The 144,179-nt window shown below is 44.2% G+C and overlaps 6 protein-coding genes, 3 long non-coding RNA genes, 1 other non-coding gene and 3 pseudogenes across 17 annotated transcripts; 9 read left to right on the top strand and 4 right to left on the bottom strand.

Moving 5' to 3' along the window:
• Positions 1–25,506: 25,506 nt before the first annotated feature.
• LOC112939881 (uncharacterized) lies at positions 25,507–27,532 on the bottom strand. The gene is made up of 3 exons (XR_010734669.1): positions 27,408–27,532; positions 27,218–27,330; positions 25,507–25,613 (listed from the first exon to the last, which is right to left on the bottom strand). It is a non-coding gene; the product is annotated as an uncharacterized lncRNA (long non-coding RNA).
• Positions 27,533–29,728: 2,196 nt separating this feature from the next.
• Positions 29,729–33,190, top strand: LOC136351475 (uncharacterized). Its single transcript, XR_010734657.1, has 3 exons — positions 29,729–30,443; positions 31,733–31,813; positions 32,964–33,190. It is a non-coding gene; the product is annotated as an uncharacterized lncRNA (long non-coding RNA).
• Positions 33,191–39,589: 6,399 nt separating this feature from the next.
• Positions 39,590–43,738, top strand: LOC136351532 (uncharacterized; annotated as a pseudogene).
• Positions 43,739–52,976: 9,238 nt separating this feature from the next.
• Positions 52,977–54,093, bottom strand: LOC4345148 (early nodulin-like protein 9). The gene is made up of 2 exons (XM_015793916.3): positions 53,827–54,093; positions 52,977–53,726 (listed from the first exon to the last, which is right to left on the bottom strand). Exons 1-2 carry the CDS (start codon positions 54,008–54,010, stop codon positions 53,329–53,331), a joined length of 582 nt encoding a protein of 193 aa, XP_015649402.1. The 5' UTR covers positions 54,011–54,093; the 3' UTR covers positions 52,977–53,328.
• Positions 54,094–57,622: 3,529 nt separating this feature from the next.
• LOC107281838 (uncharacterized) lies at positions 57,623–61,372 on the top strand. 2 transcript variants are annotated; one of them, XR_010734780.1, is made up of 5 exons: positions 57,623–58,317; positions 58,403–58,448; positions 58,602–58,670; positions 58,952–59,033; positions 61,034–61,372. It is a non-coding gene; the product is annotated as an uncharacterized lncRNA (long non-coding RNA). The 2 variants fall into 2 exon arrangements; XR_010734779.1 differs by having other exon boundaries at positions 58,171–58,317; positions 58,552–58,670.
• Positions 61,373–66,410: 5,038 nt separating this feature from the next.
• On the top strand, positions 66,411–68,325 carry LOC136351531 (uncharacterized; annotated as a pseudogene).
• A 3,663-nt stretch (positions 68,326–71,988) lies between these two features.
• On the top strand, positions 71,989–79,314 carry LOC136351631 (uncharacterized). Its single transcript, XM_066303845.1, has 5 exons — positions 71,989–72,511; positions 72,553–73,193; positions 76,334–76,898; positions 77,110–77,733; positions 78,174–79,314. The coding sequence occupies exons 1-5, from the start codon at positions 71,989–71,991 to the stop codon at positions 79,265–79,267; spliced, it is 3,447 nt and encodes a 1,148-aa protein (XP_066159942.1). The 3' UTR covers positions 79,268–79,314.
• An 11,010-nt stretch (positions 79,315–90,324) lies between these two features.
• On the top strand, positions 90,325–95,216 carry LOC107281994 (uncharacterized). 2 transcript variants are annotated; one of them, XR_010734292.1, is made up of 4 exons: positions 90,325–90,570; positions 93,599–93,829; positions 94,381–94,437; positions 94,576–95,216. It is a non-coding gene; the product is annotated as an uncharacterized protein (transcript). The 2 variants fall into 2 exon arrangements; XR_010734293.1 differs by lacking the exon at positions 94,381–94,437 and having other exon boundaries at positions 94,576–95,099.
• A 4,025-nt stretch (positions 95,217–99,241) lies between these two features.
• LOC4345145 (pentatricopeptide repeat-containing protein At1g80880, mitochondrial) lies at positions 99,242–108,515 on the bottom strand. 6 transcript variants are annotated; one of them, XR_001547951.3, is made up of 5 exons: positions 107,923–108,515; positions 106,102–107,169; positions 104,666–104,773; positions 101,182–104,171; positions 99,242–101,062 (listed from the first exon to the last, which is right to left on the bottom strand). XR_001547951.3 is itself a non-coding variant. In XM_015792953.3 (3 exons), the coding sequence occupies exons 1-2, from the start codon at positions 108,477–108,479 to the stop codon at positions 106,140–106,142; spliced, it is 1,587 nt and encodes a 528-aa protein (XP_015648439.1). In that variant the 5' UTR covers positions 108,480–108,515; the 3' UTR covers positions 104,249–104,773; positions 106,102–106,139. The 6 variants fall into 6 exon arrangements, 1 of the variants encoding a protein (XP_015648439.1); XR_001547950.3 differs by lacking the exon at positions 99,242–101,062 and having other exon boundaries at positions 103,105–104,171; positions 104,666–104,776; positions 106,043–107,169; XR_001547952.3 differs by lacking the exon at positions 99,242–101,062 and having other exon boundaries at positions 104,034–104,171; positions 104,666–104,776.
• Positions 108,516–115,412: 6,897 nt separating this feature from the next.
• LOC4345144 (uncharacterized) lies at positions 115,413–117,949 on the top strand. The gene is made up of 2 exons (XM_015793331.3): positions 115,413–115,624; positions 117,572–117,949. Exons 1-2 carry the CDS (start codon positions 115,477–115,479, stop codon positions 117,667–117,669), a joined length of 246 nt encoding a protein of 81 aa, XP_015648817.1. The 5' UTR covers positions 115,413–115,476; the 3' UTR covers positions 117,670–117,949.
• Positions 117,950–119,767: 1,818 nt separating this feature from the next.
• LOC136351530 (uncharacterized) lies at positions 119,768–122,322 on the bottom strand (annotated as a pseudogene).
• A 7,397-nt stretch (positions 122,323–129,719) lies between these two features.
• LOC107281919 (uncharacterized) lies at positions 129,720–133,969 on the top strand. The gene is made up of 7 exons (XM_066303714.1): positions 129,720–129,810; positions 130,085–132,503; positions 132,586–132,673; positions 132,760–132,837; positions 132,955–133,170; positions 133,700–133,792; positions 133,874–133,969. Exons 1-7 carry the CDS (start codon positions 129,720–129,722, stop codon positions 133,967–133,969), a joined length of 3,081 nt encoding a protein of 1,026 aa, XP_066159811.1.
• A 329-nt stretch (positions 133,970–134,298) lies between these two features.
• LOC4345143 (uncharacterized) lies at positions 134,299–136,863 on the top strand. The gene is made up of 5 exons (XM_066303713.1): positions 134,299–134,328; positions 135,199–135,411; positions 135,494–135,586; positions 136,131–136,232; positions 136,477–136,863. The coding sequence occupies exons 1-5, from the start codon at positions 134,299–134,301 to the stop codon at positions 136,861–136,863; spliced, it is 825 nt and encodes a 274-aa protein (XP_066159810.1).
• Positions 136,864–144,179: the final 7,316 nt, after the last annotated feature.

Below are 144,179 nucleotides of genomic sequence, written 5' to 3'. Positions count from 1 at the left end.
GCTCAAGGATCTACCAGTATGACTTCAACACTTCCCGACAGTAGTGCCATCACCAGCGTCGATCAAGGAGCTTCTACCTCGACACCGCTGGTGTGGACTCAAGTCAGGTCCATTGACTTTCCAGTCTATACCGTTACGCCAATCTCGGCTGGCCCAATTATCATCGGGAACGAGATAGATACGGCAATGATTGAGAGAAACGACACCCCGCCGATAATTCCTCCCACTCAGGTGGAGAACGGAACATCGACGGCCCCAACACCCGGGAGGAATCCTCAGGCGGCTGAAATTTACCCCCCATGTGAAAGATCAAAGCCGACAAGGATGACCACCCTAAGACTGAGATCTTGGTGTTCTATGCATAAGACAACCAAGCATACTCTTGAGGACTATCCGGTGATACTTCACGTGCAAGCTGAACTCTACGCGTATTGGGAACGAGGGATTCAACGTACTTCACCAACGGGAGCCACTTACTGTCCGATCCACATATCTAGATCTCATGATCTCATGTAAACGTGGTCGATAATACTGAGACAAGTGTGTCTGTAGCAGCGAGAACGCCCGCTCACCAGTTTCGGAATCTAGACGCGATATTGATGGAAAGTCCTTTTGATCCAGCAACAAACCCAGACGCCATCCAGTGGGCAGAGCGACTGCGGGAGACCGTGACGAACCTCAATGTCGCATTTGCCGAAGCAGCAGGAACGAAGAGCGACCTACCGAGGACGTGGATGGAGAAGACCTCATCAGAAGACATACCTCCGGCGACCGCTCACCTCGAGAAGAACGAGATCCTACACCGCCACGCCGTGAAGATGGCAATCTTCGCGAACATCTGAACTGACGTCGGCGAAGCAGGAGGGATTGTAACAACAACGACCGTCGTCGCCATTGTTGGTATTTCTTAACGACATTACTAGAAATATAATTCCCAGCAATGGCGCAGAAATACTCCTGGTATATTATGGTTACAGAGTTTATCCGCAAGTGCACGGATATACCATTGTAGCATTTCACTCGAGAGTATTCCAAGGGTATCGTATTTATTTTATCACGTGGAAAGATCATGTAGAGAGAACTTAACTAATAATTTATATATTACTTGTGATAATCATATTCTAAGCAGGGGTTAAGATAATCTAAGGGTAGAGTGACATACAAGCATTAGCTACTTATTCTCATAATATATTATCTAAGCTAAGTGGAAAGAAAAGAGAAAGATAATCTATTCCTATACTTCTAATATACATAGTATATATACATTCTAGTTAACCGATATACTAGCTAATACCCTCTATTCGATGATCTCCTGATACTTCGAGAAGCCACCCTTGACTGCCGAGTTCCTTACAACAGCCCGTCATGACCATACAACCGGGGCTAAATACAGACGAATACCCTCCCTAGGGAATTAACTTAGGATTATAAACAGGTGCGGAGGAATACCCGTACTGAGCTATCACCATCAACGGCCCACCTCTCATCCGCAGCATATAATCCCAAATAATGATATCCCGTAATCTAGACACCACGTTTAAACTACCAGATACTACTCTAATATCATCGTCATGACATAGAGTAATTGCATAAGCAAACATTATACCCGCACCAAAGCATCTCCGAGATAAGCTAGCCATATATTCAGTATAACATGAATATAATGTAAAATAGGCATTCATATACTCGGAAAATATTTCAATACCATAAATGTATATAGAAGAGTATTCTAATAAAAGTACAAAGCTTACAAAAGAGAAGAGAAAAGCTACTAGAGCCATACCCAAACTCTTCCGAAGACTTCCGTACTCCTGATTTCTACTCTATTCCTATTCCACTAGCTAGATACTACTAAACTAAACTTGAGAGAAATGAGAGAGCTCTTGCTTGAGGTTTGTGAGTGAAGTGAGAAGGTGAGGGGTTTATATAGCCTCCCAATGACGGTTGTGACGGTTGGAATGGTCGGAAATACCCTCCAACTGTTATTGGAGCTAATACACACCGTCCAGAAGAAACCCTTCATCCAGCGGCGATGAGGGAGGTTCGGCCGAACCTGGGACCGGCCCAACCAGCCCATGGTTTGGATGGCGGCCTCCTCTGTTATTCTTCTCTGCAGACTTGTGAATTTTGGCCCAATTGATCATGTCATTTCTGAGTTCTTGGCCCATTCATACATAAGTCTGATTCTCGACATCGTCCGACTGATTTATCGTTTGAGTTGACGTCGATTCTCCTCCACTTTATGGGTATTCTCTGCAAAAGGTTAGTAAACCTAATACTAGTGAAATATTGTTATTCTAACATAGTTATGCATTGCAAGCATCACTAGTTATCCTCTATTTTGGTAATATTGACGGTCGAAACTGATCGATAACGACCGTCAACAAAACCCCTAAGCTTGAACCTTTGCTCATCCCGAGTGAAGGACGAAAGGAAACAAAGACTTGGTTATTGATCAGGAGTTGCTACTAGGCTGCATATCTCAAAGATACATGTGTAAGGTATATGTACTCTCTCTCGGATTAAATAATCTTTGGCACGATGGCTTATCCTTACCCCTGATTCCCACGAGACACTACTTCTCCTTGCCTTGGGCGGTTGAAAGACAGAACAATAATTAGAGCACTAATCACCCAATATTTATTCAACTCTTATTCCGGAAGTTTTCAAATGATTTTGAAAAAGAAAGCCAAGTTCCTCATATGATTCACAGTCTCTCCAAGTGTATCAATTTTGGATTCCTCACCATTTTGCCCTTTTTTGATTTCTACTCTAAGGTTTGATATGTGGAGCTCGGTAGGGATCAAACATAGAACACTTGCATTCACATTTATTACTAAGTCAAAAACTTAGACTAAAGCAGATGACTAAACAAACTCAAGTTCAAGATCGTGCAATGTGTGTGTGGTATATGATGAAAGTGGTACATGAGAAAAAATAAAGAAATTGCTTCTCCTTATTGCTTACTTTCTTCTCCCAAAAATCCTTCTTTTATTGATTAGGAGAGGGCATGGCTACATTTTTTTAACATCATGCTCAAGCTTGTGAGAGCATAACTTGATTATTATTATTTTTCATAACCATGCCTTTCCCTCTTTCTCTTTTTTTCTTTTTTTTTTGGAAAAAACTTTTCTTTTTACGAGAAGAAAGCACATGAAAGCATGGAGAATTTATTTTGGTGGCAATATGGAAATGGAATGGAATATTGCTTAACTCCCAGTGTAGGAGTTTAGCAAGTGCATAAATACGGGTGTATGATTTTGATCATAGAGCATGAGAAGTATCTACACAAGTCTCAAGAGTTTGACAAAGTCCAATGGAATGGCAAGCAACCAAAATGTATATGGTTTAATCATGATGGCACATTTTTGGCTTTGGTAGGAATTTTTATCAAATGAGAAACTCTCAATTTTATCATTTTGAAAAGCAGAACATCCGGAATTCAAGCCAAACTAGTATCAGGATCATAGCAACTCTTATTTACCATCTCATATCTTACAACAACTTAGACTCAGATCAGCAAGTGCAGCTCATTTACCTCAGGTTTTCAGATAATTGTTGGCTACTTATATTTAACCTTTTGAGAGAGCGCTTACTATGAACCCATATATAAGAGATATAAACCAGAGCAACTATTCATCATTTCAACAAAGAGAACTATCTTGTCTTACCTAGCATGACTCAAACCTATCCTATCTTTTTGGTATTTTTCTATTTTGCAAATTTTTATGTTATTTTCAAGTTTTATAAGATGCAATTGGAAAGAAATATGCAATTGGAAAGGGAAATATGCAATGTGATACAAGTTACCTCAGTGGGAGAGAGATGTCTCCCCCCCCAAGCTTAGCTTTCGCTCAGGGTCCTTGGTAAGGATTGAACCCCTGGAAGCGGAAGTACGCTTGAAGGTCATCGTGCTGTTGCTGCATTATGTTGTTGAAGTTTGCGAACTGAGCATCAGCAAATTGTTGCCATTATTGTGTTTATTTCACAGGAGCAATTTTGATCTTTCTAACCATGGCAAACATCATAATCAATTCATCCCCCCTAATGGGTCTAAGATCACCTCTAGAAAACAAAGTCATAGCAATCCATTTATGCATGAGCCTAAGTGTAGCATTATGGATATCATTCGTCCTAGGTTTCTTGCAAATTAGAGCACCAGAAATATCTTCCCAAAACCTATTTTTCTCGAACCCAGAAATTCCTTTCTGAAGATCGATTTTACAGGAATCGTGAAAACCAAGATGTGTGCTTAAGCCTTTCCATGTAAGTGTATACTCCTTATGGAAAAAGCGAAAGGAAATTACATCTTCTATTTCTTTCAAAGTGCACAGAAATTGCAAAGTAAGCAAACGAGAACCAGGCTCATCTACCACAACAAATCTCTGCCAACCAACAACTTTCCAAATAGCACGAAATTCAACATCTATACCTATCTTTTTCAGCAGCTCCGGAGAGTATTCTCGTGTGTGAGCATACTCCCGGTCGCTCGGCATGTAGTAGGCTTGTCTTTCCCGATCACCAACAAGGCCGAGGTCGGTGCCATTCATGAGTCATCGCGGAGCTTCGGCGTCTTCCATCGAGATATCAGCTGATGAACGAGTACTAGACTCGTCATGATGACTTGATGAAGAGCCGGACCCCTTGAACAGATGAGACAATCGCCTCCTCATTCTGCACAATGGAGCAAGAACAGACTAACTCGATGGGGGTTAGAATAGCAAGAGTTTCACCTGCCGGTTAGTTTCACCAAAGCAACTTGTATATATGCAATTAGTGTTTGAATTTGAGGGAAACTATCAAAGCTTCAATGAACTTGAGAGCAAATTTTGAAGAGGAAATGAAAATGTGTTGAAATGGGGTTGAATTTCCTCTCTCGGTCGGCTGGCTTTTATAGGGTACCCACAACGGTCATAAATGACATGTGGGACCCACTAGCAGTTACCCTGCCAAAAGTGGCACGTAATCGTTGCCTGGCCGGTTCGGCCGAACCACCCCTAGTGGGCTCAACCAGCCCCACTTTCGACCGTTGGATTCCAACGGTCAATGTGATCGTGGAACAGTAAATTTTCGTTGAAAACTTTATTTTGGCTTTCTCTGAAAAATTCATCTGAAGAATTTCCTCAAAATTCAAAAATCATAAATACAATTTTGAAATTCAAACATGTGTTGATGCAAGAATTAAATTGTTGAAAATAAATATGCGGATACATACCAATGTACCTGTTGACAAAGGTCACGTCATTTAAAGTCCGACGTGCAAGATTGTACCTTCTTCTGATTCAGTTCGTGGATTTTCCATCCGTCTCCGGAGGTGATGGAGCAGGCGTCTTTGGCTTTTCCTTCCACACCTTCCTTGTCTTAGGTGCGGAAGACGTCTTCCTCTGAGTCGGCTGCTCTTGCTTCTTGGCCGGTATGGTTGGTTTTACCGGCGTCCTCCAATAACGGTTCATGGGCATCGTTGTTTCCTTATCCAGGAAATTTTGCATGAACTTCACCAGGCTATCCGTCTTGGGTGGCTCCACTTCGACCACTTGAATTTTCTGTGGGTTCGCCCCGTACTTTATTCTGACCATGGAGCATTGTTCCGTCCTCGGTTGAAACTCAAACTTTTCCTCCTTCCCGTTGATATGGAAACGGATACTCCCTGTTCCCACGTCAATGTTGGCTCCCGCGGTGCTAAGGAACGGGCGCCCTAGGATGAGTGGCGTCTCCTTTGCTGTGCCCATATCCAACACCATGAAATCAACCAGGATGAAGAAATCCCGTATCTTAACTGGCACATCTTCGCTATCCCTGCCGGGTAACGGACTGATGAGTCAGCCAGTTGTAGGCGCATCGGTGTCGATGCCAACACCGTGAAGTTGAGCTTGTCAAAGACGTCCTTTGGTATGATGCTGACACTGGCTCCAAGATCGTGCAAGACCTGGTCGAACTGTTGTGCCCCGATCGAGCAGGTGATTGTAGGACACCTCGGATCCTTCTTCTTCTCCGGGAGCTTGTGGAGTATGACGTTGCTGCATTGCTCTGTCAGCTTAACCACCTCCGTTGTTAGGAGCGGTCTCTTGTTGTTGAGTATGTCCTTGAGATAACGGGCATATGTTGGCACTTCCATAGCGTCCAACAGCAGCACATTGATGTGGATTTTCTGAATTACTTCAACAAAACGAGCGAATTGTTCGTCAACTGACGGTTTCCTACTCCGTTGAGGAAACGGTAGCAATCGTGTGTCACAGTACTCCTGCAGCATGGTCTTCTCTGGCTGAACTTCCTTGTCAGCCGAGTCACTAGATGGCGCTTCTTTTGCAATCCCGTTAGTTCCTGCAGGGTTAGGATACGGCGGATCACGAGTGGACTTACCTCCCCTCGTCGTGATCGCCTTGACATTCTCAACGGAGGAGTCAGGTTGCCCCGGAATCCTCCCAGTTTCATTTGTAGGGACTAAGGATGCTAACTGAGCTAGCTAGGTTTCTATCATTTTATTGAAGCTCAGCTAGTTTTGGAAAGCAGAAGCGAAGCCATCTAACTTAACATTTATGTTCTCTAGGATCTTGTCATTGGCCGCAAGCTTTTTGCTTAGTGCATCAGTGGTTTTAGCTTCCACAAAGAATAGATCCATCAAGGAGGGCTGGTTAGAAAAGTTACCGTTGTTGTTACCTCCTTGATAATATGGGCGTGGTTGTTTTCACCCCAGATCTCCTTGTGGACAGTACCGTTGTTGTTGTTGCCCATGTATATCGCCTCCTCACGGGTTTCCGAGCAGTCATTCCTAGAGTGACCCGTGTTGCTGCAGACCTCACACGTAACGTGTGAGTCCAAAGCCTTGATGGTGCCTTGTAGCCGTTTGTCGTGGTCGTCCAATCGTTTCATTAGGAGGTCCAGCTTGGCAGCAAGCAGTTCCGTCTCCTTGACGGTGTGCATGCCTCGCTGACGGGTCTGGAGTCGTTCCTCGCTCCAACCCATATTGAAGACCATCTTCTCTATTAAATCAATGGCTCCTCGAACCGTTTTAGAGAAGAATGCTCCTCTAGCTGCCGCATCCAGGCGATCGCGGGACATCGGGGTGAGTCCATTGTAAAAGTTCTGCAGGATCAGCCAGTCGTCCATCCCATGATGAGGACAGGTGGCCACATACTCCTGCAGTCGTCCATCCCAGGTGTTGGCAGCAGCACGGTTGCCATAGAACCACTACTTCGCTCTCCCGAGAAGGGAGAAAGGAAACAGCCTTAGCCTAACGGCGTCTGGACTGACGCCCTTGATGGTGTACGTGCTACAGATCTCCAAGAACTGCTGCAGATGAGCATTGGCATCCTCGTTAGGCTTGCCATAGAATGGGCTAGCCTGCGCCATCGTGATGAGGTTGGACTTCAAGTTGAAATCCATGTCTCCCATGTTGATTTGCGGCCCAATGGCCATATTGTTAGCAGAGAGAGCAGCGAACTCGCGAAGGGTCTTGTCAGCCATAGTCTTGAAGGTTGGTTGCGCTGGTACGGCTGGTTTCTTTGTCGGTAGAGTTTTCTGTGGAGCAACGACTCGCGGCCTGACGCTCTGGAAGAAAGCTTCTGGATTTTCTTTGAAGTTCTCCGGCAAGTTGAAACCAGTCATGCACTACCCAGTTTTCACAACAAAAGTAAAAACAATCAAGGTTAGCCTGCAAAGGAAAATGATTATACAGAGGTAAATATAAAATATTAGTTCAGGTAATCTCTATTATGAATCTTCCCCGGCAACGGTGCCAGAAATGCTTGTTGGTATTTCTTAACGACATTACTAGAAATATAATTCCCAGCAATGGCGCAGAAATACTCCTGGTATATTATGGCTACAGAGTTTATCCGCAAGCGCACAGATATACCATTGTAGCATTTCACCCGAGAGTATTCCAAGGGTATCGTATTTATTTTATCCCGTGGGAAGATCATGTAGAGAGAACTTGACTAATAATTTATATGCTACTTGTGATAATTATATTATTAAGCAGGGGTTAAGATAATCTAAGGGTAGAGTGACACACAAGCATTAGCCACTCATTCTCATAATATATTATCTAAGCTAAGTGGAAAGAAAAGAGAAAGATAATCTATTCCTATACTTCTAATATATATAGTATACATATATTCTAGTTAACCGATATACTAGATAATACCCTCTATCCGATGCCCTCCTGGTACTTTGAGAAGCCACCCCTGACTGACGACTTCCTTACGACAGCCCATCATGACCATACAACCATACCCTCCCTAGAGAATTAACTTAGGATTCTATATAGGCCTGGAGGAATATCCATACTGAGCTGTCATCATCAGCGGCCCACCTCTCAACCGCAGCATATAACCCCAAATAATGATATCCCGTAATCTAGACACCACGTCTAAACTACCAGATACTACTCTAATATCATCGTCATGACATAGAGTAATTGCATAAGCAAACATTATACCCGCACCAAAGCATCTCCCAGTTAAGCTAGCCGTATATTCAGTATAACATGAATATAATGTAAAGTAGGCATTCATATACTCGGAAAGTATTTCAATACCATAAATGTATACAGAAGAGTATTCTAATAAAAGTACAAAGCTTACAAAAGAGAAGAGAAAAGCCACTAGAGCCATACCCAAACTCTTCCGAAGACTTCCGGACTCCTGATTTCTACTCTATTCCTATTCCACCAGCTAGATACTACTGAACTAAACTTGAGAGAAATGAGAGAGCTCTTGCTTGAGGTTTGTGAGTGAAGTGAGAAGGTGAGGGGTTTATATAGCCTCCCAATGACGGTTGTGACGGTTGGAATGGTCGGAACTACCCTCCAACCATCATTTGGAGCTAATCCACACTGTCCAGAAGAAACCCTGCATCCAGCAGCGATGAGGGAGGTTCGGCTGAACCTGGGGCTGGCCCAACCATCCCATGGTTTGGCTGGCGGCCTCCTCTATTATTCTTCTCTGCAAACTTGTGAATTTTGGCCCAATTGATCGTGTCATTTCTGAGTTCTTGGCCCATTCATACATAAGTCTGATTCTTGACATCGTCCGACTGATTTATCGTTTGAGTTGATATCGATTCTCCTCTACTTTATGGTTATTCTCTGCAAAAGGTTAGTAAACCTAATACTAGTGGAATATTGTTATTCTTACATAGTTATGCATTGCAAGCATTACTAGTTCTACTCTATTTTGGTAATATTGACGGTCGAAACTGATCGATAACGACCATCAACAGCCATCACTCCCCTTCTCGTCGTGAGGACGGTACTATGCACCGACAACACCATCATTGCTCTCCCTCGCGGTGAGAAAGAGACGACGGCCGAGGGAATACCCCCAATGAAGATCGAGACAGTCGCCTCATAATGACCGACACAACAACGACAAAAACCGAGATCATGAGAATAATCACCGAAGACAGGACAGGGACGGTTATAACCGACAGATCCTTCCATCTGTGACGGCCCATAACAAGACTGGAATTTGCGGGCCGTCAGAAGGAAGTAATCTCAATCGGGCTGAAGTTTCGCCCGATTGAGATATGGTCGCACAACCATGGTATATCGGCATAAAACTAAAGCCCGTCACGGATGACACTTATCTGTGATGGGCTATAGTTGAGGCCCAATTGAGATAAGGGTTCCATATCTCAATCGGGCCCTAAAAGAAACCCGTCACAGATGAGGGTCATCTGTGACGGGCTCCAACTAGAGGCCCGATTGAGATAAGTTTAGTGCCCGTTACAGATGACACTCTTTTTTGACGGGCTTTTATGAAGGCCCGATAGAGATTACTTGTATGCCCGTCACGGTTGATTGTTGTAGGGCCATTACAGATATTTGTTGCAAGTATAAATACCCCCTCACCACCTAGTGTAACTGTATGCCACTGTTCACTATTTTGGTGGGAGGCTGTAGGGGGCGATTTTTTGTCATTTTTCCAAGGAAAACAGAAATTAAATTCCCAAAAGTGATCAAAATGGATCAATCAAGTGAGTAATATTAATCATTAATTGAGCAATTTCATCACATCTTACTTTTGCAATACTGATCTTATAATATGTGCCTCTAATTCGTTTTTTTTTATTTTGTAGCAATTGATCGAAGTTGGATGTATGCAAAAAATTTGAAACGTCATTCTACGGAGTACAGAAAGGGCATAATAAATTTTATGAACGCCGCGGAGGAGGATCGGATAAGAAGAAACAGTGATTACAGGTGTTGTCCATGTGCAGATTGCAAGAGAATATGTTTGATAGCGGAGAGGACGTACACGGTCATCTGATACAACGAGGATTCATGGAGGGCTATACATGTTGGGTGAAGCATGGAGAGCAAGAATGAGGAAGTGGAGCAGCAGCAGACAGAAGTGGTGCGCATAATCAGGAAGATGAAGATGAGCATGACATGTTTATACCTTCTCCATTGGGGGTGAAATGGTTGATGTGGATCACGATCTGCTGCAAGACATGTTACGTGACGTTGAGGACCCAGCCCAGAATGAGAGAGATGGAATGAAGTTCAGCAGGTTGGTCAGTGATTCCGAGACGCCTCTGTACGCTAGATGCAAAGCAAAACACACTAAGTTGTCAGTTACCTTGGACCTAATGAAGCTGAAGGCAAGTAGTGGATGGACAGACAAGAGTTTCACAGATCTTTTAGGAATTTTGAAGGCTATGCTTCCAGTTGAGAACACATTGCCCGAGACGACATACGAAGCAAAGCAGGTTCTGTGTCCACTGGGGTTAGAGATCCGTAGAATTCACGCTTGTCCCAACGACTGCATATTGTACCACAAGCAATATGCGGACTTGGATGCTTGTCCTGTCTGCAAGGCTTCTCGATACAAGCGAAAGAAAAGTGCTGACGAAGGAAATAAGTCAAAGAGGGGTGGTCCGGCAAAGGTTGTGTGGTATCTACCTATCATTGATCGTTTCAAGAGAATCTTTGCCAACCCGAACGAAGCGAAGTTAGTACGTTGGCACGCCACGGAGAGAAGGAATGACGGTATGCTTAGACACCCAGCGGATTCGATTGAATGGAGGAATATCGATCGAAAACACAAAGACTTTGCTGCCGACCCTAGAAACATGAGGATATGTCTATGTACGGATGGCATGAATCCTTTCGGTGACATGAGTAGTACTCACAGCACTTGGCCAGTTCTTATTGCGAACTATAACCTCCCGCCATGGTTATGCTTTAAACAGAAATATATTATGTTGTGCTTGTTAATCCAAGGTCCGAGGCAACCCGGCAATGATATCGATGTATTCCTGGAGCCTGTTATCGACGATCTAGAGATTCTTTGGAAAGAAGGTGTGGAAACTTGGGATGCATATGGTCAGGAGAACTTCAAGCTAAGAGTTCTATTGTTCTGCACCATTAATGACTACCCTGCACTCGGTAATCTTTCCGGACAAACTATAAAAGGAAAGAAGGCATGCTCCGATTGCAAGGAACATACACGAAGCCGGTGGCTGAAGAAATCACGAAAGATGGTATACATGGGTCACCGGAGGTGGCTCCCGCTACGTCACGCATTTAGAAGAAAGAAGAAAATTTTTAACGGTAAGAGAGAACTTCAGCCTGCTCCCAAAGATTTGTCCGGTGATGAGGTCCACAATATGGTCAAGGACAAAAGCAATGAGTTTGGGAAGAAAAGAAAACGTAGCAAGACAAAGGAGAATGGTATGTGGAAGAAAAAATCCATATTTTGGCGGCTACCTTACTGGAAAGATCTTGATGTCCGTCATTGCATTGATCTCATGCATTTAGAAAAGAATGTGTGTGAGAGTTTGGTTAGCCTGATGTTGAATATTCCCGGGAAGACAAAGGATGGGTTGAACGCGCCCCTTGATCTATAGGACATGAATATTCGCAGTGAACTCCAGCCCATACGAGATGCAGAGACAGGTAAAGTGTACCTCCCTCCAGCCTGCCACACACTGTGGAAGGATGAGAAGATCGCAATGTTATCATGCTTGAAGGATATTAAAGTTCCATTGGGCTATTCAGCGAGGATAAGTAAGTATGTTAAATTGGACGATCTAAAACTTGTTGGAATGAAGTCTCACGATTGCCACGTGCTAATCACACAAATCTTGCCAGTTGCTATCAGAGGCATTCTACCACCGAAAGTGCGTCACACGATCCAACGTCTGTGCGCCTTCTTCAATGCAATTGGATAGAAGGTTATAGATCCAGAAGATCAAGATGGGCTGCAGATTGATATTGTGAATACCCTCTGTCACCTGGATATTTTTTCCCACTGTCTTTCATTGATATAATGGTTCATCTCCCTGTTCATCTGGTGAAGCAAACAAAACTATGTGGCCCAGCTTTTCTAAGGGAAATGTGGCTGTTTGAAAGGTACATGGGAGTTCTGAAGTCATACGTTCGTAACAGAGCTAAACCCGAGGAGAGCATCATTGAAGGTTACACGACCGAGGAGGCTATTGAGTTCTGTGTCAATTACATGTCCGATGCCGATCCTATCGGAGTTCCTGTGTTTCGTCACGAGGGAAGGTTGTCAGGTGTTGGCACAATCGGAAGGAAAAGAATTAGGCCCGATGAAGCGTCGTACGCGCAGGTTCATTACGCTGTGCTCCAACATATGGCAGAAGTTGGCCCATACTTTGAGGAGCACTTAGCGAAAATCCGAGATGAGAACTTGGGGCGATCTGATGCATGGATTAACAAAGAACATAATTCTCGGTTCAACGAATGGTTCATGAATCGTGTGACAATGTCCACGGATGTCCCAAATGAGACATTACAGTTGTTGGGAATGGGACCGTCTTGGACCGTAGACACATGGCAAGGATACGATATAAATGGATACACATTTTACACCGTCAAACAAGATGACAAAAGCACAGTGCAAAACAGCGGCATCCGTATAAATGCATTCCAGGATCAAGTTGGGTCAAACACATACTACGGCCGCATTGAGGAGATCTGGGAGCTAAACTACGTCAAGTTCAAGGTTCCTTTGTTCCGCTGCCGTTGGGTGAATCTACGCACTGGTGTCAAAGCCGACAAGGAAGGTTTCACTTTAGTAGATCTATCTAAGGTGGGATACGCCGATGAACCGTTTGTACTTGCGAAACAGGTCGAGCAGATATTCTACATAAAAGACCCTTCAAACAAGAAGATGCACATCGTGAGGGATGGAAAGCGCCGAATTGTAGGAGTTGACAACGTCGTCGATGAAGAAGAATACAACCATAATCTTCATGTAAGACCTCACATTGACCTTGACGATGATCCCCAAGAGCCTGTGGCATATGCTCGTTCACATCATACGGAAGGCATAACCTTGTGACCGATGGATTTGTACTTATCTATTGTAATGAATGAAGTATTTTGTTTTATTGCAAAGACTTGATATGTGTAGTCATTAATATGGCTAATTTTGTTTTATTACAAATGACCAAAATAAAAGGTGTAGATCCTGATTAGAGGATCAACTTTGTTGTTGACCATATTACAATTTGAAACCATTTAGTATTTACAAATGCTGTTAATTAGATTTGTCATATTGTCAAAATCAATTTCAAGCTGTTGGAAAAAAATTATATAGAAAAATGACGAAAATAAAACTAGTAGATCTTGAAAGGCTCTACAACTTTGTTGTTGACCATATTTCCATTTGAAATCATTTACTATCCGAAAATGTATTATAGCTAATAAAATGAATTATTACACATCAGCTATATATTTTGCACTCACAACAAATAAAAGATGGAAAATGAGTCATCGGTGATGGGCCTTAGTTTACAGCCGATAGAGATTAATCTATTTCAATCGGGCTTTGCGGTAGGGCCCGTCACAGATGACTCATCGGTGACGGGTGACTCATCTGTGACGGGCCCTAAGATAATGCCCGATAGAGATAGATTAATCTCTATCGGGCTTGAACTAAGGCCCGTCACCGATGACTATTTTTCCATTTTTCTAGACAAGTCTTTATATTTGTGAGTACAACAAATATAGCTGGTGTATAATAATTCATTTTATTAGTCATAATACATTTTCGGTTACTAAATGATTTCAAATGGAAATATGGTCAACAAAAAAGTTGATTCTCTTATCAAGATCTACAACTTTTATTTTGATCATTTGTCTATATAACTTTGTTTCCAACAGCTTGAAATTGATTTTGATAATATGACAAATCTAAACAGCATTTGTAAATATTAAATGATTTCAAATGGAAAAGCCATAAACAGCTAACTTGTACAGATTATCAAGATCTACAACTTTTATTTTGGTCACTTCTTCATCCGACAAAGTGATAGTACCAATGTTTACAAAATTGACATATCTGTGTTGATATCTATAAACCAGATGAGAGAAATGTGATTTTTGTGAATAGTATAACTATCACTTTGTCGGATGAAGAAGTGACTAAAATAAAAGTTGTAGATCTTGATGAGAGGATCAACTTTGTTGTTGACCATATTTCCATTTGAAATCATGTAGTATTTACAAATGCTGTTTAGATTTGTCATATTGTCAAAATCAATTTCAAGCTATTAGAAACAAAGTTATATAGACAAATGACCAAAATAAAAGTTGTAGATCCTGATGAGAGGATCAACTTTGTTTTTGACCATATTTCCATTTGAAATCATTTAGTATTTACAAATGCTATTTAGATTTATTATATTGTCAAAATCAATTTCAAGCTGTTGGAAACAAAGTTATATAGACAAATGACCAAAATAAAAGTTGTAGATCTTGATAACCTCTACAATTTTGTTGTTGACCATATTTCGATTTGAAATCATTTACTATCCAAAAATGTATTATGACTAACAAAATGAATTATTATACAGCAGCTATATTTTTGTACTCACAAATATAAAGACTTGAATGGAAAAATGGAAAAATAGTCATCGGTGACGGGCCTTAGTTAAAGCCCGATAGAGATTAATCTATCTCTATCGGGCATTATCTTAGGGCCCGTCACAGATGAGTCATCCGTGACGGGCCTGAATGTCATCTCAATCGGGCATTAGTATGGAGCCCGTCACCGATGAGTCATCTGTGACGGGCCCTACCGTAAAGCCCGATTGAGATGACTCATCACTCTACTATAACTAGGGTTTCTCAGATCGGATCGAAAATTTTTCTAAGTCCCGCTACACTTTCCTGCCTACTTAGAACCCTAGCGCCGCCGTCGTCCTCCCTCGCCAAGCCTGCCGCCGTCGCCACCGAGCCCGCCGCCACCGCCGTCGTCCTCCCTCGCCGAACCTGCCGCCGTTGCCACCGACGCCGAGGCCAAGGCCGCCGCCTCCCTCGCTGAGCCCGCGTCCGCCACCACCGAGCCTCCTCGGCCCTCCATTCGGACCACCGCCGCCTCCTCACCGACGACCCCCACCGAGCCCGCCGCCGCCACTACCGAGCCTCTACACCGACCAGACCGGTGTTGGCCTTCCTCATCGTCGCCGCCCGCGTCCTCACCGACGCACGTCGCCGACCCCCACCGAGCCCGACGCCACCCGACCGGCGTCTCCACCGACCGGCGCCGCCCTCCACCGAGCCCACCGCCGCCGCCGCGAACTCCTCCTTTGCCGAGCCCGCCGCCGCCGCCACCGAGACCGCTGCCTCCACCGAGCCCGACGCCGCCTCCACCGACCGGCGACGCCGTCCACCGAGCCCGGCTCCGCCGCCACCGAGCCCCACCGGCCATCCTCAGGTGAGTACTCCATCGCGCCGTCCTCTGCTAACTGTGAATGACATGTCATTGAAATGTGGATGTGGATGATATGTGATTGAACTGTGAGTGAGACATGTCGATGTTGGGATGAAATGTGGTGCATTTATGAATTTTGTGATAGATGATTGTAGTGATTGATGAAATGTATTTCATTTAACTTTATTTATATGCAATGTGGTTCATGTTGGGATGAAATGTGGTTTATTTATGTTGGGATGAAATGTGGTTTTTTTATGTTGGGATAAAATGTGGTTTATTTATGTTTGGGATGAAATGTGGTGCATTAATGAAATTATTGTGAAATGTGGTTAATTTTATTACTGTGAGATGTGCAATTTCGTTTATTTATACGTGGTGCATTAATGAATTTAGTAAATAGATGAAATGTGGTTCGTTTTATTACTGTGAGATGCGCAATTTTGTTTATTTATATGTTTCATTTATTTTTATAAGTGACATTCAATTCATTGTAATAGATTGTAGCACTCAATTGTGTATTTTTGTTATTTTGAAAAAAAGTAGACGATGTCTCAGCAAGGCGAACCAATGTCGACGACAACTAGTGGGTCCTCAAGGGCACGTACTCCTAGGACAGGAAACAAAATCCCTAAGGAACGGTTCCGCATAATAGCGGTGGATGCCGTAGGGTTGTCGACATCTCCAAGGAAAATATGGAGCCGATTTAGGTCTATCTGCGGGGTCATAGGGAGGCAAAAATTCAGTATTCTGCAAGATGACATCAAGCTCGTGCCGGCCGCAGAGAAGGACATTGCTTGGCTAACGTTTAAGGAGAGCTTCGATTATCCTGCGGAGCATGAGGACCGTCTTAGGCGGGCTGCTTTCAAGGTTATGGGCAATGCTTGGAAGAACTTCAAGACTAAGCTAGTCGGCGAGTTCGTCTACAACCCGACGAATCCAGATCCAAGAGAGAAATTTTCTTGGATCATGGAACAGGTCTGGGTGGAATTCCATGCGAAGAAGTCGACCCCCGAGTCCAGAGCTAGAAGCGAGGCATATCACTTGCTCCAGACCAGGAACCAGCATCCACACCGGCTTGGCACCGCCGGATATGCCGGTAAGGAAAAGGAATGGCCGCGTGAGGATGAAGAAGCGGAGGAATCGAACACGCCACTCGTGTTTGGTGATATCCCACACCCTCGGGCTAGGAACTGGGCCAGGGCCAGGTACCAGAAGAATGATGATGGCACAATCTTCATGCCAAATGCAGAAGATCAACGAGTGTACGAAGCTATAGTAAGTATCTAGTCAAACTAGATGTTTGCATTGTTTCCCATCGTGCAGTTTATTTAACCCCACTAAATTGTAATGCAGAAGGAGTTGGTTGCCGAGCAACAACCCTCGCAAGAGGCCTGCTCTCAAAGACGCGAGGACGACCTCCTCACGAAAGTGTTGGGCAACAAGGAACACCGTGGACGGACACGAGGCGTTGGGTCTTCTGTTCCCTGGAAGTATGGATTTCCATACTACGCGTGGCAGTACAAGAAGCGGACTTCCAACAAGGCGGAGAAAGATGCATGGCTTGAAGCCAATATCCGGGCGTCGATAAGAGCTGAGCTGACATCTGAATTCGACGAAAAGCTCGAGTCAATGAGGACCAAGATTAGGCAAGAGATCCGAGAAGAGCAACAGAACCCCCAGGCCACCGCTGCTGCGGCGCACGAAGAGTTAGGAAGTCCCACCCAAAAACGCAGCAGTTGCGCATCAACTGAGTTGGCGGAAAATCCAACATCGGTCGACAGCACCGTCGACCACATAATGGTAAAAGTGAACTTACTCAATACATGAAAGACTTAACGAATCCATATTATATGTAATATTCTAAAAAAATTGATTAATCTATCGCAGGAACCAACGAGCTGCACCCTCATAGTTAGGGTGATGCCGACCTTCACGGTTCTAGCAGCCGAGGGACTTGCGTACAAGCCGACCCCAAAGACAAGAGTGCATGGAGCGCAACTCAGGGCCGACTGTGCAAAAGTTCAAGTCGACTCGGTGAAGCCCAAATACGAGCTGTTCCCTCTGAAGTATCCACCGAACGACGAGGTCCTCTCACTAGGAAATGCCCGTGGTACCTTCATCCAATGGCCCAAGGACCTCATTGAGATCAGGGTTACAGCGAGGCCAAACACTGCACCAGGCGGTCGTCTACCAAAGAGACCCACCCCTGCTCCTTCAGCCCCTCCTGCTCAAGATCGTCATGCACAATCTTACGATGTGCAGTTGCAGTACGACACGGATTTTGGGGAGGACCGAACGGAGGCCGACAGCAAGGCAATTCATGAACCCCCACCGATGAAGAAGAGCAGGAAGGCACACTCTTCCCCTCAGAGAATTACTCTCGATAAACCCGAAGCAAAGAGGAGAGGAAGGGGAGGAAAGGTGCAGGCCTCGCTTCTAGCTCCAAGGAAGCTAGATCTGGGCAAGGGCCAGGAAGAGACTAAGGGCAAAGAGGTCAAGAAGAAATATGTCGCTCCACAGGAGTTCCGACTAGGCATGCCATTGGTTGGAGATGACGTGCTTGCCGCAATGGGCACCGCTTGCAAGGACCTTCACTTATACTACATGGAGAAATCTAACGCCAGGAAGCCGAATAAAGCCACCGATATCCTTGGAGAGCACGATGGAAAGCCATTCCTTGGTCCAACAAATTATATCATGGTCAACTTCAAGGATCTTTTCGACCTCTACAGGCTCCGAGCGGTGGACACAAGCCTCTTAAGTGCTACTCCTTGTAAGTATTGTCGCCCAACTCAATCTGGTAATAACAATCGGTTTAACTTTCTTACAAGATCGTTTATCCTGTGTGTAGGTTAAGTTGGCAATGGTGTCAGAAGCATGCACCGGAAATTGCCTTCCTTGATCCACAAGTGGTCATTGTCACAAATCTCCAGAATGACCGTCAAGGAATGGTCAACTACATCTATGACACCTTATGGTCCCGCCGAGACAAGGAGTACATTATGTGCACCTATAATCAATAGTCATGACACATTCCTTGAGTACTTAATTAACTTTCACTATATTAATGCCGCAGTGCCCATTGGATCCTTCTGGTCATAACACCTAAGTGGAGTACATGTCACTACCTGAACTCCAGAATTGATAAGAACGCATATGATTTGACCCCAATTCAACTAGCGATAGATGAAGCGTGGGCCCAATACGTGCAAAGAGGAGGCCTCAGGAAGATAGGACATGACACCCTCATCCACAAAAAAGACTTCCCGGTGAAGCAACAAATAGGTGACCAGTGCGGATTCCATGTGTGCCACAACATGCGCCTTCTGTATAGAGAAAAGGTGAAGACCTTGGCTGAGTTTGAGGTCGGTGGTCTCAATTATGATAGACTAACTACATTTTAGTACTTATATATGATCAATCAACTAATCTGGAATTATGACAATGTAGGGCACAATAACCAAGTCTCTGCCTACCAGCTTTGGGAGGTTCACGAGGAGATAGCCAGCTTCATCCTCCATGAAATAGTTAACCCCAAAGGAATGTTTAGGCTTAAACTAAAATGATGAACAATGTTGAACTTCTATGTTTAGGCAATGATGAACACTTATTATGCAATTGTGATGATGTAACTGTGATGCTTATATTTATGTATATATTTCATATGTTTATGTTAAAACTTGCTAAATAAATATTTGATCTAATTAACTCGGTTTTGCAGGTGAAATATGATAAATATTTGAATGGATGTGAAATATGTGAATGGATGTGAAATATGAGATGGCTGTGAATGTGTGGTTGCGTGAAATATGTTGATGTCTGTGTATGTGAATGCATATGTATATGAATGGGTGATGCTGGGGAGCTGGGGATATTAGATATCTGTGTTTGTTTCTGTCATTTTTGCAGCGGGTATGGCTAGCAAAGGCCTGAGGCTAGCCAAAAAACAAAATTTATTTTTTTTGTGGATTATAGTCATCTGTGACGGGCCATAACTAAATGCCCGATTGAGATGAGGTCATCTGTGGCGGGCTCTATTTTAGGCCCGATTGAGGTCAGTAGTCATCTGTGACGAGCTCTAGTTTAGGCCCGATTGAGGTCAGTAGTCATCTGTGACGGGCTCTATTTTAGGCCCGATTGAGGTCATCAGTCATCTGTGACGGGCTATAGTTTAGGCTCGATTGAGATGAGTATCATCTGTGACGGGCTCTAGTTTAGGCCCGATAAAGGTTAGTAGTCATCTGTGACGGGCGCTAGTTGTGGCCCGATAGAGATAGGTCATCTGTGACGGGCTATAGTTTGACTGGTCGTCTGGGTCAAAGCTATCGGTGACGGGCTTTACTTAGGGTCCGATTAAGATATATTCATTCGTGACGGCCGTTTGCCTGATTGAGATAACTCTTCACATCAGTGACTTCTAGCCTGTGACGGACGCTGTGCCCGATTGAGATGGGGCTTACCGCCCGATTGAGATGAGGGTATCCTTTCTAGTGTCTCTGTAGAAATATATATATGGATCTAGTTATTTGAGATATGTCAGATCTATGTGTGTGGATGAGATATGTCAGATCTATGTGTGTAGATGATGCTATATGGGAGTGCAATCTGTGGGAGTGTTCAAAAATTATTTTGCTTTGGTCGATTTCATTAACAAATGTCAAAGGTTTCTCAAAGTTTTTAGAATTTTGGATCAAACTGTAACAAGTTTTAGAAATAAGCCTAAGGATGATGATGTTTGGTTGGATGTATCATTTTCGACATGGTGCATCGAGGAATGATTCAAATACACAGAAATGAACACGGCTGCGATAGAGCTCTAGATTTAAGTTACTAGGGATCAAATTTTAGCTTTCCTAAATCAAGTTCATGCATTTTTAGTTTTAGGACAGCAAGATTGAAAGATATTCCTATGACTGTTATGGTTATTGAGTTTGATATTAGAGATGGTTCGAGGTCTCTAAATTCTTGCATGATTGAAGCTAACCTATCATACTACCCCCCTTAAAATTTAAAAGTTTTAGCAAGCAGGATTGTGGTATGGAAGATGAACAAGCTAGGTGGTTTCAGGTCTGTCCTAGGTGTCAATCTGCTGAAAATAGAAGTTAATGACCAACCTAGAAGGCTTGTAAATTCAAATAAAATTTATATTCAGGTTGCTTACAAAGTTTTCTATGTTCTGGGAAGGAATTGTGATTTTTGGACAAGTACTTTATTTTATTCAAAAAGAAGAAGACAGATGATGCAGTTCTGGAACAGGTTATTATCTATGGTTGTTGAATTTTTATCTCTTAATCTACAGGTGTAAAAATCCCACGAAAAATCATGAAACTTTCCTGACAAGAATACAAGTTACTGACCAAAGGTTTTCATTTTATCATTTATGGTTTAGGAGATATAAAATTGTTAAGTATGCAACCTACAGATTTCAGAACCTGACTATGCAGACTATATGAATTTTTACACCTTGATGCAGAGGTTCAAAAATTCTACCAAAATTCATGATGCTTCATATGGTAGTACACTAACTACTGCTAAAAGATGGCATGCTTATCACTTATGGTTTGGGCTACAAAATTTCGTGAAAGTTGCTGGCTATAAATTTCAGAACACGTGCAACTAATGCATTTGAATTTCTATAGCATGTTTTAAGTTTGATAAATTAACCATTCCATCATAACATGAAACCAACAAGATTCAGAGGCTATAAGATTTTTGGGTGGTCCATCTAAGCATTCAATCTAGTGGTCATAACACAACAATTCCATCCTACCCCAAATCTACCCATTCAAGGTCATAACGAAATTTTGAAATGCTGGGATAGAAGAGCATAAAAAACCCATCAAATTTCACCATGGTACAGAAGTAACATGTTTATGTGATACAACCTAACATGTCTATCAAATTTTAATTTATTTAATCAACTTCAAAACCTACACTCTATATGCCATTCCAAAACCCGAGATTTTTGCAAAACCGTTCTAATACATAGGAGAATTTTGCAAATAGATTTTAAAACTTTTCAAAACACTTTGGTACTGATCTATTGCGATTAATAAGCGTTTTCAAACTCATTTTTACAGAAATATAAGCTTTCAAAAGGTTTCGGTCCTATGGAACAAGATAAGGAGTTTTAGAAATCAAAACATGAGACATAGGGAAATAATATCCAGAGAGGGATAAGATATAAGGTTAAATATGATTTTCGCAAATAATTTGTAGCTGAGAGCAAAGCCCTCAAAATAATTTTTTTAAGAATCAATTCTAAACGACCAACTTAAAGGGGCTCCTATAGTCGGTATTTGCTCTGATACCATGCTGTCGTAGGCTCTCCGGACCTTCTATTATAATTGGGAGATAAAGTGAATAATTCAAGTCATCGAGCAATCATAATGAAACATCCGACGCCTCGAGAGAGGAATATTGGAGACATTGCTGGGCCTTTAGCCTGCCAGTCAACTTCAGCCTGAGATGTGCCCGTCAAACCACTCGAAGGCGGCGACCATATGTGTTACACATTCAGGAGACTTGACAAAAATGGCTAAAGAGCTACAACATCTCAAATATTCCTAACTCATACTCATGTGAATCTAGTTCCCAGGAAGTGCACTAGATTCACACTTTCATCTTAAGTATGAATATACATAGCAAGATACATCTAAAGCAAATAAAACTCAGATTACAACTAATAAATAGATACATAGGCCGACCGGCCAAATATAACTATATCAGAGAACAGCGGAAGCTTGACTACCCAATCCTCAAGCACACCGACTAGGGGTTTACCCCATTAAGTTCACATCCTAGAAGAAGCAGTCGAAACCCGCATCACTCAAATTAAACTAAGCCTATTCCTGCAAAACATAAATTAGACAAAACATGGCAGAGCACTATCAAACCTACATACATGAAAGCTCTATGTCAAAGGAAAGGCTATTTGTAGTCTCAATTTTCAGCATAAAGCAAATTTTAGTTCACAAACCATTTGCAACGTAATTTAAGCAAAACATTTTAGCAAATTGTGAAGCATATTAATCATGGCATGATATCAACATAAATAGATAGACATCATTCCCTTACAACACAACGGGAAGTAAGGCAATCATATCACATATATCAATCTTATCATCAACTCAAATCATTTAGTTTCAGAAAAAGTACGAATTACCGCCCCCCCCAAACTATCGCGGCCGTCCAAATTACCCCCCTGAACCACAAAACCGGACATTCTTCACCCCTAACTATGCAAACCGGACGAATTACTCCCCTCGACCTAATCCACGGTGGTTTTGGTCTACGTGGCGTACGCGTGGAAGTCCAGTCAGCAATTTATTTATTGAAAAATACTGGGACCCACCTGTCATACTCCTATTGCACTTTTCCCCCTCTCTCTCTCCTCTCTCTCACTCTTCCTCTCTCTCTTCTCTCACTCTCTCACGCGCACGCGCACAACAGCAGGCGGGGGGTGGCGAGCGGCGGCGGGGTGTGGTGGCAGCGGCGAGGCGAGGCGGCGGTGGAGGAGGTGAGGCGGCGGCGGAGGAGACGAGGCGAGGTTGTCCCATGGGTTTTTTCTGGTTGTCTCATGCTCTCACGATTGGTCAGTGTGTGTCGTGTTCGATCGATCTACATGTACAGATGATCGATCAATCTTCGAATCGATCGCCGTGTTTTTGTTGTGTTTGGTGATGAGATGATGGTTAAGTGGTATGGTTAGTGTGCGCTAATGGCGGTGGTTTGGTTTGGGGGTGGTTGTGTGTGTGTGGTTGCAGGGTGGAGAGCTTCATAGAGCAACAGGATGCGTGTAACTCTGGACGGGTGCGCGGCGAGGCCGTGCCCGTGGTGACGACGCTGCCGGTCATCCGTCACGCAGCGCTGCGGCATCATCATCATCATCTGCCGCCGCCGCCGCCTGAGCAGCAGCTCCTCCCGGCGTCCACCACGGCACCGTTGGCCGCCGCGTTCTCGTCCAACTCCACGACCACCACGACCACCGTCTCCTCCTCCCACGAGCAACACGCCAACACGCGATTACGATGAAGCTGCAGCTCTCCATCGGCCCCGCCGTCGTCATTGTCACGGCGTCCGACGGCGGCGCCGCGGCCGCGGCGGCAGGAGGGGAGGAGGAGGAGCAGCGGAAAGAGGTAAGGCGCGCGCTGGAGGACAAGGCAGCCGCGGCGCGGCGCGGGAGCGGGCGCGCGAGGAGGCCGCGGCGGCGGAGCGCGCGCTGGAGGACGCCCGCCGCCGACTCGCATCGCTCGAGCAGCGCGAGCTCCGCCGCACCCCGCCGCCGCTCGCCGCCTCATCTGCCGACGCTCGCCGCCTCATCCCCCGCCACTGGCCTCCTCCTCCGCCGCCGCCTCGCCTCGCTCGAGCAGCGCGAGCTCCCGCCGCCGCCGCCGCCTCGCCTCGCCGCTGCCGCTCGCCGCCCCCCGCTTGCCGCTGTGCGCGTGAGACAGAGAGTGAGAGAAGAGAGAGAGGAAAAGTGAGAGAGAGAAGGGAGAGAGGAAAAGTGCAATAGGAGTATGACAGGTGGGGCCCACCTATTTTTTAATAAATAAATTGCTGACTGGACTGCCACGCGTACGCCATGTAGACCAAAACCACCACTGATTGGGTCGAGGGGGGTAATTCGTCCGGTTTGCATAGTTGGGGGTGAAGAATGTCCGGTTTTGTGGTTCAGGGGGGTAATTCGGACGACCGCAATAGTTCGGGGGGGTAATTCGTACTTTTTCCTTTAGTTTCAAAAGCATTTAGAAATCACAAAATTATACCCATAGCACATCATCATGTCGCTCATGACCATGAGCACGGCTAATCGATTAGTTTTTAGAACTCTGTAGAGTTTGTACAGCTTTACCCACAAGATATGAACAACACTCTAGTTTGTTTTGTGCTCGCGATGCACCACCACACTCTATACGTTGAGTGCGGTCTAGAGGTCATAACGAAGCCTTTACACTACTTAGAATCTAGCCTTGCACCAGCACGATACGTGTTCCTCCATCTTAGGTATACTTGGAAATATGTCTAGAACCGTTAAGTGGCGGGCCCACGCCTTAAACTTAATGCCGTGGTGGCGGACACGACGGGAACCCACCACGTGGCACAATACCGTTGTATTGGACAGACTTAGACGCCCATGCCGTGAGGTGGATCAGTACACCCCTCACGGAACACACACACACACATAGGGAATGTATCATCCTATGATCATCACAAACACACACTCATGGGTAGTTCCTCTAAGTTATCGACAAAATTCTCAGAATTATCGACTAACTCATACACACCGGCCTACCAGAATGCAAGGCTAGTCCTAAATAGATTAATCAGCTTAGGCCATCCCATACTAGCACATGTGGATGTACGGTAAACATAATGGGTGATATGTTCGGTCCTTAATCGACTCGGGCGAATACTCCCCCTATCAGTATGCAACTACCACCATATGCATACCACATGCCGCTCAAGTCTAAAAATCACATTTCATCTCATTTTATTTCACAAATATCCAGCGAACACATCGCTGCCCATATCACATAAAAAGGTTTTCCAAATAGTATAATAAGTGATTCCATAGCCATGTTTTTATTTATTACTAAGCAAGGCTAAGCATTAGCATTTTATAAAAGCTTAACTTAGCTATATGAGCACAATAAAAGTACTCTAATTATTCCTAAGGTTCAAAACAGCAAGGGAGTGATTTTCAAAAGGGTTCATGCAAATTTTTTTTTTTTTTGGTCATATCTACAATCCAGTTTCGATAGTTCGAATTACGCATGCAACTTTTACAATCAAAACATTTAGCCCGAAAACATGGGATTCAATGTGTTCAAAGGAAGGGCAACACTTGCCTTGGTTGATATAAGACCTTCTTGAGATCAGCTATAAGACCAATCACCTCACCGGTAACGAATTCACCGTCTAAAAGAAATAACGGTAACGATAAATGCCAAAACATGTAAAAATCTAAAATGCTCTAAAATGCATGAGTTTACTAGTGTGGTTAGGTACTGGTCTAAGATGAATTTAGATGAAAGAATTTATATTTTATCACTTTGCATTAGAGAGTTATAAATTTTCAAGATGTAATACTAGCACTAGATTAATTAAGCTCTAATAGTTCTTAGGTGCATTTTAGGTCTATGATTTATGAATTGTTGGCTTGCTGCAGTGAAGGGGATGTTCTCAGGTGTTCAACAAAATTGGTTTCACATTTTTGTAGAGTTGGGATGATTTTACTATGAATTTTACAAGCTAAGTGATTTATTATAGTAGTTGTTAACTATTTCAAATTTTAGACAAGTTTTGGGTACTGAAAGTGTCATATTTTATTTTATAAAAACTAAGGTCATGGTTCTTATAACCTAACAAACTTTGAGATCTCTTCCTTTAGACTGGTATTAAATTTTATATGAATTCTAGAAGTTTCTATACCATCTTTTAATTTTAATTCATTATTCAAATTTGAGTGATGTTTTTGGATATGGTTTCTTCTACAGATTTATCTACAGAACAAATGTATATGCTTTTATCAAACTAACAAATTTTAGTTCATCTCATTTGGAGTTAAAATAAATCACTTATGGGTTTTATAGTTTCTAGATTACACTATACTAGTTATTTTACCAATTAAATAGTTGGTGATTATTTTAATACAGAAAGTATCAAGTTTTAGTTCATGTAAATTAAGAACATGGTTTTGTGAGAATACTGGAGCTTGGTTCACTCCAAATTAAGTTAAGATGAATTTTATATGAATTTTCTAAGTTGGAGATTGCTCTATGTTCATTATTTCTTATGTGAATTATTAGAGCTATTTATTCTACTGCAAGTGCCAAGTTTTATGTTTCCATATTAAGGTTCATAACTGGTGATTCTACAGAAATTTATTTCATCCAGATTGGAGCTAAAATGAATTTTATATGCAATTTACAATTTAACCTATTTTTCTGTTGATTAGATATTCACTAAGGCATTTTCCTTATATTTTTCCAGATTTTAAACACATAGGGCCCACTGGTCAGTGAGAGATATTTTGCAGAAAGATTCCTAGAGGTTCTAGTAATAGGTCCCGAGGTCCCTAGCACGTTTTAATTGAATCTTCATTAAGAGTTCTTGAGTTTTAATCTATTTACATGCATGTTCTTGGGTCCACATGTCATTGTAAGGTTATTTGAAGTTACAACCTTACCAGATCTAAACATTCAGTAATGAAAGTCCTTAGTGCCTAATCCAACTGGACCCACATGTCAGCTAGCCTGAGAGGAGGAGGACAGAGCAGCGGCGACAGCAGCGGCTTCACAGCGTAGCCGGCGGTGAACGGTGGCAGATTTCACGATGCGACCAGAATAGAAAATGCAGAGTGGAACATGGCGAAGCTAATGGTGGTGGTTTCGCTGGCTGCGGTGGTCGGTGTCAGCGATGGTGGCAGCGCGAGCGGCGGTGAGCTTCGGCATGCATGTGCATGTCGAGCTCGGTGTGAATGAGTGTATGCATGTGCCTCTACGGGGTTGCTGGAAGCTTACTGTGGGTTGGACATGCGCCGGTAACGCTTGAATGGCGACGACGGCGTGAAGGATGCTCCGGCGACGGCAAGAAACGGCATGGCAACGGCGTCGACCCCCTTCCAGACTCCGGACTGCCAAGAAGAGAAGTGGAACGGCTCAACGACAATCTAAGGATGCTACACGAACGAGGAACTGCGCCGAAGCTCACCCGAGAGCGAGGAACGGACGACGTTGGCCGGCGGCCGGACTTGAGGAAGAAAGAGAGGATCTCCTTGTTGGCTGCTCTTCAGCGCGATTCCCTTCGCAGGCCTTATCCTAGAACCTTGGCGACGCTCATGGCGCAGCGGCTAGGTCGGAGATGCACCGGATCATCGGGAACGGCGAAGCGACCGACGGCGGCGCTCTGGACACCGAGGACGCCGACGAGCTCGACGGAATGTGTTTGATCCATGGAAAGGATCTATAGATCACGTTCTTATGATTAGATTGTGGCGAAGCTCACCAGAGAAGACATACAGCGGATCAAACACCTTCGGGAAGGATGAACAAGTGGGTGTTCTCGGAAATTCCGAGGGAGTTTTCTCTAAGTTCTTCCTTGGAACATGATGAGGAAAGTGGGATGAGTTATCTGGTGAAGTGGTTAATCAAAGAATGGATGTTGTGCTGGCAATGGAGAGATAGGTGGCATGATATGGCTTTGACACGATTTTTGGAGAGAGGATCGAGTTTAGGGCTGAGATTCAGCTTGTACTTCAGTTAACCTAGTATGAGTGGCTGTCTAGTGGCCCCATATAGATGTTTCCCAGAAGAAATGGGAGGTATGGTGAGTTCTTCGGTGAAACTTGGACTCTAACTCTCTTTCTCCCCCACTCTCTCTCTCTTTGATGAAGTATATATAGATTATAAATGAGTGATCACATGAGTAGATGGCTGGTACATGGGTGACAAATGGGCCCATGTAGATATACTCTAGGTTTATATGTGTGGTAAGGTAGGTGAGAATTGTATTTTTAACTCTCCTCTCACCTTTTGAGAAATGAAATATAAATTAATTGAGAGGTGTGAAGATGATGGGTTGACCGTGTGTTAACAGTGAAAATTGGTAATCGACAAAGGCGTCATCGGCTTAGAATCATTATCGGCTGCAGCATCTCGGAATCAGCCGATGGGAGTTATCAAGTCGCCAATAGTCGGATTCCTGCTATATTCGGTTAAGGAAATCAATCTACTAAAGGAAGCTTATCCCTAAGTGACCGAGTTTAAAGAGGATGCGGCATGGCAGTTTATCTATTAATTAGGAATAGTTTGTTAGTTTCCTTTTATCTTTAGAAAAGTGTGTTTAGTGTCCGATAAGGACTTTATGTTTTCCTTTTATCTTTAGGTTAGTTTCTTTCTTGTCCGATAAGGACTTGTATCAACCCATGGGTATAAATATGTACACCCGGGGTCTATATAATCTATCTTCACGATCAATACAATTCGGTGCATTGCCACCTTTTACCTTTTCTACTTTATTTTATCATCCGGCGGGACTTGGCACCTGACGCGGGGCTGCATCGATGTTCGATCTCCGGCGAAGGGGTAAGTCCAATGTTCCATCGGCCTAGGCAATTGTCTCATCTACGTCAGCGTCGTTCAAGACTGCATCAGTACATTCGACCTCTTGGATTGCTCTGGTTTGGACATCTACCACCCTGAAAATCAGTCAACGGCTTGATTGCCTAGGTATTGTCAGCCGATGGGATTATATGACCAGCAGGAAGTTGAATTTGCTTCTCTCGGAGTAGTAGATCAAAGATCTTGTCAGCTTTAGTCATATCAAAGTCATACTTCTCCTCTTTTCCAGAACTTTTTACCCATTGACATGGTATGACCTTTTTACTCCTCATCTATTCGGCTGCAGCTATTTCAGAATCGTCCTCATCATCATCCGACCCATACATGTACAGACAAACATGATTAACCTTCTTAGAGCTTTTCCTAACTTCTGCAGATCTATGCTCATGCAAGGTTACCTTCTATCACAGCCTGAATTTCCGTTTTAGGATTTATAAATTATTTAATAAATTATTAATATAATTTATATTAAATGTTCATTAATTTACAAGTGAAGTTAAATGTGGGAAATAAAATTTCCTAAATATAAAGCATGGATAGATTTAATTTGTATTAAGTTCTCCATGATTAATTATACTCTCTGAAATTTTCTAAGATTTTTCGGAGCTCAATTCCTAATTTTAATAATACAAAGAACATTTCAGTAATTATTCACATATTAAATTAATCATTAAATGAGCTGGTTTCAATTTTAATAAATACTCTGAGTGTTCAAGTATGTTCAAGATTTTTCTTGGAATTATTTGAGCATTGGAAGTATTTTTAACAATTGAAAGATCATCTCATTGGTTAATTTATTTTGAAAAGTAATAATAATCCTCTTCCTAGTCTTGGGCCGAATTCAGCCCATTCCATTCTCTCCTCTCAGCCCGCAGAGAAGTCTGTTTGACTTCCCTGGCGCTACAGTACTCTATCTTCAACCTCCAGACAGAGACCGAGCCGTCCCAAGCCTGTGCAGCCGTGCCGCCTCCTCCCACCAATCCGGCCACCTCGTTGCTCCTTTTTCCAAATTAGTTGCGGCAATGGAATCCTCTCAATCTCCTCTTCCTTTTCCCCAAGAAATCCCCAAAAGTTTCTATGGAAATCCTTTCCAATTTCGCGGTTCAATCTTTCCTTACTCCGGCGAGAACCCTAGACTTTCCCGAGATTTCCCGTCGATTTGGGCTCGGACCCGAGCTCCCGTGCCTATATAAATGACCCCCTAGTCGTCCTCTACCTATCCCCTCATGTCTCATCTTCCGCCGTCGTCGGAATCGCCCTCCCCGCGAGCTCCTTCTCTCTCCGCCGCCGATAGCCGTTCCAGCCGCCGTGCGCCGTCGCCTCGGCCGTCGCCGATCAGCGCCACCACCTCCCGCGGCTCCGCAAAGTCGAGCTCTATCCCGGCCGCTGGTTCTTTTGCGCCAAATCCAACCGGAGATTGGCCGTCATCGTGAACCGGAGCGCCGCCGTCGCCGCCGTGCCTCCAGCCGCGCCGTTCGTCGTCGTCCGTCGTCACCTTCGGTCGCCGTCGTCTCCATTTGATTCGCAGCTGCGAGGAGAAGCCCGTCCGCCATCTGTCATCCGCCGAAGATCGCCGGAAAGTCGTCGCCGGCCATCTCCTTCGCCGTTCATCGCTGCGTAAGTATTGGTAAGCATCGCTGTTGCCTCCTCTTTCTCCCGTTGCCCTCCATTTGCATTATTGTACCGTGGTTCGCCGGCAACCGCCGCTCCTATGCCATTCACCGGTGTACTTTATCTCTAGGGTCTTAATTCAATCTAATCCGTTGTTTGTCTAGCATCGTCGTCGTCTCCATGTGTTGCCGCCGGATCACCGTAGTCATCTCTCTCTCCGATCGCTTTGGTTCGGTGAGACTTCTATCCGTGTTCCCTCGGTTTAGTTTTTAATCTCTCGTTTTTGTCATCGAGTAGCCGCCACCGTGCCACGCTTAGCTGCTGCCCTAGCGTCGCCACTGCGCTAGCCACCTAGCCGTCGCTGTGCCGCTCCCTGCTACAGCCATGCTGCTGCTGCTCGTGCATGCCAAGTCGCTGCCGTCCCACTACCATAGCCACAGTCTGCCGTCGTTGTGTGTCGTCGTCGCTGTGCCGTCATCCTAACCCTAGCCGCGTGCCTCCGCCGAGTCGCCGCCGCCTAGCTGAGCCAAGTCACCCTAGTACCGCCATGTCGCAGCTGTGTGCCGCTTTAACCTAGCCGCCGCTTTAGCCGTTGCTCGGTAGCCAAGTTGTTTAGCCGTTGGTGCATCCCTTAATTCCTACCGGCCTATCGTTTGCCGTACCGGGGCTTTACCGTGAATCGTGTCTAGCTCACCGGTTTAGTCGCAACCGTTGTTGAGTCGTTCGCTCGTTCGTTCGAACGAGGTGTCCCCCATGTTTCGTTCGTTCGTCCGTGTGGAGTCATCCTTTAGTTTAGAGCCGTTCAGAGCAGCCGGTTCCGTTCGCCAGTTTCGGTTGATCATTTGGGTGATCCCGTGTCACGTAGAATTGACTCGTTGAGTCGGTATCTCGTGAGGCCCGCTTGCCAGATCAATCTAAGCCATCCGATCTTGGTCAACTCTCGATCAAGATTAATCTCAGCCGTCCAAAATCAATATAAATCCGTTCTCTCTTTTCAGTGGCATATTATTTCTTTTTAATATATGTCATCTACCAAATATGATCTAATCTTTTTCCAGAGGTTGTTTTAATCTTTATCTCAGTTATAAATCATTTCTAAATTGTTTAATTAATTTAGAATAGTATTTTCTTTAATAGGTTTAATTGGAATTAAATCTTGTAAAATTTGTAACTAATTCATATGAAATTAGAATGAGGCCGTTCAAGTCTCATAATTCATCTAAAATCATGATCTACATGTTTCTTTACTTTATATGTACTATTTATTTGGAGTTTCTTAGTCTTTTTCTTCGTTTTGCGTGTTAGCTTGTCGTTTCCGTCGTTGCGAAGGTTCGCGAGTGCGTCGGAAGTATTCCAGAAGATTTATTGAAGACCGAATATTGCAAGGCAAGTCACACAGATCCCAAACATAATTTCTTTGAGCATGTTGATCCTATATTTAAATTCTCTATTTATTTCAATTGTGCATTTATTTTCGAATGTCACCGGGTGGTGTGAACCTATTCCTTTGTTATGACCACTTTGCATTGCTTACTCTATTCTTTGATACCTTGGGTGACAATTTGACTAATTGGACTTATATATTGGTTCAGCTAGATATTAGATATAATTGCTTAGCCATGCTTACAAACATTAGCACATGATTGGGATAACTAATGTTCCGCTATCACTTAATGATGGATATTTAATTGTAGCTCACGATGGCTAATTGTGATTGGTTAATTAATTAATGTGCCAACTAAAACTTGATAATGGTGGGTTGTGAGCACATGGTTTTGATGGTCGTGCTCATGACAATTAAGGACCGGTTCATGAGTTTCGGTTGTGAAACATTAACCATGCCAACCACAAGTCAGCGTGGGCAACGGCTTTACCTTTTGTATAGCATGGTTCATTGCGGGGCACCAAACTGAAAAGTGGCGGAGATAAGCCCACGGGGGTCGCTGGGGAGTCCATGCCTTGTCTATAAGGGGGTGATTATGATCCAGGAACGGTGCACTGTGGTGGATTGTGTTATGCGAGGGGTACTGTCACAGCTCCTTTCCGAGGTACCGTGGTGGCATTGAGCCGCATGGTGACATGTTGTGGGGCTGTGTCTTGTGGGTACAGTGGTACACCTCTAGCTAGAGTAAAACTATTCGAATAGCCATGCCCGTGGTTATGGGCGGGTCTAACAATGTCTTTCGTGATTAGTCTCACACTTCTCACCGTAATAAATGATGCTATAATTGGTAATAATTTGATTAGCTCCTGGTTTGGAATGGCACATTCCTGGTTTGGAGATAGATCTGTACAGCCGGGTATGGTTGTTCAGGATGGTTGGGCCTGTGCAGCATGGGTGTGCTGTTCAGTGTTGATTAATATTGATGATTAATTACTCTACTGTTTTACAATTCTCAAATGTTTGATAAATGCTGCTTTTGCAAATGAGCCATATATTATGCCATTCTTTGGTATCCTTGTGCACTTGCATACTTGCTGTGTGGCTTGCTGAGTATGTCATATGTTCACCTTGCAATAAACAATCAAACCTCAGTTGAAGACAAGTTGCGAAGGAGAAGACGTTTGGCTTATACCCCAGTTTAGCTGCCTGTGGGAGTGGAGCCGGAGCTTCGCTAGACCGTAATTCCGCTGCTGTTTTCTCTTTTCTTTTGTAAGTATGTAACGTTGATGAATCTGTATATTAAATTGTCAGTTTGTGTACCTCGGCTGATTCCTGGACAAGGATTTAATGCACAAATAAGTTCGGAAATTACTAGTGAATTTCTGGGTGTGACACCTTCTGTATCAGATGTGACAAGCTATCAAAGTCTTCAGACGAGAATTTCTCCCTAATCGGAGCAATCATACCTTGAAAGGCCAGATCGGCTAACTGGGCATCAGTTAAACTCAAGCTGAAGTATTTGTTCCTCATCTCCTTGAATCTCTGAATATACTCGTGCACAGGTTCATCATGCCGCTGCTTAAACGCTGTCAAGTCAGATAATTTCATCTCATGAACCCCACTGTAAAAATAGCTGTGGAATTGCTTCTCCAAATCGGCCCAACTATTGATCGATCCATACGGCAAAGAGGAAAACCAAGTAAAAGTCGATTCAGACAAAGATAATCGGAATAACCTAACCTTCAGAGTGTCTACAGCCGATGCTTCACCACACTGAGCTAAGAATCGGCTAATGTGCTCATAAGTTGACACACCATCTTGTCCCAAAAATTTGGAGAAGTCCGGAACTTTGAACCGATTGGGAAGAGGAACTCTCTCAAACCACTCAGGGTAAGGCTGCCGATACAAGCTTCTAGTCTCTTTTGGTTTAAGCCCAAACTGTTCCCTCATTACGTCAGCAATCACATCGGCCCACGACCGTTGCTGAGCTGCCCCTTGTTGCTGCATGGGCTCGAACTGACCGTATTGAGACGCAAACTGAGGTTGAGCCAATCCCCCTGGCTGATATTGGGCTTGCGGGGAAGGAGGCTGATATTGATAATTCAAGTTACCCCCTTGGTAATTATGAAGGTTCGGCTGGATATTACGTACCAAGTGCTCAGGAACAACTTGAGGCATTACTGTGCCATCCGGCTGTACGTGGTGAACCAAGTGTTCTTGGACAACTTGATTTAAAAATTGTTGTACGGGCTGACCACCAGGCGTTGCAAACCCGGCCGATGCGCTTATTGAACCTTGGTGCTGGATCAACTGAACGATTTGCTGTCTTAACAGCGTCTGCTGAATCGGCTGTAGAGGCTGCTGCCTTGGTGGTGTTTGCTGAACTGGTTGCATGACCTGTTGCTGGATTGGTTGTACAACCTGCTGAGTTGGGGGTGTCTGCTGAATCGGCTGCTGCTGTATTGGATCAACAACAGGTTGACGTGGCAGAAACGTGGCAGCAACCTAATCTTGGGTCAGCCGATTCGCAACCTGCCCACTATGCTGTGGATGCTCTCTCATTAACAACCGAGGGTTCACCGGCTGGCCTGGCGCCATCGCTGATGGAGCAGGTAGGGGAGTTGATGTCGGCGTCGTTGGCTGAGTTGTTGGTGCAACGGAGGGAACCGCCTGAATAGATGGCTGGACATCGGTGATCAAAGACCGATAATTTGGGAAGACACCTTGCAAATAAACTGGGCCTGCAGCCTGATGCTCAGCTATTGAACCATCGGCTATTGACTTCATCATGTTTGATAAGGTATTGACTAACACCCTAGATTGATTGATCAAAGCATGATGCACAGCGTAGTCAACCCGGTCTTGGAAATTACTGAAAAAATCTTATGCCGCATCACTATTCTGATTAAGATTTCCTCCTTGCAACCCTTGGGCACCATCACCTTGCATTCCATGGACTCCTTGAGAATTGTCGCCTTGATTTCCTAGAGAGACGTCGGTAGCACCTTTGTTACTCGGCTGAGCCGAGTCGTCTAGAGCTTGTTTCCCATCTCCATCCTTAGAAGAACTGGTCCCAGGATCATCAGCAACCACTTTTATTTTGTACTTCTGAACAAGTGTCCCCTTGCGGGTCTGCATGAATGAGTTCAAGAACTGATCCCATGCTTGCTGCAACATTGCTTCAAACTCTTTCTTCTGCTCAGGTGTGAATTTTTCTGGATCGATCGGCACGACGTTTCCTTCATTGACGTCAGTCGATCCTAATTTCAGCATCTTTTCCTTAACAGAGCCTGGGCTAGCTGGAGATAGTGGTGGTGGTTGTTTCTCGGCCATGAGGAAGAATTGTTCATGCCAATCTGTGTTGACGAAAAAATCGAACACATCGGCCTGGGAGATCTGCTTAGCTCCTGTGCAGGTCCAAATCTTGATGAGATGCGGGCGTGCCAGTCAGTTTGATCCTGCAACTGACAAGATATGTAAACAACAGATAAAATAGCCGATCGGCTGACAAGCCGATGGAGTAGTTCCAGCCGGTAGCCGATAATAGCCGATGCTGATACCAGCCGATAGCGATAGGGTTTAAGCAATCGGCTATACGTCCAATGTAGATTCTAACACTTTAGTAAATAATGATATATAGACAATCGGCTACTGATAATAAAATATAACAATAATATAGTCCAGTATAAACCAATCGGCTAGTATTGATATAATAGAATAAGCATTGATCCGAAGGTTAAAGCACACATCGGCTGGTGGTCCGATGTCATGAAATCCACGAGATTAGATTAAACAGTGAAACCTTTGTTGTCATCGGCTAAATCCAACTTATATGTATATGCAATCCTTATGAGCCGATGCAACGTCCAGATAACTCACCGGCTGAAACCCTGATGAAACCCTTATTGGCAGTCAAAAAGCATGCTAGAGATTACGGTTCTAAGCATGACTTAGTAGGTCAAACTTAACTGATGCAGCACTAAGTATGAAAAGAAACACAATATCTAGACAATCAAGCCGTTGACTGATTTTCAGGGTAGTAGATGTCTAAGCTAATCTAATCTAGCAACGCGATTTAGCCGATACCGGCAGAAACCCTAAAACGAGAAGCAGCCGATAAAGCTAAATTGATATGCTAAGACTAGATTAACAGAGACATATGATAAATGGGTAGGCAAATATATCATCCAAACCAGAGCAATCTAAGAGGTCGAATGTACTGATGCAGCCTTGAACGACGCCGACGTAGATGATACAATTGCCTAGACCGACGGAACATTGGACTTATCCCTTCGCTGGAGATCGAAGACGATGCAGCCCCGCGTCGAGTGCCAAGTTCCGCCGGAATGTAAAAACAAAAGTAGAAGTAAAAAGGGTGGCGATGCGCCGAATTGTATTGACCGTGAAGATAGATTACATAGACCCCGGGTGTACATATTTATACCCATGGGTTGATACAAGTCATTGTCGGACAAGAAAGAAACTTTCCTAAAGATAAAAGGAAAAGATAAAGTCCTTATAGGACACTAAATACACTTTTCTAAAGATAAAAGGAAACTAACAAACTATTCTTAATTAATAGATAACTTGCCATGCCGTATTCTCTTTGAACTCGGTCTCTTCTAGATAAGTTTCCTTTAGTAGATCAATTTCCTTAACCGAATATAGCAGGAATCCGACTATTGGCGACTTGATAACTCCCATCGGCTGATTCCGAGATGCCGTAGCCAATAGTGACTCTAAGCCGATGATGACTTTGGGCTTACCAAATTTCACTGTCAACACCGTGGTGAGGATGACACATGGGTCCCACAATGGCTTGGCCCCATATGTAAGAGAGATGTAGAAGAAGAGGCCTAGAACATGTAGTTTATTTCCCTACTCCTCTCTTCCTTTTAAATTAGAATTTTAGGGAGACAAGGTTGCTGCAAGGTAGACAATGATTTGATGGTTCAATGTGCCAAGTTCCAAGATTAAATTACTTTTTGAGTTACTATGGTAATTTAGTAAAGAGGTCTAAATTACTATGTTGACTGCAGTCTAAATATTGTTTAAGCAACTTGTGGCTCTCATTTCAGGTGGTTTAATTTCGAATTTAATTAAGCCATTGCACCAGGTGGTAGAGTACACTATAGTTAACATTCTGACCAAATGGTTTAGCTAGATAAGTTATGGTTAAATTTTGGTGAAGGTGCAAAGTAGGCTAAATGATATGCTGTTTTCCAAATTTCTAGATGAGTTGTTCGAATTATTTGAGAAACATTTGATGTGATATTTATTAATTTGAAACTAAAATTAATATAGACTCAAGATGTTGTGTAGTATTTATGAGAATATAGATGCAATTTGTTGTTGCATAATTTATTTTTAGGAATTTTCTTTAGAAACGACATGCATATGAAACCTATTATGAGACGCACCAAGAACATCCAAAAACAAACCTAAAATAATAAAATGCACATACAACCAAGTATATTTATTTCCATTTAGGTTTTTTCTTATGATTAAAACTTATATTTCCATTTGTTTTCATTTAGCTCAAATATTTTGCTTAGGTTGAAATGCAAAACCAAAAGAGTTAAATTTCTATTTCATGGTTAAACCAATTTATTTGAATTGTGTTTTGTTAACTCGATATATTATAAAATCTAATTTTGGATTAGCTCTAATCTAATCCCAACAAATCTTTATGTTTTAATTTTATATACAGGATTCAAACTCTAAGTTCAACTATTATGCTCTTAAATGCTTTAGCTTTCAAAAAGTTTTAAATTTTCCTCAAAAATTTAATGGTGAAGCTCCGACCGTTATACGCATCGAGGCGTAGGGTGCCAGGAGCAGCACTTCGACCTTAGGTTTGGTTCTGTTGGGCTTTACAACCAACGGTTCGACATCGGGCCCAGTAGACCGCGAACACCCCCATGGAAGACGTAAAGTTCTAGCCGACGGCTTTTTAGTGGCTAAAGAGTAATTTGGGATAAAAGAAAGTATTTGAAAATGCAAGCATAAGGTCAAACAATATTTGAATAAATTCAAATAAAATTATAAAATAGCAAATTGGGTATCAAAATGTAGGGTTTGAATTTAGATGAATTTAGGTCCTAGTTTCACTAGAATCGGATCTACGGTTCAGGAGATATGGGCTTCTAGAGAATAGGATTTGAATTAAATATGAAAATTGCGAAATAGTACTGTACTGGGGCCCACCTGTCAGGTGTCCTCTCTCTCCTTTTTCTTCTTCTTCTTCTTCTTCCTCCTCCGTTTCTTGTCTTCTCCAGCGCGAGCAACACAGAGAGGGGGAGAGACAGGGTGCCGGTGCTCCGGTGACCGGGAGGCGACGACGTCGGCGGTGGAACGTGTTCCCGAGTGTCACGCATCCGGGGAGGGTGGTGGCCGGCAGGGGGAGTGAGAGAGGAGGCCGGAACGGCGATGGCAAGGACTTAGCTCCGGCCGGTATGGGAGGTAACGGTGGTGGCTAATATCGGAAGGAGAAAGGAAGGGGAAGGTTAGGGAATGGGTTTGCCTCGTCGAGGCGAAGGTATTGGCGCGAGGGCTTGGTCGGCAATGCTCCAACGAGGGAGATCAGCCGATGGCCGGCATGGGGAGGAGAGAGAGAGAAGAAGAGCTCGAAGCTCAGTTGTGGGGGAAAAGAAGGGGCTTTGCCGGCTATTTTTAGGCGGCGGATGTCGGTTCGCAGAGGAGGAGGGGAAGAAGGGCATGGCGATGGCGGCGTGGGGAAGAAGAACAAGGCGCCGGCCCTGTCCAACTATTGGTCGACGATGACGGTTTTGCTCGCGGATGACGCCAGTGAAGTGATGTCACGTCCCAGAAGTACCCTAAAATATATCCTTTAAATTATAAATTATGTCTAGAATAATTAAAATCCTAGTCAAATCTATCAAAAATTAAAATGTGTAAAGTTAAAAGTCAAATAAGGCTGGGAGGATTTTTTTATATTTCCTAAAAGCCTAAAATGTGTAAATAAATTTTAGTGGAATTTTCAGAGCACAAATAATAATTATGAAGAAATAAACAAAGTTGAAAAGATTTTATAAAAAGAAAACCCTATAACCCTCTCCCCTCTCTCTAGGTCTGAATTCGGCCCAACTCCCTCTCCCTCTCTCTTCTCTCCCCGCGGCCCACTCGGCCTCCCTCCCTCCCTACGTGTGCGCCGCTGACAGGCGGGCTCGTCCGCCACCCTCGCTGACGGGTGGGGCCCACCCATCATCCCCCTCCTCCCACTGCTCCCGCCGCTCCCTCCGCCCGCGCCTAGCGCCGCCGCCGCCGCAAATCCTGCCGCCCCCGACCGTTCCCGCGTGCCATTAAGTGGGGGGAAATGTTCCCCGTGATTCCCTCTCCCTTTCCCTCCATTTTCTCATCTCTCTCCCATGTTCAAACGGCCGGATTTGCTCCCGCAAATCTCGCCGGCGCCATTGATGCCGATAGGGACCCCCGCGCCGGTTTCCTTCCTCGCCGGCCGCCCTCTCTCACTCCCAACCCTATATAAACCCTCACCGCACCTCCCTCGTCCGTTTCCGCCACTCGCCGCCATTTCTCCCCGCCAGAATCGAGCTCGCGCCGTCGCTCTCTCTCTCCGTCGTCGCCGCCGAGCTCCGATCCGCCGCCGTCGTCGCCCCGGACCGCTTCCCATGCCACCTCGGCGTCGTCTCCTCCGGCTTTGCCGCACCATCGCCGACCTCGTCCACCCCTCCGTTTCGGTCGCCGACGGCCGGAACGCTAGCTCGGAGGATGACGCTACTATCATGCACCTGGCACGCATGGTGGAGGCGTACGACACGGGCCGCATCAACTTCCATCATATGGTGCGCCGTGGGTTGGTCGAGGACAACATGAAGATCCTGGAGCTACGTTAGGAGAATTTGCAGCTGAAGGACTTGGACGCCGTGGAGGCGCAGCTGTGTCAGCTCAAGATTGCTCAGGGGGAGATCTGTCGCCCCAAGCGCCGCCGCGTTTGCCGCAGCCAGAAGATCACCGCCCGCAAGAGTACCTCTAGGCCTGAGCTTGTTCGTCAGTTCTTGGCGTGGACCTGCTTCGTGGAGACTCCTTGCGTCGAGCCCGCGCCCTTGGTTCCTTAGGAGGAGGGAGCCTCTGGCGTTGGCAGCACGGAGGATGTGTTGTTGCTCACCTTCCGCCCTGGCCCGTCGCAGAAGTAGACGAGCAGCTAGTAGGCACGCGCGTGTGTTCTTTTTGTTTGTTTTCTTGCAGAGTCGTGTGGGGCATGGTTATACCGGTGTGTGGTATAATTGTGTCGGAGCCTGTCTTTATTTTATTTGCATAAGCAACTTCAACCTTAATGAACCAATTTAATAGCAGAAATAAATTCAAGAATTATGGTAGTCGTGGGTGGTTAGTTTTAATCGTCAGCTCTTTCTGTTTGCTGGTTCTGTGTGGAATCTTCAGATGGTGACAACCAGGAGAAGCGCTGCTACCGGTGAGGGCAGTCACCCCGAAGGCAGCAACCACAACAACCATGGCAGCCCACCTCCACCTCCCCCTCCGCCACCACCACCGCCACCCGATACCAACCCCATCCTCACCCAAATCCTCGCTCAGCAGGCCAACATGATGGCTGCTTTCCTCCACCACATCCAGACTCCGCCGCAACACAATGCTCCACCACCACCACCACCACCCCCACAGCACTCCAAGCTTGCCGAGTTCCTCCACATCCGCCCGCCTACCTTCTCTAGCTCCAATAACCCCGTTGATGCCTTGGACTGGTTGCATGCCGTTGGGAAAAAGTTGGACACCGTCCAGTGCAATGATGAGGAAAAAGTTATCTTCGCAACCCATCAGCTGCAAGGGCCCGCATCACTATGGTGGGACCACTTCCAGGCTATGCAGCCAGAAGGACAGCCAATCACCTGGGCCCGCTTCACCGCCGCTTTCCAAAGGACCCATGTGCCAGCTGGAGTCATGGCCCTTAAGAAGAGGGAATTTCGGGAGTTGAAGCAAGGCAACCGCTCTGTTATGGAGTATTTGCATGAGTTCAATAACCTGGCCTGGTACGCCCTGGAGGATGTTCGTGAAGATGAAGAAAAGCAGGAGAAGTTTCTAGTAGGAATGGACCCTGAACTTTCTGTGCGTCTGGTCTCCGGGGATTACCCTGATTTCCAGCTCGTAGTGGACAAGAGCATCCGCCTGGAGGCCAAGCACAAGGAACTGGAGTCACACAAACGTCGCTTGGCGAATTTCCGTAATCAACAGGGGGCTAACCAAAGGATCCGCTACACCAATCCCTATCCAGGGGGATCCTCCTCACAACAACAGCAGCAACAACCTCGCCCAGTGCCATGACCTCAATTTGTGGTACGCGTTCCACAGCCGCAGCAACAGCAGAATCAGCAAGGGAACCGTGCACCCCGTCCCCCTGCACCGGCCGTGCAGCCTAGTCATGGACGCAGGGATGTTCAAGGTCAGCCGCGTTTGTGCTTCAACTGTTTAGAGCCTGGGCACTTCGCGGATAAATTCCCAAAGCCGAGGCGTTAGGAAGGCCAAGCGCCTCCCCGCCCCAACAATGGTGGAAAGGATGCCACTCGGGGTCGTGTGAACCATGTTACTGCAGAGGATGTGCAGACAACTCCAGATGTCATCATCGGTACGTTCTTCATTCATTCCATCCCCGCTACCATTTTGTTTGACTCTGGAGCTTCCCACTCGTTTATATCTGTGCAATTCGTGGGGAGAAATCAGCTGGGGTTAGAAAGGCTTAGGAACTCACTGCTCATCACCACCCCTGGAGGAGCTATGACAGCAAAGTATTATAGCCCGGCCGTACCTATAGAGATCCAGGGAATTCCTTTTCCCTCGGATCTGATCCTTCTAGACACCAAGGATTTGGATGTGATCCTCGGGATGAATTGGTTGACCCAATTCCAAGGAGTAGTGGATTGTGCAAGGCGTACTGTCACCGTGTACCGGAAGCCTGATCAACCGGTTGTTTTCTTTGCGCACCCGACTCCCACCGGCAGCTCAGTACTTCATCAACTAGGACTGTCAGAAATACCCGTTGTCAGTGAGTTTGGTGATGTATTTCCGGAAGAGCTACCCGGCATGCCGCCCAAGCGGGAGATTGAGTTCAGGATAGATCTTGCTCCAGGAACCACTCCCCTGTACAAGCGACCCTACCGTATGGCAGCAAATGAATTGGCTGAAGTCAAGAAGCAGTTGGAAGAGTTGAAAGAGAAGGGATATATACAGCCGAGCACTTCCCCCTGGGGTGCTCCCGTGATTTTTGTAGAAAAGAAAGACAAGACAAAGAGGATGTGCGTTGACTACCGAGCTCTCAATGAAGTCTATAAAAAACAAGTACCCTCTTCCCCGGATCGATGATCTATTCGATCAGCTTAAAGGTGCCACTGTCTTTTCCAAGATTGATCTTCGTTCCGGATATCACCAGTTGTGTATCCGTGAAGAAGATATCCCTAAGACCGCATTCACCACGCGGTACGGACTGTATGAATTCACGGTGATGTCGTTCGGTCTGACCAACGCTCCTGCCTTCTTCATGAATTTAATGAACAAGGTGTTCATGGAATACCTGGATAAGTTCGTTGTGGTCTTTATTGACGACATATTGGTGTACTCACAGTCAGAGGAAGACCATCATCAGCATCTCCGTCTGGTGTTGGGAAAGCTCTGGGAACATCAGTTGTATGCCAAGCTCAGCAAGTGTGAATTCTGGTTGTCCGAAGTCAAGTTCTTAGGGCATGTGATATCTGTTAAAGGAGTTGCTGTGGATCCTGAAACAGTAACAGCCGTCACCGATTGGAAGCAACCCAAGACGGTCACCCAGGTCCGCAGTTTCTTGGGTTTGGCAGGGTACTATCGGAGATTCATCGAGAATTTCTCCAAAATTGCCAGGCCCATGACGTAGTTGCTGAAGAAGGAAAAAAAATTTGTGTGGAGTCCGCAGTGTGAGAGAGCATTTCAAACTCTCAAAGAAAAGTTGGTTTCCTCGTCAGTGTTAATCTTATCAGATACTCGCAAGGATTTCCTGGTGTACTGTGACGCTTCGTGCCAAGGTTTGGGGTGTGTGTTAATGCAAGAAGGTCATGTGGTAGCTTATGCTTCACGCCAGCTACGACCCCATGAAGGCAACTATCCTACCCATGATTTGGAGGTGGCCGCTATGGTCCATGCTCTGAAAATCTGGCGGCATTATCTCATTGGAAATCGCTGCCAAATATACACCGATTATAAGAGTTTGAAATACATCTTCACCCAGTCGGAACTGAATTTTCGGCAAAGAAGATGGTTAGAGCTCATCAAAGACTATGATGTGGGAATCCACTATCACCCTGGTAAGGCCAACGTGGTCGCTGACGCGCTGAGTCGAAAAGGCCATTGCAGTACTCTTTGCGTCCGTGGCATTCCACCGGAATTTAATCAACAGTTGGAAGCCCTGAACCTAAGTGTCGTTAGCCATGGATTCTTGGCTGCACTAGAAGCAAAACCCACCTTGCTTGATCAAATACGCGAGGCTCAGAAGAATGATCCGGATATGCATGGGATCCTCAAGAAAATGAAGCAGGGTAAAGCCGCTGGCTTCACGGAAGATGAACACGGAACCTTATTGAACGGAAATCGTGTATGCGTTACGGACGACAAGGAACTTAAAAAGTTGATACTTCAGGAAGCTCATGAAAGTCCTTATTCCATCCACCCTGGCAGTACGAAGATGTACTTAGACTTGAAAGAGAAATATTGGTGGGTTAGTATGAAGCGGGAAATCGCCGAGTTCGTGGCCCTTTGTGATGTGTGTCAGCGTGTCAAAGCAGAGCACCAACGACCGGCCGGACTCCTCCAACCTTTACAGGTACCAGAATGGAAATGGGATGAAATTGGGATGGATTTCATCACCAGACTTCCAAAAACCCAAGGCGGATATGATTCTATATGGGTAGTCGTGGATCGACTAACCAAGGTGGCTCGGTTCATTCCTGTGAAGACCACCTATGGAGGGAACAAATTAGCTGTGAAGACCACCTATGGAGGGAACAAATTAGCTGAACTTTACTTCGCTAGGATCGTGAGTCTCCATGGCAATCCTAAGAAAATTGTATCCGATAGGGGAAGCCAATTCACCTCTCACTTCTGGAAGAAGCTCCAAGAAGAGCTGGCCACCCGATTGAATTTCAGCACTGCTTATCACCCGCAGACAGATGGACAGACCGAGCGTCTGAATCAGGTCCTGGAAGTCATGCTCCGTGCCTGTGTTCTAGATTTTGGGAAGACCTGGGATAAGAGTCTCCCTTATGCCGAGTTCTCCTACAATAACAGCTACCAAACCAGCATACAACTGGCACCCTATGAAGCGTTGTATGGACGCAAATGCCGGACTCCACTGTTGTGGGACCAAGTTGGGGAAAGCCAAGTGTTCGGGATTGATATTCTGAGAGATGTTGAAGCTAAAGTCAGAACCATTTAGGATAACCTAAAGGTGGCACAGTCTCAGCAGAAAAGTTATGCAGATAACCGACGCCGCGATCTGGAATTCGCAGTGGACGATTTTGTGTATCTTCGGGTCACGCCATTATGGGGAGTGCACAGATTTCAGACAAAAGGGAAGCTCGCACCTAGGTATGTGGGGCCTTTCTGCATCATCACTCGACGCGGAGAAGTTGCTTACCAGTTGGAGCTGCCCGCATCCTTGGGCAATGTGCACGATGTGTTCCACGTGTCGCAGCTCAAGAAATGTCTTCGAGTGCTATCCGAGCAAGCCGATTCAGAGCAGATTGAGGTTCGCGAAGACTTGACCTACGTGGAGAAGCCGGTGAAGATTCTGGACACAATGGAGCGTAGGACCAGGAATTGGGTTATCCGTTTATGCAAGGTCCAGTGGAGCAACCACGCCGAGGAAGAAGCTACTTGGGAGCGCGAAGACGAGCTGAAGGCAGCCCATCCCAACCTCTTTGCATGTTCTTCCAAATCTCGGGGTCGAGATTCCGTTTAAGAGGGGGTAGGTTTGTCACGTCCCAAAACGACCCTAAAATATATCCTTTAAATTATGTCTAGAATAATTAAAATCCTAGTGAAAGCCTCCAAAAATTAAAATGTGCAAAGTTAAAAGTCAAATAAGGCTTGGAGGATTTTTTTTTTATATTTCCTAAAAGCCTACAATGTGTAAATAAATTTTAGTGGAATTTTTAGAGCACATATAATAATTATCAAGAAATAAACAAAGTTGAAAAGGTTTTATAAAAAGAAAACCCTAAAACCCTCTCCCCTCTCTCTTGGGCCGAATTCGGCCCAACTCCATCTCCCTCTTTCTCCTCTCCCCGCGTCCCACTCGGCCTTCCCTCCCTCCCCGCGTGCGCGCCGCTGACAGGCGGGCCCGCCCGCCGCCCTCGTTGACGGGTGGGGCCCACCCGTCATCCCCCTCCTCCCGCCGCTCCCGCCGCTCCCTCCGCCCGCGTCTAGCGCCGCCGCCGCCGCAAATCCCGCTGCCCCCGACCGTTCCCGCGTGCCATTAAGTGGGGGGAAATGTTCCCCGTGATTCCCTCTCCCTTTTCCCCCATTTTCCCCTCTCTCCCGCGTTCAAACGGCCGGATTTGCTCCCGCAAATCTCACCGGCGCCATTGATGCCGACCGGGACCCCCGCGCCGGTTTCCTTCCCCGCCGGCCGCCCTCTCTCACTCCCAACCCTATATAAACCCTCCCCGCACCTCCCTCGTCCGTTTCTGCCACTCGCCGCACTTTCTTCCCGCCGGAATCGAGCTCGCGCCATCGCTCTCTCTCTCCGGCGTCACCGCCGAGCTCGGGTCCGCCGCCGTCGTCGCCCCGGACCGCTTCCCACCTCGGCGTCGTCTCCTCCGGCTTCGCCGCACTGCCACCGACCTCGTCCACCCCTCCGTTTCGGTCCCTGACCGCCGGAACTCCGCCGACCCCGTCGACCCGAGCCGCACCACCGCCTCCCTCTGCTCCGGCCGCCTCCTCCGTCGCCGTCGTCGCCCTGGGGTGAGCCGTGGACCGCCGCCTCTTTCCCCCTTCCCTTCCCCTCTCTCGGCCGCCGCTCCGCCGCGCCTATGGCCGGCGCCGGCGACCATAGGGGCGCGGGCGCCGCCTAACGCCAGCCGCAACGACGTGGCCGCCTCCGGGCGCGCCGTGTGGCCACCACGTGGGGCTCGGCCGTCAGCCGCCCGTGCCCTCGGGTGCGGCTGACGCGTGGGGCCCACGGCGCCGGCTGGTGAGCCACGGGTGCACCCGGTCCACCGTCGACCGAGGGGCTGCCGCGTAGGGCCCACCACTCCCGTGGACCCGGTCCGCACGCCCCCTCTTCTCGGCTGACGCAATAAACCCTATTTTTAATTAAAATTTAAATGAAGAAATTCGTAAATATTCACATTAAGAGCATATAAACTTCAAATGGTCATATCTTGGCCGTTTGAACTCAGAATTGGACCGTTCAAGTCTGTAATTTTTCCTTAAGAAATCAAGAACATATTTTTGTGCTTTGTTTCTGCTTGTTATATCGAGTTTATTAGAGTAAAAGCCTTTTTCTTTCCGTTGGTCGTGTAGATGCAGCAGCTTTGGAAGATCACATCATCCTTGAACAAAGCCTTTTTCTATGTGGAGGTTGAAGCCGACGTTTGGGAAAGCGAGCAAGGCAAGTCACATCATCCTTGAACATATTGAATCCCAGTTTATAAAATTATTTTGGTTTAAATTACTGCATTATCGCTTTATTTAAATTCCCGCGTTATCACTATTTTATTTAGCCATGCCTATTTACCTTTGTTATGACCTTATTAATATTGCTATTGTTATTATTACCTTGTTCACCCTAGGATAAACAAAACCCCAACTAGTGGGTACCCTATTCATGGTTCCACTAGTATGAATTTAGCTAGCTGCTTCGCTGATTAATTAGACAACATTAGGTCGTTTTATAACCTTAGACTTTGGGAATGCTCATATCATTTGGACGTTATGGAATGGTTTGATTATGTGGAAATGGACACACACCTCCCTCTCTATTCAAAACCCTCAAAATGGTTTTAGGCTAGGCTCGAGGTGCATGGTTTTGATAGTAGCACCTCGGCCACTATAAGGACCGGTCTTCAGGCCTCTGTTGCAAAGTACTACTGTACTTCCACATGTCTAGTGGGTAAGGCGTAGTTTGTGGCTCAGTCTGGTCATGGGCAAAAGTACACGGATGGAGATGGACAAAGTCGGGGCTCGATGGATATCTCTAGGGCAAATGAAGGCCACACGAGCTGTCGCCCGGTAGTCGAGATGTCATGGCACAGGGCCGGTGTCCTACTGCTAGGGGCTCAACCTTGGTTACCTGTCTCGGGAATCCCGGTCGTAGCCAGGGTTGGGTCGGTACTCTTGTTTATGGCTAGGATAGGTTGGGAACTATGTCACATCTTTCGTCCGTATGCCGTGGTGGTATGTGCTACGTGGTTACACGTGAGAAAGATGTGTCTTGTGGGTAAAGATGTACACCTCTGATCAGAGTATAATCTATTCGAATAGCCGCGCCCTCGGTTATGGGCAAGCCTAACAATGTACCCAAGTTAGTGGTTTACTTCTTAAAACTTGCTTAACAACTAAAATATGGAATGGTTGGCCTAGGTTGGCTTGGGACGAGCTGGGACCCAGGTCAGGTTGCCAGTTCGGTCTGAATCATCGTAGGCCTTGGGTTAAGGCAGGTTCGTGCGGGTTCACGGCCTTGATTAATAACACTGTGTAGCTCTAGGATCGTCTTTACAAAATGGCCCTAAGCAACTAAAAGTCTTGTAAATGTTGTTTACTGCAAACCCTAACCCCTTTATTATAACTCCCTTGTACTCCTTTGCATTTATTCTGCATTTGTGGGTGTGTCTTACTGAGTACGGTGGTTGTACTCAATCTTGCTCAATTTTTCCCTAACCCAAAAGAGGAGTTCCTGGAGGATGAAGACTTTGGTGTCTAGCTCGTGCCTGCCGTCAAGTGCCTGTGGTCGTTGCCCTAGTCTTCCGCTGTTTTCCGTTTATCTTCGTGTGTGCTGGGCCTTCGTCGCCCATGTAATAAATTAACTATTTACGCTTCCGCTTGTTAAACTCTGAATTGTATCAACTTTTGGTGTACCTTGCCTCCTGGGACAAGGAATAATACACGCACGTATGGAATGATCGTTGGGTTAATTCCGGTCGTGACAAGTGAGGTGGCGGCTAATGTTGGTGGCGATTCCTTGGCGGCGACGGCAAGACAACGGCGGCGGTGGCGGCGGCGCGCACGCGCTGCCATGGCGGACGGCGGCGCCCACAGAAGGAAGGGAGGAGAGAGGAGGCGGCTGAGCTGAGGCTGGGCCGACTTGGGCTGCATGAATGAGAGGAGTAAAAAGGGGAATTCGGCCCAATCTTAAAAGGAAGAAAGTCTAAGGTTTGAATAAATTGGATTTAGAGAAGTATTTGTGTTTGAAGGGAATTTAGATAGCTAGGCCTCAGAAAGGATTTGAATTCGGAGAGATTTATGTGCGGAGATGAATTTCAAAGTAAAGATGTTCTAATTTGTTTGAGTGCAATATTTTGGAGTGGGAGTTTGTTTAATGCACTTAAATAGGAACCATAAATAATATGGCTCTGTATTTCTGGAAATGTGGTAGGAAAAATAAAGAGAGGGAATAAATAGGATTTTATCCCCACAAATGGGTGGTATGGGTTTAAAGAAATATTTTGTGGCTAATAGGAGATTTGCATGAGGATAAAATCTATTTTCTTAGCACAAGAGCAATTATTCACAATATTTGTAATAATACTGTTCTTGTGACGAAGAGGAAATCAAGCCACATGAATTAAATTGGCGGCTAGATCAGAAGGAGGAATTTGGATATTTAGATCGAACATCAAAGTATAGGTTTAAGATCAAAGGATAGGTTAACAATTAATTCCAACGGAATCGGAATTACGACGGTTTAGGTTCAAGGGCAATATGGGAAGGTTTCTTGGACCATAATTCATAAAAGGGTTTTTAATTAAATTGAGAAAAAGGAATTTTGCAAAAGAAGGTTTAAGGTGCAGAATCAAATCAAAGCAAATACCTTGGTTTAATAAAATCAATTTTAGAATACAAACCACGAAAGATTTTAAATAATAGAGAGAGATTCTACGCAAGTTAATATTTGGAAGTCTCTCTAAATATATTTTCCTAGGTTTAAAAGGTTATTAAGAACATAAGAATCAGCATGATGCAATATTAGAAAATAGTGAATTTTCAGGATGTTACAGACGGTGGGGGTGAGGAGGAAGAAGCTGAGAAAAAAGTCTAGTGGTATTTCTGTCCGAGATTGTACTGTAGCAAACAAACCCAAGATGAATGTGATATTTTATCGAAGCCCATTGAACTGATGGTATTCCAATGAAACCATTTTTTTATGGCATAATCCTAATTTTCTCTAGGTTTAGGGTGGTGGGTATGGGCAATGAAGGCCATTTGGATTGCCAGGATAGGAAAAGTTACTACTCCCTCCGTTCCAAAATAAGTGTAGTTTTAGCACTGTTCATGTTCAACGTTTGACCGTTCGTCTTATTTGAAAAAATATTATGATTAGTATTTTTGTTGTTATTAGATGATAAAACATGAATAGTAATTTATGTGTGACTAATTTTTTTTTAATATTTTTCATAAATTTTTCAAATAAGACGGATGGTCAAAGCGCTAAACACGGATATCTATGGCTGCACTTATTTTGGGACGGAGGTAGTAGATTTTTTCGTTGGAGATTTGACTAGAGAAATGGCATGCAATTCGAATAGAGAGCTTGTTGGAGTGGTGTTCTTATTATTTGGGATAGAGAGTGGGATGGCAAGACGGTTGGAGGTGTTCTAATGTTTGTTGCCTGTATAAAACCTTGAACGTGGGAGACGGAATGTCCTCTTGCAAGTTGCAATTTTGTATGCTGTACAAATATATTTGGTTAAGATCTTGTTTGGTTAATCCCGACCACAAGAGAATCAAGAGGAATTTGTATGGGATTTATTCAATACCTATTTGGTTAATCCATTTAATCACTCCTTTAGTATTAACCTAACAAGCCTAACGCCTAAGGCCTAAGAAGAAATACAATGCTAGCCAGGTAAAATATCATGCTAAATCAGTTTGCCCAAAAATCATGTTATTGCAATAAACAATATTCTACCATTTTTTTTTGAAGCGATGGGTCTGTTCATATGATGCGACTACACAATCATTTACAAATATATTGAAAAAATGGATGGCATTTTGCCTAAGAAGGAAAAGAAGCAACTGTTTCTACGAGAAAAACTACATATAGAACATAAACAATTTACTAGTATGAGATTTATTGTTCCAAAATGCAAACATGAATGGAAAAAAGCCTGGAATTACTTAAGTGTGTGTTTAGTTTGGGGATGAAGTTTGATGGATTAGGTTCGTCCTATTTCTATTTTTTTTGGGATTGGATGATTCCATCTACATCTACGTGCTTGACATAAAGGTTATAATGATCCTACTTTTTTAAGGGTTGGAAGGATGTGGTCCATACATCAATGAGAGAGAAAATTAGTTGGATTGGTCCATCTGTGTTTGGTTCACGGTCATGCATGGATAGGATATGGCCATCCATATTTTGTTGGATATAGCGATCTAATTTTTTGTTTGGTTTGTATGGATATGGCGATCCGATTTCTTGTTTGGTCGGAGGGATATAGCATGGATGGAAAAAGCCAAAAGTTAGTGGGACCCATTTGTCATATATATTTTTTTATCAAAATATAATCATTCGAGATCTTGTTTTAAAGATTTAATTGTAACAAATATAATGGTGTAATCAAATCATAAATTAGATAAACAGTTTAGGAGAAAAAAAATCATTTGGAGCTTACTTAACAGAAAATCAAACCAACAACAGCCAATCAGAATAGGACACATCACCCAGACCAAAACTGGATGGATTCATCTAGCCAAATCGGCCTGATGCACTCATCCAGCATATTGAGGGAATATTCCCTATTCTGGGCCGCCTCATCCACCCTGCCCTCCAATCAAACACTACAAAAAACCGGACGGCCATCTCCTATCCAGTCTCATCCACCCAACCAAACACACCCTATCTAGAGAGAATATTTCATTCTAGAGATCATGACTTCTTACCTATCTTCAAGCTAAACACCCTGAAAAGTTCTCCCCATCTAGACCTATTCCATTCCTCCAATCAAACACATGCTAACATTCACTCTGAGTCTAGCTTGGGTGATGCCATTGCTAACTCCATGATGCCTTATCATACCATATGTTCCTATCATGATAATAGAAAAAATGATTGAAGAGATTCACCTATTGACATTCCGAACTTCGTAAAGCACATCTAGTACTCCTACTTAGGGTTTAGGGTATCACTCAGAACCACATATTAAAGGCTAGCAAAAAAAATTACCACTTATTTCTGAATTGTTTTATTTGGTTGTCTTGGAGACAAAATTTTGGGATAGAGTTTTGGATATCTTTTAGGTTGAGTTTTTTTTATTTCACTTTCCTAACTCCACCTCCCGAACGCAGAATTAGTGATGCTCTGAGACCAATGTGTTAGGTTAGTACTAAAGTGGAACCAATCCCTTATTTTGAAACTTTAGATTACTAAAGTTGCTGAGAGCATCACTAGCAGTACCCTACTCCGTCTCCGATCCTATTTTTTTTCAGGATTTTTGATGAAAAAACTGCTTCAACTGTTCCCTACGCTTCCTCTCAAAAATCAGTACTCCATTCTACTTCACTCTCGCTCTCCAAAAGTTGGGAATCGTTCTCGCTCCCAATTTCCGTCACTTGAGTGAGAATGCCATCCGAGAAAAGGGGTAAGCGGAAGGGCGTTGACACTAGATGATATGATCTTGATAAGTTGCGGGTAAAGGGAGGCATACCTTTTTATTTTTATATTTTAGGGAGTTAAATATAAGCCATCTATTGGAAGGAAGTATATACCTATACAAGTTATCCCCACCTACTAATCTCCTGCACTGTGGTTGCTCCACGTCATCAAGTTGATCACACCCATTCGATCATAAGAGACATCTTGACCATACTCTCACAATGGCCAATTACAGTACTACTAGGGGCAGTAGAATAAAAACCACTTCAAACAAAACGCCAGGCAAAAAAAAAAAAACACCAATTCTCAAGAGTGGATTTTAAACTCTAGAGGGAACATGTATATCACTCGAATAATTATGAAAAAATTTCAAAACAATTAAGAAATTGTATTAACATGTAGTATACCACTCCAAAAGCATGCAAGTTATAATTTAACTTTTATAAGTAAAACACATATAAAAGAGTAGCAAATTAACTACAACTAGTTAACATATATTCACATTAAATTTATTTTTTTCGTTGCAACATATAAAAAATTAAATTTAACTTTACATGTTTATGAAGTTATAATTATTTTCATAACTAAGTGTCATACAAATAACGAGATGACGTCTCGAGTTCTTCCTGCAGCCAGGTTTTGAAATTTCGGTTCGAAATTTCCGAAATTTTGCCCCCCCCCCCCCCGAAATGCTCACATCTCGTCCGAAATTTTCGGTTTTTTGCAATTTTTTTGTGTATTTGGTCAAAATTTTATTTAAAATCAGCAAAATTTCAAAAATTTCGTAAAAAAAATCCGAAATCGGTTCTTTCGCCCACCTGCAGCAGAAATCTTGGGCTGTGTTTAGATACAAACAACTTTCAGCTTTGAAAAGAACTAAACACAGCCTTAGTTTGGAACCCTGCCTGCTGCAAAATTATAATATATGTTTCGAAATTTCAAACCCAGCCTGTTGTCGTCCTGTACTGTACTCCTGTGCATTGTCTGGATGGGCAACTTTTTCATAGCGAGGCGAGTCGTCGTGTGCGTGCGTGTGCTGGCTCGTCTCGTCTTGTTCGGACATGACAAGAACAGAACTGACCAAAAATGGACTGGACGCATCAGATGAGGGAGGTCCGAGTATGCAGGCGGCTGTTATGCAAACAGCCTAACAGCTTAAACAAAATGCTGGAAACACTGTTGCTTGGCTTGGATTTTGCTAAACATATGTTATGATTTTGCTACACACTTCGTCCTTGTTCATTTTGATTTGTTGTAATTTGAGACCGTAAGGCGATTAATCAGGACGGGAAGAAAAACCACTGAACCATAAAAGACCAGACTAAAACCAGATCTTGATGCAACCAGGTTCATCAGATAGATTCATCATTCATTTATAATTTATAAATTTACCCCCATTCTTCTACGGGAAATTTAACTATTTGCCACTCTTGTGACATGTCAATTAACGATTTACCACACCTTGTCAATGACATGTGGGCCCTCATGTGTTTATGACACGTGGGCTTAGTGGCAAATCGTTAAGCACCACTCGTAAGAGTGGTAAATAGTTAAAAGCCCCTTCTTCTACAGACAGAAGAAGCACTTTCTTCTTGAGCTCTCATACAGCAACCAAATCTAGACAAAATCAAAGAATCCCCAAATCCTCCCCCCAAGTTCCTAAAGCCCCAAGCGAACGCCATCTTCTCAGAACCCGGCCACCGCCGCGCCGAGGAGGGCGGCGGCAACGAGCACGGCGCCGCTCGCCGCGGTCCTCCCGGCGTTCCCAGTCGCCGGCGCTGGGGCGGGGGCCTGGAAGAGGCCGGCGGCCAGCGGGGACTGCGCGGGGGCCGGCACGGGCGCGAAGAACCCCTGGCCGCGGCGGCTGTGCTTCTCCGACATGACGAGGACGATGACGCGCTCGCCCTTGTCGCAGCTCCCCGGCGCGGCGCCGACGAAGAAGTGGTACCCGGAGCTCGTCAGCGGCACCGTGGCGGCGCCGCCGGTGGGCTTGTGGGTGGCGACCGGGCTCCCCGTGCCGCAGTGGTTGTAGTCGTCCCGCGTCACCTCCAGCACCGCGTCCGCCGCGCCGTCGAACTTGAACACTGCGCCAGCCCAACCAGAGAAGGAGAAGAAATCAGAACAAATCAAGAAACAGAGGAATCCAAGAAACACTGAGGAAGGAATCGAGCTTTGTTGACTCACCGAGGTTGTCGCCGATGTGGAAGCGGGTGGCCTCGGCCCACCTGTTGAGCGCGTCGGGCTGCGCCGGCACCTTCCACCCGCCGCCGTTGTTGCCGCCGACCACGAGGTCCCTGGCGTTCGCCACGGCCACGGCCGCCGCGAAGGCCAGCGCGGCGCAGAGCACGGTAGCCAACACCTTCGCCATCGAAGTAGGGTGGGAGGACTAGCAAAAGTAGAACACGAGAGCACGAGAGGAGGGAAACAGGGGAACGAGGAGGAGGAGATGATGCTGTGGCGGCCATGGGAGGCGGATATAAATAGGGTGGTGGAGTGGAGGTAGCCGTTGGGGTATTCGAACGTTCGGGAGGGGAGGCAGTAGAGTAGCATCGGGTGCCGCGAAGACGCGTGGCGACAGCATTCACTGGCATTGGGATGGGATGGGATGGGATGGGATGGGATGGGAGGAGTGGCAGGCTGTTGCTGGCTTGCTGCTGCTGCTTCTCAGCACTGGGAAAGGATGCTTCTGTTTTGGACCTTACCGTTGCTGTTTTGGCCTTTTGAGGAGGCACTGGGCTGGATGGGATGGCACTGTTCTGGTGTAGGGCTGTCACCTATGGCCCGTGGGGCTGGGGAGGCTTGGGACCAGTGGAGTGGGGTCCACAGGGAAGTGAGTGAGAATTGTGTGAACCTTGGAGTTAATATTCCTCCTGGAAGAAGTGTTTGTGTTGTGGCAATAAAATTATCATTTTTTTTAAAAAAAAAGTCACATGAATCGAGTGGACTGTTGGGTTCAGCCTCGTTATCAAAACCCTCACCAAATTAGACCCTGTTTAGATGGGACTAAAACTTTTGTTCCTATCACATCGGATGTTTGGACACTAATTATAAATATTAAACGTAGACTATTAATAAAATACATCCATAATCTTGGACTAATTCGCGAGACGAATCTATTAAGCCTAATTAATCCATGACTAGCCTATGTGATGCTACAGTAAACATTCTCTAATTATGGATTAATTAGGCTTTAAAATTTTGTCTCATAAATTAGCTTTCATTTATGTAATTAGTTTTGTAAGTAGTCTATATTTAATACTTTAAATTAGTGTTTAAATAGAGAGACTAAAGTTAAGTCCCTGGATCCAAACACCACCTTAATCTACGTCACGTCAACCTATGTGATCCTGAACAATTAAGACATGTTTGATAGAGTTCTAACTCTAAAAATTAAGTCTTTCTAAATCAAGCTTCACCTCTTGAGTTTATTTTGTGAGAGCACTTTAGTCCACTCTATTTTTTTTTATTGTTGGAGCTAAAACTTTTTGTTTGGACTTCCAACTTTAGAAGAGATGGAGTTGGAGCTGAAGATCCAAACATGCCCTTGATTTGGTTTGATTTTGCTTGTAGATGATCAAGGCGTCGATGTTGGATGAGATCATCGATCGGCTACGTCAAGTTCTTGCTAGAGGCGGAAATTTCCCTGTTGGGGTCGGAGACCCACCCTAAGGGCCGGGATCGGGGGATAAGGGGGTGTTCAGTTGGGACTAAAACTTTTTAGCCCATGTCACATCGGATGTTTGGACGCTAATTTAGAGTATTAAACATAGACTAATAAAAAAAACTAATTTCATAAATGAGAGCTAATCCGCGAGACGATTTTTTTAAGCCTAATTAATCCATAATTATCAAAACTTTACTGTAGCATCACATTGTCAAAATCATGGCGTAATTAGATTCAAAAGATTCGTCTCGCGAATTAGTCTAAGCTTATGAAATGGGTTTTATAATTAATGTATGTTTAATACTCCAAATTAGTGTCCAAATATCCGATGTGACAGGTACTTGGAATAAGTCCTGGAAACCAAACAGCCCCCTAATTATCACCCGTGGGTGAACGGGGGCGAGCCGACCGCACCCTTCATCTCCCACCAATCGCTATTATTGCCTGTGAGTGAGGCACGCTGTGCGGGCCCCAGTGGTGCGGGTCATCAAAGAGGCCAGGGACGAGGCCCGGGTTCATCTCTTCTAGTAGGATGGGGCCGGGTGGACTCGCAGGGGGAGCAGGGTGGACCCGCACCTGTCTCGCCCCCTTGCCATACCTAGTTCTTGCAGCTCATCGATTGTGCGTTTTGATTTGAGCTCAGCTGATGCTGATGGCAGCTAAGGATCGATTAGACGTGTCATAGTGACTGCTTTGACACTGCAGGATCAGCAACCAGTGGCGAATCCATGATTTACATCAAGATGGGGCTAAAGCAAACTAGATATATCAGCACGATCAGCATTTCTCTATGAAACCCAAATACACTACGATAAACAAAGAGATAATCCATGAAATGCTATTGACAAACATCTAAGTCCCAGAAATACCATCGACAAGTGTGAGTTCTAAGAAATGCCATCGTACAAATGTTTTTGTCCCAAAAATGCCATCGCCGTTAGGGTTCCGTCCATTTCGCGTCGTTAAATTCTATAGGACGCAAATGTTTTTGTCCCAAAAATGCCATCGCCGTTAGGATTCCGTCCTATAGAATTTAACGGCGCGAAATGGACGGAACCCTAACGGCGATGGCATTTTTGTGACAAAAAAGTTTGCACGATGGCATTTCTTGGAACTCACACTTATCGATGGCATTTCCGGGACTTAGACGCTTGTCAATAGCATTTCATGGATTATCTCATAAACACAAGACGTTGTCTTCTTCATCGTAATTTGCACTGTATTAACATCTATCCAAAAAATTTATGAATAAAATGATATGGTATACTCCTTCCGTTCCATAAAAACTAACGTAATACTGGATGTGACACATTCTAGTACAGTACTACAAATTTGAACATTCATTGTACTAGAATATGTCACATCTAGCCCGAGCACTACTTAAAAAAGGCAAATAGATGTCGCCACTATAGGTGCCGGCACACAAAACACCGACACCTTTATGTCCAAATATGTGCCGGTTTTTAAATAAAACCGACAACTAAAACCTATGTCAGAGAAATGTGCCGGTTCTAGACCCAAAACCGGCACCTTTAATCTTCTCCCTCCCCCACTAGCCGTTGGCGGGCCCCATACATAGGTGCCGGTTCTCAACCCAAAACCGGCACCTTTGTTTCAATAGTGCTTTTATGAACGACGGTGGGCCCTACACAAGGGTACCGGTTCTTGGTATGACAAGACAAAGGTGTCGGTTCTCGACCAAAAACCGGCACCTTTAATATTCTCCCTCCCACACTAGCTGCTATGTCACATCCTGATTTTCGTTTTAGGATTTATAAATTATTTAATAAATTATTATTAGAATTTATATTAAATGTTCATTAATTTACAAGTGAAGTTAAATATAGGAAATAAAATTTTCTAAATATAAATCATGGCGGGATTTAATTTTTATTTAATTCTCCATGATTAATTATACTCCCTGAAATTTTCTCAGATTTTTCGGAGCTCAATTCCTAATTTTAATAATATAAAGAACATTTCAGTAATTATCCACATATTAAATTAATCATTAAATGGTCTTATTATAATCTTGTTAAGTACTTTGGGTGTCCAAGTATTTTCAGGATTTTTCTTGAAATTATTTGAGCATTGGAAGTATTTTTAACAATTCAAAGATCATTTCAGTGATTAATTTAATTGGAAAAGTAATTAAAATCCCTTTTTCCTTTTCAGGCTGAAACTGGAAAAGTTCACCTTTAGTCCTCGGCTCATTCTCCCTTCCTTTCGGCTGGCCTGATCCCTCCTCCAAAGTCCATTTTTGGTCCCTCCTTCAATCCGGCCTAGTAAAGGAAGCTCACAGAGAAAGTCTACCTTACGTCCCTAGTACTGTTCATCTTCAACCCCTGGCTGCCAAACTGAGACCGAGTTGGCTCGGTTTTTCTCCTCCGAATCCGGCCTTATCTCTCGTGCATTCCTAAAATTAGTTGAGGGGAAATATTCCTCTTATCCTCCTCTATCTCTTCCACCAAAAATCCGACTTTATCCCTTTGAATTCGACGCGAATTTGGATTCGTTTTCGAGTTTATCTCTCCACCAAACCCTAGGTTTTCCCGGCGCGATTCTTTGCGTTCCAAGCCTGATCTCTCTCTCCCGTGGCTATAAATAGTGTCCCCTCCCTCTCCTCTTTCGGCCGCCACCTCTCCCTCTCTCCACCGTCGCTTGTAGCGCCGTCGCCGCGTTCGTCTTCTCTCTCCGCCGCCGGCAGCCGCTCCAGCCGCCGTTTGCCGCCGCCTCAGCCGACGCCCTCCTGTGCCACCACATCTCTCGGCTCCGCAAGGTCAAGAGCAAGCCCAGCAGCTGGTTCCCTTGCGCCGAAGACCCCGGGAAGCCCGTCGTCGCCATCAACCCGAAGTCCATTGGATTCGCAGCTGCGAAGTGAAGCCCGGCCACCCTTCCATTGTCGCCGAAGGTCGCCGAAACGCCGTCGCCACCGTGGACAGTACCTCGTCGCCTTTTGGAGCTTGTCGCCGGCCATCTCCCGTCGCTGTTTCTCGTTGCCGCCACCACAGGTGAGTTCGCTGTGTCCTCCTATTCCTTCCTGTGCCCTTTGTTTCCGTTGGAGCATCACCGTTGGTCGTCGCCGCTGTTGTCCAGAGTCGCCGGCCGTCTTCCGTCGCTGTCCGTCATCACGTAAGGGTTGGTAAGAATCGCCGTCGCCTCCTCTACCTCCCGGTGCCCTCTGTTTGCATTATTGTGTCGTGGTTCGCCGGCAACCGCCGCTCTTATGTCGTTCACCGGTGTAGTTTATCCCTAGGGTCTTAATCCAATATAATCTAATCCGTGGTTGGTCTAGCGTTGTCATCTCCGTGTGTTGCTGCTGGAACGTTGTCATCATCCCTTCGTCTCCGATCACTTTGGTTCGGTGAGACTTCTATCCGTTCTCTCTTTTCAATGGCATATTATTTCTTTTTACTATATGTCATCTACCAAATATAATCTAATCTTTTTCAAAGGTTGTTTTAATCTTTTCTCTCAGTTATAAATCATTTGTAAATGGTTTAATTAATTTGGAATAGTATTTTCTTTAATAGGTTTAATTGGAATTCATCTAAAATTATCTAAAATCATGATCTACATGTTTGTTTACTTTTATGTACTGTTTATTTGGTTTTTATTAGTCTTTTTTCCCATTTTGCGTGTTAGCTTGTTGTTTCCGTCGTTGCGAAAGGTTCGCGAGTGCGTCGGAAGTGGTTCTGAAGACTAATTGAAGACCGATTATTGCAAGGCAAGTCACACAGATCCTAAACACAGTTCCTTTGAGCATGTTGATCCTATATTTAAATTCTCTATTTATTTCAACTGTGTATTTATTTCAACTGTGAACATATTCCTTTGTAATGGCCAATTCGCATTGATTACTCTATTCCTTGTTACCTTGGGTAATAAATTGATTAGCTTGAACCTTATATATTGGTTTGGTTCAGCTAAAAGCTATATATATATATATATATATATATATATATATATATATATATATATATATATATATATATATATATATATATATATATATATATATATATATATATATATATATATATATATATATATATATATATATATATATATATATATATAATTGCTTAGCCATGCCTAGAAACATTAGCTCATTAATGGGATGAATCATACTACATTATTATTTATGGTTATATTTAATGGTAGCTCATGATGGTTAATCGTGTTATGATAATTAATTGATAATTAAAACTTGGCAAAGGGCGGTTGTGAGCACATGGTTTTGAAGGTCGTGCTCATAACAATTAAGGACCGGTTCGCGAGCTACTGTTATGAGACATTAACCGTGCCAACCACAAGCCAGCGTGGGCAACGGCTTTACCTTTTGTATAGCATGATTCATTGCGGGGCACCAGACTGAGAAGCGGCGAGAAGTCCGTGGGGGTCGCTGGGGAGTCCATGCCTCTGGTTATTGAGGGGGTGATTATGATCCAGGAATGGTGCACTGTGATGAGTTGTTGTGCGAAGGGTACTGTCACAATTCCGTTTCGAGGTACCGTGGTGGTACTGAGAGCATGGTGACATGTTTTGGGGCTGTATCTTGTGGGTACAATGGTACACCTCTGGCCAGAGTAAAACTATTCGAATAGCCGTGCCCGCGGTCATGGGCGGGTTGAGCAATGTTTTTCGTGATTAGTCTCACACCTCTCACAATAATTATTGATGCTATAATTGGTAATAATTTGTTTAGCTCCTGGTTTGGAGTTAGATCTGTACAACTGGATATGGTTGTTCAGAATGGTTGGGCCTGAGCAGCATGGGTGTGCTGTTCAGTGTTGATTAAAATTGATTAATTACTCTATTGTTTTACATTCTCAATATTTTTGCTAAATGCTGCTTTTGCAAATGAGCCTATATTATGCCATCCTTTGGTATCCTTGTGCACATATTTACTGTGCGGCTTGCGGAGTATGTCATATGCTCACCTTGCAATAATCAATCAACCTTAGTTGAAGAAAAATGATCCAGAAGAATAAGACGTTTGGCTTATACCCCAGTTGAGCTGCCTGTGTGAGTGGAGCTGAAGCCATCGCTAGACCGTTAATTCCGCTGTTGTTTTCATTTCTTTTATAAGTATGTAACGATATTATTATGATGGATTTGTATATTAAATTGTCAGTTTGTGTACCTCGGCTGATTCCTGGACGAGAGTTTTATGCACAAATAAGTTTGGAAATTACTAGTGAATTTCCGGGCGTGACACGCTATGACAAGACAAAGGTGCCGGTTTTTGGTCTAGAACCGGCACCTTTTGTTCCAATAGTGCTTTTTATGCTCCACACAAAGATGCCGGTTGGGAAGACAAAGGTACCGGTTTTTGGTCTAGAACCGGTACATTTGTTCCAATAGTGCTTTTCATGCCCAACACAAAGATGCCGGTTAGGAAGACAAAGGTGCCGGTTTTGGGTCTAAACCGACACCTTTGTTCCGACAATAGTACTTATACTCCATCCCATGCCACTCGAGCTGATTGAGCAAGAAGAGAGCGGCACCTCTCGTTCTTGCCCGATCAGCTAGAGGAGGGGAGGAGGTTTTGCTCTTTTTTTTTTTGTGTTTGGTTAAAGATTGAAGCCTAAAGGTAAATATTCATTATGAATGCGAATTATATGCAAATGTCTAGAATTTACACTTACAAGCAAATGTCTAGAATTTACACTTACAATTTTTTGGACTTACGAATTTGACTTGTGAATTTCTGAGATGTTGTAGAGCTCAAGCGATTTAGTCAAGTCTCCTGGGATGTGTAACACATCTGGTCATCGCCTTCGTGTGGTTTGACGGGCACGTCTCAGGCTGAAGTTGACTGGTGCGCTGAGTCTCAGCAATATCTCATTTGCTCTTTACTCGAGGATATGAATGTGAATTATATGCAAATGTCTAGAATTTACACTTACAATTGTCTGGACTTTTGAATTTTAGACTTGTGAATTTCTCACCTAAGGATATATGTGCAAATTAATGTTCACAATTTAGGCCGAGTTCGTTAGGACTGGTTGGGAACAAGTATCCTATGCACGGAAAATAGAGCGGTCTATTAGCGCATGATTACTTAAGTATTAACTATTTTTTTCTTCAAAAATAGATCAATATGACTTCTTTAAGTTACTTCCGTATAGAAACTTTTTACAAAAAAAATGTATCGTTTAACCGTTTGAAAAACGTGTGCATGGAACACGAGAGATAGGAGTTGGGAAAACTTGCTGCCGGACACAGCCTTAGACTTAAGAATTTTTGGACTTAAAAATTTTAGACTTACAATCTTTTGACTTAGGAATTTTAAACTAGGCACATTTTGAGTTAGTTTATATATGCAAATGTTTAGGATTTAAAGATAAGAATTTTTTGACTTACGAATTTTGACTTAGGCTAGTAGGTTTTTATATGTTATGAACTTGTGATGAATGGCTTGTAGGTTTTTATTTGTTGTGATGAATGTGAATGTGAATGAATGTGCTGTATGGATGTGGGGCTCTAGGGATGAATTTGGGTTTATATGGAATTGGGGTTGTGTGGATGAATTTACTGCAATTTTTTTTGACCCAATAAATAGGTGCCGGCTTTAAACTAAAAACCGGCACCTATTTTAACAGCCACGTGGCAATTTGGCTTAGAATTTGTGATGCATGTTTGTCTATTATTGTAAATAACTTTCAGTGATTAATATATTTGCTAGGAAGTTGTAAGTTATATATAGTCTTTCAGAAACACTACATACTGAAAAGAGAACGAACGTAATGATTATTGAAAAACTGATTTAGCTAAGGAACACTCCTGTTACTGCTCATGATAGAAGTACTTGATCACATATGGGTATAACATGCAAAGAGCCATAGCATATACTTATTGGGATGGTAGCATGTAAAAGTGCCAACCCTTTCTACGGTGACTACTGAAGCTAGCTAGTTATAATTAGTTATCACCAATCAATGCATCCTGATTGAGGATAGAAAAAATTAAACATCGATTAACTTGCTTGTAGCTACTGGCCAAGTGAGTAAGTGTATTCCATTTTCCATGTAACTCTGTCCACAGCAACAATGAGCATGCATGCGAACCGAACAAAATCTGCATTTTCAGTACAACACAAATGTTAATGAGAGGAAAAACTCGAAGGAATGAATTAATTGTGTTATGCACAAAAAAATAGGAAGCTGAACCTTGAAATTATAGCTGCAAAAAAAAATGCCCCCTATTACTTATCGCATTTGCCCTGTTCAAAAGTATCAGTTATTCCATAAGTACGAGCCTTGAAATAATGGCTTTGTTTCATAATACCTTTTTGTTTAAGTAGTTCTAGGAACAGAAATCGAAACGGGTGATTAGCATATGATTAATTAAGTATTAACTATAATATATTTTATTTACGAAACATATCATTTAGAAATTCGAAAAGCGTGATCAAATTAAATGATAAAGTCACCAAGTCCAACCGTAGTATAGAGCACAGAGTTAGCTAGTATGACCAGACATTGAGAGGCAATAGATATATTGAGCCCAGTGAATAACTCCAACAGAAATATAAAGTAGCCAAGCAAATGATCCTCTAAATGTACAAATCATAACAAATATGTTAGATTAGCATAAAGTTCTAAAAGGCTGCAGCAAAATGGGGATTTGAAAAGAGAAATGGGACTGACACAATCCAAGTGAGGAGGTTTCATTCTCTAACAACCATATACAATGAGTTGCTTTATGATGGAGAGTATCAGTCGAACCATGATCTAATTGATTTAAAAATAAAATGGAAACACATTTCATGATAAGACCAACTGTAGAATATACTCTCAAAATTTAGAATTGAAAGAGCTCCCCTAAAAAATAGTTAGAAAGAGTTTGTCCCTCTTCATGTCATTTTAAAAGAAAAATGTAATTGTCATTATTTTAAGTCGAACTAACTTTCTTTTAATTATGATTTTAGATTTGTGTAGCAACCACCTGAAATGATGGCGATTGCACTGGTTATGCTAGGATTTCTACTATTATCTGGATATGTCACGGGATTATCCAATTATCTTTAGATTCATTGTGAAGGCAAAAACTACACACCAGACAATATATACAAGCGAAACATGCAATTTTTATCAATGACACTGCCACTTAAGGTCTCATCTATCCTAGATTTGTTTGCAATGATCATGGCCAATAGCACAAAAGAGGAGATATAAGCAGTTGGATGGTGTCGTGCTGATATTAGTAGTACTACAGACAATAGTTGTGTTATGTATGCAATACGGAACGTGCAAATAGTTTGAGCTTCAAAGATGGAAGCTACCATCTTTTACGACTTGTGTGGGCTTAGAATTTCTTGTCACACTATTCATTTCAATATTTCTAAAAATATAGACAAGATAGCAATACTTTGCGACCCATTTTCCTTTTAGAACCCATAATATAACTATATTGTTCTATTACTTATTTTTGCCTTGACAAGTAAGGCAACTAACTTGTCTATAAAGTTTGTCACATGAAGGAAAAATCTCATAGCAAATGGCTACAACTACACCATATATGGCCTTGCTGAGTGCTCATCTGAGGTCACAAGTTTTGAATGCCAGATTTGTTTTGAGGATCTTAACCAGGCCATAAGGGAAAAGGTGGAAGAACGTCAACAATTTGGTATAATTTTTCATGACAATCGGGCTAAATGCTTGTGCGGATTAGAGTATACTCAGTGGGGGGCCTTGGCCCTCTACATCGCGTGGGGGCAAATGCCCCTATCATTTTTATGTATACATTAACCTATTCTAACTAAGTTGTAGACTGTCGACCCCCACTCATTTTGCTTCCTGCATTTGCCCCTATCCAAAAGGAAAAAAAAACCCCAATAAGTAGGTACGGACCCTAAGGCCCCGTTAGATCTCAACATGGAGATAAATTTTGGATTCACGCAAAATGAGAAACCTTATTAGCACATGATTAATTAATTAACTATTATAAATTTAAAAAATGGATTTATTTGCTTTTTTAAATCAACTTCTAGAAACTTTTTTTTTAAAAAGCATCATTTAACAGTTTGAAAAGCATGCTAACGGAAAACGAGGAAGTTGAAATTGGAGTTGAAGAAATAGAACAGAGCCTAAGTCTTTATATGTTCAACAGTACCTTTCGCCAAAAGGCTATAAAACTAATCCACGTGATTTCTAAAGGAACTCCCATTTTTTCCTAAATAAATTTGCTCCTACTAGATAAAACAAAAACAAATCAAATCCCTACATCATTTCATATCTGGTACATATTTTTCCAATTAAAAAATTATTGGAGCACACATTAGACCAAACTCGCTCAATTTCATAGGCTTGCACAAAGACTATGGTCCATGGACAAGACGACACGGTGAAAGGCAGGTGATGCTCGCCCGCCATGGACCATGTGTCGGTAAAGGGGAAGCAAGGGGCTTGGCACTGAAGGACCAAAACCGCTGGCGAAGGGTGATTGACGGCTTCGTCATGATGGGCTGTGCGAGGCCATTTGAAGCTACAAGGAGCCCACATCGATCTTTGAAGAATATATGATGAAATGGTTTTGGTGTTGGCATCCCTTAAGACAAATAAAGGAAGATGGCATGAAGACATTCCTATTGGTATAATTATTTTCCTATTTATATTTGAGGATAGAATGCCATACTATTAAGAGGTATGCAACGTCGATGTGTTTTTGTATGTCTCGGTGCTTAAAGTGACCTATTTGAGAGAAACCCATTAACCTATCCTTTGAGTGATTTTGGACCTTCTTTTTGGTTGAGTTGGGTAATCCTCTGAGTGAGCTTTCCATAAAGTCTAAGATCGTAAAAAATGGACTTCCGATCAAAAAGTTATGGCCATTTTGCTCTCTGGTGTTTTTCAGAATGTCCAAAAATATTTTGAAAAGACCAAAAATTTTCGAAAATTCCGAAAATGGCTGCAAAACTAAGATTGTTTTCTGTTGATGCATTTCGGCACATCCAAAAAAGGAATCTTTGCCAGAAACGACTAGTTTTCAGGGGCTCTGGTATATAAACTCCTCCACCCCTCCATTAGTGATGGCTATTCTTGAGTTTGAAACATATCTATCCGAAGTCACATACCCCCTCTCTAATCCCCTAGCTAAGTGGTAGATCTTTGTGAGTGAGATTTGAGAAGAGAAGGGAGTTGGGTTGAGAAAAGGATTGGGAAGAGAAGCTAAGAGCTAGTGAGTTTCACTTCATACTTTGAGCACTCAAGTTCATACTTCGTAGCAAGCAATTCTTCGATCTCCATCTACATATGTGCCTTGTTATGTTAAACAGTAATATACTAATCAGGAATGAGAATAATTTAGTGAATTAAAAATTATACATTGAGATTATGCTTGGTGGATCTTCAGAATAACAATAGCTGTGCATTGATGAAATCAAGTTTACACACTACCAGGATACTCGCAGATCGGACACACTACAAGCAGCAACAACTGCGATCACGAAGACGAGGACCCAAGGAGGACTTGCCGGCGACCATCGAGAGTTTCAACCAAGAAATCAGAAAAGTGGAAATGGGAGGTAGTGGAACCCTACCCCTTTAGGCCTTGTTGGGTTAATCCCCATGAGGGAGGGATTGGAGGGAATTTATTCCATACCTATTATGGTGTGGAATTATTCCCCCTCAATCCCCTCCAATCCTCTTCAATCCCCTCTAAACCGAACAAGACCTTCTTTTAATCCCTCTCTCACAAGTGGACCGAGAGGATTCGGAAGGATTTATTCTACACCTATTATGGTGTGGAATTTTTTCCTCTCAATCCTCTCTGAACCCCCTTTCTCTTGCAGATTAAACGAGCCCTTATGGCGGCGATAAACTGCTGGAAATGGAGGGGAATAGGGGGCCAAACTACAGAGAAGCTATTGGGGATTTTGAGTTTGCCTAACTTGTTGATTGACTGAAAATTAAGGAGAGAAGGCGATCTACTGACCTAGATTGATTCAATGCGCAATAAATAAACTGCAAGAAGAATCGACTGAGGTTAATTGACCCACCGGTGTGCAAGGAAGAACGGAGGAACAGCACTGCCGGGCACCGGCGGCAGACAGCCATCGCCAGATTGGGTTTTCCTATTCTGTTACAGGAGAGTAGAGATGGAGAGGTTCAGGGATGAGGCGTGGAAAAGTATGTCATGTGGAGTCATTACTACCAGCGCTGAAGCAAGCTGGATGGTGCTCAACCGCATGCATAGCAAGCAACACCAATCAAGGAATAGTCCTTTGGAAAGAATCAAACAAGGAAAGAGTTAATTTAGGAGGAATAATGACATTTCCTTGTATTAAGATGGCCACGAGCCAATATAAACTATGTATCCAGCCTTGCTAAAGGCAAGCAATATCAATCAACTTTTCCTAATCTCCCTTCTTCCACCATTGGGTGTGCAGGGAAGGTTCCTGACACCTCAACCGAGTCGAGCTACAAACTGCGTAGCCGCGGCCCGGCTATCCTCGGCACCGACACGCTTGACAACTTGGTATCAGGTTCCAGGCGTTCCTCCTCCCACTCCAATCCACCATCGTCACCCACTCCATCCATCACTTCCACCATGGCTAAACCATCCACCACCGAGCTCGCCGCGCTCATCAAGGTGCTCACGGCCACCGTTGACAAGCTCCAGACTTAGGTCACCTCGCTCCAGCAGGCTGCACCTTCCGGATCCAAGTCCTCAGGCGACCACCACAACGATCGGCCTCCTCGCTTCCAGAAGATGGATTTTCCCAAATACGATAGCAAGTCCGATCCTCTCGCCTTCATCAATCGTTGTGAATCATACTTTCATCAGCAGCGCATTGCGGATGAGGAGAAGGTTTGGATGGCCTCCTAAACCCTGGAAGATGGCACGCAAATGTGGTACATTCAAGTCCAACAAGACGAAGGCACTCCTCCATGGTGTCGCTTCACCGAGCTGCTCCACCTCCGTTTTGGCCCTCCCCTATGTTCCAATCCTCTCGCACAAACTCCGTCATCGAGTACCAAGACAAGTTCGAGTCTCTCTTGCCTCGCGCAGGCACACTCACGGAGGAACAACGCATGCAAATCTTCATGGCCGGCCTTCAACCACCGCTCAGCCTCGACGTCGAGATCCATAATCCACAGACGCTCGCCTTCACCATGAGCATCGCCCGCAAGCTCGAGCTGCGCGACCAGTGCGCCGCAGCTGCCGTACCAGGGCCTCCGAACCAGTGCCAAAACTAGCGGGGCCTGCTGCCGGCGCCACCCCAGCAACTCGCCCTGCCGGCGCCTCCTCAACCACCAGTGTCAGACCCTGCCACGGTGACCGTTGAGGGCCGAATGGTCAAGCGCCTATCTCAGGCTGAGATGGAGGAACGGCGTGGCCTCGGCTTGTGCTTCAACTGCAACGACAGGTTCTCGCGTGGCCACAACCGTGTCTGCCAACGCCTCTTCCTCCTTGACTTGGCCGTGCCTGACGATGACCACGACGACGACAGCGCCCAAGAGGGGACCGGGGAGACGGAGCCACAGGTGTCGCTCCACGCGATTGCGGGCGTCCGTTGCTGCGACACTATGCAAGTCTGCATCGACCTTGGCGGCGCCGCACTCCTCGCGCTGCTCGACTCGGGTTCCACCCACAACTTCATCTCCACATTGGCTGCCAACGGCACCAAGCTTCCGCTCCTCCCTCGCGGCAAGATGCAGGTCACAGTCGCCAACGGTGAACGCGTTCCATGTCCGAGGTTGTACCGCGACACGGCCTTCACCATCGGCGCCGAAACCTTCCACGCCAACTTCTTCGCGCTGCCGCTGGCGGGCTACGATGTCGTCCTGGGCACGCAGTGGCTGGCGTCCCTTGGGTAGATCTTGTGGGATTTCGACTCACGATCCATGTCTTTTTGGCGGCACGACCACCGTGTATGTTGGCAGGGTGTTGCAGGCTCGACGGCCCCATCGCTGCAAGTCGTTGCCGGCCACGACATCATGGGAGCCCTGCTCGAGGAATTCACCACCGTCTTCGCCAAACCAATGGGCATGCCTCCACCTCGATCACGGGACCCCTACATCAACCTCGTTCGTGCTTGGCGCCAGTGGCCGTCCGCCCTTACCGCTACCCCGCTTCCCACAAGGATGAGTTGGAGCGGCAGTGTGCCGCTATGCTGACACAAGGATTGATTCGGTGCAGCACATTGGCTTTCTCCTCACCGGTTCTCCTCATCAAGAAAGATGTCGGGTCGTGGCGATGTTGCATCGACTACCGCGCCCTCAACGCCATCACGGTCAAGAATGCATACCCTATTCCAGTGGTCGACGAGTTACACGGTGCCCGCTTCTTCACGAAGCTCGACCTCTGCTCCGGATACCACCAAGTCAGGATGAATGCTGCCGACGTCACCAAGACCGCGTTCCGCACACATGACGGCCTCTACGAGTTCATGGTCATGCCGTTCGGGCTTTGCAACACCCCCACCACATTCCAAGCACTCATGAACGACGTCCTCCGGACATTCCTACGTCTCTTCGTCCTCATTTTCTTCGACGACATCCTCATATAGAGCGACTCATGGGCAGCCCACCTACGTCATGTACGCACTGTCCTCTAAGTCCTACAGCAGCACCGTCTCTTTGTCAAGTGGTCCAAGTGTGCTTTCGGCGTCTCCTCTATCAGCTATCTCGGGAACATCTTCTCCTCCGAGGGCGTCGCCATGGACCCGCCCAAGGTTCAAGCCATCTCCGACTGGCCACAGCCGCGATCGGTGCGTGTGGTACGAGGATTCCTCGGCTTGGCGGGCTACTACCGCAAGTTTGTCCAGAACTACGGCACGACCACAGCACCACTCACCGCACTGCTACACGAGGAAGGGTTTTCCTAGTCGGATAGACAGGAGCAGCCTTCACCACCCTCAAGACAGCCATCACGACCGCACCGGTGCTCGTTATGCCCCACTTCGCCAAGCCATTCGTTGTCGAGTGTGATGCTTCCACCTATGGCTTCGGTGCTGTCCTCCTCCAGGACCACCACCCCACGGCATTCTTTAGCCACACCGTCACCCTGCGACATCAATCCTTGGCGGCATACGAACAGGAATTGATCGGCCTCATCCTCGTCATCCGCTAATGGAGACCGTACCTATGGGGTCACCGGTTCCTCGTAAGAACTGACCACTTCAGTCTTAAGTTTTTGCTCGATCAACGTTTGGCCACCATCCAACAGCATCATTGGGTTGGCAAGCTTCTCGGCTTTGATTTCACAGTGGAGTACAAGGCCGGTGTCAACAATACAATGGCCGACGCCCTGTCACGACACGACACCGACGAGACCATGCTGCTGGCCATCTCTGGGCCGCGGTTCGACTTCATCGACCGTCTGTGCCAAGCCCAAGACATCGATCCGACGCTGTTGGCACTCAGGGAGGAGTTCATGGTGCACCAGCACGCCGCCCCATGGGCGTTGACCGACGGCATGGTGACATACGACGGCCACCTCTACATCCCGCCGGCCTCACCTCTTCTCCAAGAGCTCCTTGCCGCGGTACACGGCGACGGCCATGAGGGGGTGCAGCGGACTCTTCATTGACTCCGCTGCGACTTCCACTCACCCAACCTGCGCACGGTGGTCCAGGACCATGTCCGCGCATGCATCACTTGTCAGCGCTACAAGTCGGAACATCTTCACTCGGCTAGGAAACTCTTTCCACTCCTAGTGCCGATGTCCATTTGGGCAGACATCAGGCTCGACTTCATCGAGGCGCTACCCCACGTGGGCGGCAAGTCAGTCATCCTCACGGTGGTCGACCGCTTCAGCAAGTATTGCCACTTCATACCCTTGGCGCACCCATATTCGGCGGAGTCCGTGGCCCAAGCATTCTTCGGCGAGATCGTCCGCCTCCACGGAGTGCCGCAGTCTATGGTCTCGGATAGGGACCCCGTGTTCACCTCCCTATTCTGGATTGAGCTTATGCGTCTCATCGGCGCCAAGCTCCACATGACGTCGGCATTTCATCCCCACTCCGACGGACAGACCGAAGCCGTGAACAAGGTCATCGCCATGTATCTCCGCTGCCTCACCAGAGATCGTCCCTGCCAGTGGCTACGCTGGCTTCCATGGGTAGAGTACATCTACGAGACGGCTTTTCAGTCCTCGCTCAAGCAGCGGCAAGGAATGCAACAATGCACTACTCGGTAGATAGGGGAATACAACAGCACATGCACCTGCATGGGTATGCATGCCTGTAGGCTCTACAGGCGCACGGCTGTGTGGTGTTGAGTATTCGATATTTGTGAAATTATCAGATGTCCAACATGTGGCATCCTCCTAATTATACGCATAATATCGCACATCTTGAATTGTTGTTTCTTCCGTAAATAACTCCAATAAATCCCTTACCCCATATTATTGGGCTTAGCTATTAGCCCAATATTTTTAAGAGTAAATTTCACAAAACTACACGTTTTATGGTCCAAGTTGCAGAAAACCACACATATTTTGACACTTGGCACTTAAGTACATATATTTTGGTAGTGTTTCACAAAACCACACTATCAATGAATGGATCCACCCGTGAGATGACGTGGTTGTTCCATCTAAGATGAGGACGTGCCATCCTATTAATTTCGTGCGATGGCTAGTAATATGATGCCACATCCTCGTCCTGGTGAAACAAACACGTCATCTCACGGGTGAATCCATTCATTGATAGTGTGGTTTTGTAAAACTACACTAATAAAATATATGTACTTATAGTGTTAAAGTGTGTGTGGTTTTCTACAACTTGGACCATAAAATGTGTAGTTTTGTGAAATTTACTCTATTTTTAAATTCGAATCCACATCAATTTACCGTTTCCTGGGCCTTTAATGTGCTGTGTTTGTGTTGTGTTTCATCTCTAGATACATATTACACACGATTTTTCCGTCTCACGGATCGATTTGTCCATACACTGGAGTTGCTGTAAGTGCTATACTTGGATTTATAGATGGCCATAATGTCCGATGTCCGACGGCCCAGCCCACGGCACGATATTTTAGCCCGGCCCATGACCGCCGGGCCATGCATGGGCCTCCCCACCGGCACGTTGGGCCGGTCCGGCATGACTGGGCCAGCATGGCACAATGGGTCGGCAGGCCGGACCCGACACATAAACAATAGGGAGTAAAATTAGACATATTATATGTCACGGTCCAAAGAATGAGATGAAAAATAGATTTATTTTAGCTATATACGTGTCAGCCCAAAGAGAAGAGAGGGAAAATAGACTTATTTTAGCTATATATATGTCACAGCCCAAAGAGGAGATGGAAAATAGGTTTATTTTAAGAAGGCACGATGGGCCACACGTTCCTTCGGGCCGGCACTGCACGGCCTGACAGCTGATGGGTCGTGCCTAGGCTGGAGGTGCAGACCATGAGCTGGCACGGCCTAGCACGAAGTGCCGATCGGGCCGTGACGACCCGATTGCTGGTGGACCGTGCCTAGCCGTGTCTGGGCCGGGCCGTGCCAGGCGGGTCTTATAGTCATCTATACTGGGATTCGATTTCACACGCGAGGGAAACCTATTCGCGCGCATGAGGGATGTATATAGAAATATCACGTTATATATCCGATCAGTTCCCATTAAAAAAAGGTAATATATCCGATCAGTTTCCATAAAAAAATTATATATATCCGTAAAGAAAAAAGTATATACCCGTGCAGCTACATCTCGCCTTCTGTTTGGCATGGGGAAGAGAAGACGACCACAGACAACGTCGACGCATCACCGGTACTACCTCCGCCGCCGCCACGGCGGCGACCTGATCAGCGAGCTCAACGACGACGTCCTCGCGCACGTCCTCGGCCTCCTGCCCAACGCCACCGACGTGGCGCGCGCGTGCGCCGTGTCGCGGCGGTGGCGTTGCCTCCGGGCGCGCGTTCCCAGCCTGCGCTTCTCTCTATCTCATCTAATTAACCCATCAGGCGACGTGAAGCGGCAGGAGGATGTCGAACGGTTCGTCGCCTTCGTCAACCGCGTCCACGCCACGCGCCGCGCCGGCGTTGAGCAGCTCACGATCTCCATCGAGCTGCACGAGGGCTGCTGCGCCCGGGCCGTGCCGGCCGTCCACGGCGCACACGCCAACGCGTGGATTCGGTACGCCATGGAACAGCAAGGGGTGAGATCGTTCGCCCTGAAACTCGACCAGCCCAACCTGCTGCCACTGCCTGAACAGCGACGGTCCTACGACTTCGACGAAGACGCCGACGGTTTGGTCCTGGACGAGCTCCCTAGCTCGACGATGCTGGAGTCCATGGCCCACTGACCTACCTAACTCTTCCTCTCCCGGCCACCGTGGCGTTCGATTCTCTGGTGGATCTTTCACTTAACGAAATCCGGCTCGACGACGTCCACCTTCTCGGCCGCCTCCTCTCGTCGGCGTGCTGCCCGCGCCTCCAGAAGCTAGCCCTGGAGGAAATAGTCGGGTTGAAGGAGCTACGGCTCGACGCCGGCGAGCTCCTGGAGCTGTCCCTGATCTGGGACGGCGTGGGCCTGACCCTGGTGGAGCTCAACACTCCAAAGCTTCGTGTTCTTGGCATTGAATGCTACTTCATCCACCACACCACGCTGACGATGTCGGCGCCGGGGCTAGAGGAGCTGAAATCATCCTTCAACTGGGAAACTTTGGAGAGGCTCGACGTCGGCGACATAATGTCGTGCGTGCGGAGCCTCAAAAATCTGTACTTGAGCTCTGATGGGCTCCGCATCGGCTTCGGTGATGTCTCCGGACGCCTTCTCCGGCGATGCCCCGCCGTCGAATCCCTCGATGTCCACCTTGCTTGTAAGGTATCTCATGCCGATGAGGAAGGCGAGGAGGAAGAGGAAGGGGTGATTGATGACGTGATGATGATGAACGACATACCACATTTGCCTCTTGTCACATCTTTGACGGTAAATCCTTTTTCTCCCGAGGACGAGACTTTTTCTGATGTAGACGAGCATACAAAGGGACTACCTAGAGAACTGTTGACAGTTTTTTAAGGAGAAAACTTGCTCTTCCTCCTAGTTTTTTAACGAGCCAATTATAAACTGTTGACAGTTTATAATTACAATATAATTTTATATATAAGTATAATGTAACTCGTATATAAATATTAAAATAATATATGTAACACTATATCTAAATTATATAGAGATGATAATGTAGTTACAGTTCAGTTACATAGTAGTTACGATGTAGTTACAATGCAGTTACATTGTAGTTACATTGTAACTATATTGTAACTAGGATGTAACTGAAGTATAACTAAAATATAACTCATCAAACTTCTCTAAAACATGCAACAGATCAAGTGGCTAGCATGCACGCCTTCCAGGATGGAGCTCTCTAAGATATGAACGACGCTTATCTTGTGGTAAGTCCCCTCTTACTGAATTGATCTCGACGTCTATTTCGATAAACTTTTGTTAGGGTTAATTTGCATTGCTGCACACTGCAAATGTGCTAATTTAACATTACAACAATCAAACATTATGAAATTAGCACAGTTTGTCAGTTCATTAAAAAAAATTAAACATTACAAGTTTTGATATGCTAACAACTCTCGGATTTTTTTTCTCTCCTTTTAATTGTATAGGAGCAGACGAAACCAACAGATCCTGCTGGTAATCAAGCCGATTACCTCAGCGTCTCGTTACCACATCTCGTGGAAATTGGGATAAATGGCTTCCAAGGAACAAAGTGCGAAGCCAGGCTGATGGAATGGCTACATAGAAGTGCCCCAGTTGTTAACAAGATTTGCTTTTTTGAAACTTAAGACGCGGAAAGGAATATGAAGATTTGCTACCTCGAATTCCTTTCTCTGTGCTTGGTAGATGGACGGCAACCTGGACTCATCGTAACTGTGTGGGACGTTTGTGTGGACGCCGACGTCTGAAGAAGAGAGATATAATTATATCTCGTGAGTTTCCAAGATGAGAAGTAAACAAAAATGGAAGCATCATGCTTATTAAAGGAAAAAAATGTGCGTATTTACTATTGGGAAGTAATTTAACTATTTGTCACTATTAGATTTGACAACTCTCTATATGCCCCTTATCTATTCATACAAATTTGTCACTGGAGAGAGATTGCTTCTTAATTTTTTTTTCATTTTTTGCATACATGTCATGAGGACTACTCATCATCGTCTTCTTCCTCTAGCCGCCAACCTCCTACCTCTTTCTTCCTTCTCCCATGTATGGTTAAACTTCCGCAATCCAAAAAAGCTCTCACCCAACAGGCGACACCCCTGCCTTACGCCTCTTTTCAAATCTCTCTCTAGGAAAAAAAGTGGGAAAAATAGAGAGATGGATGGGAATAGGAAAAATGAAAATGTTCAAAATGCAACAGACTCATTTTTTTTAACAGTTTGGGGTGCTCCGCCTCCCACAACCAATGCCCATGATGGGCTGAACCGAGCGAAAATTAATTGAAAATGGGCCGAGCCCACCGCGCCACAAAAATGACTTAGGCACCTCGCATCGCCAAAAGTGGACAAAAACACATGGGCCAATAATGGTGGGGCAGATCTGATCAAGCGCTACAGAGTTGCACGACTGATCGCCAAAGAGCCATTTCGATACGAGTATGCAGTGCAGCGGTGAGCATGGTGTTTTAGGAGACCATGTCCCGGTCAGGCATTGTGTCGAGCACCGTTAAATTTCTCCAATCCTAAAAAGCTCTTACTGAACAGGTGGTAGTGACACCCCCAACCACCCATAGGCACAACTTGATCCGCGGTGGTGGGGAGAGCTTGTCGGTGAGGCTATCCCCCACGGGCTGTGAGGGCAGCGGAATACGTGGACGGTTGTGGCGGACCGCGGTGGGAGGTTTCACTGGTGGAGAAACCATCTTTCGTCGGTCGGCCGAATTCCACAATAGTCCCGGGTTGCAATAAAAATCGGGGCTAAAGATGATCTCTAGTCCCGGTTAAAAAGGGTAACGGGCATATTTGATCTTTAGTCCCGGTTCAAATGCTGTCAGGGCCCAACCGGGACTAAAGATCGTAACTTTAGTCCCGGTTGGTGTTACTAACCGGGGCTAAAGATTCCGGGGATCTTTAGCCCCGGTTAGTAACACCAACCGGGACTAAAGTCCCACCCCTATATATGTCTTCTTCCTCCTCTAGCTGCCCGAGCAAGCTTCAAAACATCTTCAAAAAAGAGGGGAGGTCATGCCAAAATTTCTAGTGAATTTATTTTGGTGATTATATACAAATCGGAGGTGCCTAAAAGGTTAGCAACTTCATCCTACAATGTTTTTTTTGTCATATTACATTTGGAGCTATGTTTTGCACACTTTTTTGTCTCCAAAATTTAGTTGTAAGTTGATGAGAGAGAAAATTTGTGTGGGGAAGAAAGAATATATAGAAATTTAGTTTATTTGCTAAAGAAGGTTTTATAAAATAGTTGAGAAGGAAAATATAGTGAAAGTTAATCTTAAATAATAGAAAACAAACTAAAATGAAAATTAAAAGAAGTAAAACACATTAATATTAGTTTAAAACATTAGAGATAGTAAATAAGAATTATTTGGTGTAATATTTTATAATTTTTGTATAAATAATGATATGTCATTATTGTATGACTGTTGAAAGAGTTTGTAATTATTTTATAATTATTGTATGATTGTCATTATTGTAAGAATAATTATTTGTGTATGATTTTTTTTCATGTCATGTAGATGAATCGGCAATGGATGTACACTGACCGGCGGTCCAAAGAGTTTATTGACGGCGTGTATTATTTTTTGAGAGTGGCCGAAACTAACAGGCATAAGGGTTTTATTTGTTGTCCATGCAATAAGTGCAAGAATCAGAAGGAGTATTTTGCATCCAAGACTATTCATTTCCACTTGTTTGAGTCGGGGTTCTTGCTAAGCTATAATTGTTGGACATCCCACGGAGAGCGAGGTGTTGAAATGGAAGAAGATGAAGTGGAAGACGACAATATTCCGGACTTACGTTGGATTTGAAAGAAATCAAACGGGCGAGGAGGAAAGGGATGCTGATGGTAACGACGTTGCGGATGATCTTGGTCAAATATTGTAGGACGCCAAGGAGGACTGCGAAAGTGAAAAGGGGGCCCATAAATTAGACAAGATGTTAGAGGACCACAGAACATCGTTGTACCCAGGTTGCGAGCAGGGGCACAAAAAGTTGGATACCACTCTGGAGTTCTTACAATGGAAGGCAAAAAATGGTATTAGTGACAAGGCATTTGGCGATTTATTGAAACTCGTCAAGAACATTCTTCCGGAGAGAAACAAATTGCCCGAGACAACTTACGAGGCTAAGAAGATAGTCTGCCCTCTAGGACTGGAAGTTCAAAAGATTCACACATGTCCGAATGATTGTATCCTATATGGCGGTGAGGAGTACGAGAACTTAGAAGCATGCCCTATTTGCAAAGCACTACGATACAAGATTAGACGAGACGATCCAGGAAAAGTTGATGGGCAGTTAACAAAGAAGAGAATTCCTGCTAAGGTGATGTGGTATTTCCTTATAATACCACGGCTAAGGCGTTTGTTCAGGAACAAGGGGAATGCTAGAATGATGCGATGGCACGCTGAAGAGCGTCAACAGGACTGGATGCTGAGACACCCCGCCAATGGTTTGTAGTGGCGAAACATCGACAGAAAATTTAAAGACTTTGGAAAGGACGCACGAAACATACGGTTTGCTTTGAGTACGGATGGCATGAATATCCTTTTGGAGATATGAGCAGCGGCCATAGCACTTGGTCCGTTACGATGTGTATCTACAACCTTCCCCCTGGCTATGCATGAAGAGGAAGTACATAATGATGCCGATTATTATTCAAGGCCCTAAGCAACCTGGTAACGACATCGATGTGTACCTAAAACCACTGGTCGAAGATCTTAAACTGTTGTGGAAGAAGGAAGGAGTCCCCGTCTGGGACAAGGACAAACATGAGGAGTTTAACCTACGAGCGTTGCTGTTCGTAACCATCAACGATTGGCCTGCACTTAGCAACCTATCCGGACAGTCCAGCAAGGGGTACAAGGCTTGCACTCACTGTATGGATAAAACAGAAAGTACGTATCTTAAGCACTATAGGAAGGTTGTGTACATGGGTCATCGTCGATTCCTTGCAGCAAACCACCCGGTACGGAAGAAAGGCAAGCACTTTGAACATAAGGCGGACCATCGTACGAAGCCTAAACATCGCAGCGGGAAAATAGTGTTTGCTATGGTTAAAGATCTTAAAGTAGTGTTTGGAAAGGGGCCTGGAAGCCAGCCTATAGAGAGCAAAGATGGTCACGCGGCGATGTGGAAAAAGAACTCTATATTTTGGGAGTTTCCCTATTGGGAATTCTTGGACGTCCGCCACGCAATTGACGTGACGCATCTCACTAAGAACCTTTGCGTAAACCTTCTTGGCTTCCTAGGTGTATATGGAAAGTCGAAAGATACACTGGAAGCACGTAATGTTCTGAAGCATATGGAACAACGCGGCGACCTTCACCCGGAACCAAAGGAGAAAGGAAGCCATTACTTGAGTCCAGCCAGCTACACTCTTAGCAAGGCATAGAAGGAAAGTATGTTTGAATGCTTAGAGAGTATAAAGGTATCGTCTAGATACTCCACGAATATCAAGCGAATAATAAGCACGAAGGAGAAGAAGTTCACAAACCTAAAGTCTCATGACTGTCACGTGTTGATGACACAACTGCTACCAGTTGTAATAAGGGGTATCCTTCTAGACAATGTCCGGGCAACAATAACAAAACTATGTGCATTCATGAATGCAATTTCGCAGAAGGTCATCGATCCGGATATATTAGAAGCCCTTCAGAATGATGTGGTGCAATTCCACCTTCATTTTTTAATATAATGACGCATCTGCTTTGTCACCTTGTCAAAGAGATCAGTATTCTCGGGCCTATGTACCTACAGAACATGTTTTCTTTCGAGAGGTACATGGGTGTTTTGAAGAAGTATGTTCGTAGCCGTGCTCGTCCAGAGGCAAGCTTCGCTAAGGGGTATGGAACAGAGGAGGTCATCGAATTTTGCGTAGAATTTATTGAAGACCTTCGTCCAATTGGGGTACCTGAATCGCGCCATGAAGGGAGACTACGGGGAAAGGGAACTCTCGGAAGGAAAGCAATAATGACGGTAGACAACAATTTATTCCGTAAAGCCTATTTCACAGTTCTGCAACAATCTTCATTGGTAGCTCCTTACATCGAGGAGCACTTGGCTCTAGTTCGGGCCAGAAACATCGGTCAGTCCGATGCATGGATTACACGGCATCACATTGATACTTTCCCCGCGTTGCTACGACAACATCTCATGGGTAACGAGACGATCAACCAACAACTGGTCTTCCTGGCAAGGGGACCATCTGGGTCGATCGCGACATTCCAGGGATATGAGATCAATGGGTACACATTCTACACGAGAGCCCAAGACATGAAGAGCACGAACCAAAACAGCGCTGTTCGTATCGATGCCATGGGACACGATGGAACAACTGGCATGTATTACGGTGCCATTGAGGACATATGGGAGCTTGAGTATGGTCCTCTCAAGGTCCCTCTGTTCCGGTGCCAATGGGTTAGGTTGACTGGTGGAGGCGTAATGATTGATGACAGTGGGATGACAACGGTTGACCTTAACAAGGTTGGATACTCGGACGAACCTTTTGTCCTTGCCAATGATGTAACGCAAGTCTTTTACGTGAAGGACATGTCAAGCAAAGGAAAGAAGGGCAGAGGGCCTGACGAGCCGAAGCGTCACGTGGTTCTCTCAGGCAAAAGAAAAATCGTCGGAGTTGAGGACAAGACTGACGAGGATTACGATCAGTTTGATGGGCAACCCCCTTTCACGGTGACGATTGACCCTAGCATCCTCCTATCAAATGAAGACACCCCTTACTCACGTAGCGATCACAAGGAGGAAACAATAGTGAGGAGAAAGTACGTGCGGTCAACCGTCACCGCCGATGTATTGCCGTAATTATTGTGTACACGATGTAAACTATTTTGGATGTATTGATTATCCATATAAATCAATTTTTGTATGGCATATGTTAACTACGTACGATTATTAGAGGTTTTAACAATTTTAAATCATGTAATTGCTAGTTATATGCGATAATTAGAATTTTTAAAAGTCTTAAATCATGCAGGTGGCATTTACATATGATACTTAGAGTTTTTAACAATTTTAAATCATGTATATGCTAGTTATGTGCCATAATTAGAATTTTTAAAAGTTTTAAGTCATGCATGTGGCATTTACATATGTTACTTAGAGTTTTTAACAGTTTTAAATCATGCATATGCTAGTTATATGCGATAATTAGGATTTTTAAAAGTTTTAAATCATGCTTGTGGCATTTACATATGTTAATTAGAATTTTTAACAATTAATTTAATATCATTCATATGCTAATTATATATGATTATTCAAATTTTTATTAATTTTAAATCATGCATGTCGTATGTATTTACATATGTTAATTAGAGTTTTTAACAATTAATTTAATATCATTCATATGCTAATTATATAAGATTATTAGAATTTTTATTAATTTTAAATGATGCATGTCGTATGTATATACATATGTTAATTACAATTTTTAACAATTTAATATCATTCATATGCTAAGTATATATGATTATTAGAATTTTTATTAATTTTAAATCATATATTTGCTTATTACGTTTTATCGACTTAATTTACTACAGACAACAATAATTTTTCGAAGTAATTGTCATTAATTTTTCGACTTTAAATAATTTTAATGCATTATTTTCTATTTTAGAAACACATATGTAATGGAAATTAATATTCAGTCCGCTTATCAGTAGTCCCGGTTCCTAACCTTAACCGAGTTTAAAAAGAATTTGGAAATAGCAGGAAAATATCTTTAGTCCCGATTGATGAGAACAACCCGGAGTAAAGATATCTTTATTCCCGGTTGTTGAGAACAACCGGGCCTCTTATCTTTAGTCCCGGTTGTTCTCAACAACCGGGAGTAAAGATATTTTTATCTTTACTCCCGGTTGTTCTCATCAACCGGGACTAAAGATCTAGGGGTATATATATTCCCGATACGCGCCCTCATCTTCTCCACCAACACTTAGAAGTTTTTTCCCCGATCGATCTCTCTCGGCTTCTCCTTCGCCGCCACTGCCTAGGGCATCCCCGCACCGACGCCGCCGTCGTATCTCGCCGTCGTCTCGTGCGCGTCGTCGTCGCCACCTCCGTCGCCGCCTCCCCCTCTCTCTCTCTCTCTTCGATCTCGATCTCTCTCTCTCTCCCGAAACCGCCGCCGGCCGCCTCGTTGCCGACGCCACCGCCTACGTCGTCATGGCCGAACACGACTCCGCCGCGCCGACGATGCCGACCCCGACCTTGATGCGGCTGGCACCGGCGACGCTGTCGCCCTCGCAGTGCCGACGAAGCCGCGCCACAACGCCGCGGCGGCACGACACGCTGGGACGCCACGACGCCGCCGCGGCATGGCACCGCCGCGCCGCCACGCCGCCGCCGCGCAACGCCGCCGCCACGCCGCGCGCGTCGCCGTCGCCGCGCAACGCCGCCGCCGCGCCACGCGCCACGCCGATGCCGTGCCGCCACGCCGCCGCCGCTCCACTGCCGCCACGTGAACGAACGAACGTGAACAAGAACGTGAACGTGAACGAACGAACGTGAACGTGAACGTGAACGAGAACGTGAACGAGAACGTGAATGAACGAACGAACGTGAACGAACGAACGTGAACGTTAATGAACGTGAACTTAACGTTGTATTTGAACGTACGTAAACAAACGAACGTGCGTGAACGAAAAGTGAACTTAACAAGAACGCGAACATTACTTAACGTACGTTAACGTGGACGCACGTGAACGAACGAACGTAGGTGAATGATATACGTGAACTTAACAAGAACGCGAACGTGAACGATCGTGAACGAAACGTGAACTTAACGAGAATGCGAACGTGAAATACAATATATGTTACTTCGCGTTTATCCTAATACATCTTTTTGTATGTTGCAGAAAAGACGTTGTCGTCGTCGTCCCTCAAGCCGGAGTGGTAGCTAGCCCTCGAAGGAATTCGCGCAGGCAAGTGATGTAAATATATGATTGTTAGATTTTTAATGCAATTAAGACTATTAGATTTAATATACGACACTTAGACTTAGCATTATAATTAGAGTTTTAATACAATATTATTTGAGTTTTAATATAAGATTATTAGATTTGTAATTAGACTTAGCATATAAGATTATGTAGGGTTCTAATATATGACTATTTGAGTTTTAGTATAAGATTATTTGAGTTTTAATATAAGATTATTATATTTGTAATTAGACTTAGTATATAATTATTGACTAGTTAGGGTCCTAATATACGTCACTTAGGCTTGGCATAGTTGACTATTACAGTTTTAATACAATATTTGAGTTTTCGTATAAGATTATTATAGTTTTAATATAAGATTATTAGATTTGTAATTAGACTTAGCATATACGACAGTTAGACTTAGCATATATGACTTAGCATATATGATTGTTAGCATATAAGATTGTTAAAGCAAAAATGTCTCATGACTTAGCAACTATTTCTTGTATGAACAGATGGCTGACCACGATGAGGAATAGATATTGTACGATACAATCGCGGAGGGAAGCAGCTAGTACTGGAACGAAGAAGAGGGGAACGAGGATCCAAACCAGTACTTGAACGAGGAAGGGAACATGGAGAGGGATGCGGAGGGGAACCAGGAGGGGCACATGGAGAGGGATGTGGAGGGGAACCAGGAGGAGGAGGCTAGTGGAAGTCAACCCTCCGCTGGATAGAAGAGGACACGTGGGCAACGAGGTGCCGTGAAGAAGCTTGAGGGTTGGCACATCATAACGGAAGTGGACGAAGACGACCGACCTAGTGTCCCGGCGGAAGCAGCCAAGAACTACGTACGTCACAGCAGTTGGGTTATGCGGGATAACATGCCTGTCAGTACGGTGTACTGGCGCAGAACAAGGACACGCAGAGATCATGAGAGCTTTGTCCCAGATTCGGAGAAAGAGATGCTATGGACCACAATGCTCGAGACATTCACCCTTCCCATGGGTACAGAGGACAAAGTGAAAAGGTGGACTCTAAAGAAAATGACAGAACAGTTTCAGAGCTTCAAGGGAGATCTATACCAGAAATACATCCTGAAGGGGCAGACACCGAACTTCGACACATTCCCAAAGCTAAGGGATCACTGGGACGAGTTCGTTGCATATAAGATAGGTCAACAAGGGCAGGCGATCATGGAAAGAAACAAAGAAAATACCACCAAGAAGAAGTACCATCACCACTTGGGGTCAGGCGGCTATAGCGTCGCGATGCCGAAGTGGGAGGAGATGAAGGCAAGCTTGCTTGAGAGGGGTATCGAACCGGCTACCGCTAATTGGCCAGATCGATCGAAGTTTTGGTACTATGCTCACGGTGGAACACTCAACCCAGTTGATGGCTCCTTGGTCTTCAGCGATCAGATACGCGAGGCTGCGCATCGACTAACGGACGCAGTGGAAGCCTCTTCTCAGGGCATGTTCCGACCCGACAGAGAGAAGGACGAGCTGTCACTCGCCCTGCAGACTCCAGAGCATCCAGGACGAACACGAGGGAAAGGGGTGATTCCTTGGAAGATTGGGTTCAAGGAGGACATCCACACGTACAGGAGTCAGATGAGGAGCAAGAGAGATACCGAGGCGAAGATTGCAGATCTTGAGTACAGGGTATCGAGCTACGAGCTCAGCATGCAAGAGGAGGTGGCAAGTAAGGTTGATGAACGCATGGCCGCACATCGGTCCCATGATCCCCAGCCGACCATTCCTCCTGCAATGATGAGCCCTTCAGGAAATCGTAGCAGCTGCGCCTCAACAGGGCAGGTAGGATCACAAAGCATGGACGCCATGCAAACCCAGGACGAAACCACCTGCCCCGTTGATGACATCACTCAGCGGACACCATGTGAGCTGCATATTCCCTTTAAGAACTTATCAATAAAGGTAGGCTCATAATTTATATATTTTTGATTTGTCCATTCCGCAAGTTGCTGCTTATATATGTTGATTACTAATAAATAACCTCTCACCACGTGAAGGTGGCGTCGGGCATGGCCATCCCAACAGACCCTTCAGGTACTTACCACTGCAGGCCGATTCTAGCAGGATACTCCAAGGTCGAAGTTGAGTTGGTCGAAGGTGCGTACGAGGACCTCGAGTTGGATTACCCTAGAGGAGACGGCGAGACGCATCTACGAGACACAAGCCACGCCATTATACTATGGCGCAAGCGGTACATCATCCTCCCTAGGCGACAAGCGGCGTCTCGTGCACCATCTCCTCCGGCTCTGCCATCTCCTCCTCAGGCTCTTGCACCGTCTCCTCCTCATGCTCCTGCACCGTCTCCACCTCAGGCTCCTGCACCGACTCCTCCTCAGGTTCCTGCACCGACTCCTCCTTAAGCTCCTACACCAACTCCTCCGCATGCTCCTCGTCCGGCACCTTCCAAGTCAAGGGCCCCCCAAGCTCCACCGCCTGCCCCCACAAGGGCAACGAAGAAGGCGAAAGTTGACACCGCCAAGAACAAGGACCCGGGGTACGATTGTACGCAAGAGGAGCTTGACGCTTATGTGGCATTAGAAGTCAGGAGACAATTGAAGCCTCGAAGTCCAGAAAAGAAGATTCCTATAGACCCGAGTGTCATGAACTTCTTCAGGGATATGTCTGCACCTGCCAAGGAGGCCATAAAGCTATCGGACTATGAGCGAACACTCAAGAAAGCATCTTCTAGAAAGTCCAAACCAGTCCCTCAGCTTGGAGAGCAACCAAATCAGGAGATCGAGCCGTTGGTGACCGGTGAAGATTTTGGAATACAAGAATTTATTAATGACACTAGGCTAACTACGGATCAATTTCTACGAGGCGCACCAATCGAAAAGGCGGAAGTGAAATACATGTACGAACTCGGTAAATTGCTTATCAAGCCTGAGCAGCTGCAGTCTCTACCCACACAAATGTACAAGTTCCATCAACTGTACATGGAGATGAGCGCCACCGGTAGAGAGATGATCGGAGCAAGGATCAGGGACACGGACTTCACATATATTTTTGAATAAGATGAACGGTCAAACATGTTTAAAAAAGTCAACGACGTCACATATTTAGGGACGAAGGGAGTATTTCGGTATGGGCCACGTGATCTCATCGGCAACAAGAGCCATCATCAAGTCAACAGCATCAAATATTTAGGGACGGAGGGAGTATTTCGGTATGGGCCACGTGATCTCGTCAGCAGCGAGAGCCATCATCTCATTGTTGCGCCCCCAATCCTTTTTCCTCTTCTCATCGTTTAATTAACTGGTGGTAAGAGCTATAATGGGTTTGCCTTATGTATACACAAATGAATAGAGAGCCTAGCTAACAACAAAATGTTAATAGGTAAAAATCGAATGCTAAAAAATAGATATGTAACTTCAGTGAATGTCTACTTACTATGATAAACACACCTTAAAAAATAGGGAACAATCGCAAAAAGTTTACTTTAGTCGTGGAAGTTATACAACTAATTTAAGGCTTCAGTTGTAAAAACTGCATAACAAATTTAGGATTATAATCATTGTTTGTTATACGATAAATTTATAAAGCTTCTGTTGTAAAAATTGTATGATAAATTTAGGATTATAATCATTATTAATGGCATATATTCTAATAAGTGCGAACATGTTATAGTTTATTTATAATAACTAGCAATGATGCCCGTGCGTTGCAACGGGTAAAGGTAATTTTAATCATGTATACTGGTGGGAAAAAAAATAAAGGAATCATAATAATAATAATAATATTAATGAAATAAAATTGCAGTGACCTTTGGTCAAAAAGATAAAAATATATAATTAATTTTCCATTAATTCCATTAGCTAAAAATAATATAATACGAAGTAGGAAAGTTATTCTCAAATTTTAGCAATTTTCAAAAAGCTTAAATAGAGCAAACTAATTATATAAATGAAAACAAATTTAATCACCTAAATAAAACAATTAGACCTGTAATTGAAAATCTGTTGTCAGTTCAGTTAAACATGAGCCTGCGGGTGTGTATGGTATATATCTCTCACTCGTATGTCGTGGTCTTTTTTTTTGACATAGAAAAAATGCCCATGGGTTGCGACGGGTAATTAAAATTATAACAAATATAAAAATATTATATGATTAAGGTTTAGTTTTACATGATATGAGGTCTTTAAGAAAATATATTTATAATGAAATAAAAAAGTTCAGCTGAAGTGACCTAAAGTGAACTTGTTCCATACGGAGCGTACACATGGTCAATGAGGCGGCCCAATAGTGTGGGCGGCCTAGGAATAGAATCGGGGAGGAACAACTTAAGCGACCTAAAGTGAACTTATTCCGTGTGGGCGGCCTAGGAATGGCGTTCGGCCTGACGTGGGAGAAGCCAGAGCTGTCTGATCTGATAGACGGTCATCCCGACCTATATAAAAGTTCAACAGCCCAAACCCTAACCCTAAAATCATTTCCCCTCCCCCCTCTCTCTCAAAACAATGTGGCGGCGGCCCGACATACCGACATCCCTGCGACGGCGGTGGCGGTTCAGCAGCGACGGCGACACCCTCCCCTTCCGGCGTCAGCGTTTTCTTAGTGTTCTTGAATCTGATATTGTATTCTTGCAGTAGTGTTTTCTTTAGAATTTAAGTCCAAATTTGATGCGGTCTCTCATTTTTTTTCTTTCTTTTCTTTTTTTATTTTTTGCCATCGGAAAGGGATTAAAGCGGGATCAATCGCACGTGCGATAGCATTTCTATAACCCATAAGCCATACAAATTTTTTTAATTAGGTATATGTAGATATTGAATCGGACTTTCCTTTTTTTTTCATTTTTTTGCCCTTTTTTGGTTACTACGGATGTCAGAAACATCTTTAATTTTTTTTACCACGTCACGTATAATCAGATTCGATTTTTTTCGCCGATTTCTTTTTCACGCTTTTTTTCACGGATGGACAACGGAAACACTTTTTAATTTTTAAGTAGTAGAGATAGAGATAGACATACACATAGAGATAGAGAAAGAGAAACGGAAAACTTTTTTCGCAACTTTTTTTTTTGGAATCGGACAGAAAAAAATTTTACGCTTGTTTTTTACCGCGTCGATGGAATCGGATTCGATTTGTTTTTTTACCACGCCGTGTCACATATAATAGGATTCGATTTTCTTTGGAATCGGACATATACTTTTTTCTTTTTGGCCCATTTCTTTACCGCGTCGACGGAGTCGGATTCGTTTATTTTTTTTCCTTTTTTCATCCTTATTTACCGTGTAGAACTAGTCAGATTAGTTTCTTTTTTTTCCTTTATTTCGCCCCTAATCGGACTTATTTTTTTTCTTTTTTTTTCCGGTTTTTTTCCCTTCTTTCGCCCGTTTTGATCGGACTTTGTTTTTTTTTCACACGGTTTTTTTCGTCCGCGGATTTTTTTTGTTTCGTCCTTTTTTTTATCGGACATAGTTTTTTCACCCGGTTTTTTTCGCACGGTTTTTTTCTCCCACGGTTTTTTGACGGACGATGGAAGCACCTCTTATTTTTTAAGTATATATATAATAATAAATAGAGATAGAGATAGAGATAGAGATAGAGAATTGTTACTTCATTTTTAAAATACCGTACACTTCGTCCTGGTGTGATGATCTGTCGTAGCTAAATTTTAGTGCTGGGTCTGCCAGTGAAGATCTGGAATGCCAAAATCAAATATTACCCGACAGATTTGTCGAACTGAAAAATAGGGCATGAAATCTTTATGGCAACTTGAAAATTTTGATCGATGACCAAACTTACGTGGCAACCTAAAAAAATGTATGATCGATGTATGCTTTCATTGTTTCTTTTTCATTACATGGAAATCTTACAAAAATGTATGATCGATGTATGGTTTAATGAATTCTTTTTTTTATTGTTGGTATGATTTTAATTCGATCATCCACATATTTTGGTTGTTTGATTCAGATTATAAAATATTATCGTAGTGTTAGTACGGGCATGCCACTAGTACTACTTAAGTATCAAACATCAGTGCCCCTCCACGGTAGGGCATTTTTTTTCTAAAATAACTCAAAATTATTGGACTGTTAGTCCAATCTACCCTATATTTGAACCAACACCGACTGGGGTATTTCCTCGCAAAAAAAGAAACACCAACTGGTGTATTAATTAATCAATTTTTGTTAGGGCCAAACGTTTCTGCTGGGCTTCATCTGGATATATACGTGTATTTTTTGGGGATTAATTCGTACACGATCTACTGCTGTTGTATCAGGTGACCCGTATCTAGGGGTGAAAACGGTACGGAAACGGACGGAAACAATCTTTATCGTTTTCGTTTCCATATTTTTTTCGGAATTGGAATTGGAATCGGAAACCCCGGAAACGAAAACGGAAACGAATATTATCGAAACCGAAAACGGAGTGAAAACGAACCGGTGCGGATACGGTAACGAAAATTTATTGGAATAAAAAACCCCTCAAACTGAGCTTCAAACTTTTGTCAAGTCCAATTCTAAGTCTCAACAAACAACAATTCATCATACAACCCAATTATATGAAATCGTCTTAACAGCAAAATATATTCTTCTATACCTTCATATAATTTGCATAACAAATATTTTAAAAAAATTACAGCAAAACAGAACAGCAATATATTCTTCTATACCTTCATATAATTTGCATAACACCCTTGTATAAGATATATAGTATACACTATTATTCAGTGCTATACTGCTAATCTGCTATGAGCTATCACTCCATCATCAGTACATAGTTCATCAATTGTTTCGGTCATCACAGAACAGCAACACACATCAATCCATCAGTACAGTACTTGGATCAATCACAAAACAGCTACTTACATTTGATGATTCCATCATAAATCTGCAGCACAAAAGAAATCAAATCAATGGTTTATGATCGTCGGCTCGTCGCTGGGCTGCTGGCTGCTGCCGCTGGGCTGTTGGCTATTGCCGCTGGGCTGCTGCTGCTGCTGCGACTGCGAGGCGAGGCGTCGTCGGCTCCTTGGTGTGGCTGTGGCGTCGTCGTCAGTAGTGGTAGTGGCGGTGAAACGGCGGGACGGCGCCGCGGCCGCGAAACGGCACTGCGAAACGGCGGGACAGCGTCGCGAGATGGCGGCGGTACGAGACGGCGAAGACGGTGGGGGCGAGGTCGCGAGGAGCCGAGGACGGTGGACCAGCGGTGGCGCGGGCGCCGGGCGGTGGGCGCTAGCGGTGGGTGGAGCGCGATGCTCCACCGCCGGCTTGCGGTCTCGCAAAGTCGCGATGCCGTGTGGCTGTCTCTCTCCTGTAGGGTTAGCCGCTATTTGGATAGATGCCGCGATTTGGGTTGGGCTTAAAACTTGGGGACGAGTTATAGACTATTGATTCTATGGGTCTTTTTAACTTCGGAAATTCCGATAATTTTTCCGGAATTTTTCCGATTCGATTCCGTTTCCGAGAAAATATTTCCGTTTTCAATTCCGTTTCCGAGACATTCCGAAAAAATTCCGACCGGCTGATTCCGTTTCCGAAAACAGGCCCAGAATCCGGAAAGTTTCCGTACCGTTTTCACCCCTACCCGTATCGGATATTTAACAGATCAATCACTGTTATATCCAGATTAATTCCACGACGACCCACCATACATACGTGCCGCGCGCCGCCGGCCGGCGCGCATGGGCAAACTAAGACGCGTCGGCGGCGAGGGAAACGACCTAATCAGCGAGCTCAACGATGACGTCCTCGACTCCCTACCCACCATGGCCGACGTCGTGCGCGCGGGCGCGGCGTCGCGGCGGTGGCGCCACCTCTCGACGCGCGTTCCTTCCCTGCGCTTCGGCTTCACCGAGGACGGCGTCGACGCGAAGCCGAAGCGGCGCGAGAAATTCGACCGGTTCGTCGCCTTCGTGAACCACGTCCTCGACGCGCGCGCCGCCAGCGCCGGCATCGAGCAGCTGGCGATCTCCATCCAACTGTATGACCGCGGCGCCGCGCATGCCGTCGCCGCGTGGATTCGGTACGCCATGCGGCAGCGGCACGCGGTGAAATCTCTCGCTCTGGATCTTCACCTGCCGGAGGATCCCAGGTTCGCGGACGATAACACCATAGATCTGGACGATCTTTCGATGGTTTCCAGGAGACTGGAGACCATGACGCTGTCGTTAGCCTATGTAAGTCTCCGGCTCCCCGCTGCTGCCACCGCCACCGCCGTGGTGTTCGACTCTCTTGTGGACCTTTCGTTCAAGGGGATACGGCTCGTCGGCGCCGGAGCCGGAGCCGATAGCAGCCGCCTACTCAGCCGGCTCGTGTTGTCCGCGGCTCCGGAAGCTACGGCTGGTGAGCGTAGTCGGGCTGAGATCGAGCGCTGTGGCTCGACGCCGACGTTCGCTGCAACAGTTCCCTAGGAACCGGGCGTTTGGTGTGCTTGAGCTCAACACGCCGAATCTTCGCTCCCTCAAGATGTGCTGTTACGCCCCTGGAACATTGAGAATCTCGGCGCCGAGGCTGGAGGAGTTGAGATCCTCCAACAACGTGATAGACATGAGGTGGCAATGCGTAGAGCAACTCGACGTTGGTGACCTGTCGTGCGTGCGGGGACTCAGGGAGATCGACCTGAGCTCTCGTGGGCACCCCGTCCGCGACGCCGGCATTAACGATGGCCCCATTCATCTCCTGCGGCGTTGTACTGCCATCGAAAGTCTTGGTGTTCGCCTTGTTTCTCCAGATAAGGTGTACTCCCTCCGTCCTAAAATAAACCGATTCCTAGGACGGAGTGGTTGTCCCCCAAAAAATCGATTCTTACCCAGAAAACGAGACACATTTAATATCTTGCGTGGTCATGGGTGGTCCAGAAGGAGCCAGACCATCGCAGCTTTTCCTTTCTCTCTGTTCAGACGGTAACCTTTCCTCTCCCAATCTCCCTCTTTTCGCTTCTCTCTCCCTCTGCCTCTGTCATCCTCCCACTCAATCTCTCACTCCAGCTCCACCCTCTTTCCGCTCCTATCTGCAGGGACAGCGGCAAAAGCCGCGGCGACGGATGCGGCGGCGACGACGCGCGGCGACGGATGCGGCAGCGACGGCGTGCGGCGGCACATGGATGCAGCGGCGACGACGGCGGTGATGGATGGATGCGGCGGTGACGGCGGCGGCGGCGGCGATGGATGGATGCGCGACGGATGGATGCGGCGGCGGCGGCGGATGTAGGATCCCGATTTTATTTTTTTTTCCTCTCTATTCCTAGTTCTTCTTTGTTTTTCTTCTTGCTATTTTTTTTCCTCTATTCCTGGTTCTTCTTTGTTCTTGCTATTGTTCTTATATGTGAATTCAAACCATTTCTTTTTCTTAGATTAGAGAGATGTTCCTTCCTTGCGGCAATGCATTTCGTTTTTTCTTCTCCTCTGAGTACTACTCCTTCTTCTCTAAAGTACTAGTAGTAAATTAATGTGACTGCAGAGATTGGGATTGTTGATGGATGTAGTTAATGAGGGTACTTCGGTAATTTCACATGAATCCTAAACTAGCCTTGGGGATCCAGGAATCGATTTTATTTGAGACAGAGTGAGTATATATGTGCACACTCCTTGGTTTTTATTCCCATATGTTAATAACTAGCTAGGTTGCCTGTGCAATTACGCGGCTAGCATCCAAACAAAATCATATATTTTTTAAGTTTGATTTTACTTAAAATTTATTAAATAGCTATCTCATTGTCTTAAGACTTTGAAAGACCAAACCTTATCATCCAGTGTTTCTAATTATATAGTTTTTTAAAGTCACATCAGTTGCTACCCCTTATGTCATCTTCTACTTTATTTGCTTGGTCGATCTACCACTATTTCTATTCATTCTCCTTGGAACCTTTAAAAATTAGATATTATAGTTTTTAGAGTTTATTGTAACGTTGGGTTTCATTTTTATAATTTCTAGACGTCTCGTCAAACGTTGCCATTATACTCCTCTATGGCATGTCCACTGTCTCTTCTCTTTAATGTCATTGAGATTTTAAAAATCTAACATAATTATCGTTTGGGTTCATTTTTACTTTCACAAGTCCTGCCAAACTCGCTCGCTGCCTCCCTTCTTTATTGTCATTGAGATTTTAAAATCGAACATAATTATCATTTTTATTACTTTTTAGAAGTTTCGAACCTTTAAAAATTGGACCTTGTAGTTTTTAGAGTTTATTGTCTTGTTGAGTTTCATTTTTTTTATAATTTTTAGAAGCCTTGTCAAACGATGCCATTATGCTCCTTTACGGCCCGTCCACCGCCTACTCTTTATTGTCATCGTGATTCTAAAAATCAAACATAACTATCGTTGGAATTCATTTTTTATTTTCTAGAAGTCCAGTCAACCATCGGTGGCTCTGCAACTATACTCCTATACACCCCGCCCGGTGCTTCTCCTTTTTATTGTCATTGAGAGTTTAAAAATCGAATATGATTATCAATGCGGTTTATTTTTTTTACTTTCTATAAGTCCCAGTAACCGTCTTGCTCATTTGCTTCACAGCTTGCTTGTCGTCCCTCCTTTTAATTGTCGTTAGGATTATATTTGGTGTTTTATTAACAGTTTTTATATGTCATATCAACCGCCACCACTCTACTCCTTTATAGGCATGTTACTTAATTTATCTCGTCATATGTTTTAGATGGTCTTTTCTTTCAATAGTCTTTATTTTTATCACAAATTTTAGTTATTTATAAATTGTATTCTTAATTGAAATCTTATTTTTCTTTTTCTAATTTCATAATTTATTTTTCTTCAAATTTTAATTAATATTGTATTGTGTTCTTTTAATATTTTTACTTTTTATTTTTAATTTCAGTTGTTTCAAAATTTTATTCCTACTTGAACTCCCTATTAAGTTTTTTAATTTTGGATATTATATTATTTTTTATGAATAGTAATTCATCTCATATTGGGTTCTTATATGGATTCTTCTTTCAATATTGCTTATTTTTAATTCCGAATTTCTGCTAATTTTAAATTCTATTCCTACTTGAACTCTTCTTTTATTTTTTTTCGCTAATTTTGGATTTTATTTTTTATTCCTAATTTTAATTAATCTCGTATTGGGTTCTTATATGGACTCTTCTTTTAATATTTCATATTTTTAATTTCGTATTTCAGCTATTTTAAAATTGTATTTCTACTTGGACTATCCTTTTCTTTTCTAATTTTAGATTTTATTTTATTTTTATTTCGAATTTTGATTAATCTCATATTGGGTTCTTATATGGAAACGTCTTTCAATATTGCTTATTTTTAATTTCGAATTTTAGCTATTTTTAAATTATATTTCTAATTTGACTCTCCTTTTTTTTTCTAATTTTGGATTTTATTTTGAATTTCGATTAATCTCATTCAATATTGCTTATTTTTAATTCCGAATTTCAGCTATTTTTGGATTGTATTTCTATTTTAACTCTCATTTTTTTTTCTTTTTCTCTGATTAATGTGAGAATTTCTAGCCCCCACAGCGAACGTGGTGCCTCCTTTCAAAGCTATTTTAACAATATAAACATAGATGCGAGTTATATCCCTCCTATATGTATATTATGAGTACCTTTACGGGGGAGTATTTTAACTAACAATATTGTCACTAGTAGTAGTCGTAATCTTAAGGGTTGATTTATGAGTAGTACAACTATATATCTATAGAAAAAAAATATTTTTTACTATGAATAGTTAACTTGTTGTGGTAGTATAAATAGGAATGATCAATTGGATTAGAAAAGACTGTGAATGGTATAAAGGGGTACTTATATTATAATGACCATTGTAAAAAGGGGTACTTATATATTATAATATATATCCAAGCTATAAACTGTACATGCATATTTTTCTATATAGGCCGTGTTTAGTTCGTGTACCAAAATTTTTTTAAAGTACACGGACACACATTTGATGTATTAAACGTAGACTAATAACAAAACAAATTACAGATTCCGTCTGTAAACTGCGAGACGAATTTATTAAGCCTAATTAATTCATCATTAGCAAATGCTTACTATAACATCACATTATCAAATCATGGCATAATTAGGCTCAAAAGATTCGTCTCGCAATTTACATGCAAACTGTGCAATTGGTTTTTCTCTTTTTCCCATTTAATGCCCCATGCATCTGTCCAAACATGATGTGATGTTTTTGGCCAAAATTTTTTGGAATCTAAACAAGGCCATATATATCTTTTTCGAATGACATTGATTATCCTCTGTGCAGGAATACGTAGTTATCTGGGATGCAGAGGCAGAGGAATTGATAGATGAAGAGGAAGAGAAAGAAGAGGTTGATGACATGATGAAAGATGTACCACATTTGCCCGGAGTCACATCTTTGACAATAAGGGATTCTACCCTAAACGAACGTGCTCTTATGACTGGCGTAACATGTCTCCTTGCACGATGTAACTCTCTCAGATACTTTCAGCTCAACATGACCAGCCCGATTATGGTGAGTTCCTCTTGCATTCTCGCATTGATCGTTGCGTCCATTTCGCTCGCTTAGCTTTCTTTTCAGGTTTTTAAGTACTGTGATGTGTTAACTGACAACAAAATAATATTAGAAGTTATAGAAGTTATGGTATCACAACCTCTTAGACGACAGTAGAAAAAAAAACTTTACTGCATGACTACTCTCTCTCTGCTTCCATAATTTAACGTTTTGGCATTGTCTCCGAAAACATATCTTTGATTTTCTATTGTAACACATCTATAAAAAGTAAGTAAATATTTATCTTTTAAAAGTACTTTTTATAAGACTAATCTGTACATCGTGGTATGGTGTCTTTAAACTAAATGTTCTAAAAGTTACTATTAACAGTCAAAATATTATTTCCTCTATCTTAAAATATAGTTTTATACTGTTTATGTTCATGTCCAATATTTGATCGTTCGTTTTATTTGAAGTTTTTTTATGATTAGTATTTTTATTGTTATTAGATGATAAAACATGAATATTACTTTATGTCTGACTAATTTTTTTTCATATATTTTTCAAATAAGACGGACGATCAAACGTTGAACACGAATACCTACGGCTACACCTATTTTGAGACGGAGGTAGTAATTGTTTAATACCTTGTCTAAACTTCAAGAATCATGAAACGGACACTATAACCAGAGTAGTACAATTATTTAGTTTCTTGTCTCCAGACATGCTAAGATTTGCTGCTCCTTTATTTAATTGCATTTGCACAGGATTCCACCATTGCTGCTGGTAATCAAGCTAGCATCATCTCGCTTCCACATCTCACGGAAGTTGAGATAAGTGGCTTCCGAGGACGGAAGTGCGAAGCCCGCTTGATGGAACGGCTGCATGCAAGCGCCACTGCTCTCAACAAGATCACATTACGTTTCGACTGGCTGTTTACAGTAGAAAGTAGCAGAGAGGAACGCATAAATTCGCTGCCCCTAATCCCTTTCGGTGAGGTTGGCAAGTAGGCGGCGGCTTCTGGTGATTTTGAGACGTTCATGTGGCGCCCCTGCGTGAACAAGACAGAATTCTGTGGTGAGAGGAAGCAAATGTGAGACTAAAGGGAGTAATAAACCATGGAAGCGTGGCTAGAAAATATTTATTGGGGCAGGAGAAATTATGTCATGACATAGTAGTACTTGAACTAATTAAGTACCTTTTATTGAAAAATATGAACATTATCTTATATATGATATTCCTATAGCAATATTATAGGATTATTATACCATGAAATTCATATATTTGTATAATTTTCTGAGGTAGTTCTAGGTTTCTTTGATTTTTTTTCCAGTTCTCCAAGTACATTCATATACTTTCAACCAAAACATGCGTATATATGAAGATATACAGTTTTGTTTTGGATGAACTCCGGTTAGAATGCTCTCTGCTAAAATCGAAAGTGAGATGCTTTGTTTGAAATCGGTATTGATCTCTTGGATTTTCTATGAGCTTTCCTAAGAGAGAATTTGTTTTAACTGTGGCTAGACCATGATGTGGACCAGAGTCTTGGAGGTGTGACTTTGATCACAATTTTATATTATAAAAAGATTATTAAATCTAACAAGTTCATAGATTACAAAAGTACTTTTCATACAAATCTATGAGACACAAATCTACACTTTCGCCAAAGCGATTTTCGCACAACGGCGAAGAGGGAACCCCCCTATAAAGATTTGGCTAGGGGCGAGTTGAGGTCATGTTCGTTTCGCGTGGGGTGTAAAAAAAAGGAATACAATAAGGACACAAGAAGTATACAGGTTCAGGCTGCTCAGAAGTGTACCCTACTCCTGTGTTTGGTACTATGTGGATACGAGAGTGCACAATACAAACTTGCTCACTGAACTAGGCACTAGTGGAGAAAGGGGCTTTAATCCCGGTTGGGAACCCCCCTATAGTCCCGGTTATGCAACCGGGACTACGAATCCGGGACTAAAGATGCCTATCTTTAATCCCGTGTGAAATAACCGGGACTAAAAATCCATCTTTAATAACCGGGGCTAAAGAGGGTGGGAGCAGTCCCGGTTGATTTTTTTTTCTCAAATCGATCTGCTCTCTAAATATCCCCGATCATATTCCCAAATCATCCTCAAATAAAAGTAGCATCACAGATCTGGAAAGAAATACATCACATATTGGAAAGAAATGCATCACAGATCACAATACATCACATCACAAAATCTCCAACAAAAAATACATCACAGATCCTAAAAGAAATACATCACATCTCTCAGATCAGATCCAACATCACATACATCACACAGATCAAATCCAATGAATCACAAATTAAAAAAAAAATCGGCAGCAGAGAGGAAGGCGCCACCGGCCTCCCGACCACCGTCCTCGCGGCCTCCACGCCAGCTCGGCCGGCCGGCTGCCGCGCCAGCCCGCGCGGCGCCCGCTCGCCCGCCCGACCACCGCACCCGCCCGCCTGCCCGCCCGGCCGCCTCGCCCGCTCGCCGCACCCAGACGGCCGGCCGCCGCCGCTCCCGCCGGGTGCCGCTGCTCCTGCCCGGCCGCCGCTCAGAGAGGGGAAGGGGAGGAACGGGAGGGGAAAGGGGAGAGGAAGGGGATGAAGGGGGAGAGGAAGGGATGGAGGAGTAATGAGAGGGGAGGAGATCGAGAGGAGTGCGCGCGGATAATATCTGAGTTGGTGGCGCGCGGTTCGGGGTACTCTTTACTCCCGGTTGGTATAAACAACCGGGACTAAAGATCTAGTTTTAGTCCCGGTTGTTTATACCAACCGGGAGTAAAAATAATTGGGGTCTGTCTTGAACCCCACAACTTCTTGAACCGGGACTAAAAATGATCTTTAGTCCCGGTTGATGTTACCAACCAGGACTAAAGATCAAGAAGTACCTCTCAACTTTTAAACCGGGACTAAATATGTTTTTTAGTCTCGGTTTTTATTAGAACCGGGACTATTGTGGAATTTGGCTGACCGACCAAAGATGGTTTCTCCACCGGTGAGGATTCTAGGGTTGCGTTTCTAAGGGTTCCCATCCCAAAAGACCTCCACTATGTGGCATGACCCCTTCCTTTTATGGTACAAGCAGGGATTTACGATGCCTTTATCACCGAGGGAATGCCCATGTCTAGTCTTGTCATTATCCCCTCTAAAACCCTTGAATTTAATGGGAGAATTACCATGGACGATTGTTTTTATCGTGCCTCGGGCTCCCTGACAAGGGGCCCAGGACAGCTGGGTCTTGCTTCCCTCGCCACGTGCTCCAAACTAGGCTTGGTGGACCCAAGCCAAGTCATAGCACATCCATCATCGTTTTTCTCATTTCTTGATGGTGAAGTATGAAACCACCTACCGGTGCTAGCATCTAACTGTACATGTGTGTGGCCGTTTAGAGCTAGCATAAGGTGAATTACTACCTACCTGGAGATTTCCTCCCAAATGGCCCCGTTGAGGGTCGCTTCCTGCAACACCGTGTCCATCTCGGGTCGGATCGTGAGCAGCTCCAGTGTATCCTGCCGAAGCCACCTGTTGTCAGCCGACGAGCCATTCTCGTCACCCTTCACGCTGGCCAGCCTATCGTGGTTGAGGGAGCTCCCGTGGCTCCACCGAGCTGCTCACCTGCCTGCTCCTGCTTCTGCCTTGTTCTTACAGCCAGCGATGGCGTCTGGGGTTTGAGGGGGAGGGGGGAGGGAAGGGGGCCAAGCAAACGGTGAAAAGGCGAGACAGAGCAACGTCAATGGCATCTTAGAGTTCAAAAGCGAGGGCTGGGACGGTGGATTGGGAGATTAGGGGAGCGATGGAGGTTCGAGGCAACGACGGCGGCATCGTCAAGGGTTAAGAGGGGGAGAGGACGAGAGTGATGCTGCGGGGATTGGCAAGGGTGGCGATTGAGGGATGGAAGTATGCTAGGTGGGAGGTAGAGGCGATCTGAGACATTGGATCTAACGTAGATGGGCCGTTGGATTTGACGAATGAGGTGCGCAGGAGTGTAGTTAGTGAACTATATGGTAGATACCTGTCGAAACAAATTTTCGGCAATATGAAAAGGGGGTAGCGCACGAGACCTAAAAGTGGATGGATGCGGAGACAAAGGATTTAGACAGGTTCAGGCCCTCTCGATGAGAGGTAATACCCTACTCCTGTTTGGGGATTTGAATCCACCGGGTGTATATTGATCTGACGATCAGTTTGTGTCATGCCCCCTAGAGGGCCTCCTGTCCACCTTATATAGGATGGGGGGCAGGATTACAAGATAGAAACCTTAACCAATACGGTATCGGTTTCCTAAATCTATTTTACAATATTATCAAATCAGGACTTTAGGCCGCTTCATAATATAAAAGGAAACGTAATACCCAAGTCATGATCGGTTAAATATTCCATAGATATAAGCTATCCCCTATGACTAGTCGGATAACCATGCCGTGTGGGTATGGGGTACCCATAATCTCCACAGTAGCCCCTGAGACCTTCACAGTCGGAAAGATAATCTTCTCTCGAACTAGATTACTCCAAAGCCGTGTGCTTCAATCATCCTCGCCATGATCTCCCGAGTACTTTTACCAAATATGAAGACTGTGGAGGGCTGAAAAATAAAGTCAGGTGCATCGAGTAGATGTACCTAATAGATGCACCAACTGAGTGGTTTTGATAATCGTAGTCAAACAAGTAACTTAATATTAATATATAGCATATGCGGTATGAATCCCTGAATAACATGATCCGAGTGATATACCGACTTATGATGCGTGCAACCTAAAGCTGACTACATTATTGAATACACATAGCAAAACAGCTATAAAGAAGCTTGTATGTTGTGAATAAATAACTTTCCAAAGTATTGGGCATACACCATGCGCACACTGCTTTAACAGATGTGCTTGAGTCCCTAAAAGACACATGGTTTCACTACACCTGAAAATATATGGCATATGTGGTATAAAATCCGAGTAAATAAACTCATAAGGATTTATCAATCGTCTGAAAAATGACCAAAATATATAATCAGCCTAAGCCATAATATTGGTCAATAAAAATACACACTTACGTGGCAAAAAGCAATGATGTTGTATCCAATCAATTGCTTGATAAACCCAAACAGCGCCATGACTATATAAAAAAGTCAGCGGGGCAGCTATATAAAGCTTTACTGTTTGACACCTTTTAAGATGCATTGTACCAACTCCTAAAAAGTTGAGTAACTGCGGTATAAAAGGATTTTAAGGTATTGGACACTAGATCACGCGCACTTTTGCCTAAGCAAAAAGATGCCTAAGTCCCTAAAAGAACGTGACATGCCACACCTGAAAATATGGGCTGCAGACATATTAGGCCTAGGCCAAAAAATATGCCTTCGACACCCTTTAAAGGATGACGCATGTAACATGCTCCCGAGTAATAAATCTTTTCGGGTGATATAGACCAAGTGTAGCTCATATGAATAACTTCTGATCTCAGTGATTATCCTTTATGGGATACTCCAAAATAGATATAACAATTGAATTCCGACTGGCGCAAGTATTCGGTTGATAACCCTTACGGGGAATAATAAATAGTCCAGTCTTTAAGCATAAAAAATAGACCCATGATCATCAAATTCATGTTGCATGTATCCGGAACAAGTCCAAATTGAAGGTATGACACTTGTGTTTGAGGTAGTAAGCCCCTGAGCATATAGCGTGTCCTTTTGTTGTAGTCACAATTGTCCATTGATGGTAGCTGACGCAGTTGGCATAGAGACAAGACGACCAATATAGAGAGAATATTGCCCACCAGAGGTGGCAAAAATATTGGTGGTAGTGAAGATAGTGATACCAATCAAAAGTGATGAAGTTGCACAACCGTGAAGGCAAAGAAACCAGTCGGCAGCAGTCAGGTCAGCCAGCAATGAAGATGAAGGCGCCCAGCGATAAAGTTGTGTAGCCATGGCAGCGAAATAATCAGTCGGTGACAGACGATGCAGTTGGTGAAGAAGATGAAGATGCCCATTAGTGGCGACATAATAAGCCATCCATAAAGGCGAGGATACCGGTCGGTGGTGACGAAAGCAAGCCGACGGTGAAGATGTAGACACGCATCAAAGGCGATGACGAAATCCACCAATCATGAAGATGAAGAAAATAGTCGGCGGCGACAAACGCAACCGATAGTAATGATGATAAGCAGCAATCATAGATGATCAAATATAATGACGAAGTTGCCCATCAATAGCAGTAGAGTGGGCTATGTTGAAGAGGCTATGTTGAATAGGGATATTGATGAAGATGACGATGTCGATGATCCAGTCAATAGCAGTGTAGCAACCGATGATAATGACGAAGACGCTCATCAGCGTTTGCATAGTAGGTCAACCGTGAAGGCGAAATAACAAGTCGGCAATGACGGAAGCAATTGGAGACGAAGACATAGTCATCCATTAGCAACAGCAGAGATGTCAGGGCCGATGAATTAGAGGTGCTGGTGATGAAGTCAATGACAATAATCCATCAAACTGTTGAGAAGATATCGAAGCTCGAGTAGTTTCCTTGGCGCGAGAGTGTGTATAACGAAGATTGATGCAAAGCTCCTTGATTTATAAAGATGGCAGTAGAATTTGGTGTTATAGCTGTTGCAGATTCTTCACTTGGAGGAAAGTAGATGCTCTTGCCCAACTCATCAAAACTGAACTTATTGGTTGATAACTCCAAACTCCCGAACATGTAGATTAAATTTCAAAATTGATACTGGAAATATTTGGAGTAGATTGTGACGGCGTGAAGAAGCCAAAATTGCCGGTGTAATAATTGGAGTCGCTGAAATTAAATGACGGTTCTGAAGCGTAGACGAAGATAATAACTCCCCGAATTGACTCGTTGATTGATTGATTGCTTAATCTTGACATAAAGCTTGTCGAATTTTGATAGTCTTGTATTTGTGTAGCCCCCGACTCTTTGGTTAGTTGAGAAACAACTGAACATAGAGTCGAGAACTGTAGCTTCTTGTAGTCGAATAGTCATTGCTTGAGTAAAGATGCATGTTGAAGATGTCCGAGTAGAAATATTGAAGATTGGAACACCACTTGTTGTAATAATATAACACGGCATCATATTTGGTGACGCATGCCGAGATGTCGAAGCTCCTGTAGACGTCGTGGTTGGTGAAGTAGGAAAGCGGTAGTGAAGACATATAATTGTGAAGATAAAAGCACCAGCCGGCGGCGGCATAACCAGTCGGCGACGGAAGACGATGATGTCCATCAGTAGTGGTAGCTGTATAAACCAGACGTAGAGGCGAGGGCATTAGTCAACAGCAGACGAGACGACCGACGATAAAGACGATAAAGCCAATCAACACTAGCAGAATCATGCAGCCATGAAAGTGAATAAACCAGTCGGCAGCAGACGTAGGCAGCTTGTGTTGAAGATGCTGACGCCTATTAGCGGTGACGGCGATGTAGCCAGCCGTGAAGAAGATAGCATCAGTTGGCGTCATAACAGGCTAGCCGTGCAGGCGGTGACACCAGTCGGCGGCGGATGAGGCGGCCGGTCAGTGAAGCGGCCGGTCGGTGAAGACGTAGACGCCCAACAACGGTGGCATAATAGGCCAGCCGTGCAGGCGGAAACACCAGTCGGCGGCGGACGAGGCGGCCGGTCGGTGAAGATGTAGACGCCCAACAACGGCGGCATAATAGGCCAACCGTGCAGGCGGAAACACCAGTCGGTGGCGGACGAGGCGGCCGGTCGGTGAAGACATAGAAGCCCAACAACGGCGGCATAATAGGCCAGCCGTGCAGGCGGAAACACCAGTCAACGGCGGACGAGGCGGCCGGTCGGTGAAGACTTAGACGCCCAACAACGGCGGCATAAAGCCCAGCCGTGCAGGTAGAAACACCAGTCAGCGGCGGACGAGGCGGCCGGTCGGTGAAGACGTAGACGCCCAACAACGGTGTTGTGACCAACCAACCGTATAGACGAAGACACCAGTCGGCGGCGGCGACGGCAAGCCAGTGGTGATGTTCTGACTGATCCATTCCTGGGGCGTAAGAGATAAGCTTAAAGCCATGAATCCCTTTTATGCATATCTGGATCTGGATCCTGCAGAACGAACATATAGGATGAGTAGTATCTGATGTAAATATAATACTTCGAGAAAAATTCAAGTATTTTAAAATATTTATAAATATGTATTTCTTCTCTTGTCAATTTTGATTTCCCCTAGCAGATGACTCATTATGTTTAAACACTCTGCCCGACTAGTCATAGCCATCAAGCACCGGGAGTCGGCCTAAGCACTTCCCAAACATGCATATGAGTGACATGAGTTCGTCATTAATGGAACAAAGTTTCATGGGTCGGAGTTTACTACTCGGGTACTTTTGCAATTATTAAGAGCAGAAAATAAATTATCTTATCTCTATGCTTTTGATTTATTCCGAATAATACTTAGCACCTTACGTTATTCGGTCCATCCAACAAGCCCCCAGGTGCTAGGAATCGGCCCAAAGGCAACTATCCATTGGCAAACCAAACGGAAAGCATAGGAAGATGGAACTCCATAACTCGATAGGCACTTTTGTATTCAGAATATGTCGCAAGCAATCAAGATAAATATTATGAAAATTGTTTAAAAAATATGATATAACATCTATAGCCCCCCGACTCACTAGTCAACGGCGAACCAGTTGATGTAGTGAGGCAAAGGAAAAGGCAAAATATCATATAAAGAATAAAATAAATGATGACTTAGCTTTGTCATATTCCCCTTGATTATGGCAGAGGTGGCCAATGTGGGAACAAAGTCGTCCATCAATAATAATGAAGACACCCGTCGGCGGCGACGAAGGCGATCGACGGTGAAAGTGTGGACGCCCATGAACGGTGGTGTGGCCGACCAGCCGTATAGGCGAGGACACCAGTCGGCAGCGACGGAGGCAGGCCGGCGGTGAAGTCGTAGAAGCCCAACAACAGCGGCATAATAGGCCAGCCGTGCAGGCAGAAACGCTAGTCGGCGGCGGCGAAGGCCAGCCGGTCGGTGAAGATGTGGACGCCCATGAACGGTGGTGTGACCAACCAACCGTATAGGCGAGGACACCAGTCGGCGGCGACGGAGGCAAGCCGCCGGTGAAGTCGTAGACGCCCAACAACGGCGGCATAATAGGCCAACCGTGCAGGCGGAAACACCAGTCGGCGGTGGCAAAGGCCAGCCAGTCAGTGATGAAGTACAAGCGATGATACATGCAAAGACAAGAAATTGCACATCAACCTGTGGTTAGATATTTGTAAAAAAAAAATAACTGATATAATAATCAATAGATCCAAACACATGGCTTGATTGGCACTTGATAGAGAGGCCTGCATAACCATAAGCACAAAAGCGCATGCACGATTGCATGTGGTTCATTGGCTCCTCGTTCTGTCCGGCAGCTGCCGTCCCTGTACAGGACTTGTATAACCATCGACTTGTTCAGCGAGTAGTTCGACGTACAACTGCATGGTCAAAGGACTCGGCCGAATCGACGACAGGAAATATATACAGATAATAGATTGATCTGTAAAAAAATAAATAAATCAAAGATTAATTTTAATAATCTATGAATTGGAACAGCTAACCCGATATCTGAACAATTTAATAGGGGTGTGATCTGCCCGGTCGACAATGACGGATATGGCCGTCAGTGGGTATGGTCGACAATCCAATCCAGTCATCGGTGTTAGATCCATTGATGAGCGCGTGAGGCCGCAATTGGTGGAGATCATGACACCATGCGAACGTGCGACGGCCGTATAGAGTAACGTGACGTCCAAAATGCATGGATCAAGACATGCAGCCGGCGAGTTGCGCAGCGACTTGTGTCCTGTACTCCGCTTCAGCCTCGATATGATCATCACCGTGATAGCATGATGGCAGTATGACATCACCACGCACTCAGCAGTACATGCATGAAATCAAGGAGAGAAAACAACGTAGAGTAACATGTGATTAGGGATCAATCTAAATAAAATTAAAGTGGAAAGCCAAACCAGGTAATAGTTGCATAGATCGATATATGTGATGATGCCAAATATTATGGCCACGAGCTAGCCGGTTGATCTTGATCTCAAGCTTCTTTATCGTTCCACCGGTCTGCATGCACACTCATGATTGGTTGCCCTGGCAAGCAGTCGGCGGCTTCACGGCGTGCAGCACGCACACACATCTTGTGAGCGAGAATCCAGGGACCAGTGCATCCATGCATGCCAAGATGATCATCAGCGCTGAACGTGCAAACGCCCGGCGACGTTGCTAATTGGATCGACATTGATCTTTTTTCTTTCTGAAGTTGATTTCCATCGCACTCGTTGATAGGAAACTCGGCGTCACCCCTACCTGGCGCGCCAACTGTCGAAACAAATTTTCGGCAATATGAAAAGAGGGTAGCATACGAGACCTAAAAGTGGATGGATGCGGAGACAAAGGATTTAGACAGGTTCAGGCCCTTTCGATGAGAGGTAATACCCTACTCCTGTTTGGGGATTTGAATTCGCCGGGTGTATATTGATCTGACGATCAGTTTGTGTCATGCCCCCTAGAGGGCCTCCTGCCCACCTTATATAGGATGGGGGGCAGGATTACAAGATAGAAACCTTAACCAATACGGTATCGGTTTCCTAAATCTATTTTACAATATTATTAAATCAGGATTTTAGGCCGCTCCATAATATAAAAGGAAACGTAAAACCCAAGTCATGATCGGTTACATATTCCATAGATATAAGCTATCCCCTATGACTAGTCGGATAACCATGCCGTGTTGGTATGGGGTCATTGTGTTGTTGATAAGCAGGATTCACAACATGAAGGACCTGTACATTCAAAGGGTGGAAATCTTGTACCTTCATATTTTTATTGTGCTCAGATGTGGAGCTTCTGTAGCAAGGACTGGGATGGCCAGCCCCAGTGATATGGCCAAAGTGATGACGGCCAACCCAACTGAAAGTAACCTGCTGCAAAAACCCAAGTCAGCAGCACGTTTTTAGGAGGTGTTGAGGTGATGTCATATTTTTGAAACTTAAAGTAGTGCGATCTCTAGGAAATACAACACAACTACAAGATCCTCTTTGGCCGACCAAGAGTCAATTTCTCTAATTTGAAATATATGCCATCAAGTCTTACAATACTGATAATTAGTGGGCAGAATTATCCATTAGTTAGCAATATGGTGCCCAAGTCCAACAAGATAGTTCCCTTGTCATATTTCTTCTACGTGTACTGAACTGTGGATTTTTCATGTTCAATAAAGAATAAACTCTGATGAACAATTTCAATGTACTGAAAGTATCAGACGTCCATACTCAGTAGAGATTTAGGATATGTAGTAGATATCGTTTATATAGGTGACAGTAACTGCATTGTACCATTAGTTAGTCATATTTTTTCGACATACACTGATCTTCAGATTCTGCTGTTACACTCAATAAACACTAATCACTAATGAATAATTTCAATATTATGCAGCATCATAGATATATATATATATATATATATATATATATATATATATATATATATATATATATATATATATATATATATATATATATATATATATACTTCAGTTGAGGCATCAGACATGTAAATATTGTTCATGTAGAAGACAATAACAATGTTGTGCAGCTACCTTACTACTCTGATTTCTTCGGGCATCTCCAATTTAACAAAAACAGAGGCTTGTGCAAAACTAGAAAGATGTGAATTACTAAAAGATGATGGGCAATTTTCTTTTTTGGCCAATGGAATATGTCAAAAGCATGTTTATCCCATAGTAAAGGTCTGACGTTGGTACTTATCTCTACATCATAAGGGCTAACATTCTGTTACTAACTATAGCTCTAAAAGAATATCGCAAAGAGAAGGATATCCCTAATTCTGGCATAAGCTAAACCATTAAAAACCATAAAAGTCTGATTCCTTAAATTTGCCCAAAAAAAACAATAGTTGTTTCAGCTCCAGACATGCAAAGACGTGAAAAGATTGTCTATAGAATAACATACAAGATTAACATCTTTTGAGTTAAAAGATGATATTAATGATCCATGACCACATTAGAAATTTCTGTGGAGGGCAACAATTTGTAGGTGGAATCCAAGCTCAAAGGAAATAATTTCAGAAGAGTTAGCAACAAAAAAAAAAAGCTATGTTAGCTACTATTTGGAAATTAGGTTCATGGAAAGTTCAGTGGTTATTCATTAGTCACAAATGACTATATGTACCTCAGATGTCAGGATCACGAGAGATAAGTGGGGCAAACTGTTTAGACCAAAATATGCACCTTCGTTAATTAAGTCCTCATAATAATGGCACAGAATGTCACTGAATTCTTGACCGCCTTGCAAAATGTTTGCCACGCTGTGGAATAATATTATATTTTCCAGCTCCTCTCCAATGGTCTCTGTTGGCCAACAAAAAGGTTCTGAACTCCTTTTCAAGTTTTGGATCAGAAGCAAAGCCATTTTCCTTCATTTCATCATAATACTCTAAAGCTCTTTGCATGCATCCGTGTTTGATCAAACCTTGCACAACTGACATATAGTGTGAATAAGAAGGTCTGATGTCATATCTTTTCATTTCATTCCAGAGCTTCAAAGCATGTCCAGGTTCATTCAATTGAAAAAATCTATCAATAAGCATGAGAAATGTATCACTCTTAGGACCACAGCCATCATCCTTCATTTTTTTCAAGAACTTCAGGGTTTCATCAATGTTTTCTTGTCTCAGAAATGTATGGTATGTCAAAATGGTTGGAACAATTCCCTTCAGCATCATGTCCTCCAACACCATCCGTGCTTCATCAAGCTTGCGACTTTCGCAAAGCGGAACTATCATACTGTTGTAAGTTTTGACGTTTGGTTGGAGGCCTTCATCGATAATTCTAGTGAATATATTCTGTACATCCTTCATGCAATTCTCTTTTGTCAGGACATAGATAAGAGAATTATAAACAGCAATACTAGGAGTCCAACCCCTCTTTTTCATCTCATCGTAAACCCTCAGGGTATCAAAAAGGTTTCCAACTTTTGCAAAACAACTGACCATGAGGGTATAAGATGTGCCATCAGGAGTAATGCAGTAATTTGACATTTCTCTCCAAATTCTCTTTGCTTCAGCTATATCAGTGATTACATTGCACCAACCATCTAGAATAATATTGAAACCTTCTGCAGTAAGTGGGAAGAATTTCTTTCTCACGAGAAGCAATTCCTCAGCATCCTCTATGTTTTTATTTTTGCAAAGAGCACGAAGAAGGGAGTAAAATACAGTTTGATCTGCTTCCGTTTTAAACTTCTCCATTGCATCAAATGTCTTGATTGCTTTGTTCACTTCATTGGCAGCTGCATACCTGAAATAGCCATGTCCTTACAGTGAGATGACCGTCGACCATTATGCAACAAATAAAAACAACTCAACTAAAAAAAAACAAAAAAAGAAGTGCTACTACAATATGGACTGCTGCAAAGCAGGCATTATGATGTCCCCCTCACAGCAAGACGACAAATGGACCCGTATATATTTTTCATCCAATGCATAAGTTCAACAAGATTAAAGGAGCCAAATCCCAGAATTACCACTAGTTAAAACACTAACAACACAGGAAATGGTAACTTACGGACTTGCAACAGCTTTATATTCCCAAACACTAATCCATTCAATAAATCGATCCAACCATGAATATTTGTTGACCATCATAGACAATAGCACAGTTATAACATAATATTCAAGTGGATCCTGGATCCATAGAAGCTGCTTGTTTGCAACAGTTTTACTTCCTAATATGATTGTGCAAGCTGATAACTGCTTGTTCACCAAATCAATATGATGTACAAGTCCCTTGAGGGAGGCGCACATTCAGTGGCAGTACCAATCAGTAAGGCGGACCAAATCATTCAAAATGCAGGCATACATCACCATAAACAAGTAGCAAACACATAATTCTGACAAGCCAATCAACAACAGTTGAATACTGCCCAAGCAATCAAATACTTATGCCATAGCAGTAGCACTATCACAAAGCTGTTTCTTATCTCAACATGGAAAGCTATATACTCCTCTGTACAGAAAAATGGAGACAGATTACGAAGAGGAGAGAACCCACCTCTCCATCACGATGACCATGGCGCGGCTGGTGAGCACCCCGCGGCGCAGCATGCGGCGCACGACCGCCCACGCGAGGTCGAACCGCCGCGCCTTCCCCGCGGCCCATATGGTCAGGTGCCACGCCTCGGCAGGCGGCGGGGGAGGGGGCGGTGGCCCCGCGCGCTCCCCGGCGGCGGCGCACCCCTCCTCCCCCCACCGGAGCGCGAGGGCCGCCGCGTCCGGGTCGCGGCGGAGCTCCCAGAGCGCGCGGACGAGGAGGTCGCGGCGGGAGGCAGGAGGTAGGCCCGGGGAGGGCGGCGAGGACAGGAGAAGCGACAGCGCGTGCTTCGGGGAGGACGCGGCGGTGGAGGCGTCGGAGAGGCGGTGGAGGAAGGCGGCGAGCTCGCCGTCGCCGTCGGGGGCCCGGGGGAGGGGGTGGTCGGGAGGCTCGAAGTCGCTGTCGTCGGAGGGGGAGGGGGAGTGGGCGGCGAGGAGGCAGAGGTGCCGAGATTGGGGGAGGAGGGCGCGTAGGACGTGGCGGCGGAGGGCGGCGGCGGCGAGCGGCGGCGGCGCCATGCGAGGTGGGAGGCGAGGCAACGGCGAGTGGGAAATGAGGTGCGGTGCGGAGAGAGGGGGGTGTTTTGGGGAAGATTTTTTGGTCATGCGGGTTCAATCTCGAGGCGTCGTCGTCTGTCGTCGATTGGTGTCATATCGTCCGTTTGATCACGAGAAACATCATGGAAAATGACAATCCAGTCCAAGCTCTTCTCTCTTTGCATTGATCCAGTGCAATCATCGCAAACAACAACTGTGGCGGCAGCTCGAGCTGAAATCAAGCACAACGTTAATTCCTTTCATATTATTATGTTTTTCTTATCTTATGTTTTTCCAATCCGCAAATAAGCCTTTATATTTTTAGAAAAAAAAATTCAAAGGTATAGGGGTTGTTTTGTTCTCCCAAACTTGCTAAAGGTTGTCACCCCTTATGTCTAACAAGTTCAATTAATAAGTTAGTCTATTGATTCATAGTCACGCTTGTGATAAAATTCCATTTAATTTTTCTGGTTTCATATGTCACCAACTCAAAATAATATGTTACAATTTAGATAAGCAATTCAAAAAAAGTATGATAAATGTTGGTATCCAAGCAACCTATTAGTATAGCAACCTACTTGTCGACGGGTGATACCCGTAGACCGGATATAGAGGGTATTGGGGTACGTTGGTACAAGGATCTACGTAGTACAACATCAAGCAAACAAAAGACAAGAATTATACTGGTTCAGGCCCTTTGATAGGTAATAACCCTAATCCAGTTGATGTGGGATTATATGGTAGAAAATACAGGTTACAAAGGGAACAAGGGAACTTGTCGGATCCGGCGAGATTGTAGTCGAGTTGTTTCGACTAGCTCCCGATGACTTGGCTCCTCGTAGGCTCCGGCTTCGTAGGCTGTGTTGGTTGTGTTGGCCCTGAGATTCAATGCCCTAAACCTTCCCCGGGGGGTCCCTTTTATATTACAGATCTGGAGGTCTCCACGTAGAACTCGGAGGTATCAGACCCTATACGATACGCCAACGACCCAGTTCTGCCCGAGTATGATTCTTCTCGTCTGTAGATTCCGTGAAAGGTTTCTTTATAATATACAGGAAATATCCGCATGCGCGTGGGTATGCCATATCGATATGTAACGTATATCGAAGGGTAAAGGGTATGCGTAACCCGTAACCCTGACAGTAGCCCCCAACTTCTGCTTAAAATAAACTCGTGCAACCATTTGCAACTTCGGGTGTCGAGATTGTTGTTATTCCCGGTGCGAGGACCGCGGAGATAGACCGTAGTCGAGCACGCCATTTGAAGCCCAACGGTCACGAGCGAATTTTAAACTAAAGTCCAGAAAACCGCCGCGCGTAACGGACCCAGAAATTTCCGACGGGCATCTCTCTCTGTTCCCTGGAATTCGCACCGTCGATAGTGCGCCTATTTAAAGGAATTTTGGGAGTCCATTTTGAAGTCCGCCAAACCTGTTAAACACACACCACCTCCAAGCACTCTTTGCCTTCTCCGCCGCCGCAAGAAACCCTAGTTCATCAACCTAGGCTCGTTTTTCGGCGACCTTCGATCAGCAATGGACCTCGGCAAATCGGCTTCCACCAGTGCAACGTTGAAGAAACTCCAGGAGGATGGCGCTCTTCCTGGTCGTGGAACCATGGAGAGGGAAGCAGGAGGTACTAATCCTCAGCCCATCTTGGGTCGCATGATTGCGATCGAAGATTATGTTCTCTCCGGTTTTCTCCCTCCACCTTCCGAATTTCTTCTCCTGGTTTTGAATTTCTATGGTCTTAGGTTGACATGTGGAGTGCGCATGTCAACGGTGCAGCCTTCCTATCTTTTCCAGGCTAGCGCTTACACATGTTTTATAGTTGCAAAACCTAATTATAATAATCCGCAAATCTCCATATAACAACATTAAACTTTGGATCACCATGTCTTGGTCATACAAAATCTGAATCGACCCGTTCAAGTCTCCTAATATTTGTTATAACCTAAAGAACCTTGTGCCTTTCTTTTTATGTATTGTTATTGCTTCTTTATAGGCTTGTAGCTTTGCTTGTGTGCTTCGCGTAGCTTCTGTCGTTCTGGAGGTTCCCGAAGCGTGGTTTGCGGTCGTCGCCGAAGGTTCGGAAGGCCGTTCTCTCTGAGCAAGGCAAGTCACATCATCCTTGATCATATTGAATCCCAGTTTATAAAATTATTTTGATTTAAATTAATGCATTATCGCTTTATTTAAATTCCCGCGTTATCACTGTTTTATTTAGCCATGCCTATTTATCTTTGTTATGACCTTATCGTTGTTGTTATTGTTATTATTACCTTGTTCACCCTAGGAAAATAAAACCCCAACTAGTGGGTACTCTATTCATGGTTCCACTAGTAGGAATTTAGGTAGATGCTTCGCCGATTAATTAGGCAACATTAGGTGGTTTTATAACTTTAGACTTTGGGAATTCTCATATCATTTAGACACTATGGAATGGTTGGCTTATGTTGGAATTGGACACACACCTCCCCCTCTATTCAAAACCCCCAAAATGGTTTTAGGCTGGGCTCGAGGTGCATGGTTGGGTTTTGTTAGTCGTACCTCGGGTACTATAAGGATTAAGCTCGGGCCTCTGTTGCAAAGCACTACCGTACTTCCACATGTCTAGTGGGTAAGGCTTAGTTTGTGGCTCAGTCTGGTTATAAACAAAGGTACACGGATGGAGATGGACGAAGTCGGGGGTCGATGGACATCTCTAGGACAAATGAAGGCTACACGAGCTGCGGCCCGGTAGTCGAGATGTCATGGCACAGGGTTGGTGTCCTTCTGCTAGGGGCTCAATCCTGTCTGCCTGTCCCGGAGGTTCCGGCCGTAGGTGGGGTTGGGTCGGTACTCTTGTTTATGGCTAGGATGGGTTGGGAACTATGTCACATCTTCCGTCCGTATGCCGTGGTGGTATGTGGCACGTGGTTACACGTGAGGAAGATGTGTCTTGTGGGTAAAGATGTACACCACTGATCAGAGTATAACCTATTCGAATAGCTGCGCCCTCGGTTATGGGCAAGCCGAGCAATGTACCCAAGTTAGTGTTTTAATTCTTAAAACCTGCTTAACAACTAAAATGTGGAATGGTTGGCCTGGGTTGGCTTGGGACGAGCTGGGACCCAGGGTCGGGTTGCCAGTTCGGTCTGAATCATCGTAGGCCTTGGGTTAAGGCAGGTTCGTGTGGGTTCACGGCCTTGATTAATAATCTTGTATAGCTCTAGGATCGTGTTTACCAAATCGCTTTGGGAAACTAAGTGACTTTTAAATGCTGTTTACTGCAAAACTTAACCCCTATATTATAACTCCCTTGTACTCCCTTGCATTTATTCTGCACTTGTGGGTGTGTCTTGTTGAGTACGGTGGTTGTACTCAGTCTCGCTCAATTTTTCCCAAACCCAGAAGAGGAGTTCCTGGAAGATGAAGGCTTTGGTGTCTAGCTCGTGCCTGCCGTCAAGCGCCTGTGGTTGTCGCGCTAGTCTTCCGCTGTTTTTCGTTTGTCTTCTTGTGTGCTGGGCCTTCACCGCCCATGTAATAAATTATCTATTTACGCTTCCGCTTGTTAAACTCTGAATTGTATCAACTTTTGGTGTACCTTGCCTCCTGGGACAAGGAATAATACACGCACGTAAGGAACGCCCATTGGGTTATTTCCGGTCGTGACACGATCTCTAACACCGGATTTGAAGGCGCGAATTACAAAAGCGTCGGTGATTTCAGGAATTGTGTTTCTGCCCTCGTTGAAACGTCGAACATATTCCCTCAATGATTCACCCGAGTTCTGTGTCAACGCGTGTAGGTCGTCTTCGATCGCGTGGCGCTTGTATGTTCCTTGGAAATTGGCGATGAATTGTTGCCACAGGTCTGCCCACGAAGAGATTGAGTAGGGAGGAAGATGCATCAGCCATGAACGTGCAGAACCCTTCAACGCGGTTGGTAAATAGTTCGCTAACGCGTTGTCATCTGCTCCGGCAACATAGAGTACTGTGGAGTAGACTTGAAGGAACTCCTCTGGGTCGGTGCTCCCATCATACTTTTCTATTGCTCCGGGTCGGAATCTCTCAGGCCATCGGACATCACGTAGGGAACGACCGAAAGCTCTACACCCAGCGTTGGGGGCGGTGGGTTGTCGGCGGTCGTGTGTGCTTCGTGGATGTCTGTCTGACGATGAGGAGGACGCGGATGATGACGATGACGATGGGTCGCTTGGTTCCAGCGTACGATTACGAGGATGACGGCCTGGATCTCGGGAATCCTGTCGTCGTCTTCCGCTGTTGTCTCGGCGCCGATCTCCATCGTCGTCATCGATACGGCGGCGGCCATGACCAGTATTGTCTGGCACCCGTCGTTCGCGATCGTTGTGATCGTGGTGGTTGTCGTGGTCCCGGTCCTCGTTTGAGTGGTCTCCTCGATTTCCGTTATCATGGCGCCGTGAAGAGACATGACGCCGAGAGCGATTCACGTTGTCTCATGTGCGTCGTGCTTCTCGGTGGCCGTTGATTTAATCTCGAAGATCGCCAGTGCCGCGAGGTGGAGGGGTAGCTCGTTGAGGTGATTCCCTCCGTTCCGGATCTTCACCATTGGCCTCGCTAGTTGGTGGCTGCTCCTGGTGTGCTGCGGTAGCGGCTTCTTCAAACGCGTTGCTGAGGTTAGTCACCGATTCCCGTAGTTGTTCTGTCCAACGCTCGAGGTCAACATTCAGAACGGGATCGTAAGGAGTTTCCCTCAGTATCGCTTGAACGGCCCTGATGTGCTGGGCTGGAGTAGTCGATTGATTCCCCACTTCTGTGTTGGTGTGCGCTGACGTGCCAACGTCATCGATAGCCAATACCTCCCGCGGCGCGCTCGTTGTCGATGACCCATAGTCCTCAAGGAGATGTAAGACCGATGGTTTGTGAGGATCGATATCGATTACCCCAACGAATCGATTTGAAGTTGGAGTCACTCTTTGTTACTTGCTGTTATCCCTGATGGGGACATATGACTTAGGAGATAGAGCTTTCATGGCGCCGAGAAAGACTTTGCAGCTCGAGAGGTCGTGATTCTTTGTCTTGTGAATAGGACAATAGACATCCCGAGTTGGAGAAGTACGCTGAATTCCACGTTCTTTGCAGGCGCGAATTTCAGCACAGACGTTGAGGAAAACCCAGCAATCTTGCAGAGTGTGTTTCTTGGTTTTGTGGATAGGACACCAAGACCTTGTGGCTTCGGAAGTCATCTTTGTCGGCTCGTGGTTCATGTCGGAAGGACAAAGTTTGGCCGTATCAGAATCCTTCTCGAGCTTGGATGTCGTCGATATTCCGTTCTCCGTCTCGATGGGAGGATATTTCGACATGGAATCGCCTTGGTTCGTAGCCACTGCGTTCTCGTCTCCGGTCATTGGAGGACCGGTTGAGATCGGCGTCGTGGTGTAAACCGGGAAGACGATTTCACCGACTTGAGTCCATACCAGCATTGTTGAAGTAGTGAGTACTTGGCTGAGGCTGGTGCTGACGTTGTTGTCGACGAAGCTGGATGACATAGTAGTAGAACCTTGAGTACCAAGGCCCCCTACCTGGCGTACCACTGTCGACGGGTGATACCCGTAGACCGGATATAGAGGGTATTGGGGTACGTTGGTACAAGGATCTACGTAGTACGACATCAAGCAAACAAAAGACAAGAATTATACTGGTTCAGGCCCCTTGACAGGTAATAACCCTAATCCAGTTGATGTGGGATTATATGGTAGAAAACACAGGTTACAAAGGGAACAAGGGAACTTGTCGGATCCGGCGAGATTGTAGTCGAGTTGTTTCGACTAGCTCCCGATGATTTGGCTCCTTGTAGGTTCCGGCTTCGTAGGCTGTGTAGGTTGTGTTGGCCCTGAGATTCAATGCCCTAAACCTTCCCCGGGGGTCCCTTTTATATCGCAGATCTAGAGGTCTTCACGTAGAACTCGCATGTATCAGACCCTATACGATACGCCAACGACCCAGTTCTGTCCGAGTAGGACTCTTCTCGTCTTTAGACTCCGTGAAAGGTTTCCTTAGAATATACAGGAAATATCCGCATGCGCGTGGGTATGCCATATCGATATGTAACGTATATCGAAGGGTAAAGGGTATGCCTAACCCGTAACCCTGACACTACTATATTCTGAGACGAAAGGAGTATTAATTTCTAGTTTTAGCATCAGCTCTAGGCTCTAGAATAATCTTGAATTCATCTATTTATCAAAAAACAGAAACATGTAATGCATTTGCTTTACTTTTCTTACATATTATATAACCAAATAACACTTTTAAATATTTCACACTTTCACTGGAAAAAAAACATTTATGTCCTATTTCGCAGAGGAAAAGTTTCATTTTTTGCACACAGTTGTCATTTCATCGCTTCTCCCTATGACTAATTTGCCTACAATCAAATTTCCTTTGCGAATTAACTCCAAACTAAAAGGGGTACCTATAAAACATTCGACAGAATGGAAAACTTTCAATTGTAAATACTATATAATTACATTGTAACTATATTTTATAACTATATTGTAACTGCTATGTAACTGCAATATAAGTAATATGTAACTCATATATAACTCTGAAAAATTGGATGGATCAATTGGTTAGTTGAATGAGCATGCAAGCTACAGGTCTCGGGTTCGATCCTTGCTGTGCAGCACAAATCTCAAAGCATATCGTATGGTTAAAAATTTTACAGTTTTCACCCTTTTCCATTTTTCTCTCCACAGCACAAATCTCAAAGCATATCGTATGGTTAAAAATTTGACAGTTTTCACCCCTAAAAACTGTTGACAGTATAATAGCAAATCCGAACTAAAAAAAAATAACAAAAATAAACCTTAATAAAATAAGATAAATCCGATCTCAACTCTAATCGGATGTAAAAAAAAAATCATAAAATAGACGAAAGCAGCAACTACGCACGTGCAGCCGTGGAGGCGTGGACTCACTCGCAATCGCACAAAAACGAACTACGGCGGCGGCGGCGATGGGAGGCGAGACCACCGGTGTTAGCGGCGGCGGATTCCGCAGGCGGTTGGAGTACTACCTGTACAGCGGCGAGAAGAAGCACGTCGTCGCCGGCATCGCCATCTTCGCCGCCATCTTCGGCGTTCCCTGGTACTTCATGAGCCGAGGTACCCCTGATCATCACTGCCCTCGGCCTGCTCTTTATCATTCCGATTTTCTTCGAATCAGGCGGTGGAGTCGTTAGATTCACCTAGGCCGGAGTCCTGTTCCGCGTTCAAATTTGATCCGCAGCCGTTTAGGGGAGCTAGGGTTCTTGGTAATCTCAGCCTTAGCACAGTTCGTCGTGTTGCTTCCCCCTTTCTGGTTGCTGGATTGGGGCTTCGAGGTAGTACTAGTAGTAAGGTTGTTAAGGCGAAGGTTCCATTTTGCTCTTGTAGTGTTAATGGTATTTGGTAGGACGGAGCAGTGTGCAAAATAGTTCAATATGAGGATTTTTGGTTTGAGTATTCTCTGTTTCTTTTTCATGATTTGAGACCATTTTTTAGGGGAATTGCGTGAAATGTATTTGGATCGTATGAACTGCTATGGATTTAAGGTTCTATGTTTCGTGCAAAACTTGAGACATTTGACCGGATAGAAAATGCAAGCATTTTATGTGGAACGTATTAACTTCACAAAAATCATAATAGTAGTAGACTATTACAGGCCTTCGTTACTACATCGTGTTCAGATCTTCTTTACCATTGTGGTTGCAATGTTCTAAGATTGCCATGGTCAGTAAGAAGTATAAGATGAGATAACAAAAGTTGGAAGTAAATCGAACATGAAAAGTTGCTATTAGTGGATAATGAATTATAAGAGACGTATGCTCCCCTGTTGATTGATACACATAACACTATATGATGCTCTGAATTTTGTAAATTTCTTTTGCTTGACAGCTTCATTTGACAGCTTTAGAATGAAAGAAGCATATGCATGTGCACTGGGTGAGGAGAATTATAGCTTAAGGCTTCTTGCAACCCTGAATTAGCAACATTTTGCAGTTTAGCATTTGTTGTGTCATTACCTTGATATTCTTATGAACCAAACAGAGCACACATTAATTCCAAACCATGTAGTATTGGATTTCAATTTGTTATACACTTTCTATATCCTTCTATTGAAATTGATACCCCAACTTAATATATGGTTACAGGTGTTCTACTCAAAGTCTCAAACCATTCAGCATTTAGTTATGGCTTCTGTTAACTTATAGGACACAATGTATAGCTTTATCAGTAAGCTATACGCATAGGTCATAGGGTGTGTTTGGATCGTGGGCAAGAGAGATACTAACCTAACTTAGCAAAGAGAGCTACTTGGTATCTAAAATAACTCTGTGCGCAAGTTTGCTTGTTTTAACTGTTCAGAAAGCTTGACCAATGCAGCAAGCCAAATTGGCTTGCTTTCGTTGACAATCATGCAACCCCAAGAGAAAAAAAACACTCTGTTGGCAGTTACTGCTTGCGAGGATCTTAAGAGACATGGCCATAACAAACAATTGAAAAGATATTGATGATAAGAATCTCATCAGACTTGACTAAATTAAAGAAGCTGTTTAAACTAAACTGAATCCAGATTTATTGATATGCTACTGCTTTTTCAGCCTTCCCTTGCACAATCTACTTTGACCCATATAGCTGGAGCTGGTCCCATGACAATGTGTGCATATGATGGTGTTGTTATTAGTGTATCATTGGAATCTCCACTTCTTATCGTCTTTCTGGTTTTACTTTTGTTTACTGCTAAATTCTAATGACCAATTGAAAATTTGTGGGGCCTTTGTTCCTTTTTGAAGTGTTTTTTTAATGATAAGGACATCGAATTGATTTTGTCCCTTTTTCGAAGTGGTGTTATGCCACTAAACTGTTAGCTATTTGTAACACACATTTCTGCATTGTCAGAGTGATCAAAGTGTTTCTCATTAAAAATCAGATATGATTAGTGCTGATTTTTGTTTCAGAATGCATGTTGATTTTTGTTGAAGTAGCCCTTAAATTACCGAAGTTTCTGAATACTATTTTTGGTACATGAATACCAGTTGATTAATTGATTATGCAATGCATATCCTGCAGGGACAAAGCATCAATCTCACCAAGATTACATGGAAAAAGCTAACAAGGCGAGGTCGGAGAGACTTTCTTCTGGACAGTCATCAGCACCAAAAGCATGAAGTAGTAATCCGTAACTCAGATCTGTGAAACCTCAGCATTCATAGTTTTGATCTATAATCTAGCTGAGCACTTTATCTATTGGGTGAAATAAGCAGGCCATCTCTTGAATATTGACCCTGATGACATGATCTTGTCAGTTTCAGAAACCATGTGTAAACTTCACATGAAATTTTGTCAAATGTAGCCTTTCTGTTCACTTTATGCGCAATTCTGTAGGAGATGATCAACAAGCACCAGATTTTTGTCTATCAAATATTCAAATGGTGGTTCTCGAGCCAATTTAACCTTTGCGTTTGACTTTAGAATCATTATTTTCATGATGTTCCTACGGTGTGTTTATGATATTGACTACGGGGTATGCCAAGTGCTGAGATTTTTCAGTTAAGTCGCAAGGTGAATTTAGCCGTGGGACATTTTCAAAAATAAATGAAAATGTTGAAGGAACACGGTTGTCGTGGCGTTTCGCACCATCTGAACATTACTATGTTGCGAAATAAACTTCAAATTATTTTCTCTTATGCATGTAGACCTTTTCCTCAAACTTGATGTTTCTTCGCCGAATGTACTACGACAAATTTTGCCTTTTATAGGATTGCCTACAAATCCTAGCATTGGTACAAATCTAAGTTATTCTAGGAAATATAAAAACAAACTGAACTAAATTATTCTAAAGTCACAGGGTGTAGTGATCCTCTGTCCTAAAATATAACAACTTTTGGCTCTAAAAATGTTTATATTTTAGGATGGAGGGAGTAATAAATATCAAACCGAACAAAAAAAAGGCAAATTTTGCTACAGGACATCGCGATTATGTGTATTTAGATCAGGGACACCGCGAAAGTGAAGCTTTGGGGAAAGACATCCCATAATCGTGGTTATTTGCTGATGGACACTGCGCCGTCTAGCGTAGACTTGCCATGCTGACGTGGCTGACGGGAGGCTGTTTTTTGACGCGGTCGGACGTAAATACCCCTGCGCCTTATCTCCTCTTATCCACTCAGTTTGGCTCCATTCGCAAGCAGTACCAGTGAATCTGGCATTGTAGCTGGACGGCGGCGGCGAGGATCGTCTTCGTCAAAGGCGGCGACCGCTTGAAGTCGGCGTGGTCCCTTTGGTAGACGTAGAGGGGAGGGAGCTCGTTGGCAGCGACGATGTCTTCCGCTTCTTCTTTCTCACGTGCTTCTTCCTCTCGGGTTCGGCGTGATTCACAGGTCAGTGAGTTGCCTCTTGTGAAATGTCCATTCTGCAAGGGCGATTCAACGGTAGTGGAGCGGACATGCAAGAAGGAAGAGAATTTCAACCGCAAGTTTTATCGATGCCTCACCGGACAATATGTAAGTTGTTCTTTGCAATCCCCAATTTTTCTAGGGTTTGAGTTGAAATCGAGTTTGTCATTTGATAAGCTGTGTGCTCATTGTTGTTATTTTTAGACAAGTGCACAATGTAAGTTTTTCATGTGGCAAGGGGATTATGCTGTTTGGTTGGTGAAGGAAGGTTTCCTTCATGGATGGACAGATTGCAATGCTCACAGGATAGAAGATGATGTCCCAGAATCAGTGAAGGCTTCATTGAAAGGACTACATGATGGAATTGAGAAGATAAGATGTGAGATGAAGGAGGCAATGAGTAGAATTTGTATGTTTGGGATTGCATTTGTGACTGCTTTTGTTATGTTTGTTGCCATGAATGTAATGAAGTAGGACCATGTAATGAAGTAATGAGTTCAATTGTGATGAATCAAAATTTGTGCACTTAATGTAATGAAGTAGAACCATGTAATGCAGTATTGCAGGAAATATTTGTGTTTGCCCAAAATTGAGATGTAATGCAAGAAATATTTGTTGTTGACATTTCAGAATCATAAGGCATATGAAGTAGCAACTATATGAATAACAACCATTTTCCTCCATTTCAGCAATAGGACTTTCATAGATAGGTGAAGTCATGTCTTGCAACATATACATAGGTAGCTAAAGTCATGGCTTGCAAAATAAGGGATGTCTTTCAGCTGGCAATTTCACATATACACAAAAGACAAGTCTTGCTACTACTTCAGCTAGAAATTTCAACAAAATAACCTACTCTAATAGCATTGGATTACAGCTTCTTTGCAGTCCTGGTAACCACAGCCTTCCTTTTGTTGGCTTTAAATGGACTTGCATGTTCTGGGGATGCAACACTCTTGCTCCTTGTAACTAGTCCAGGGATGTCATCCACCTGCATAGCAACTTGTGCAGGGGCTTGATCACCAGCACCAGTAGGGGCTTGATCACCACAAGCAGCACCACCAACAGGGGCTTGATCAGCAGCAGCAGCATGAGCTTGATCAGCAGCAGCACCAACACCAGCAGGGCCTTGATCAGCAACATCAGCATGGGCTTGATCAGCAGCAGGGGCAGCAGTAGATGTGGCTTGATCAGCACTATCAGCAGCAGCAGGAGGAGGCCTGTGAAAGAGATATTGAACAAATATTTTAAAAACAAAATGGCAACTGAAAACTTGATCAAAACATGACACACTTACATAGTGTTGTTACCACCAGTAGGCACTTGTTTAGGCTTGGATTTCTTCTTTCTAACTCTCTTAGGCTTGGGTGGAGCTGGGGGAGGGGCATCTGGGTCATATACAGGTTCATTGCATGTCTTTTGTAGGTGGCCAAAGCCATGGCACCCCTTGCATCTCCTTCTTTTCTTTCCTGAACCACCTTCTTCAACACCAATGAACCTCCTTGTTCTAGGTCTTCCAGCTGATCTCTTCAGTATTGGTGGCCACATCTTGAATCCTGTGTCCACTTTCTCCCATAGGCTCTTGTCTGGCATTGGAGGCACAACTGTGGAATAGGCAACCCTGAACATGGCCACTGAATAGTAGGGGCTGACATAGTCTTCTAGCTCCACTTCTCTCAGGGATCCAATAAAAGAGATGGCATGCCTACATGGGAGGCCTGTTAGCTGCCATTCATTGCAACTACATTCTTGTTTGGTCAAGTCCACAGTGTGTCTCCATGTTGTCAAGTCCCTTTTTTGCACCACTGACTTCACCTACAAATGGCAGACTCTTGTGGTGATTGTAGTTGAGATTCCTACTTTTGTCATGGAGTTGCTTCATTACATTTCCTAGGATATTGCCTTGCAGCTTAAGAGATAATTTGTGCCTTGTACACATCCTCTCCATGATCATCTGCCTAATCTTGTCAAGCAACTCAACTATAGGTAGTGACTTCTCTAGCCTAATCCAACTATTAAATGTCTATGCAATGTTGTTTATCATGAAGTGGAGAAGCTAGACCTTGCCCACAAATGCTGGTGATTCTCTTCAATCCATTGCATTGCTCTTGGTGAAGCCTCTTTCATGATATTAAAATGCCTGTCAAAAACATCTTTCCTATATGCTCTTGAGGCAGGCCACAAATTTCTTTCAAATACTTCTCCATGGAACCTTTTCTGAAAATTCTTGTACAAATGCCTCATGCACTCTCTATGCTCTACTCCATTGTTGAACACCCTTGTCACTGCAGCATCTATGCCCTTGCCTGCATCAGTAGACAGTACTAGGACTTCTGGAGATCCAATTGCCTTATTCAAACAAACCATGAACCATTCCCAGTTTTTCTTTGTTTCAGATCCAAAGACAGCATAGGGCACTGGGAACATCCAATTGTGGCCATCTATACCAATAGCTGAAGCCAACTGCCCTCTCCACTTGCCTGTTAACACAGTTGAATCAATGCCTAAATATGGCCTGCACCCATTCAAAAATCCATTTATACAAGGCTTCAAAGCAATAAACATCCTACTAAACCTATGCTTCTCATTAATCACATCATACTCTATCTCCACTATACTACCAGGAGATCTCTTCTCAATCTCAGCTTTAAAACTATACACTACCTCAAAACTTTGCTCCCAGCCACCAAGTATCTCATCTAAAGCCATCTGCCTACCATCCCATACTACATAGTATGACAGGGTGATTAAATACTTCTCCTCCAAAGTCTTCTTTAGAGCAGCAGCCCCTATGGTTGGATCTTCTCTAAGCTTGTTGATAACCCTGTCTTTAACCCAAGAATTGCTGGCCATGCAATTATTCTCCAATTTGCCTGTGCTAGCACACCTATGCTCATATGGCATGTTCTTTATCTGCAACCAAAAAGGGACAGTAAACATCCAAACCATTATTCAGTTGCAAAACATTAAATGACAAAGAAGTAAAACAAAAGAGCTACATACCTGCCAAGTTCTACCATCTGGCAACCTAGAAGCATGGATCCTCCATTTGCACTTCTTTGCCTTGCAATAAGCTCTGTATCTTGTGGCCTCAGAGTAGGGCACTGCAAGCTCAACCTCTTTCAGGACAGCATATTGTCTCATACACCTCTTAAAACAAATTACATCCTAAAAAGTAACACCAACTTCTATCCTTGGATTGCCTACATCAGTTATATGGATTAGAGGCTCACAACCCCTATTATCATTGACTTCTAAATCATCTACTGGATCATCATTCTCTTCATCACCATCAGATTCCTCAGGAGTGTAATTTGGATCATTAGCCTCATCATCTGACACCAGCTCATTGTAATTCTCCCTCTCATCACTAACTCCTACATACTCAACCTCATCAAACTCACCCCATGGATCTGGATTTGGCATTGATTGATCAGTAGCTTTGTCCCTGGACTTGCTATTTTTTTTTGGTGGGAACCTTTTTTGTGGTAGCATCTCTGGTAGGAACATTGTCAGCCTGACTTGCTTGTGTGGGTAAAACCATACTCAGTGGAACCACTGTTTTAGCTTCATCCACACAAGACACAATTTGGGAACAAGGCTCACTCACTGTCACTTGCAATGGAAGCTTCCTAACATCCCAGTATTGGTTAAATGCCTCTAATAACACAGCATCAGAACAAATTTCTACATCCCTACCCACTCTCTTGTCCCAGAAAGTCACTCTAAGCTCCTGCGCACTACCACGGATGATTTCATCATCCAAGTCCTTCATCAAATCTATCAAGCTTATTGTGTCTTTATCTACAACCCACTTATGTGGAGATGATACATGATAATCTTGGCTACCATTATCCATATACTCAACATAAGCAACAACCCTAACCACAACTCTGCATGCAGAGTTCGGATCCATCCTACAATGCAACGGCAAATGAAGAGAAAAAGGGGATCCCAAATCAGATCCACCAAACCATGCATCCTAATGCATCCCAATCGAATCAAAGAGAGGAAAAACGAATCAAAGAGAAGAGGAATCCAAACTTACCCTTTCGGAATCCATTTCGGCATTGGCGGCGCTGCCGCCAGCGCAGATTCCACCGCCTCCTACGACGGTGAAGCCATCACCGCCGGTCAAACTTGCATCCCACCAGCGACAATGCCTGGGCACAGCCAGTATCGAGGGTGACGGAATCGGTGGGAATGGGCACTGTTTGGATGGAATCGGTAGAGCTAGGGTTCTACCACCCGTACTGCTTGCGAGTGGATAAGAGGAGATAAGGCGCAAGGGTATTTACGTCTGACCGTGTCAAAAAACAGCCTCCCGTCAGCCACGTCAGCACGGCAAGTCTACGCTAGACGGCGCGGTGTTCATCAACAAATAACCACGATTATGGGATGTCTTTCCCCAAAGCTTCACTTTCGCGGTGTCCCTGAGCTAAATACACATAATCGCGATGTCCTGTAGCAAAATTTCCCAAAAAAAAAATACATCCAGAATGCATGCACACGAAAATCTGACATATCTGGAGAGAATATAGGAGCGGCTCGGGCGGCGATCCGTGATGGCGAGCTCGCCGTTCTTGCCGTACCTGAGGCGGAACGTGGTCATGTGCAGCTCGCACTTGTCGCCGTCGCCCCAGCACCGCCAGTATCGGGGCCGCTCTCACGACCTGCCCTCGACGAGGCAGAACTTGCCGCCGCCGCCCATAGGGACGAGCGTCGCGTCGTCCTCGACTGTCGAGGTCATCACCACCATCTCGCACAGCTTCCAGTTGGGCTCCTCCTCGTGGCTCCCGGCGGCGACGATGTCGCAGGAGCAGAGTTTGCCGTGGCGGTGAGAGTCGCAATGGAGGCCGACCCACGCGTCGAGCTCGCCGTCATAGTGCGCCTCGCCACGGAACGGCAGCAGCCAGTCGCCGTGGCGCGTCCACTCGCCGCGCTCGGTGTCGTAGGAGAAGGTCCCCGCCATCTTCTTCGCCTCCGCCTCCGCCGCCTGCGCGGCGACGTGGTCATCACCGTGCCCGGGGCGGGGCACGCTCCAATTCTCTATGGAGACGAAGATGGCGCTGCCTCCGGGGCGCACGGCGTGCGATGTGATCCGGCGGTGCGCGTGGTCGTTGTCGAACGGGACCGGCGACGGGTCGTGGCTCCAAGACCACCGCTCCGTCGCCAACGGATCCTCTTCGAGGCGGTGCATCGCCGCGTCGATGCGAGGGCGGCAGTCCACTGACCGGTCGGACGGCGTGAACGCGTACAGCTTGTTCCCGGCGGCGTCCCACCGCTCCAGCGCCTCCGGGAGGCGGTGCACGAAGGCCTGCGCCGCCGTCTTGGTGTCGTACACGACAGCGAGGCCATCTTTGTCGCTGAACGGGTAGCCCTTGGCCACGATGTTGCTGCCCAGCGCGGCGAACTGCGCGCTGCTGCCCATCATCTTCAACCGGGAGTGCACGTACTCGAATCGGACAGCCGGCGCCGGAAGACGCCTGTAGGTCCGTGCCGGCAGATAGTCCGTGGCGGCGACGGTGACGAGCTGATCGTCTGCGTCGGCCTCGTTGCCGTCAAGGTCCATCTTGTGCACGCTGAATCCCCTGCTCCAGTCGTCGAGCACAACGTACAGGTGCTGCCTTTGCGGCGGCCACCAGCTGCGACGCGAGGACCCCTCACCGTTGTTCACCGACGACGTTGTTGAGGTCGTCGTCGTCGTGGGTGTGGGTGTGGAGACGACGAAGTCATCATAATCGTCATCGTCGTCGGTGTAACTGTAATCATCGCAATCCGTGAAGTATCTCCGTGGTGAAAGGAGCACACCGCCTGCGCCGGCCAGAGCAGCCAACAACACAGCGCGTGGATGGTGGCTTGCGGCGGCACATGGCCGGAGATGACAATTAGATCGGCGGAGAAGCGATTGCAGCATTCGAATTTTTTGCACCCACTCTCCCGAGGATTCCGGAAAGGTAAAACCTAGGTGTATATGACTCGGACCTATATATAGCGGATGGAAATTTTACAGCACTAGAAAAAAAATGCTTCCATGATATGAGAATTTAAGAAAATATTGTTGGCAACTTTTTTTGACAAGTTGACAAGCACGATCGCAGCACCTTAAGCTTTGCGGTGATCCTAGAGTCGCCAACCACCTCGATCTAGCAAAGAGCTAAACCTAGATGTGTTTTGATAACTAAACCGGCTAGCGGAGCCGATTTCTAGATAACTACCCGTCTCGTGGGCAAAACGGAAGGTTTTCAGGACAAACCTACAAAGAGATGTCGCACTCTCGCAGCGGCGGCGGACGGTTTACGGCGCAAACTGACAAAGATGGACAAACTAAGAGAAAACTAAAAGCAATATGAAAAAACGATTCGATTGATTGATTGTAGATTGGTTTTTTACAATGAACCGGCCATGTCCATTATATAGGGGTTGGTCTTGCCCTCTACAGGCTCTCCTCCAAGTCCAACTCCGGGTAGAAACCAAAGGAAACCCGAAACATGCCTTCCCGAGCAAGGAAACCTCAAGACCCGACGAAACACAGTCGGACTCGGACCTGCCGGTCAGACCGGCCACACACCGCCGGTCTGACCGGCCCTCAACTGGCAGTCTGACCGGCCAACACACGGCGGTCAGACCGGCCCACTCGGAGGAAACCGGTAGATTTCCAAATTTTGGCAATCTTTCCTATTTTAATCCTAGGTGCCAAATTTGGGTGTAAACACATGCCCCCTGCCTTTTTTATGAACAACGTGAATCTAAAAGCATAGAACATGTTTTGGTCTAAGGACGATAATCCAATTACCGGCCATAGTACCTCCTAAGCGTCTTGCCAAACGCTCGGGAAGTATTTCTTCAAGTATTTCCCGTTGATTGCTCGCTAAAAACGCTCCCCTTGAAGTGTCTCTAAAAAATATGCGTTCCCTCGAACAATGCCGCATACTCGATAAGGACCCTCCCAACTAAGAGACCACATACCGAACTCCTTGGATCGAGTACCCAAAGGCAAAATTGTCTTCCAAACTAAGTCTCCAACTAGAAACAACTTTGCTTTCACCCTTTTGTTGTACGCCTTAGCCACCCTCTTCTTCTCTTTCTCTATTTCTTCCAATGCCTTCAAGCGCTTGTCGATGACTTCATCAAGATTGTCTTCCATCAACGTCTTGTAATCTTCACTTGACAAACCATCTTGCTTGATATAACGAAGAGAATCAAGATTTACTTCCACCGGTAAAACGGCTTCTTGACCATAAACCAACTCAAAAGGAGCGACTTTAGTGGCATCATGTTTAGAAATCCTATGCGCCCACAATGCTTCGGAAAGCACCTCATGCCACCTCTTTGGGTGTTCCTCAATCTTCTTCTTCACTGATTTCAACAATGTCTTATTACTCGATTCGACTTGTCCATTAGCTTGAGCGTAATAAGGAGAAGAACTCAACAATTTAATACCATAAGATTCGGTAAAACTCTTCACTTCCTTAGACATAAAAGAAGCACCTTGATCCGTAGTTAATGTTTGTGTAATACCGAATCTATGGATAATATGCTTCAAAATAAAGTCAATTACCTCCGTATGAGTCATATTCTTCAAAGGCATGGCTTCGGCCCACTTGGTGAAGTAATCCGTAGCAACTAGCACGAACATATGCCCCTTTGATGACGAAGGATAAATTTGACCAATGAAATCCAAAGCCCATCCTCGGAACGGCCATGGTTTGATTATGGGATTCAACAAGGCGGCGGGCGCCAATTGAACATTGCCGAACCGTTGACAAGCCTCGCATCCTCTATAATATTTGAAGCAATCATCAATCATCTTCGGCCAATAGAACCCTACTCTCCTAAGCAACCAATTCATCTTGTGGGCCGATTGATGAGTTCCACAAATTCCTTCATGTACCTCTCCCATAGCCACTTTAGATTGATCTTCATCTAAGCACTTCAACAAGACACCATCTATATTTCGGCGATACAAATCTCCATCAAGCAATGTATATTTGAATGCTTGCCGCCGAATTTTCCGATCAACCTTAAGTGTAGGATCTTTCAAATATCGAATCAAAGGAATTCTCCAATCCTCTTCTGTTCCCTTGGCACAAATGTCCGAATTCACACTTAATTCGGCCTCTAAATTGATTGAAGCGTGCCCCCCAGCGCTCTGCCCAGAACCGGTCAGACTGGCCACGCAGGGCCGGTCAGACCGCTCGGGGTCGCCGGTCAGACCGGCGGCATGCGGCCGGTCAGACCGCCCCTGCTCACCGGTCAGACCGGCCGTGCAATGCCGGTCAGACCGCCCCTGGTCTCCAGTTTTGCCAATTTCGCACAAAGATTTAAAATCAAGCACCGGCTCTTCTAATATCAGAAATAATCCCTTCTTCACATTATAGCCAGATGCTTGTTGTGACAAGTCATTTGCTCTAGAATTATCATGCCTAGCAATATGTCTAATAGCAAAATTATCAAAATTGGCAATAATATCTAAACATGAATCGAGGTACCTATTTAGTGATCCGTCCAAGCATTTGTAGACTCCAGCGACTTGTTGCACCACCAATTCCGAATCACCAAAAGCCTCCACGTATTTAGCTCCAACCATCTCCATAACTTGTAAGCCGAATAATATAGCATTGTATTCAGCTTGATTATTTGTACAATAATACTCCAAATGAACCGATGCTTCATCACACATGCCATTAGGTGAAAACAAAACTACCCCTATGCCCTGACCTTCTTTGCAAGAAGAACGATCAAAATAAATCTTCCAAGGTATAACTTTAACTAAGCAAACCTCTCCCTCATAGCAATATCTATATGATGGTCTACTATAAAATCACATACAATTTGGCATTTCATAGATTTCAATGGTTCATAAGGCAAATCATATTCTATCAAAGCATATGCCCACTTGCCAATTCTCCCACTTAGAATTGGCCTTTGCAACATGTGTTTAATAACATCGGCTTGACAAGTAACTATGCATGTACTAGATAACAAATAATGCCTCAATTTGCTACAAGCATAGTATAAACATAGACAAAGTCTCTCTATAAAAACATACCTCGTTTCGGCATCCAAAAGAGGGCGGCTCAAATATGTAATGATATATTCCTTGCCATCTTCCTCTTGCGCCAAAACGGCACCAATAACTTTGTCTTCGGAGGCAATATATAACCGAAAAGGCTTTCCGGCTTTAGGTGCTCGCACAACGGGTGGAGTAGACAAATATCTCTTCAACTCTTCAAACGCCTCTTGTTGTTTTGCCCCCCAAGTAAAATCGGCTTCTTTTTTCAAACAAAGTATAGGAACAAAAGCATCGATTTTACCCGCTAGGTTAGAAATAAACCTCCTCAAATAATTCATGTTACCTAGCAACTTTTTAACCTCCTTCTTACATGTCGGCGCTTTGAAATCACGAATCTTTTCTATCTTCTTAGGATCAATCTCAACTCCTCTCTCATGCACCATGAATCCTAAGAACTTCCCCGCCGACACACCAAAAGCACATTTAAGTGGGTTCATCTTCAAACCATACCGGCGCATCCTCTCAAAAGCTAACCTCATATCGGCTATGTGTCATTCCATACCATCCGATTTGACAACAATATCATCAATGTAGACCTCTAAGATAATACCTAGCAAATCATGAAAGATTAAATTCATCGCCCTTTGATATGTTGCACCGGCGTTCTTCAACCCAAAAGTCATGACCACCCACTCAAATAAACCAACAAATCCCGGGCACCAAAAAGCCGTCTTGTACATATCCTCTTCCGCCATAAAGATTTGACTGTAGCCAGCATTACCATCCAAAAAGCTAATCACCTTATGACCCGAGGCATCATTAATCATCATGTCGGCTATAGGCATAGGATATTCATCTTTGGGATTAACTTTATTTAGATCTCTAAAATCTATGCAAACTCTAATCTTACCACTCCCCTTCTTCTCCACCGGGACTATGCTAGAGACCCACTCTGCATAACGACACGGCCTAATAAACCCCGCCTTCAACAACCGATCAATCTCCTCTTTGACTCGGTCATATAGCAAAGGATTAAAACGACGAGGTGGTTGCTTATAAGGCCTAAAACCCGGTTTAATTGGAAGCCGATGCTCAACGAGCTCACGGCTAAGACCCGGCATCTCGTGGTACTCCCATGCAAAACCATCAACATACTCTTTAAGTAGCTCGATTATCTTAACCTTATAATCGGCTCTCATGTTTTTGTTTACGAAAGTCGGCCTTGGTTTAGTTTCATCACCTATATCTACTTCTTCCAAAGGATCGGCCAATGTAAACCCTTTTCCAAGCTTCTCCACTTCATCAAAATCTTCAACAGTTTCTCCAATATCGTTCTTTGTAGACCGATATTCTTGCACCCTCTTTTGTAACCACTCTAAATTAGCCTCTTTACTCATTATACAAATTTATATGGCTTAGCCGTGCTACACTAGCCGGCTTTACAGAGATAGGTACAAATTTGCCATCGGAGATACTAATAAAATCATAGCTAGAAAGATCCCTCCCCGATAAGTATTGGATATTCCCATGACACCACTCAAAAGTAGCATCGGCCATTGCAACCTCGGCTGATGTATCCGCTTGAACAATTTCAACATCATCTCCGTCCCATTGAATTAAACATTGATGCAAGGTAGAAGGCACGGAACAATTGGCATGGATCCAACAACGACACAAAATAACATTGTAGTTACCTTGCACATCGACGATGAAGAAAGCGGTTGGTAGCGTCTTGTTTCCCACGGTGAGCTCCGCCGAAAAGATACCCTTCGCCTCCGTTGGTTCACCATTGAAGCCATTGAGAATCATGTTGGTCTTCTTCAACTCATCATCCTCACGCCCCAACTTCTTGAATAATGAGTACGGCATCAAGTTCATGGCGGCACCTCCATCCACTAGCATCCTAGAGACCGGCTTCCCATCAACATGGCCTTTGAGATAGAGACACTACAAGATATGTGTGGCTTTTTGACGTATTTAATAAGACACATGCCATAATGTCACTATATCATATAATTTATGATATTTTATTTCAGGCATTTCAACTTAATGACAATAAAAAGTTGTGTGTCACAATAAATGTCATATAGCTAGTCTAATGTCATCCAGTGACAATATTTAGTATGTCATAAGACCTATTTGTGTGTCACAAATTATTCGGCGACGATGAAGAGATGTTGTGTCCATGCCGTCAGTGTTTGAATCGGGTTCCCCAATTTAAAGGACGGGTGCATGATCACTTGCATATTCATGGGATGGCTACTGCTTACACTAGATGGATACATCATGGAGAACCATTGGAGGTTGTACCACATGAAATTGATGACCATGTTGATGAGGATACTAGTCTCAATGAGGATTTTGACATGAATGTGGATGAGGAAGATGACACTGATGATGGAATTCATGGTATGGTAGAGGAGTTGTACACAGCTGAAGAAGAAGGTCAAGGGAAAAAGTCTATGTTTGCAATTCTATTGGAAGAGATGAAACAAGAACTGTACCCTGGTGGTCCTTGCACAAGGTTTTCTTTTGTGGTGAAGTTACTTCATATCAAGTCATTTTACCGAATTTCTAATGTTGCATTCACAGTGTTGCTGAAGTTGTTGTCATCATCATTCCCAAATTGCTCTATTCCTGCATCAAACGAGGAAGCAAAGCGACTTATCTGTGCATTGGGGCTTGGATATAATTCAATCCATGTGTGCCCAAATAATTGTGTTCTATTTAGGAAGAATTTAGAAAAAAATGATGTTTGTCCGGTTTGTGGTGCATCAAGATGGAAAGACAATGGTGGAAGGAAGAAGATTCCTGAGAAGGTTTTGCGACATTTTCCATTGATTCCTAGGCTGAAGAGAATTTTTTCTTCCAAAAGAACGGCAGAGGAGGTGCAATGGCATAAGTTGAAGAGGAAGCCAGTGGAGAATGAGCTCAGGCATCCAGCTGATGGCGAGTCATGGAAAAACTTTGACAGAAAGTATGGGTGGTTTGCAGAAGATGCAAGGAACATCAGACTTGGCCTTGCTATTGATGGTTTCAATCCATTTGGTAAAATGAGCTCCTCGTATAGCATGTGGCCAGTGTTTCTTATCCCGTACAATTTTCCTCCATGGGAATGTGTAGAGCAATCAAACTTTATCATGGGCCTGCTTATCCCTGGTCGAGAATGCCCAGGAAAGGACATTGATGTTTTCTTGGAGCCACTTATTGAGGAGCTGCTAGAGCTTTGGAAAGGTGTCCCTACTGTTGATGCACTTACTAAGAAGAAGTTTGATCTACATGCTGCTATAATATGGTGCATTCATGATTATCCTGGTTTGAGCACATTGTCAGGTAGAGTCACAAGAGGTTATTATGCATGTGTGCATTGTGATAAAAACCCTTGCTCCAAAAGGATAAGGAATATGATATGTTACATTGGCCATCGGCGTTTCCTTGCTAGGGACCATCCATGGAGGAGAAGCAAGGTGTTTGATGGTAATGTTGAAAACCGTGAGAAGCCAGAGAAATTTACCACGGATGAGCTGATGGAGCAACTGGAGAGGGTCAAGGATGTTAGACCAGGAAAGCATCCTGAAAGCAAAAAAAGAAAGTGGGACGAAGAGGGCCAATGTTGGAAGCGAAGGTCATGTTTGTGGGATTTGCCGTATTGGTCGAGTTTGAAGCTGCGGCATAATCTTGATGTGATGCACATTGAGAAAAATATATGTGAGTACATCCTTGGTACATTTCTAGGCATGGCTGGGAAGTCAAAGTACAGTACAAATTCTAGGCTTGATTTGGAAGATATGGGTATTAGGAAGCATTTACACTTGATCCGTGATGGAGATTCATATAGTTCTCCTCATGCCCCTTACACAATGACTAAAACACAGAAGGCTGATTTTTATGATTTTTTGAAGAGTGTAACATTTCCAGATGGATATGCTTCCAACTTAGCAACATGTGTTACTGCAGATGGATGCAACCTCCAAGGATTGAAAACTCATGATTGTCATATTCTTCTTCAAAGGATTATACCTGCTGCTGTACGAGGAATCATGCCCAAGGACATAAACGAAGCACTTGCTGAATTAGGTAATTTTTTTCAGCAACTATGTGCAAAAACTTTGAACTTAGATGTGCTGGAAAGATTGAAAGCTAACATCCCAATCATTCTGTGCAAGCTTGAGAAAATATTTCCTCCTTCTTTCTTTGATGTGATGCTACACCTGGCTGTCCATTTACCTGAAGAGGCAATTTTTAGAGGTCCAGTACAATATGGATGGATGTACCCAATAGAAAGAAGGTTATTAACATTGAAACGGTTTGTGAGGAACATGGCAAGGCCTGAAGGGTCCATTGCAGAAGCATATGTTGCTGCTGAGTGTTTGACTATTTGCTCGAAGTACTTTGGTGATGATGTTGAGACACGACACAATCGGGAGGGCAGAAATAGAGAGCGTGTTGCTATTGTGAAAAAAGACCTATCTGTTTTCCAGCATGGAGTTGATCTTCTTGGAGCACCAAGTCTTACATATCTTGAACATGATTGTGAAAAAATGGTTTGGTTCGTGCTAAACAATTGTCTGGAGGTTGAGCCATATATTGAGTATGTCATCGCATCTACTATTTTCATTGTTTCTTGGATCTTACTTATTAGCCCTAATGTTTGAATTAACTATCATTTTTAGGATATATAAGAAAGAGTTGGAGAATGAAGGATGTCCTAATGTTCAAAAAACCCTTGAGAAGCAATTTTCTCGCTGGTTTAAGAAGCACGTGAGTTTGATCTCTATTACTTTATTTCATCATTTTCTTCCTGGTTTAAGAAGCAAACTTTTTATGTCAATTATTTTTTTGTGCAGATTACAAAACTTCGTTACGTGGATAGACAAGACATAAATGATGAGCTATTTGCGCTGTCATGTGAGCCTGATCTGCGAGTTCGAATTTAATCAGCTTGACTTGTCAACGGTGTTCGATTCCACACTGTAGACCGTGAGAAAAATAGAAGAACACAAAATAGCGGAATTATGGTTGAGGGTACACATGATAACCAGGAAATTGACTTCTATGGTTCCTTGAAAGAAATAATTGAGCTTAGATACAATGCAGATTCAAGTGGCGATAGGACGGTGGTTCTATTTCGATGTGATTGGTTTGACACTCATGGAAAGAAGTTCCGAATGAAGGAAGATGGGTTCTTCAAAAGCATAAACCATGGCAGCTTGTGGTACAAAGATGATCCATTTATTCTAGCAACACAAGCAACAAAGGTATTTTATTTGTTAGACACCAAGTATCATGAGAAATGGCGAGTTGTTCAAAAATTTTCACATAGACACTTGTGGAGTGTGGCTGAAAATGACAATGAGGATATACCCAATGCTGTGGTATTGTCCTACCAAGACGATGATTGTGAAGGTGTGCATGTTCAACTTACTGAAGGATGTCTAGAAAATGACCAGCCAGTTAGTGAAGGTGGTTTTCGTGTTGATGCTAGTGTAGTTGATGACCTCCGTATACAAAGAGAAGCGGAAGGGCAACAAGATGAGTCGGGCGACAGTGAAGATGAAACTGGATGGCAATATGTGAGTGATAATGAAGGTCCAACATTCCCTCTAGAAGATGACGATGATAGCAATTATGAGTAGATTTAGTTGTGGTTTCAATTTAGTTGTCGATGAATGATGACTTGGACTATGTGGATTATTTTGTTTAAATAGCCTGTACTGCAATTGATGCTGATGTTGTGTGATGCTGCTGTGTTGCTGGTACTACTGTTTTGCTGCTGTGTTGCTGCAGCTGCAGCTGCTGTGTTGCTCCTGCTGCTGTGTTGCCGTGCTGCTGTGCTGCAGCTGCTGTGTTGCTGATGCTGTTTTGCTGCTGAAATTGCTGGTTTGCTGCGAATGCTGCTGAAATTGCTGCTGGTACTGCTGAGATGCTGTTGAAATTGTTGCTGCTACTGAAAACTTGCAGATACAGCTATTTTGCTGCAGCTGCTGCTGTTTTGTGGCTGTTGCTATTTTGCTGCTACAGATGCAGCTGATGCTGTATGATGCTCTAATAATATAGAACTAATTAAAAAGTATATATGAATCTCAAATTATTACAATCCCAATAATAAGAGTTTTCTGAAATTTAATAAAAATAACATTGTTGACTAACAAATAATATAGGTATCCACCCACTAATATTGGTCTCCATGACGTTGCCACAAATGTTCGATGAGATCCTCTTGCAACCGGTTGCGAATTGTCTTGTCATTAATTTTTGGATGAGGAAATCAGCCACCTGAGTAGTTTTTCTCTCTTCTTAATCTTCAACATCTTCGATCACGCCGGCCACAACTTCATTGCCGCCGTGGAGCTCGCCCACTCCATGTGCCATGGACAAGCTCGACCATGCCTTCACCGTTGAGGGGATCACCTGAGGTACGTGGGGCCGACAGGATCTAGTGACGGCGGCCTCCCTCGATGCCAGATCTGGTGATGGCGGCCTCCATAGGTGCACGGGAGGGGGCTCCTAGTGCTCCTAGAGGGACGAGAGGGAGGTCGGCCTGACGCTAGATCAATCTGAGCTGTTCATTTTGATCAGCAGCTCTTTTTCCCTTCCCCACCACGAACTGCCTCTCCCCCTCCGCCGCTCCGTCTCCGTCCTCCCTGTTCCCTCACCGGCGGTGCCTCTCCCCCTCCGCCCCTCCCTCTCCCTCGCCATGAGGTTGCAGGAGGACTCGACGGTGGTGGGCGGCGGCAAGCGGCGGATGACGTACTTAAAACCCAACTCAAATACGGATCTGGATTTCCAAAAGCAAACGAACATAAAAACTGGGCACATACACGGATGACGTACCAAAGTACCAGCAAAAACATCTTCAATTTTTATAATAGTAGAGATAGAGATTTTCCCATCGGAGAAGGATTGAAGCGGGATCGATCGCACGCGCGTTGGATGATTTTTTTTGGTGACGGACGAAAATTCTCACCCGGAAGCCTTACATATTTTTTTAAGTAGGTATAGATGTGTAACAATGAATAGGAAAAAACGGGGCGTGCGCCATATTTCTATTATCCTTGTAACCTTACATATTTTAATCCACCAAGAATGTTCTGTACAACTTGAAAATAAAAATATGTACTGCATTGTGACCTTGCAGATAGAATTATTTTAGAGACCTTGGTTCAATATAGTGCTGCATAATCTAGAGTTGACACTTGTTTATGCTGCTTGTTGCTCGCTGTTGCTGCACACTCCCAGGGTATCATTTGAATGCTATTTAATGATATGTTCATGCTCTTGTCCAGAGTCAATTCACAATCAACACAGATGCTGATCCAGTGATAGCTGCATTTTCTGATTTGCTCAAAAATGGACAGCGGCAGATGAGATACAGGCTAAAGAAGAAATATTTCAATGGTATACCAGCAAATGAAGTTAGAACAACTTCACCGCTAAGCTCTATGACTGACAATGAGTGGAAACAACTCGTGGACATGTGGTCTACCCCAAAGCATAAGGTATATCTTTCCTTAATATCTATCATAAATGTTGCCTTACAAAATATGAATTGTCTGTCCAGTAATGTTTGTCTTTCTATAGGAAAAATGTATAAAAAACAAAGATAGCCGTGAGTTAGTTCAATACCACCAGATGACAGGATCTCGGAGCTATGTTGCACAATGCTATGTCATGGTAAGATAAACCGTTGCATCTCTACAAACTTTTGTGATTTTTAGTTGATATAGGAGCTTGTATATGTCCAGAATGTCCACTAGCAGCTTGTATGTGTCTTGAGTGGGTTGAATATTCAGAACTATTGTCTAATTTACAGAATTGTGCTTTGGTGGCGTCTCGGCTAAAATCACCCATATTCAGGATATGGGTGATTTTATCCCAGCCAACAAGGTCCTGCATGTGGGTGATTTTAGACAATATTTCAGAAAAGTAGACAACAGTTTGGTGTTCTATGTTTTCCTTGTTTTGGTCATAAGTGGCTGCTATTGTTCAGCTTGGCGACAATAGTGCAGCCAGCTTTTGTCGCCTGCAGCTGTTGCCCTCCATAAATGATGTGTTCATTGTCAATAATGGTTTGCTCGTTCATCTCTAGACTAAGGGCATTAAATTGGATTTTTGAGCTGCTACTATTCATTTAACTTTTCACGTGCTTTTAGTTAACTTCTTTAAAAAAAATATGCTTTTAGTTATTTATTTTTCTATTTGTATGTAATTTCAAAAGCAAACCAAATTTAAGGATGTGCCACCAACTGCGATTGATATTTTCAAGGACACCCACTGCAGTAGCAAGTCAGGTTTTAATGAGAACGCAAAGGATGCCATTGTGAGTACCTTTCCCTATCTGGTTACTATGAACAACACAATAGATTACTACATATCTCCATATGGACATCAGATAATACCTATATATATTCTGGACACTATCATAGAAGGTTTTATTCCAATCATTTCATTTCTTCCACTAGGTTGCATTTCTATATGGACATCATTACACATATATTGTTCTGGGTACACATACATAACTAGCATAGAAAATCTGATTTTTTTTTTGGTTTTATTGTTGCTAGGCTCAAATGGAGGCCTATGTTGCTCAACCAACAGAAGAAGGCAAAGATCCAAAGACTCCTGTTGAAGCTGTAGCTCATGTTCTGCCAAAATCAACTTTTCTTCGCAATGTTGGCATGCAGTCCACAGAGATGAAGAAAAATGCCAAAGCTGCTGCAATGAATGATCATGTACGTGAGCTAGAGAGTGAATTGCATGCTGAGAAGATGGGATCAGCCAGAATGCAATTGCAGATAGCTGATCTACATAAGCAATTAGAGGACCAGAAAGAGGTAGCAAGGAAGAATGAAGAAGAAACTGAGAAGCTGAGGCATCAAGGAAGTGAAATCCAAAGCTTCCTTCGCTCCTTGTTTGGCAGCAAGTTTGCATCATCAGATGCTCAGCAGTAAGCTCTCATACTCAATTAGGTTCTAGATGATATTTTGGTAACACTGAACTTGCAACCATTGTGATTGTGGGATGTTATTTTGGTGCTGTTGTGCTTCTGGCCGTTGTGCTGTTGCTGCTGTGCTTTTGGCCATTGTGCTGCTGCTGCTGCTGTGAAGCTATTGCAAATATGCTGTTGTTGCTCTCAATGTAGCAGGAAGATGAAATTTGATACTTTGGATATGTATTGAATTAGTGGATAGATGTACTGATATTGAATTTTAAGACTTGTGGAATGTGAAATGCATGTGACATTGCAATCATTTGTGGAATGTTAATTCATTTGAATCTGATTTTGTATGTGCTGAAATATTGTATCTGGGCTGAATTGTATGGGCTAAAAAAAATTAGTTGAGTTATGTGGGCTAAAAAAATTATATGGGCTGGAAAAATATATGGGCTAAATTGTAGGGGCTGGAAAAATCATATGGGCTGAATTGTGCGGGCTAGAAAAATCATATGGGCCGAATTGGTGTGGGCTGAAAATTTGTACAGGCTGCACTCATTAAAAAGAAGCAAATAATATGCTGGGCCAACTAGAAACAACCCCAGAAAAAAAAATATTTGTGGCCCATGAGCTACATGGGCTTTAGCAGGCCGAATCTTATTTTGTGACGTTTTTTTTCAACCATGTCAACTGCCAAGTCAGCTGCCACGTGGCAAGCCCTAGGATTTTGTGACAATAAAGCAATGTCATATGCTTGTGACAATAGATGTACAAACGTCACATACTAAATTTATAACGGTGGCTTTTTGACGTTTGAAATTACGTCAACCGTTTGTCACAAATTGTAATTTTTGACATAAATTTCACATATTATGACATAATAAAATGTCAAAAAGCCACACACCTCTTGTAGTGAGAGGCTTCATGTGACGGTTTGACTCATCGGGCTTCTCAAAAACCGCGTCTTTATGACCTAATGAGAATTGAGCAACCTCGGCTTCATCCATAGCACAAAACTCCATAGGCAACATACATACCATGTTGATATCCATGTCTTCTTCTGGAGATGATTCACCTTTATCAACCGATTGCTCCTCCTTCTCCTCTACAACAACCGGCTTTTCCTTCTCTATGGATTTATGCCTCCATACCGTGGTGGTCGTAACTCATTAAACCTTTTATCTCTTTGTTCTTCGGCTTTTTTCTCTCTTATCTCTTGAGCCCGAAGACGTTGCAACCTTCTCTTTTGAGTAGCCGTCAAATCCTTAGGCATCCACCTAGGATTCGGCTCTGTTCCAGGAGGTAAATAATGTCCTCTATTGATTTTGCTTAGAGACGATGAAGCCCTCACATCACCCTTTGCAATCCTCCTATCAAACCGGCGCTGGAGCCCGGTCAGACCGGACGTAGACCACCGGTCAGACCGGCCAGATGCGCCTGTCAGACCGACATTTGGTGCGGGTCAGACCGGCCTGAAGCGTCGGTCAGACCGGTGTCGGTTGGGCGGTCGGACCGGCCTGATGGCCCGGTCAGACCAACCACATGGCTGCGGTCAGACCGGCCAGAGGACCCGGTCAGACCGGCCGACTGCGATGAGCTGGTATCGGCTTCGGATTTTTTGTTTGGGGACACTCCAACTCCATCTCCAGAAGGTATTGGCACATCATGAGACCCCACTTTGATAGTAATCACCTCCGAAGTCCTCACCTCCACCTTGACGCGCTTTCCTTCCCTTTTTTCTTCATTAGCCCGATTCTTACCATAAAACCGGCTATTGTTTGGTGAAGACAAACGCTCATGAATTGGCCTCCTCGGTCCTCCCCACCCTTGATTGAATTGCATTGGAGGCATATGATTGAACATTGGTGGCGTCGCCCCCCATGGCATGAAGTAAGGATAAGGATAACCCAGCGGTGGCATTGGATAAGAACCCCATGACATGTCTTGTGGATGATGATATGAAGGGGAATGTGACCGTCTTGGTGAATGACCAAATCGCTCCCTAGGAGGTGATCTTGGTCTTTTCCCTTTGTTGCGAGCCCTCTCACCACCTTGCTTAGCTCCACTCTTATTCTCCTTCCAAACGTCAACCTCCGGCTTCTTTGGCACTATCATCTTAGGCCTTGGTTCGCCAATGACCACTCCTTTTTCCTTAGCAGATTTGGCTTGCTCCGGCCGAATCAACTCCTTATCATTGAAATTAATTGTGTTCACCGGAAAAGGATCATGATCAAGCTTCATCTTGGAGCCATCGGTGAACTTCAATCGTCCTTCATCTATGGCCGATTGAACCTGTCGTCGAAACACATTGCAATCATTAGTAGAATGAGAATGAGAATCATGCCATTTACAATATGCTCGACGTTTCAACTCTTCTTGAGATGGTATGACATGGCCTTTAGGTAATCTAATTTGTTTTTCTTGTAAAAGATAATCAAAAATCTTATCGCACTTGGCCACATCAAAACTATATTTAACCTCACTTTGCCAATCTTTGCGAGGAGTCGGCATTAGGTTGGAGCAAACAAAAGGCTTGTTTTTGTTAGTCCATGACCATTCAGCAACATATATATCATGATCACCCTCCTCCTCACTATCGCTAGCCTCAGGGTAATCAATCACATTAACATTAGGCTTTTTGTCATATGTTCTAACAAGTTTTTTATTATCCTTGACCCGGCTTTCTTGAGCCAAAGCCATTTGCATAAGTTGACTAACATCAAGAAATTGTTGGCCATCTAGTCTTTCTCTAAGAGGAGCAATTAAACCATTAAAAGCAAGACCAGCCAAATCTCTATCAGTTATATTCAAGCTATAACATCGGTTTCTAACATCCCTAAATCTCTTAATATAATCAATGACAGGCTCATTATACTTTTGCTTAACCGATGTTAAATCACATAACCTAAGCTCAGTTTCTCCAGTATAGAAATAATCATGAAATTTTTCTTCTAATTGAGCCCAAGTATGAATAGAATTTGCCGGTAAAGAAGTAAACCATGTAAAAGCATTACCGGACAAAGATAAAGAAAACAAGCGCAATTTAAAAGTATCACTATTAGCCTCACCACATTGCGCCAAAAATTGACCTACATGCTCCCATGTGGTCTTACCATCCTCACCACTAAACTTGGTAAATTCGGAAACTCTATAATTACGGGGAAACGGCACATTATCATAATAATCAGGATACGGCTTTTTGTAAATCCTAGCACGATTCCTAGTTTCAATCCCGAATCTATTCCTAATAATCTCACTAATTATATCCTCCATATTATTAGGCCCATGTTGATTTGGCGGTGGATTTGGTGGCCTAATAGGTTGTGTTTGTGGCGCAATATGATTATGTTGGCCTTGTCTAGGATCGGGAGGATACCCCCTAGCAACATCATTATAAGCATTAGGAACATGTGGGGGAACTTGGGGACTACTTGTAGCAGTAGATATAGGCGGATCAAATGTTCTAAGATGATACAAATAACTAGCATTAGTCATTGGATCTATTCCCTGTATCGGAATAATTGTGCCGGTCTGACCGGCCCAGGGCCTGGTCTGACCGGCATCCAGAGGCGCGGTCGGACCGGCCTGAGTACCGGTCTGACCGCCGGGGTAATACCCGGTCGGACCGGCCGTTTGGCCGGTCGGACCGACGGCTAAGTCGCGGTATGACCGGCCGTCAGGCCCGGTCAGACCGGCCGTGTGTGCCGCTCCATCGGTTTTTCTACCCGTTTGATCTATAGGAGGTTGGTTAGCAGTGGTAAAGGCTTTATCCTTTGACATGTAATCGGCCATAAGAGGGCCGAATTTAACCCTTAAAAACTCATCAAACTTACCCTCAAAAGTTGCATCTAACTTATCTTTAAAAGAAATCATAGATGAATCTATTGTAGATGCTACTTGTTGTTGGATAGATTGTGTTACCTCATCATTACTTACCAAATCGGGGGCGAGCTTAGGACGTGGCCCGGGCTTGATGATCACGCCTTGACGAGTCCTAGTGCTTGCCCTCATCAACGCCTCCCGTGTGAGTTCGTTGATGTACTCCTCCATAGCTTTGTGGTCCTCTCCTTCGAAATCCTCCAATGTGACCAGTATCACATTGGATGGCTCTACCTCCGTCTTGGATGGCGGCTTCGTCATGGCGAAGTCGAAGTTGAGTTGACGATGAACGGATCTCCTCCCTAGCGGAGTCGCCAAAAATCGTGTTGGCAACTTTTTTTAACAAGTTGACAAGCATGATCGCAGCACCTTAAGCCTTGCGATGATCCTAGAGTCGCCAACCACCTCGATCTAGCAAAGAGCTAAACCTAGATGGGTTTTGATAACTAAACCAGCTAGCGGAGCTGATTTCTAGATAACTACCCGTCTCGTGGGCAAAACGAAAGGTTTTCAGGACAAACCTACAAAGAGATGTCACACTCTCGCAGCGGCGCCGGACGGTTTACGGCGCAAACCGACAAAGATGGACAAACTAAGAGAAAACTAAAAGCAATATGAAAAAATGATTCGATTGATTGATTGTAGATTGGTTTTTTACAATGAACCAGCCATGTCCCTTTTATAGGGGTTGGTCTTGCCCTCTACAGGCCCTCCTCCACGTCCAACTCAGGGTAGAAACCAAAGGAAACCCGAAACATGCCTTCCCGAGCAAGGAAACCTCGAGACCTGACGAAACACAGTCGGACTCGGACCTGCCGGTCAGACCGGCGGTGTGTGGCCGGTCTGACCGGCCCTCAACCGGCTGTCTGACCGGCCAACACACGGCGGTCAGACTGGCCCACTCGGAGGAAACCGGTAGATTTCTAAATTTTGGCAATCTTTCCTATTTTTATCCCAGGTGCCAAATTTGGGTGTAAACAAATATATTCCTAAAAAATTAAGAAAGTTTAAAAAAGGAATAAAAAAAGGCCACTTTGTACCCCGCCGGCCTGCTAGGGCATTTGCGCATGCAGCCCATGTAAACCACAGGACCCAATGGTGCTGCGGCCCAAGAATGGAGGCCCACCCGACGGGGGATCGATCCGAGTCGTTCATTTTGATGGACGGCACGGATTGATGCTGAATCCATCAAAACAATCGATGACAAGAACCCTAACCCTAATTCACATTTTCCCCTCCCCTCCGCCTTCCCCACTACCCCCATCAATGCTCTCCCTCCCACCACCGTTGGCCCCTTTCCTCCTTGTCGGGTGCTGCTGCCTCCCCGCTCCTCGCCATATATGGCCTTAGGAGGCGGTGGCAGTGCAGCTCGACCGAGCCACCGCCGGCAGCCACTCCGCGCCCCCTTCTCGTTGAATCTGGCCATAGGAGGCAGTGGTGGCAGCTTGAAAGCGACAGCGAGGGCTGAAGCTCGACGGTGGCAAGCTCATACTGCTCATGTCTCTGGTGAGGTTTGGTGACTGGATTTTTTGTTCGATTTGTGTTTTTTTTTCCCATTCACCATTCTTCAATTTTTGTATTTTCAAACTGAATTTTAAAGTTGATTTTAAGATATTTTCAATGTAGTTTCTATTTTAGTATTAAATTTTAAGTCGCTAGCAATACATATATAAATGTTTTAGCTATAAATTAATTTTTATCTCCAAATAAGTTGTTTTTTTGACTTATTAGAGAATACTGACAACCAATGAGGACCTTAATCTGTGTTCGACGGTGTGAGAAAGTGAAAATAAATCTTGTTTTCTGCATGCATGTTACCCGAATTGATAAATGACGTGTTTTTTCAAAAGAAAAATCTGTAGATTTTTTACTTAAAAATCATATTAATTCATTTTTCAGGTTTAAAATAGTTAATACTCATTAATCATATTGTAATGACTTAGTTTTTTGTATCTTATCATTGTTATCTTTTCTCATTTACTCAAACACTCTAAGGTTGTGTTCGGCACTTAGGGATGGGAATTAATCCCTCGCACACGCAAAACGGAGTAACTCATTAACACATGATTAATTAAGTATTAATCCTATTTTTTGAAAAAATGATTAATATGATTTTTTTAAAGCAACTTTCATATAGATTTAGCAGTTTGAAAAAACACATAATTTAGCAGTTTAAAAAGCGTGCACACGAAAAAAAGAGAGAGGTGAGATGGGAAAACTTGGAAACTAACTCAGCCTAAGTGGTGGTAATTTTGGGATAAATTTTAAACCCAAAATAGCAGCTTTTTTTTTTGGAAGGGATGGAGTAAATTAGCGACCTCATATTTTCGCTTATGCTTATGCTTATCAACCAAAATTTGAATTTTCAACCTCAAATTTGAAGTTAATTTTGAGGTTTTTTCATCGAAGTTTATTTTAGATCGCTAAGAACACGTATATAAAAGTTTTATTTGCATATCACTTTTCGTTTGCAAATATGCCGTTTCACTTATTCAACGTGAATAAGCAAAACGATGGGGCTGTAGAATGCAAAGTGGGCCCACAGGGTGTCTATGTAATTGTTTTTCTCATATATGGTTCATACGATAAAAAAATGTTAAACCGTGTGTTTTTTGCAAATGAAAAGAAGAGTAAATCACTTTGGGCCATTTTTTATTGGCGTTGTTTCGCTTTGCATCACCCTTTAACCATTTTTTTACACTTTTGACCGGGTTATTTTACCTTTATAGCACTTTGTACCACCGTCAGTTGTTTTATCCATCCACATCTAAATTGTCATATATCAAATAAACGGTTTACATACAGCTAACGGAGTTTATTGACGAATAAGGGCAGGAGTACTCGAGGTCATTCATATGCATGAGAAAAGATTAACAGAGGCAAGATTACCCGGTCTAAAGTAAAAACATTGGTTTAAGGGTGATCAAAAGCGAAACATCAGTAATAAAGATGGTCCAAAATAAAATTTACTCTAAAAGAAATTTTATAGAAAAAAATATCTTAAAAAACATATTAATCCATTTTTTAGGTTTAAAATAATTAGTACTTATTAATCATATGCTAATAACTTGTCTCATTTTACGTATCTTACCATTCTTCTCTTCGCTCAAATACACCCTAAGGGTTAGTTAATTTGGGACAAATTTTAAACCGAAATAAGCAGTTATTTGGAGATGGAGGGAGTAAATTAGATCGTGAAGTGGGCCCATAGCTGTACGTAATTACTTTTCGAGAGAATCCCTTATATGCCACTACAAATTGGCCAGTCCCCTTATGTGCCACTCAAAATTAGCTTCTCCCTTTTATGCCACTGGTTCAAGTTTTTCGCCGCTCCCAACACTATAGCGTTAGTTGACTGTTAGTCAAATGTTAGTTTTTTAAATGACCAATATGCCCTCTCAACTAAAAAAATGTGTAAATTTCAAAAAAATCATAACTAATTTATTTTAAATC

Source organism: Oryza sativa, chromosome 8 (genome assembly GCF_034140825.1).
Source record: "Oryza sativa Japonica Group chromosome 8, ASM3414082v1".
Lineage (NCBI taxonomy): Eukaryota > Viridiplantae > Streptophyta > Magnoliopsida > Poales > Poaceae > Oryza > Oryza sativa.
Note: the sequence above shows the minus strand (reverse complement) of the source record. Positions and strands in the feature narration are given on the sequence as shown.

Bases quoted from the DNA above. Each gene is read 5' to 3' on its own strand.
- LOC4345145 (XM_015792953.3), bottom strand. From the start codon at position 108,479: ATGGCGCCGCCGCCGCTCGCCGCCGCCGCCCTCCGCCGCCACGTCCTA. The intron at 107,170-107,922 runs GTGGGTTCTCTC...TGGCTATTTCAG, and splicing joins ATGGTCATCGTGATGGAGAG to GTATGCAGCTGCCAATGAAG.
- LOC136351631 (XM_066303845.1), top strand. From the start codon at position 71,989: ATGGGGAAGAGAAGACGACCACAGACAACGTCGACGCATCACCGGTAC. The intron at 72,512-72,552 runs GTTTGGTCCTGG...ACGATGCTGGAG, and splicing joins CTTCGACGAAGACGCCGACG to TCCATGGCCCACTGACCTAC. The intron at 73,194-76,333 runs GTAAATCCTTTT...CAAATATTGTAG, and splicing joins CTCTTGTCACATCTTTGACG to GACGCCAAGGAGGACTGCGA.
- LOC107281919 (XM_066303714.1), top strand. From the start codon at position 129,720: ATGTTGGTCTTCTTCAACTCATCATCCTCACGCCCCAACTTCTTGAAT. The intron at 133,171-133,699 runs GTATTTTATTTG...GTGTTGCTGCAG, and splicing joins TAGCAACACAAGCAACAAAG to CTGCAGCTGCTGTGTTGCTC. The intron at 133,793-133,873 runs GTTTGCTGCGAA...GAAAACTTGCAG, and splicing joins TTTTGCTGCTGAAATTGCTG to ATACAGCTATTTTGCTGCAG.
- LOC4345148 (XM_015793916.3), bottom strand. From the start codon at position 54,010: ATGGCGAAGGTGTTGGCTACCGTGCTCTGCGCCGCGCTGGCCTTCGCG. The intron at 53,727-53,826 runs GTGAGTCAACAA...GGGCTGGCGCAG, and splicing joins CCACATCGGCGACAACCTCG to TGTTCAAGTTCGACGGCGCG.
- LOC4345144 (XM_015793331.3), top strand. From the start codon at position 115,477: ATGGGAGGCGAGACCACCGGTGTTAGCGGCGGCGGATTCCGCAGGCGG. The intron at 115,625-117,571 runs GTACCCCTGATC...CATATCCTGCAG, and splicing joins CTGGTACTTCATGAGCCGAG to GGACAAAGCATCAATCTCAC.
- LOC4345143 (XM_066303713.1), top strand. From the start codon at position 134,299: ATGCCTTCACCGTTGAGGGGATCACCTGAG. The intron at 135,412-135,493 runs GTATATCTTTCC...GTCTTTCTATAG, and splicing joins GGTCTACCCCAAAGCATAAG to GAAAAATGTATAAAAAACAA. The intron at 135,587-136,130 runs GTAAGATAAACC...TAATTTCAAAAG, and splicing joins TTGCACAATGCTATGTCATG to CAAACCAAATTTAAGGATGT.